Source organism: Malaclemys terrapin, chromosome 14, assembly GCF_027887155.1.
Source record: "Malaclemys terrapin pileata isolate rMalTer1 chromosome 14, rMalTer1.hap1, whole genome shotgun sequence".
Classification (NCBI taxonomy): Eukaryota; Metazoa; Chordata; order Testudines; family Emydidae; genus Malaclemys; species Malaclemys terrapin.
Genome location: NC_071518.1, coordinates 36,980,057 through 37,114,748, shown reverse-complemented (window position 1 = coordinate 37,114,748; position 134,692 = coordinate 36,980,057). Strand labels below are relative to the sequence as shown.

The window sequence follows — 134,692 nt, the reverse complement described above, 5'->3', positions numbered from 1 at the left end:
TGCTACATCGACTTGTTAACTGACTTTATAAAGAGTTACAACCAGAGCTTTCACAGAACTATACGTATCAGACCCACTGATGTTAACCCTTCAAATTCTCTGAGTAGACAGCCAGGTACTTCTGGATCTTGTAGTTTTTGGGACCGTTCCGGTGAAACTTTATTCAGAACCTCAACAAGCTCTTCCCGGAGCTCAAACACTGTCATTAAAACTAAACCAGTGGACTGGGTTGTAATTCAGCAGAACCTTGTGTGTCTCACAGCCCATTTCACACAGAGTCGTGAATCTCCCTTTATTGACACCAGGGGCAGCTCTATGTATTTTGACACCCCAAGCACGGCAGTGAGGCAGCCTTCAGCAGCGCGCCTGCAGGAGGTCTGCTGGTAACACAGATTCGGCGGCATGCCTGTGGGAGGTCCGCCAGTCCCGTGCCTACAGCGTACCCGCTGCCAAATTGCCGCCGAAGACCAACATGCCGCCGAAGGCAGCCTGACTGCTGTCCTCACGGTGGCCGCCCCCTGCGGCTTGCTACCCCAAGCATGCGCTTGCTGCGCTGGTGCTTGGAGCTGCCCCTGATTGACACTGCTGGTGTTGACAGCACTGATGCATTTTTTTTTCAACCTCATCCATACTTTTCATTGAAGCTGTGCTAGCAAGTACTTCTTGGTGGGCAAAACAGTGAACCAAAAAATGTTTCTGAGGGCCCCTTTCTCGGAAGCCGTTCACCACCCCTACTCGTGCATTTTGCATAGCTGCTGCCCCATCTGCTGTCAAACCTCAGAGATTGTCAAAGCTAATGTGGAACTCCTGCATTCTTGCCTGAACACATTCAAAAATGCGTTTGCCAGTTGACCTATCTCTGAGCTCACCTGACATAAAACACCTGCTGAAAAACGATGGCGATCTCGGTCCAAAAAGCGAACACATACGATTACCTTGGGATTCTTTGTGACATCAAGGCTCTCATCCGAGCACAGACTGTAGAAAGGGCTTGCTGCGACTTTTCCAGCTATTTCATTTTGTAGAAAATTTGCCAGATCTCTTGTGCTCCTCTGTAATGTGTCATTGCTCAGTGGTATCTCTCTGAAAAGCTTACTTTCTGGTTCCACAGCCAGAACAATTTTTTCAGGAGTTCTCCATCACTGAATGATTTAGACGTTTCCCTGGTGTTATCCGGACCAGTGATCTGCTAGGTCACCCCAATCCTCGACACTGGGAGCCAGCCTTACCCTACTCTGCTGTGAGAACCCCCACTCCCGGGTGGTTCACACACAGTCTCTGGCATGTACGCTGCTCCTTGGATTGTGCAACCGAATGACACTAGCCGATATCTCCAGTCCCAGACGCAACCATAGGAACCTCTGTCTTGCAGTGTCCAGTTATGCCCGCTGGACGCTGCAAGCCCTTAGGAGTTCATCAGTTTAACAAAGAAATTGATCTGTACCAGGCTTGTTATCCCAAGGGGAGTCTCTGACATGCTTCAAACCAAATGCACTGCTTCAGGTAGAATAAACAAACAAATTTATTAACTACAAAGATAGATTTTAAGTGATCATAAGTCAAAGCACAGCAAGTCAGATTTGGTCAAATGAAATAAAAGCAAAACACATTCTAAGCTGATCTTAGCACTTTCAATGCCCTCACAAACCTAGATGTTTCTCACCACAGGCTGGCTGCTCTTCAGCCAGGCTCTCCCCTTTGATCAGCGCTTCAGTCGCTTGGTGTGATGTCTATAGCTGGAGGTGGAAGAGAGAAAGAGCATGGCAAACGTCTCGCCCTTTTATCATGTTCTTTCTTTCCTCTTGGCTTTGCCCCCCACCCCTTCAGGGTCAGGTGAGCATTACCTCATCGCAGTCCCAAACTGACCAAAGGAAGGGGGTGACTCACTCGAGAGTCAAACAGATCCTTTGTTGCTGCCTAGGCCAGTGTCCTTTCTTGCTGTGAGGCTGAGATGGGCTTGTCCCATACATGCCCTGATGAGGTGTGAACTGCCCGTCTGCTCTTGGAGAGTTTTGCCTGGAGTTGTTTTAAGCCATGAAGACACATTGTCAGCCTCACAACTATATACATGAAATTACAACCTATAACATCACTATAACAACAATGCTAAGTGCATCATGAGCCTTCTGAAGACCCCGACATGACAAACTTTGCATTGGATACCACACAATCATATTATAGGATGAACATGGGGGTCCAGGGTGTTCCCTCCAGGTACAGAATGTCACAATGGTTTCCTTGCTTGGCCCCAAAGTAGTGCAACTTTAAAAGTAGCCACTCGAATCTGATCCGCTTTATTCAAAAAATCTTTGCTGCTGCTGTTGTCTTTCAAACTCGGTTTTTGATCGTGTAACAGCTTGCGCCTCTGAAACACTATCTGGCACTGATTGTTTGAAATACTTTCTGATATCCATTTGTGTCTTTACCTCTTTTCCTTCTGCCACAAACAATCTCAGCTTACTCAAACACCACACAGTGATCTTGCCGACGAGGAGGTTGACCAATAGTTGCTTACGGAGCTACAGTAGTGGGAGATGTAAAAAGAGAGTGTGAATATGTGTTGTGAACATGTGTGAATATGTGTTTGAAAGGAAACCACATCTATGCAATACAGCTCTGCCTGCACTGTAGTAATATTTAGAAGGGAATGAGTCTGCATTATAATTTTTGGTGTTTACAAGGCAACTTTAAAACTTTACATCTCCGCGATTGTTGGGGTGCTCTGGTCTGGTGCATGGGAGTGTTTTGACTTCTATATTTGGGGGAGCAGGGTGGTGTGGATTTAACCAGGACTGAACAGGGCCTTATGGGTGGGTGATGTGGACAGCCGCCCATGGTGCTGTGGTGTGGGGAGCACCAGGGACTATAGGCAAGGAGTGGGGCAGGCCTGAGGAGCGAGGCTGCGGAAGGGAACTTGGGACAATGTAGGGGAGGCAGCAGGGCCCATGGCTGATGGAGTGGTGGGTGGGAGCCCGGGAGGCAGCGGGAAGTAGGGGTGATGGAGGCAGTGCTGAATTTATAATGAAAGAGGTGTCACGGCTCAAGCTGGATGGCTGCTGGCGGGCACCCAGCTCTGAAGGCAGATGGCATTGGGGTGCTAACTGTGCTCTGGAAAGTGATATTTGTATCTTTTTAAATATCACTTTTCACAGCAAGTCCTGGCAAATTGAGACCTGGATGGAGGGGTGGGTTAAAGAATAATTAAATAAGTTAGATGTATTCAAGTTGGCCTGATGAAATTCATCCTAGGGTACATAAGGAACTAGGTGAAGCAATCTCAGAACAGTTAGCAATTATCTTTGAGAAATCTTGAAGGATGGGTGAGGTCCCAAAAGACTGGAGAAGGGCAAACGTAGGGGAACAAAGAGGACCTAGGAAATTATAGGCTGACTGGTCTAATGTCAATATCTGGAAAGATACTGGAACAAATCATTAAACAATCAAATTGTAAGCACCTGAAGGACAGTAGGGTTATAAGGAATAGGCAGCATGGATTTGTCAAGAACAAATCATGCCAAACCAACCTAATTTCCTTCTTTGACGGGGTCACTGGCCTAGCGGATGGGGGGAAAGCAGATGATGTGATATATCTTGATTTTAGTAAGGCTTCTGGCACAATCCCATATGATGTTCTCATAAACAAACTAGGGAAATGTGGCCTAGTTGAAATTAGTATAAGGTGGGTGCACAACTGGTTGAAAGACCGTACCCAAAGAGTAGTGATCAATGGGCTGCTGTCAAACTGGGAGGGTGTATCTAGTGGGGTCCTGCAGGGGTCAGTCCTGGGTGTGGTACTAGTCAATATTTTCATTAATGACTTGGATAATGGAGTGGACGTTGTGCTTATAAAATTTGCAGATGACACCAAGCTGGGAGAGGTCCAAGCCCTTTGGAGGACAGGATTAGAATTCAAAATGACCTGGATAAATTGGAGAAATAGTCTGAAATCAACAAGATGAAATTCAGTAAAGACAAATGCAAAGTACTTCACATAGGCAGGAAAAATCAAGTGTACAACTACACAATGCGGAGTCACTGGCTAGGTGGTCATTCTGCTGACAAAGATCTGGGGGTTATAGCAGATCACAAATCGAATGAGTCAACAACGTGATGCAGCTGCGAAAAAGGCTAATCTTCTGGGGTGCACTAACAGGAGCTTCACATGTAAGACACAGGAGGTAATTGTCCCCGTTCTACTCGGCATTGGTTAGGCCCCAGCTGGAGTACTGTGTCCAGTCCCGGGGAACACACTTTGGGAAGGATGTGGACAGACTGGAGAGAGTCCAGAGAAGAGCGACAAAAATGATAAAAGGTTTAGAAAACCTGACTGTGGTGGGGTGTCTGCCCCATCCCCATGCTAGAGGGGACTGCAGCAGGCCAGTGCGCCTGTGCAGCCCGGCAGCCAATAAGAGAGAAGGGGTTATTGGGAGCCAATCAGGGCCCAGATTGGAGGCAGCCAATCAGGGCCCGGCTCAGCCCTATAAGGAGGCTGCCCAGGAAGGGAGCAGTCAGTCTGTCCCAGGCCTTTGATAGGGGAAGGTCTGTCTCCAAGTGGGAGACTAGCACCTGGGACAGCACAGCACAGTGCTGGGCAGGTCTGGGGGAGCGGAAAGGAACTCCAGCCCGGTGTCTGCCAGGCTGCAGGCCCTGAGGGGAAGGGCCTAGCCGGTGCGAGGGGCCGAAGGGGAAACGGCCCAGGGACGTGGACAGACGGAGGGAGAGAAGGAGGGCAGGATGGCTGCCACTAGAGGGTCCCTGGGTTGGGACCCAGAGTAGTGGGCGGGCCTGGGTCCCCCCTTTCCCCTTTGCAGTACACCCAGCCATTGGCCGTAGGGAGCGCCCATTATATATCACGCCAGATCCCTGACAGAAGGGATTAGAATTTGGGGGGTGTGGTTCACCATGGTGGCTGGAGCATAGAGACTGCTGATCAACCACCCTCCGCCCCGGAAGGGGGTATGGATGGACTGAGGGGCACTGCCGGAGGGCAGTGGCTCGAAGAGGACGCCGCAAGTTTGGGAGCAACGCAGGTCCAGACACGCCAACCAAAGGCGAGACAATGGGCAGGACACCACCAGAAGAGGGCGCTCCACTGGACTGAGCTAATTCCCAGAGGCAACCAGTAGGAGGCGCCAGGTGGTGAATCCCAACCCCGTTACACTGACCTATGAGGAACAGTGAAAAACATCTGGCCATGTTTAGTCTTGAGAAAAGAAGGCTGAGGGGGGAACTTGATAACATCCTTCCAATATGTTAAGGACTGGTATAAAATCAATGGTGATCAATGTTCTCCATGTTCTCTGAAGGTTGGACAAGAAATAATGGGCTTACTGTGCAGCAAGGGAGATTTAGGCTAGATATTAGGAAATCCTCTCTAACTCTCAGGGTGGTGAAGCTCTGGAACAGGCTTCCAAGGGAGGCTGTGGAATCTCCATCATTGGAGGTGTTTAAGAACAGGTTGGACAAACACCTGTCAGAGATGATCTAGATTTACTTGGTCCAGACTCAGTGCAGGGTGCTGGACTTGATGACTTCTTGAGGTCACATCCAGCCCTACAGTACATTTCTATGATTATTCAGAAACATGGACACCAACTCTGCTTATGGAAGGTGAATTTGCAAAATTTAGGGTCCCCTTCAAAATGTAAGACCCAGAGTGGCCAGTCAGTTGGCTCCTGGGGCCACCTGTGTTATTTGCACAGGGGAGTTTCCTTGTGCGTTATCTTCCTTGGTGTAGGTTAAAAAAGGGCCACAACACTGCTGCATTTTACTTTACTCCAGATAGTGCTCTTTGCTTCCTCATCACATCCTCCAACAGCTGTTTTTGTAACAGCTCTGACATAAGGAGAAAGAGACTGCATTTGCTGCCCAGCTCTTTGCAAACACTGTGGTTTGCCTGTGCATCCCAGAGCTGAACTCTGGACAATGTGATGGGGCAAGGCCAGATGGCTATAGGAAAGTGGTGAGAAACAGGTATATTAGCCCCAGGCTAAACAAATCCCTGTTACCATGGTAACCAAATGGCAGTTGCTCGAGGTCAATTAAGACACCTGGGACCAATTAAGATCCTTCTAGAAAGCAGTGGAGACAGCTAGGTTGATGGGGACACCTGAAGCCAATCAAGGCTGGCTGAAACTAGTTAAAATTCTCCCAGTTAGTCAGTTAGGGGTGTGTCAGGAGCTGTTAGAGGAAGCCGCACTGCTGGAGAAATGGGGTAGTACAAACCCTGTCAGGCACAAGGAAGGAGGCCCTGAGGTAAGGGTGAAGTAGATGTTGAGGAAGTGGGGGGGCGCTGCTATGGGGAAGTGGCCCAGGGAATTGTACTTGTCCTGTTTTAAAAAGTCTGCTACCAATAGCTTCTACTATTGGGGTCCCTGGGCTGGAGCTCGGAGTAGAGGGCAGCCCTGGGCTCCCTCCTCCACTCTCCCGGATTAATCACAGAGACAACAGGGACTGTGTGAGAGAGGGTTGCTTCTTCCCACCTCCGTTACTGGCTTATGATGAAAATGGCTCAGTAGGCTGTGACCCTCTAGAGAGAGAAGGGCTACGTGGAAGGTCACAGTGAGCCTCTGAGGCTAGTATAATCTGCCAGAAAGCGTGGGACCCACTGAGACAAGGTCGGAGCTTTGTCACACCGGGAACAAGCCACCCAGATGTCACCCTGCCACCCAGGCACATTGGAGCTCACTGCTTCATCCGTAAAAACAACAAGGAGTCTGGTGGCACCTTAAAGACTAACAGATTTATTTGGGCATAAGCTTTCATGAGTAAAAACCTCACTTCTTCGGATGCATAGAGTGAAAGTTACAGATGCAGGCATTATATACTGACACATGGAGAGCAGGGAGTTACTTCGCAAGTGGAGAACCAGTGTTGACAGGGCCAATTCAATCAGGGTGGATGTAGTCCACTCCCAATAATAGATGAGGAGGTATCAATTCCAGGAGAGGAAAAGCTGCTTCTGTAATGAGCCAGCCACTCCCAGTCCCTATTCAAGCCCAGATTAATGGTGTTGAATTTGCAAATGAATTTTAGTTCTGCTGTTTCTCTTTGAAGTCTGTTTCTGAAGTTTTTTTGTTCAATGATAGTGACTTTTAAATCTGTAATAGAATGACCAGGGAGATTGAAGTGTTCACTTACTGGCTTATGTATGTTACCATTCCTAATGTCCGATTTGTGTCCATTTATTCTCTTGCGGAGGGACTGTCCAGTTTGGCCAATGTACATGGCAGAGGGGCATTGCTGGCACATGATGGCATATATAACATTAGTGGATGTGCAGGTGAATGAGCCCTTGAGGGTGTGGCTGATGTGGTTGGGTCCTCTGATGCTGTTGCCAGAGTAGATATGGGGACAGAGTAGGCAACGAGGTTTGCTACAGGGATAGGTTCCTGGGTTGGTGTTTCTGTGGTGTGGTGTGTAGTTGCTGGTGAGTATTTGCTTCAGGTTGGGGGGTTGTCTGTAAGCGAGGACTGGCCTGCCTCCCAAGGTCTGTGAGAGTGAGGGATCATTTTCCAGGATAGGTTGTAGATCGTGGATAATGCGCTGGAGAGGTTTTAGCTGGGGGCTGTATGTGATGGCCAGTGGTGTTCTGTTGTTGTCCTTGTTGGGCCTGTCGTGTAGTAGGTGATTTCTGGGTACCCGTCTTGCTCTGTCAATCTGTTTCCTCACTTCCCCAGGTGGGTATTGTAGTTTTACGAATGCTTCATCTGTGAGAACAACTTAGCTAGTTCCTTACTGTAATGGACCAGACCCTCCGTGGGTGCAACTCATCTATAGCTATATTGACTTCCTGATTTACTCCAGCTGAGGAACTGGCCTATGTAGTTTTCAAAAGATCCTGGTCTTGGTTATAGATTTGCTGATGATGAAACTCAGCTATTCTCCTGTAGCCAGGAGCAAAATGGGCTGCAATACCAAAATGTAGGCCAGCTCATATGGAGCTAGGAAATGGCTCAGTACATTTCACTGGGAAATCTAGGACAGATTTTGGCATTTGGGTTAATAGATTTATAAGAAGGTCAAAAAACCACCATTCCCCTTCAGCAGTTACGGGACACACTAGTCTATCACAAGACCAAGAATTATCATATGAACAGCCCAGTAGCTAACTGTCTCACCCAGTCCCCGCTGACCGCTGTTCTGCCTTTTATCATTGCTTTGCAATTGCAAGATAGGTCAGAGATGACTTGCGTTCTTTAAAAATCATACTAATTTCTGCTGGCGTGTATGCACCCTGAGACAAGCAGTCCCACTTCCTGTCTCCCCAGCACTAAAGTAAATCAAGGGTAGCTCCACGGACACCTATGCTGTAATAATGGTGTTGAGATCAATAATTAGGGCCCTACCAAATTCACAGCCATGAAAAATGCGGCATGGACCGTGAAATCTGGTCTTTGGTGTGCTGTTATCCTGTACAATACAGATTTCACGGGGGAGCCCGGTGTTTCTCAAATTGGGGGTCCTGCCAAAAAGGGAGTTGCAGGGTGGGCCACAATGTTATTTTAGGGAGGGTCATGGTATTGCCACCCTTACTTCTGCGCTGCCTTCAGAGCTCAGCAGCCGGAGAGCAGTGGCTGTTGGCTTGGCACACAGCTCTGAAGGCAGCGTCCCACCAGCAACAGTGCAGAATTAAGGGTGGCAAGACCGTCCCATGCCACCGTTACCTCTGCGCTGCTGCTGGCAGTGGCTCTGCCTTCAGAACTGGGCTCCCAGCCAGCAGCTGCCGCTGCCCAGTTCGGAAGGCAGCACCGCCTCCAGCAGCAGCACAGAAGTAAGGGTAGCAGTAGCACAACCACTACAGTACAACCTCCTACAATAACCTTGCAGTCCCCCTGCCATTCCTTTTTGGGTCAGGACCCCTATAATTACAACACTGACATTTCAGATTTAAATAGCTGAAATCATGACATTTACCATTTTTAAAACCAATGACCATGAAATTGACAAAATGGACCGTGAATTTGGTAGGGCCCTATCAGTAATCCAACAGAGTATGCAATAATGCATCTCGCACCCACTGGAAGGCTCGTCTGTTACATAGGTGTAGTTTAAGGGAAGACAAGGAATGGTGGGACTTGCCTAGACATGACTGTGATTCCGGAATAAGATAGGGTGTGAATTTAAAGTGGAATAGCTACTCTGGACTAACTCCATGCACGGACACTCTTATTACAGAATAAGAATGGTCTTTTTCTGGTTTAGCTTAATCCACTTCTGGAATAACTCCATGTCTAGACAAGCCCTTAGAGATGTGACAATAAATTTCCAACCTGCTTGGAGAGAGAGCATCCTATCACTGCTGACCTAACCTCAATGTACCTGCCTTCATCTCCTTGGTGATGCACTTTTCTTACCCTTGAAAGCATCTGCCCTGAGAAAGCTACACCAGGTGTAGAACGCAGCAGTTCTTCTCCTCAGGGAGATGGGCTATTGAGAGCATGTCACAACTGTGCCTCACTCGTTCCACTGGCTCTTCACAGAACATCACGCTGAGTTTAAAATCTGGGGCTAGGGGCTTCAAGGGATACCAAGGGAATTAGGCACCTACATCCCTCTTAATTTCAATAGGTGTTGGGTACCTAACTCCTTTAGGGACCTTTGAAGATCCTAGCCCGGTTCCTTATCTGCAAGGCTCCAAATCAGGGATGGGAAAACTACGGCCTGCAGGCTGCATCTGGCCCATCGGGTGTTTTAATCCGGCCCTTGAGCTCCCGCTGGGGAGTGGGGTCTGGAGCTTGCCCCACTCTGCGCATGCCGTGGCTCTGCACAGCTCCCAGAAGCAGCGGCATGTCCCCCCTCCAGCTCCTATGTGTAGGGGCATCCAGGAACTGCGGCCAGTAGGAGCTGCAGGGGCGATGCCTGCCGATGGTCAGCGCACAGGCCTCCCACGTAGGAGCAGCCTGGCCACGCCTCCACATAGGAGCAGGAGGGGGACATGCCGCTGCTTCTGGGAGCTGCTTGAGGTAAGCACCGCCCAGAGCCTGCACCCCTGACCCCCTCTGATACCCCAACCCCCTTCCCCAGCCCTGATCCCCCTCCCACCCTCCACATCCCTTGGTCCCAGCCTGGAGCACCCTCCTGCACACCAAACCCCTCATCCCCAGCCCCACCCCAGAGCCCACCCCACAGCCAGAGACCTCACCCCCCCAGCACCCCTGCCCCAGCCCAGAGCCCCCTCCCACACCCTGAACTCCTCATTTCTGGCCCCACCCCAGAGCCTGCATCCCCAGCCAGAGCCCTTACCCCCTCCTGCACCCCAACCCCAATTTTGTACGCTTTCATGGCTCCCCGTACAATTTCCATACCCAGATGTGGCCCTCGGGCCAAAAAGTTTGCCCACCCCTGCTCTAAATGCTCACGGTCATTGACTGCTTGTCACAGGGTGCCTGGCCCCTTTGCGAGGGAGTCGGATCCTGTACACCTGTGACTGATTACCTGGCCCAGTTGGGCTTAAGGGAAGGTGTGACATTGCACTCCATGTGCTTTGTGAAAATATGCTTATGAATGTGAATATAATGTAACTGGAATATACTTTATGTAAAAGTTCTCTTGTATCATTACAATGCTTATAATCTACTGAGTGTGGTCATCCTATTTGTATGCATGTGTCATCCTTGTAACTGAAGCTATAAATATAAAGTATAACTCTGAGGTCCTATTGTAACTATGCAAAGTGTGAGTCATTAATGGTGGCTTAAAATCTTGATGGCTTCATTAACTAGGAAAATTGGTTGTGAATGGGTTTATTTACCTGCAAGCCCTCCTTTGTATGTGCGAGCCAGCCTGTGGGTAATGAAGAATGAGGTCTCACAGGATATGTGACCATGTCTCACGATACTGGAATCCATCTTAAATCCGGTATTTTTCCATTTAGAAGGAGGGGTGGGGACCCAGAGAGACAAAGCTATAAAAGGGGATGGAACAGAACAAAGGGGGCTGCCAGTCATGAGAAAACCCCTAGTTACCACCTAAGATGTCAGCTGGAACTAACAAGAACTGTACCAGGGGAAAGGATTGGGCCCAGACTAGGAAGGAGTCTAGTCTGTAAAAGAAGCTTATTGGAACATCTCTGAGGGTGAGATTTACCTGTAATCAGTTTCTTAATGTATTAGGCTTAGACTTGCGTGTTTTGCTTTATTTTGCTTGGTGACTTACTTTGTTCTGTCTGTTATTACTTGGAACCACTTAAATCCTACTTTTTATACTTAATAAAATCACTTTTGTTTATTAATTAACCCAGAGTAAGTAATTAATACCTGGGGAGGCAAACAGCTGTGCATATCTCTCTATCAGTGTTATAGCGGGTGGACAATTTATGAGTTTACCCTGTATAAGCTTTATACAGAGTAAAATGGATTTATTTAGGGTTTGGATTCCATTGGGAACTGGGTGCTGGAGACAGGTAACTTGCTGAGTGGTTTTCAGTTTAGTCTGCAGCTTTGGGGGCGTGTTTCAGACTCTGGGGCTGTGTTTGCAGGTGGCTGGCGTGGCTGGCTCAACGAGGCAGGGTTCTGGAGTCCCAAGCGGGCAGGTAAAACGGGCTCGGAGATAATTTCAGCACATCAGGTGACAGTCAGACAGGGGGTCTCTGTGACCGAACCCATCACAGAAGGCACTTGGGCCTGATAACAGGAGCCAGCATCAGGGGAAGGAGCGCTACTTGTGGACCTCCCTCAGCCCAGAGAGGTAAGGGAAAGAATGACAGAGAGCTGCTGCAAGGGTTCCTGAAGGAATCAGCTAGGAGAGCTGCTGAGAGCCCAGAAACACGGACCCTAAGGAGGAGGGCTGGGCAGCCCCTGAACCTGACGGGAGAGACAAAAGGCCAGAGATTTTTTTATTTTGGGTCTCAAGGGAGAGACTGTGGGTATGTCTAAACTGCACAATAAGCCCAGAATCTGACTCAGGTTTGAGCCCAAGCCCCCATTCTGTCCACACGCAAATCAGTCTGACTCAGGTCAGCAAGCACTCAGGACCCGGTCCGTAGGACCCTGCTGGGGAATGGGTCAGAGCCTGAATCCTACTGAAAGTCGGGTCTGGTCCCTAGCCAGTGTAAATGGCTGTGACTCATTTGTTGGTTTCAGTGGAGCTGGACGCATTTATATCTGCTGGGCATTTGGCCCTTTATATTTGTAGACTAAAGACCCAACCAGTTTTTTCTGAATATAGCACTGTTATGTAGTTGCCATGTCCTATGCTGGCCGTGGGTAAATGATCTGTCTGTGTACACACAGCCAGATACCGATGGCCTTACCCAGCTTTTACTCAGCTCTTGCAAAGCTCTCCCTGAAGAACCGATTTCGGGATCAGGCCATTGTCTGTAATTAGAACTTGTCAAATTTTTCAGGAGTAAAAGTCAAAAGAAATGTAAAGGTTTTTGTTTTGTTGGAAAAGTTTTTTTGTGTTTTTTTTCAATGAAAAATTCTGAAGAACAATTCATTGGCCTGAAGCGAAAAGCCACTTTTTTTCCACTGGGGAACAAATGAGAGAAAATGGGCTTTTTCTCACTTTTTTTTTTCCAGTGGAAGAAGTGGGGAGAAAGGGAATGTTAAAAACAAAGAGAAAGTGATTTGTCCCCAATCAAACCAAACCAAAAATGTTTAAAAAATGGAAATTTTGCTTTTCCAATTTTTGTGTTAAGAAATTTCAAACCAAGGGGAAAAAATGCTACTGGAAATTTTTTGTCATGATTGAAGAAGCAGTGTCGATGGGAATGTTCTTACTAGGGCTGTCGATTCATCACCGTTAACTCGCGATAAACTCCAAAACATTAATCACCATTCATCGCAGGTTTAATTGCACTGTTAGACAATCGAATACTAATTGAAATTTATTAAATATTTTGGATTTTTTCTACATTTTCATATATATTGTATTCTGTGTTGTAACTGAAATCAAAGTGGAAATTTTTTATTACAAATATTTGCACTGTAAAAATGATAAACAAAATAAATAGTATTTTTCAATTCTCCACATAGGAGTACTGTAGTGCAACCTTTGTTGTGAAAGTGCAACTTACAAATGTCGGGTTTTTTTTTTTTTTTTTGGTGACATAATTGCACTCAAAAACAAAACAATGTACAACTTCAGAGCCTACAAGTCCACTCAGTCCTACTTCTTGTTCAACCAATCACTAAGACAAACAAGTTTGTTTACATTTACGGGAGATTATGCTGCCTTCTTCTTATTTACAATGTTATCAGAAAGTGAGAACAGGCATTTGGGTGCCATTTTTGTAACTGGCATTGCAAGGTATTTATGTGCCAGATATGCTAAACATTTGTATGCCCCTACATGCTTCGGCCACTATTCCAGAGGACATGCTTCCATGCTGATGATGCTTGTTAAAAAAACAGTGCTGTCAAGGCTTATTCCCCACTCTGGCAGTGCAGAAGGTGGGGGCCCGCAAGGATTCTAAAAGTAATACAAGCCTGGAGTGGCCAGTATTAAAACTCCCAAGGTTACAGCTTTTCTCTGACCTTGGATGGGTAGATGTTGCCACCACTCAAGTGCAAAAACTCCTTCGAGAACTCAGGAAGGCGCACTTGGGAGTTCCTTCCTGTGGCGTACCCTCAAGCCCTTTCACGCCCCCTCCAGGGAAGAGCTGAGAAAGAAAACAAAGGAAATCAGCTGTTGCCACCAGCTAATTAAACAACCTCTTAGGACACAAAAAACCCAATCCTTTCTTAAAAAAGGCAAATTTTATTAAAAACAAAAAGAAAGAAAATACATCCGGAACTTAGGCTTTTTGCTAGGTTTAAAAAAAAAAAAAAAACAATGACAAGGATTAAGCATCAAGAATAGCTCTCTTGAGGTCCAGCTTAAAGTTTACAAGCAAAACAAAAGCACCTGGGGTTAGCACAGAGGAGTCCACAAGCCATAAAGAAAGAAATAAGATAAACCTAATCGCGTCTTCCTAGACTCTTTCCTGATCTACTTACATGTTACAGCAGTCTCGGATGATGACCCAGCACATGTTGTTCATTTTAAGGACATTTTTATTGCAATTTTACAAAACGCAAAGAAGGTACCAATGTGAGATTTCTAAAAATAACTACAGCACTCGACCCAAGGTTTAAGAATCCGAAGTGTCTTCCAAAATCTGAGAGGGACGAGGTGCAGTGCATGCTTTCAGAAGTCTTAAGAGCAACACTCCAATGTGGAAACTACAGAACCCAAACCACCAAAAAACAAAATCAACCTTCTGCTGGTGACATCTGACTCAGATAATGAAAATGAACATGTGTTGGTCCACGCTGCTTTGGATGGTTATCGAGCAGAACCTGTCATCAGCATGGACGCATGTCCTCTGGAATGGTGGTTGAAGCATGAAGGGGCATATGAATCTTTAGCACATCTGGGATGTAAATATCTTGCGATGCTGGCTACAAGAGTGCCATGCGAACGCCTGTTCTCACTTTCAGGTGACATTGTAAACAAGGAGCAGGCAGCATTATCTCCTGCAAATGTAACCAAACTTGTTTGTCTGAGCAATTGCTGAACAAGAAGTAGAACTGAGTGGACTTGCAGGCTCTGAAATTTTACATTGTTTTGTTTTTGAATGCAGTTTTATTTGTACATAATTCTACATATGTAAGTTCAACTTTCATGATAAAGAGATTGCACTACAGTATATGTAATGGGGGAATTGAAAAATACTATTTCTTTTTTTTTTTTTTTTTTTTTTTTTTTTTTTACAGTGCAAATGCTTATAATCAAAAATAAATAAAAAGTGAGCACTGTACACTTTGTATTCTGTGTTGTAATTTAAATCAATATATTTGAAAATGTAGAAAACATCCAAAAATAGTTAAATGAATGGTATTCTATTATTAACAGTGCGATAATCGCGATAATTTTTTTGAATCGCTTGACAGCCCTAGTTATGACCAGCTCTCTAGTTGCTGCAAAGCACTTGGAAACTTGCAATATTAACTAAATAAACTTGAAAACAAATTGTATTCTTGAAGGAGAGCAATGGGAATTCTGATCGGATGAGCTCTTATTGCTCAAATAGATTTAGGGGCTGATTCTGATCTCACAATGGGGTGTAAATCAGGCTGAAAAGCTGTCGGTATCGGTACAGCGGTAAGCTCGCTAGTGTAGACATGGCCTAAGTCTCCCTCAATGCTCAGGATCTGAATGTATCTACTCCGACAAACAGGCTAGCATTTGCCACGAGGAACAGCAGAGGCTGACTGTTTGGGCAGGTGGGAATGTGCAGGCGAGGAGACCCCCAAAATCATTTTCACATATAGCCAGAGGGTCAGGATTGGAACCCAGGCCTCGACCAATGACCCAACCTACTACATTCCCTGAGTATCACCCCAATGTGTGGTTGCCCCTTGTTGAGATCATCAGGGACTAGGGGGAAACCATCCTCTTCGGATTTCTGAATGGAGTATTTTTGTCAGTGTTAGTTCACAGGCAAGTTTAGAGCCAGGCAAACTATTTGCAGCTAATGATTTTAAAGTTAACAGGAAAACCTTTCTCACTCTACGTATGGTTCGGCACTGGGAGAGGTTACATATGGATATCATGGAATCCCCGTCATTGGAGGTTTGTTTGTAAGAACAGATTAGACAAACTTCCATCGGGGAAGATGTAGGTTTACTTAATTCTGCCTCAGCATGGTAGGTAGGGGGCTGGATGGACTCTAGGTGACCTCTTGAAGTCCCTTCGATTACTATGTTTCTAGGAGTCCTGCCATGAGGGCAGGGGACTGGACTCAATGACCTCTCGAGGTCCCTTCCAGTCCTAGAATCTATGAGGCTGTGATTCTAATCCTGCAGTGCCCACAATATGCCATTTTCTCTTTAGGGCCATTGCAAGGGTCAACCTGAGCTTCTGAATCACTCCAAAGGGAGACAGCATCCATGAACGGTCAGACGGGGTCTTCATTATTCCTTCGTTACTCTTTAGCTTGGCTTTGCAAAATTCCCATTCGCAGCAGCTTTTCCTGATGGGTAAGTAAAATCACGTCTGTTTTTTCTTTGTCGCCAGCAAAGGAAAAGGAAAGTGATTCAATTTGTGTGCTTGAGCAGATGACCATTTACAAGACTGCCCGTACCCATCCTACTGTTGCATTGCTAAATATTAACTCTGCGGCCAAATCTGTAGAATACTCCAGCACCCTCTGCTGTACAGATCTGCAATAGCAGGGTAGTCCCCCTGTCTCTGCATAACTCCCATTTCAACACCCGATTGTTGTTGGGCACCTGACACTCGGCCATCCCTGGGACAAGTGTTGTAAAGAGCACTTTCCCCAGTCAAAGTGCCATGAAACCCCTTGGGATCAGCTGTGGGAATTAGTGTGGGAGTGTTTTTGGGAGGGAGAGATCAGGGAGAGATCTCTCCCGCAAGTCCATTCCAACCCCTTGCCCTCCGAGAAGCCCACTGCCTTGCTGAGAAGGATAAGAGGGTGCTCCTGGCTAGAGGTGCTGGTGTCTTGCCTCTCCAAGCGCTGTGCTATTGACACAGAGCTGTCAGGGCTATGCTTGGCTGAGCAGGTGTTCTGTAGGGATGAGTGTGTGTGCGAGCGGAGGAGAGAGCCCTGCATTCCTAGTGGCAAAGGAAATCCCTGCCCACTGCTGGTTTGCTCCCAGTAGGTGCTCTGCTTAACATGCCCAGGGCCAGTTGCTCAGCACTGCTCCAACTGCAGGGTCCATAGCTGTGACGTAATCCGAATGGAATCCAAGAGCTTGCTCCCTGTCTTCTCAACTGCCTCTCTCACCATTGTCCCCCCCCCCCCATTTGTGCTGTTTGCAGCATTGTTCTTCTCCCCACTCCCCTGTGCAATGATTCACATATCCCCCGTCTCATTGCCACCTTCCATCGCTCCCCCTCGGCACTGTTCCCATTCACCCCCAAACTCCAGGGTGGAGGCCGTCTTCTAAGCACCTGCCGGCCTATTGCAGATCTGCTACCGGTACTGCAGCCCTCAGGGCCGGCTCCAGCATTTCTGCCACCCCAAGCAAAAAAAAAAAAAGCCGCGATCGCCCAGCTGCAATTGGAAAAAAAAAAAAAGCCGCGATCGGCGGCGGCAGTTCAGCGGCAGGTCCTTCGCTCCTAGAGGGAGTGAGGGACCTGCCGCCCCCGAATTGCCGCAGGTGCCACCCCTCTCCCTTGGCCGCCCCAAGCACCTGCTTGTTAAGCTGGTGCCTGGAGCCAGCCGTGGCAGCCCTGAGGAGTAAAGGGATATGTCCCCTGAGCACCGAACAGGGCAGACGACCATTTCTGCTGTCCTTTCCCTTCCTCCCCCTGGTTCTGGAGGGCTGGTAATTAGAATCCATCAGGGATTTTTCAGTGAAACATTTCTGGATGAAAAATGCCAATTTGTCAAAACCGAAACTGTTCACGGGAAAGGATCAGTGTCGATGAATTTCCCGACACCCCTCCCCCCCCACATGACGTTTTGAAATTATCAAAAAGTCCCATTCTGACATAGTTGAAATGGGACGTTTCATTTTTCAAATTCAAAATAACTTTTTCTTTGTAAATGTAACATAATTTACACTAAAAGCAAAGGGCCCCCAAAAAGGGTCAGAAATGAAATGTGTCCGAATGATCACAGTGAAACGTCTCGAGTGACTGAATCTGAAATGTTCTTGGTTTGTCTGTTTGCAAAAGTTTTTGCGATTGTAACTGTTCTTCCCGACTAGAGATGGGAAATGTTTGGAAATCTTGACAGTTCTCCCACCAAGGGAAAACCATCCCCACCCAGCCTTGCTTGTGTCTGGCTGGATTCACCAGCAGTTCCTTGGGACACTCACCCAGAAGAGTGCTATGTCACACAGAATAGAACATGCCCAGGTCCCCCACGCAGGTGTGTGGAGGAGAGCTCAGTACCTCCCCGCTGGCTCCTTCTTGCCACAGGGACAGGGCACAACCACCGTCCCTGAATTCAAGGGGCTGCACCCTTCTCTCCTCCCGGGTATGATACCATCCCGCCAGAGCCAGGGCATGGCCTTTTCCCTCTCCCCAACACCAGCCTGCGGAGGCAGAAAGCATGCTGTACAATCCATAGGGATGGTGCCGCTCATGTAATGCTCTCTTTGCATGGGTCACCACCGATGCTTGAACCTGGGACCTCTTCAGCACAAGTCTCCATCACTTGAGATAAGGGAATAATTCCATTACCTAGTAGCAGTAGTAAGCTATTATCCTTTGGCGGATCAGCCACTAGACTGGGACACAACGCATGCTCTGCAACATACCTCCTCTGCGACGGGAAGCTCACCCTGAGCATCTGTGATCCACTGCTCTATTTATCGCAGTGGCATTACACCAACATAGAAGTGGCCCAAGTTCTTTAGCATGTTTGAGATGGGGGTAGGAGCCAGGGTCACCCACAGCAGACACCTGTCTGTAAGCTTTGCCGCTGTTGCTTTTCTTACTGCTTGTCTTTGTCCAACGACAACAAGAACTCTGTGTGTAGTGTGCATAAAAGTTAGGCTTAAGAAGAATATGCTGCGTCTGCATCCATGGTGCAGGAATGGGGTGGTATCCCTTTAAATAGCTGGCAAGCCCTCGAATGGTGCTTTGTGCCCTGTATGTTAAAAGTCAGGCAGGGCAGCTGTGTGTATATGTAGCTAAGCCTTGCATGTTGTGTAAACACAGTTATTGGAACCCACCTGCCTGTTGGTTTCATAGATCCAGAGATTCCAAGGCCAGATGGGACCATTGTGATCATCTAGCCTGACCTCCGGTATAGCATAGGCCAGAGACCTGCCCCAAAATAATGCTGTGATAAATGAAGGGGGCCTCCCTTTGATGGACACCCAGCCAGCCAGTTAGCTATAAAATCCCTCTTGGTAGCTGTTCTCTACTTGCTTTACCTGTAAAGGGTTAAAAAGTCCCCCAGGTAAAGAAAAAAAAAAAAAGTGGGCACCTGACCAAAAGAGCCAATTGGAAGGCTAGAACTTTTAAAAATTGAAAATAAACTTTCCCTTTGTCTGTTCTCTCTGGGCTGCAGGGGTGGAGCAGCAATGTTGTGTAAGGTTTGAACCAGGTAGGAAATTATCTTCCATGCCTAGAAGGAGTCATTGGGACAGGGAATGTTTAGTTAGACACGATCAGGTTTATTTCTTATTTTGGCTTGTGGATCTCCTCTGTGCTAACCCCTGATGCTTTTGTTTGCTTGTAACCTTTAAGCTGAACCCCCAAGAAAGCTAGTTTGGGTGCTTAATTTTTGGAATTGCTCTTTTAAAATCTAACAAAAGCCTAAGTTCCAGATGTAGTTTCTTTCTTTTTGTTTTTAATAAAAGTTACCTTTTTTAAGAACAGGATTGGATTTTTGGTGTCCTAAGAGGTTTGTGCATGTTTGATTAGCTGGTAGCAACCCCTAATTTCCTTTGTTTTCTTTCTCAGCTCTTCTCCGGGGGCGTGGAGGGGTGAAAGGGCTTGAGGGTACCCCACAGGGAGGAATTCCCAAGTGCTCCTTCCTGGGTCCAAGGGAGTTTTCTGGGGCAAGATAAAGAGGACTGATCACTTTTCCTTGTGCGCCTCATAATCTTGGATCCCTTAGTCACATCTTCTCTGCACCATCCTCTCTTGCAATCCCTTGTTAGAGGTAAATTCCACCCAAGCCTCTAACCAGCTTGGGCGTTCTCTGAACCTTTTCAGTGTAACGTATCCTTTTATTGTGTGGCAACCAAAACTGAACACCGTGCTCCAGAGGGGGGCGATCTGCCATCAGTGTGAGAGAGTCTGTATTATTTTGTATCCCTTTGGATACAAGCATCTTACTTGCTTCCAGTACTCACCTGGTGTTGCAAATTAACCTGGCTCTGAATTCTTGCTCTTTGGAAGCTCATACACTCGATAAGCTCTGAAATGGTAACTCCTGCTTACTCGGCGTGGCAGCTGCCTCCTCTTAGCGGCTTAACCACATAAGGAGGTTTGAGGCTGTACAGCCTGTGGCCTAAGAGAACTAAGTCTTTTAGCTCGGGCAGTAGAGGTCCATGTGTTTAGACCCAGGGGTCTCAGGTTCAGTCCTCACTGCTGGTGACCCACCCAGGCATCACGGTACAACGGTGTATGAGAAGTTTAGGTTTGTTTTGCCATTGCGCATTTCCTTTATTTATGTGTGTTATCTGATTTCATCGGCCCTATCCCCCCTTCATTTAAATCCAGCTGGAGGTTCTCTCAGCTCGTGGAGTTTGGACCACACCTCAGTGTAGATTTACCTGTGGGACGCTCTACTGGCAGGCCAGCAGGAGGCTTCCTAGAGAAGGCACAGAGTTCCAGTCTGACCCACTTCCGGTTCCGCCGGCAGGAAATCCACACGCGTGGGCTGATTATATCGAATCTGCTTCTTCTCCCAAATGCGAGTGCAAACCCCCCCAAGCCCTGAATGTGCAGGAAGGGCTCCCGGACGAGCTGCCTGATGTACCCAGGCAGGGGATTGTGAGCTCATGGGACACCCACCCCCTGATTCCTCTGTATAGGCTCCCCACAGCGAGGGGCACAGCATGGGGGAGAGCAGAGGGATCCCTAGTCTATTTATCTTACTACGCATGAGGGTGCCCTGCCCCCAGACATGCCAGCCAGTGCAGCCTACTGCCCCACAGAGAGGGTGTGCCGTGCAGGGGGCAGGCACAGAGTTGGCTCACAGTTCAGTCCCTAGGTGCTGGCCCTTATCTGGAGCACAGAGCCATTCCAGCAGTGTGCTAGGGGAGCCAGGGTGTTTGTCTCAAAGAAATGCTTTAAAGACACCCTCAAGATAAACATGAAGAGATGTGGCATCGACACCACACACTGGGAGAACTGGCGAAGACTTGTCAGAGAAGGAACGTCGACTGTTGAGGAAAATCACCTTGCCCTGGTCACAGAAAAACCCCAGAAACTAAAGGGAAGACAACAGTCACACAGCAATCACAGCCCAACCCTGTCTTCTAAAACCGCCTGCAAGGTCTGCCAACGAGCCTGTGGCTCAGGGATCGGACTCCTCAGTCACTAAAGGACCCATGAGAAACAAAACCTGTGAAAGATCATCCTTGACCTCGAGGGATCTCCGACAACGAGGAAGTAACCACATGTGCCTCTCCTCTCCTTTCTCCCTTATGGAGGAGGGGCAAACATGGAGCCGTCTACCAATCGGGGCAACCACCCTGGCCCCCGCACTTTGGGGGGCTTCATGAAGAGGTGCACGGGGGAGTGAGGAGGAGCCCCCCTACCAACCTCCCCCTCCCACCAGCGCCTCCTGCCTGTCAGCGGCTGCCGATCAGCTGTTTCATCTGGAGGCGCTGGGGGGAGGAGGAGGAGCAAGGGCACAGCGTGCTTGGGGGAGAGAGTGGAACTGGGTGGGGTGGAGGGGGGGCCTGGGCAGAGCCAGGGAGGAGCACGCCGCTGCAGATGGAAACTCGGCGCCTATGTCTCTCGTCCCCCGGGATGGCCCTGGGCACACAGGAGAGGCAGAAACCCGCTGAGCTGGGATGATGGGGCACGCCTCGGGGCAGGGAGTTTGCTGAAGCTGGACACCAATCTGACACAGCAAAGCGGCAGCGGAAGGGCTGGCTGGCCTGGGTCCGACAGCCTCCTGGAGGTGTCCTGTGCTGGGGGGAGGGGAGGGGAAATGGTGTCATGATCTCCCCAATGCTCTGAGCTGTCACTGGAGAAATCCTGCTGGCACCCAGGTGAAAACAGGACTGAGCCCCATGCTCCCAGGTCTGGGGCCCTGCATTAGTACATCTGGGCCACACAAAGCTTCACTCCATGTCCGAGAGGGAGGGGGTAGCCCAGCCCAGAGCAGGGAAGTCCAGTATCAGACACTCCCCTTCTCCCTCCCTGCTGTGCATCCTTCTGGATGGACTCCAGCGCTGCATGAATCACTCGCTATATCTCTTACATATACATCCTGACTGAATGCAGCGAGGTGGTGGGTGGGGTGGGGCTGCATTATCACCCTGGCGCCCTGCCCGAAGGCATCATTGGTGGTCCTGGGTGGATGAGAGAGACAGCACGTGTGGAGCTGGCCCCCAGAGAGGGAAGGCTGGGTTTAGGAGGAGACACTGTTCTAAATTCACACTCCAAGAGTGATCTCATCCTGCATGTTTCAGGGAGACCTGCTAAATGAGGCACAAATGTTTGACTTAAACTTCTCCCGCAATAAACCAGTTTTCCTTCTGAAAGGGTCAGGAACTGGCGGGGTTTAGATACGGCCCCTCTCTTCTGTCTTTGGAAAAGGCAAGTGGTGAGAGAGAGAGAGCTGAGGGGTGACCTAATGCTGCTTTGGAACTGTGTGTCCTGATACTGCCCCGGAGCAGGGTACCCGGAGCAGCGTGTCACGATTCCGCCCCGGAGCAGGGTACCCGGAGCAGGGTGTCCCGATTCCACCCCGGAGCAGGGTACCCAGAGCAGCGTGTCCCAATTCCACCCCGGAGCAGGGTACCCAGAGCAGCATGTCACAATTTCACCCTGGAGCAGGGAACCCCAGAGCAGCGTGCCCTGATTCTGCCGCGGAGCAGGGTACCCGGAGCAGCGTGTCCCGATTCCACCCCGGAGCAGGGTACCCAGAGCAGCATGTCACAATTGCACCCTGGAGCAGGGAACCCCAGAGCAGCGTGCCCTGATTCTGCCGCGGAGCAGGGTACCCGGAGCAGCGTGCCCCGATTCCGCCCTGGAGCAGGGAACCCCAGAGCAACGTGTCCCGATTCTGCCCTGGAGCAGGGTACCCAGAGCTGAGTGTCCCGATTCCGCCCCGCAGCAGGGTACCCAGAGCAGTGTGTCCTGATTACGGCCCGGAGCAGAGAACCTGGAGCAGCGTGCCCCGATTCTGCCATGGAACAGGGTACCCGGAGCAGTGTGCCCCGATTCTGCCCTGGAGCAGGGTACCCGGAGTTGTGTGTCCCAATTCCACCCCAGAGCAGTGTGGCCTGATTACGCCCCGGAGCAGGGAACCCGGAGCAGCGTGCCCCGATTCTGCCATGGAACAGGGTACCCGGAGCAGTGTGCCCCGATTCTGCCCTGGAGCAGGGAACCCAGAACAGCGTATCCCAATTCCGCCCCGGAGCAGGGTACCCGGATCAGCGTATCCCGATTCCGCCCCGGAGCAGGGTACCCGGATCAGCGTATCCCGATTCCGCCCCGGAGCAGGGTACCCGGAGCAGGGTGTCCCGATTCCGCCCCGGAGCAGGGTACCCGGAGCAGGGTGTCCCGATTGCGCCCCGGAGCAGGGTACCCGGAGCAGGGTGTCCCGATTGCGCCCTGGAGCAGGGTACCCGGAGCAGGGTGTCCCGATTGCGCCCTGGAGCAGGGTACCCGGAGCAGCGTGTCCCGATTGCGCCCTGGAGCAGGGTACCCGGAGCAGCGTGTCCCAATTGCGCCCTGGAGCAGGGAACCCGGAACAGCGTGTCCCGATTCTGCCCTGGAGCAGGGAACCCGGAACAGCGTGTCCCGATTCTGCCCTGGAGCAGGGTACCCAGAGCTGAGTGTCCCGATTTCGCCCCGCAGCAGGGTACCCAGAGCAGTGTGTCCTGATTACGCCCCGGAGCAGAGAACCCGGAGCAGCGTGCCCCGATTCTGCCATGGAACAGGGTACCCGGAGCAGTGTGCCCCGATTCTGCCCTGGAGCAGGGTACCCGGAGTTGCGTGTCCCAATTCCACCCCAGAGCAGTGTGTCCTGATTACGCCCCGGAGCAGGGAACCCGGAGCAGCGTGCCCCGATTCTGCCATGGAACAGGGAACCCGGAGCAGCGTGCCCCGATTCTGCCATGGAACAGGGTACCCGGAGCAGCGTGTCCCGATTGCGCCCTGGAGCAGGGAACCTAGAACAGCGTGTCCTGATTCTGCCCCGGAGCAGGGTACCCCAGAGCAACGTGTCCCGATTGCGCCCTGGAGCAGCGTACCCAGATCAGCGTGTCCCGATTCCGCCCCGGAGCAGGGTACCCGGAGCAGCGTGTCCCGATTGCGCCCTGGAGCAGGGTACCCCAGAGCAACGTGTCCCGATTTCGCCCCGGAGCAGGGTACCCGGAGCAGTGTGCCCCGATTCCACCCCGGAGCAGGGAACCCAGAGCAGCGTATCCCGATTCCGCCCTGGAGCAGGGAACCCGGATCAGCATGCCCCGATTCCGCCCCGGAGCAGGGTACCCGGAGTAGCGTACCCTGATTCTGCCCTGGAACAGGGTACCCGAAGCAGTGTGCCCCGATTCTGCCCTGGAACATGGTACCCAGAGCAGCGTGCCCTTATTCTAGTCTGGAAGAACTCTCTCCTCTTTTTCTGAGAGAGTAAGTGAGACAGTCCATATCCAGTCAATCTTAGGCTTGGACACACACTGCTCCTTTAATGGACCTGGAAGAGCCCAACTCCCCAGTTCTTCACCTGGGAACCTTCCTAGGTGCAGTTTTTCTCTGACAATGCTACTGCTGGGGATCTCTTGTTGACCCAGACATGCTGGGTGAATTGAAGCTTCACGGAGCTTTGAGGAGCCAGAAGTCACATTTTCAGAGCCACGTTGTCTGTAGCCTCTATACCTGCACCTGCAGAGATTTCCCAGTGCAACTGCCTTGCACGCACAGAATGGGGCATTCTGTGCACAAACTGGTGTTTTGCATGTGTACTTCCAGCCTTTGCACATGTGAATATAAGTTGTGTGTGCGTACATAACAGAGTCCCTCCCAAATCGTGCACACTGGGGTAAGGAGGCCTGCCGAAAAACCAGCCCTTAATTCTCTTTCCTGAACAAGCCCTCCATCCCAAACTAGCAGGAGTGCTGTGGGGTTGAATGAGATGGGCCTCTCCCTACCCAGGGGAATCGCAGCTCTGGGATCCCTGTGTGCCCCACACTGAAGAGGTCCCAAAAAATCAAAAATGTAAAAAAGAAACCCATAAAACCAGGGCAGCAAACGCGCTTTCAGTCGGGCCTTGCGTTCCCACGTCTGGAGCGGGAGGGTGAACGTTCTGAAACACAAGATGTTAAATTAGAGATTTCCAGCTGCTTCTGGTTTCTGCATTCCCTCCATCTCTGGCTCGCGCGTTCCATAAATAGAGGGCTGGCTAGGGCCGAGCACGTGGGTCTCCTTTAGTCTGATGCCGAGACAATAGCCCCGGGTTGCCAATGGGGTGGGGCCCACGCTGCACTACATTTAAAAGCTGTTTTGCTATAGTCTCTGCCCACACTGTCGGAAGTTGCTGACAGTTCCCCAAAACCTCAGCTCCCTCCTCCTGAACTTCATAAAAGCAGCCTCTGTGGGAAGATCCACTTGCACATGGAGACAGGGGGTTGGAATCCTGGCACAAAAGCACAGGACCCCCGCACTCGAAGACGGAGGTTTCGCATCATGGCGCTAGTGCATTGCTGTGTATCCGTCTACGCTTGGAGTGTGACTCTTGGAGGGTGTAAATCCTGCTGTGCTTGGAGGCTGAGAGTGAATCTTGGTGCACGCACCTCGGGACTGGCAGTGGGAATTCTGACACGAGCACACTGGTGCGTTTACCCACTCAGGCCAGCTCAGGAGCGTGACCGCAGCTGGAAAGGAGATGAAGAATACATTATCCCTTTAGAACCAACAGGACATTTAGGGAGGTAATATAATTGGGGGATGCGGGGGTGGGAATTTGGCTAGGTTGATACTCTGGCTCTTCCAGCCAGGGCCAGGAGATTTTTACTGCCCTCAGGGTCTCCCCCAGCGGCCGCTCCCACAGTGCTGGGGACCCGGCATTACACTGACACCAGTTCCAGCACTGACCAGTCCAGGCTCGGAGCATCCTGACCCTCAGCAGAGCAGATCGCTTTAGTGGTCTCTGCTTCCACTGTAGGAATCCGTCTCCTTTGCTTTCCTACATGATTCACTTGGGGCCATGTGGTAAGCTGCTCTTGTGGGGTTGATATAGTCAAAGCTTCTGGTTTTCTGCTTTTATTTGCCAGGGTGGAATTTGTTTTCAGTGGGAGAAAGTCACTTTATGACCTTACTGTCATGCCACAGAGCCTCTCTTTGCCCCTGCACCCCCCCAGCTGCCAGTCCTGGCTCTCCCTACCTGGGGAGCTCAGTAAAGTTGGAGGCTGCTCTTCACTCGGGCTTCCACAAATGCTGCTCTCGGAGGCTTCGATTCTGAATGTCTCCCTGGCCTTTCCTGGCCCTCTACAGCAGTGGTTCTCAACCTGTGGGCCGCTTGCGGCCCAGTCAGCCATAGGTGCCGACTCCGTGGGTGCTTGGGGGCTGGAGCACCCATGGAAAAAAATTAGTGGGTGCTTAGCACCCACCAGCAGCCAGTTCCCCCCTCCCCCCCAGTGGGGAAGAGGCGAGTTGGGGCGGGAAGAGGCAGGGTGGGGTGTGGCCTTGGGGAAAGGGGTGGAGTGGGAGCGGGGTCTGGGGGGGGGTGTCTAGCACCCCCTGGGTAGAGAGGAAGTTGGTGTCTGTGCAATCAGCACACAGCTGCGGTCCGTGTGACATCCTCAGAGCTATACCGATAGTATATATATTGTGTGGGTGCGGCCCACATAACACATAGAGAGTTGCATATGCGGGGCACAGTGGGAAATAGGTTGAGAACCACTGCTCTTCAGTGTCTGATTTCCAGCCCCTCCAACTTCCTGTCACTCTTGGGTTGGACCAAGGGTCCAACCAGCAACGCAGAGATTAAAGGCCCCTTATCCCATCACTAGTCACTTTCTTAATCCAACCATTACTACATCTTGATGGTAGACGATGCCCAAGAACCGGCATCAAGGTTCCCTCTAACCTTCCCGCTGTCCATCCTGCATAAGCAGTAGATGCTGGCAATGACAGAGCAGTGGTGAGGTGAAGACAATCCAGCAAATCCCCTGGGCGCAGAGTCAGAGCCAGAGGGGTATACGTGAGTGAGATGGTGTCAGTGATGTGATAGCAGCAGCAAATGCTGCACTTCGGTCACCTTGGTAGCACTGCGCCTCCTAGCCCTCCAGGCACTGGTGGGTGAGGCTGGTGAGTCAAACAAGGTAATATTAAACACACGTGGTGCAGGAGCTGGGATCATGTTTCCTCGGCAGCCTTTGGGGATGTGTTTGGAGCTCCCCAGGGTCTAGTACTGATACCGGCCCTACTACCTGGGGCTGTGATTTCATCTAAGGTTACCATATTTAAAAAATAAAAAAAGAGGACACTCCACGGGGCACTGGCCCCGCCCATTTCCCACCCCTGCCCCAACTCCGCCCATTCCCCGCCCCTTCCCCAAAGTCCCCGCCCTAACTTCCCCTCCTCCCTCCCAGCCATGCGAAAAGGGCTGCCCCAGCGCTACCGGCTTCACGGTTTGCCGGGCAGCCCCCAGACCCTGCGCCCCAGGCTGGCGCTTCCCCAGCGCAGCTGGAGCCCAGGAGGGGAAGCGCCCAGCCGGGGGCACAGGGTCTGGAGGCTGCCCGGCAAACCGTGAAGCTGGTAGTGCTCGGGCTTCGGGCAGCCCCTATGCCTCTGGACCCTGCGCCCTCGGCCGGGCACTTCCCCTCCCGGGCTCCAGCTGCTCTGCTCCTCCCCTGACTCTTCGGCTCTGTTTAAGAGCCGAGCTGCCCGAGTGCTACCAGCTTCAGGCAGCCCCCTTGCCTCCGGACCCTGTGCCCCCGGAGCCCGGGAGGGGAAGTGCCCGGCGGGCGGCGCAGGGTCCGGAGGCAAGGGGGCTGCCCGAAGCCAGTAGCACTCGGGCAGCTCGGCTCTTAAACAGAGCCGAAGAGTCAGGGGAGGAGCACAGCAGCCGCGGGAGGGGAAGTGCCTGGCCAGCAGTATTTTTCCCGGACATGTTCGGCTTTTTGGCAATTCCCCCTGGCCGGGGGTTTGATTACCAAAAAGCCAGACATGTCCGGGAAAAACCAGACGTATGGTAACCCTATTTCATCAAATCCCTCAGTGGCTGTGATCGAGTGGACTAGGCCCAAAGGTCCCCTGCTGGAGGCCTCAGAGAGGAGTAGAAGAGAAGTCCTCCAAGCGGCCTAGAGTGGTTGCAGGGAAGCAGCCAATGAGAGAGGCTGCAGGGAGCAGCCAATCAGGGCCCAGCAGGGCCATATAAAGGGAGCTGCAGAGTAAAGCAGCAGTTAGGTGCTGCCTGGAGCTGGTGGAGAGAGGGTTGTGTTCCTGGCTGAAAGAGCAGAACCATGGATAACACAGCTGCTACTCTGAAATGGATAACCCAGTGTGGGTAAGGGCTGGGGGAGCTAAGAAGGAGCTTCTGGCTGGCTGCTGGGACCATGGGAGCAAAGCAGAAGCTCATGGCTGGCTGCTAGGATTGAGTAAGGACTGAGTTCAGGGAGGGCTGCAAGAAGACAGTGTCTCCAGGGAGGAAGCCCTGGAGGTATGGCCCCATACCAGGACTGGGACAAGTTAAAGACTGTTTACCCCAGAAGGGGTTTGCTCTGTTTCATATTCAGACAGTGTGTGTGACTTGGCCAGAGGGCTGAGTCACTGAAAAACTGCCTGAGAAACCACTGATGAGTCACCATAAACTGAGACTGCAGACACACCTGACCAGCAGGGGCTGCTTGTGAGAGGTGTGTGCCATGCCCCCATCACAGAGGCTATGCTTCGCCAGTGTTGAATGGGGTGGCCTTCAGTAGAACCCACAGTGAAGTAGGAAGTTGTCTTGGTTTCTTGAAGGAATAGATAGCATGTTCCCCTAGTAGCCCTGAACCAATAGCCCCATGTGGTATAAGAGGGCTCTGGGGGTTACACCTTTCTGAGGAGATGGAAAACTAGGGTCCTAACCCAGGGGTGGGCAAACTATGGCCTGGGGGCTGCATCCAGCCTGTCAGATCTTTCAATCTGGCCCTTGAACTGCTGCCGGGGAGTGGGATGGGGGACTTGCCCCGCTCTGCACCTGCCCTGGCTCCTGGAAGCAGCGACATCTCTGCCCCTATGTGTGGGAGCCAGAGGGGAGACAGGGGGCTCCACATGCTGCCCCTGCCCCAAGTACCAGCTCTGCAGCTCCCGCAACCAAGGGGGGACCTGCTGTTGCTACTTCCAGGACATGCTGCTTGAGTTAAGCACTGCCTGGAGTCTGCACCCCCACCTCCTCCTGTGCCCCATCCCCCTGCTGCAGCCCTGATCCCCCTCCTGCCCTCTGAACCCCTTGGTCCCAGCCTGGAGCCCCCTCCTGCACCTCAAACCCCTCATCCCCAGCTGCACCCACAACTGGAGCCCGCACTGCCCAGAGCCCCCTCCTGCACCCTGAGCTCTTCATTTCTGGCCCCACCCCAGAGCCCACACCCCCAGTCGGAGTCCTCATCCCCTCCCGCACCCCAATCCCCAATTTCGTGATCATTCATGGCCAGCCATACAATTTCCATACCCAAATGTGGCCCTCAGGCCAAAAAGCTTGCCCAGCCCTGTCCTAACCACTTGTCACCACTGATGATCCTATGCTGTTTTTCTAGAGCATAGGGTGTTTGCTCTGATGTTGTGGCCAAATTTCCACTCATGCAAACACCCAGGAGTTTTAGGGGTGCCCAAAATCTGAGTAAAGGTCTAGCTCTGAATTTAGCAAATGGCCCTCATCTTTATAATGGGGATAACAGCAACTTCCTTTATCAAGTGCTTTGAGATCTACTGATAAAAGTAAGAGCTAGGTACTATTATTATTTATAAGGGCCCAAACCTGGGATTTGAGATGTGCACACACATACGCCTGCACCGAAAAACTTGGGAGTGGCCAGATTCTGAACATTTGCACCAAAACCTCTCTGGGGTTTGCAGTTTAACTTGTGGGGGGTTTTGTGATTGATTGGCCTGGTTCTTAGTGCAGAGCCCTTGGCTGATGTTCAGGGCTAGTCTGCACACCAGGAGGCATGAGGAGAAGAGAGGTGACTGACCAGAGTGTCACAGAGCAAATCTGGGGGCCTTGGATGGGTCTTTGTGGCTCCGGTTCCTGTGTTTTGATGCTCACTAGTGTCTCGCACTCTGCTGCCAGTGTGAACAGGCTGCCGTGCCAAGTCTAGCGCACAGCCCCCTTCCCCCCCAGTGCAGCAAGCAGAGGCTGAGAAGCTGATCCAAGCTTTGTGTGCATATTTCCATTCTCCTCCAGGACTGTTTTCCAAGTTCAGATCCCTCCCTTTCCAACGCTCCCTGCTCAAGGCCCCCACGCACCCTGCGGGACTTCTCATGGCTCCAACACCACCCGGGGAACGTGTGTATCTTGTGCCCTTCCACCTCCCCTCTCTGTCGGGGCTGTGCCAGTCTTTTCCCACTTCCCTTCCCCCTCCGCCCCCCCAGCTCTCTAACCAGCTGGGAGGAGGAGACTAAGTTCGCTTATGCCTCTCTACTAGGTCACCACCACCACCGCAATCGGATCGGGTTGGGCTGGCTGTGCAGACCCTGGGTCCTCCACATTCGGCTTCCCGGCCAGCTGGGTCCCAGTGCAAAGGAGGTGAGTGACGCTTGGGCTCAGTGGGAGCGTTTTGGGGCTCACTGGGTCCCCCCCCACGCCTCTCTGGGACAGGGACTGTTGCTTCCTATCTGTGGGGACCATACTAAGGACATAGCCTCGGATCCCGACTGGGGCCTCTGGGTGACACACAAACAACACTAAAGCGGGGGCGCTGGAACAGTGGGGGGGGAGGGCTGAGAGCCACTGAACCAAACTGTAAACTCTGGTATGATGGAAACCCCTTGGAGCCAGGGGGGCGGCGGGGCTACCCCAGCGGATCAGCCGTTCAGCCCCCGGAAAAGTTTCCCGGTTGCCGGAGCTCCATGCGGCGCGGGGCTGAGCAGGGAGGGTGAAGGGCGGACCGGGAACCGCGGAGTTAACGCCGAACTTTCCCCGGTGCATGCAGGGGGGGGGGGGGGTTGCAGGAAGGGACGTGGTTGCAGCGGGGGGGGGGGTCGTTCGGTGCCTGCGGCCCGAGGGGTGCGGACGGGGGCTGCTGCCAGCCCGGGCTGACCCAGTTCTGCGGGGGTGGGGGCGGTGGCTCCACTAGCGAGCGGGGGCTGGGAAGGGCGGGGGGGGGAGTACAGAGGAATTCGAAGCTCTCCCGGGGGGGGGGGTCACCATGGTGATTTGAGGATTGGCGAGCCCGGCTGGCCAATGGGGAAGGGGATGTGAGCGAGCCGAGAGGAACGGGAGGCTGGGCCAATGGGCGCACCGCGGAGGCGGGCTCCGGAGGGCGGAGCTGAGGGGGCGGGGGGTGGCTGGTCCCGCGCCCATTGGCGGCACTGGCAGAAATCTCATTCACCGCGTGGGTGCGAGCGCTGGGCATGTGCAGCGCCGAGCTCGGGAGGGGCGCACGGGCTTGATCTCACACGCAGCCAGCAGCGCTGTGAGCTGGGGAGCATGTGTCCCCCCCAACTGCTGCTTAGGGCCTTTGCTAAGTGTTCACCAGCTCCGTGGGGGGGGGGGGGCGGCGTTACTGTGGGCTCATTTTGATTGTTGGGTTTAGCATGTGGGTTCTGGGTGGCGCTGGTGGCTTGTAGGGTGACCAGTCGGGACAGTCCCATTATTTGAGGCTTTTTCTTATATAGCCACCGATTACTCCTCCACCCCCTGTCCTGATTTTTCACATTTGCCATCTGGTCACCCCAGTGGCTTGTGCTATACCGGAGACCAGACTAGAAGATCTGATGGACCTAGGGTTGCCAGGCGGCTGGTTGTCCACTGGAACACCCGGTCGAAAAGGGACTCTGGCGGCTCTCGTCGGCACCGCTGACTGGGCTGTTAAAAGTCTGGTCGGCGGCTCAGCAGGGGCCCGGGACTAAGGCAGGCTCCCTGCTTGCCCTAGCTCCGCATGGCTCCCAGAAGCGGCTATCAGATCCCAGTGGCCCCTAAGTGCATGGGAGGCTCTCCATTGCCCCTGCCCCGAGGCTTGGACCCTGCACCCCAGCCCGAAATCCCTTCCTACTCCCCAAACCCCTCATCCCCGGCCCCACCCCAGAGCCCTCACCCCCAGCTGGAGCCCTCACCCAGCCCGCTGTTCCAGCCTGGTGAAAGTGAGTGAGGTGGGGGAGTGTGAGCGACAGAGGGAGGGGGATGGAGTGAGCGGGGGTGGGACCTTGGAGAAGGGGTGGGGCTCCAGGGTAGGGGCAGGGGTGTTCCATCTTGTGCAATTAGAAAGTTGGCATCCCTAGGTGGACTCTTCTGGCCTTAACCCGAAAGATTTTGAAGAACACAAACCAGCAGTCCCCCCACCCCCCCACCCCCCGCATCAAAACAAACAAAATGTTGGTCACTGTTGGAAAAAAAAGTTAAAATTCAACTAAAATGATATATATTCAGGGGTTTCTTTCCCGAAGAAAGAGAAGAGAGAATGCGTGATTGTGTTTATACTTGTAATTTATACTTAATATTGGGGAATACTCACCTCTCTGTCCATCCACATAGTGTCACGCTGTTTAGATGGGGGTGGGGGGAGAGTGCCTCCATTTCCCCTACTGGTAAAATGAGGATAACAATACTGACCTCCTTGGTAAAGCACTTTGAGATCTAGGGATGAAAAACGCTGGTATAAGAGCTAGGCATTATGATGATAGATGAAAAAGGTAAATTGTAGGAGGAACAGATAGCACTGCCTTAAGGTTGCCTGACACATTCCTAGGGTGACCAGATGTCCCGTTTTTAAAGGGACAGTCCCGTTTTTGGGGACTTTTTCTTATATAGGCGCCTATTACCCCCCCACCCCCGTCCCCTTTTTTCACAGTTGCTCTCTGGTAACCCTACACATTCCATTAGAAGACCCTGTTTTCAGTTGCACAAAATTTTCCTCAACTTTAACCATTCAGGCTGAAATTTTCCATACCAGGTGCCTGCTTGGGACTGAATTTTTTTGGAAAGCTTCAGCAAAAATTTTCAGCTGTTTCTGAGAGTGACGTTAGAGAAAAATACACTCTTTCATTGAAAAGCCCTCCCTCCCTCCACCCCCCGTGTTTTGTGGCAAGAACTTGAAATTTAGCAGGGCAAGGTCACCCTCATGCCAGGGATGTGCCTTTTGCTTTCCCTGTGAAAACTGGCCCAAATTTGGCCAAGTTATAAGCCTCTGAAAAAAATCTCAGTTCATGTATACCCAATGGAGACTTGGTAGTTTGGCAGCTAAATTCTCAAGAATTCCATCTGCACTGAGCAGGCTCTAGGCCAGGGTCACTGGGGGTAAGCAGTGAGTGGCAACTGTGGTACCATACTTGTGTGTTCTCTCAAAGCTCCCGTTGCTAACTCCCAGGCAGTGGGGACGAGAAAGAAGCTGCCTGGCTGGGATGCAGAGGCACAAAGAGATGAAATGGGGTGAGGGTAGGGAGAAGTGGGGGGGAAGAGGCATGCTGTGGGAGGGAGCAAGCAGAGAGGTTGTGGGGGTGGCTAGAGTAAGGAGGCAGAGATGGGTGGGCAGGGTATATCCTATGGCAGGGGTAGGCAACCTATGGCACGTGTGCCAAAGGCAGCACGTGAGGTGATTTTCAGTGGCACTCACATTGCCCGGGTCCTGGCCACCCATCCGGGGGGCTCTGCATTTTAATTTAATTTTAAATGAAGCTTCTTAAACATTTTAAAAACCTTATTTACTTTACATACAACAATAGTTTATATATTATAGACTTATAGAAAAAGACTGTCTAAAAAGGTTAAAATGTATTACTGGCACGCGAAACCTTAAATCAGAGTGAATAAATGAAGACTCTGCACACCACTTCTGAAAGGTCGCCGACCTCTGAGCTATGGGATGGCGCAGGAATGTGGGACTAGGAAAGAAGGGTCTATAACCACTAGAGAACATTTCCCTCCAGAACCTGGAATTGAACCTGGATTCTGAGGCTTACCATTCCTCTTCTGTCAGCAAATAGCTGTGACACCGGGTGGCAAAAGCTGTGTGATTTTTCTCTCCCCCTGTGGCTGGTCCACTTAGAGAATAACAGCCTACTACTGCTACTGGTTCTACTAGTACTACTGCATAGGTTCAAGTGGAGCAGGCTGTGCTGTGGCTCTCAAGGTGTGACTCCTGCTGATAGTTCCACGTGAAGGAATTTGTTTTTTCAGTTTGCTTTTTTCAAAACCTAGGAAATTACCTGCATAAAACTACATTAACAGAATGTTAAGTTTGCAATGTCAAGCTAATTAATAATTAAGAAATTAATAATTCTGTCTTTAGTGCAGGGTATGGATGGTATGCACTAAACAGGTCCTGTGGCCACTCTTTGAATCATAGCATGTCAGGAATCTCAGGAGGTCATCTAGTCAAACCCCCTGCTCAAAGCAGGACCAATCCCCAGGCAGTTTTTTTGCCCCAGATCCCTAAATGGACCCCTCAAGGATTGAACTCAAAACCCTGGGTTTAGCAGGCCAATGATCAAACCACACTGAGCCATCCCTCCCTGATAAAAAAAAAAATATATTGACTAGCTACCCCCGCAGTGAGCATTATCCACCCTGTGCACTAAATGAGGCAGGGGTCCTGTGGGAAAAGTAGCATGGGATCCCGTAATTCAAAGCTGTATCATAATGCATGCACACAAGGCTTTGGGCAGCCTTAATTCTGGCATTTCCTAGCTTTTGAGAACTTGACTTTGCAACATTAATATTCTTTTCCTATTGGGATTAAATAGGAAGTTGAGCGAGGGAACATGTGTAAAGAATTTCTCGTTATATGAGTGAGATTCTCTGCTGCCCCTCCAAAAGGCACAGCAAAGAACTGAGCCCAGTGGGAGAGGGGGGCTAAGGTAGCATTAATCCACCTTTTCACCATCCTGATTCTGGGATACTTCAGGGGTTGAAGAGGGCCCCAGGTGAACATCCCCTGGAATATCTTCCGCATGCCCTAGGACGTCCTTCACAAAGTGCTCCTGGGGGAATTCTGCGTCAATGCACTTGCACAGAATTCAAGGCCCCTGCAGATTTCTTTGCTTCCCCGCAGAAAAATGACTTCTGATGGGGAAGCAAAGGGAAGCCGCAAGAGCAATCATGCACCCCCTCCCCGGCAATGCAGGCAGGTTGGTTTGGGCGCCCAGAGCAGCTGGTAGAGACATAAATCACTGCAGAGGGGCTGGGCAGTCATGCATGTGAGAGGAGAGACACTCTGTCCCTCTCGCTTGCTATTGCAGCATGCTTGGTGTGGAGGGGCAGGGCTTTGGGGTGTTTCTGAGGAGGCAGGTGTAGGGCAGGCTCTGTTCACTAAGCAGGCAGGCTGCTACATTCTGCCTGTTCCCATTGTCCTTAGTGACTTCCCCTAGGAGTATAAAACAGGTGTAAACATTTTAAGGCTCTTTTACATCGCCAGCTTGGTGTAAGGGAGCCTTATTGTAAAGGACAGTATGGCCTTATAAAGCTTATGGTGCTTTACTGATTACATGTGGTCTACATTTTTGGACTGAAAAAATTTCCCATCAAAAATTTCGCCATGAACTGTTTGCTACTGACCTTTTTGGAGGAGGTCAGTAGCCAGTATAAATCGTAAGTTTGAGGCAGCCTTCACTTGCCCCTCAGTTGCCTATGATGCAACACTGAGCATATGGCTGCATATATTTGACTAATAGCTAGAAGTAAAGGGTCAATACTAGCTTCATTACTATTAGACAAAGGGGGTTTGTTGATTTCCTCCAATGCCCCCCACTCCCATTCTCCATCCATTGTATTGTAGTTTAACTAAATTACCAAAATAATCGAAACCAACTTGATTATATTGCATTATTTTGACAAAAAATGCAGAATTTTCAAATTGTGTGCAGAATTTTTAATTTTTTGGTGCAGAATTCCCCCAGGGATAACAAGGAGCTTGCAGGGAAGCTTGGAAGACAGCTTGACAGGTATCTTCCACAGTGGGAGAATCCTCCCCAGTGCATTCAGTGCCCTTTTACCCCACATCGGCCCTTACGTGTGGTAGACAGAGTTCGGAGCGGGGCTGAGGATTTTGCCCTATGTCTGTCCCATCTCTGCCACAACTTTCTGTCTGCATATTTCTATCACCATGTTAAATTCATCTCATCTATTTTTAGAGATGAGCTCAAACCAATCCAGCACCCCCGGAATACTTGGAAAATTTGGATCTTAACACTGAAAATCAGCCCCTAGATAATTCCCTCTTTGGGTCTCGTGCCGCATCTTCCTCTTGTCTTGGAAAGCATCCAGCAAATTGGGCATTTATCATTCAGGTTGCAGTAAAATGCCCCTGCTAGCAACGTCTAGTACAGTGTGGAAAAACCCCTCATAAGCTCCTTATTTAATTGGAAGAGAAGAAAGAAGGAAAGGGAAACATCTGGAACCATGCCGCGTTTATAGCATCCTGAGTGGCACAGAAGCAGGAAGTCGGAGCCAAGAACGGGCTCCATTTGGCAGCGAGTTGTACAGTATGCAGCGGTGTTTTGGAGCCAGGGACGTTGCTCAGAACAGCTCCAAGCTGGTCTTGGGGCTGCCAGGCGTGTGTCATGCTCTGCACTCCATGCAAATCCCCATGTGCAGATATGTGCTGAGCAGGCCTGTGAAATGCACTGTCTGGGGACCTGGGAGCTGGCCCGAGACATGGCCGCTCTTAAGCGGAGGGAATGGCATTAAACGTGAGAGCCAGGTGGCTCTGCCAGCTGCAGTGGTTGGTATTTATTGATTTGCTGCAGGTAGTGGAAAAGGCTCCTTATTGAGTTTGTATTTCCAGCCCCAGGCTGTCTAGCGGGAGGTTGCCAGTAGAATTTGGTGCTTGGGCATAACGCTGGCCAGAACGAGACATAGTGCAGGAAGGCTGACTGCGAACTTCCTCTCTGCACCGCTGCCAGCGCGCCTCAGGTCTGACTGCAGCACTCTCTACTACTCGGCTTTGAATCCTATCCAGTTTTGCCAATGAACCTGAATCCAGACCCAGAGCAGCCCTGGCTATTCGAGGCCTTGATCCCCATACTGCTCTGCCAATGCACCTCAGCTCTGACCTGCAGCCTGCTCTGCATTACTAGGCTTGGAATATACATCTACATCAGCGGTTACCACTCGAGAAAGAGATCTGGAGTCACTGTGGAGAGTTCTCTGAAAACATCCACTCAATGTGCAGCGGCCGGCAAAAAAGTGAACAGAATGTTGGGAATCATTAAGAAAGGGATAGATAGTAAGACAGAAAATATCATGTTGCCCCTAGATACACCTCTACCCTGATATAACGCGACCCGCTATAACACAAATTCAGATATAACGCGGTAAAGCAGTGCTCCGGGGGGTGGGGTGGGGGGGCTGTGCACTCCGGTGGATCAAAGCAAGTTTGATATAACGCGGTTTCACCTATAACGCGGTAAGATTTTTTTTTTTGGGGGCTCCTGAGGACAGCGTTATAGCGGGGTAGAGGTGTATAAATCCATGGTACGCCCACATCTTGAATACTGCGTGCAGCTGTGGTAGCCCTATCTCAAAAAAGATATATTGTAAAAGGTTCAGAAAAGGGCAACAAAAATGATTAGGGGTATGGAACGGCTGCTATATGAGGAGGGATTAATAAGATTGGGACTTTTCATCTTAGAAAAGATAACTACGGGAGGGATATGATAGAGGTCTATAAAATCATGACTGGTGTGGAGAAAGTAAATAAGGAAGTGTTATTTACTCCTTCTCATAACACAAGAACTAGGGGGTCACCAAATGAAATTAATAGGCAGCAGGTTTAAAACAAAAGGAAGTATTTCTTCACACAATGCACAGTCAACCCTGGCTATTCGAGGTCTTGATCCTCACACAGCTCTGCCAATGCACCTCAGCTCTAATCTGCATTGCCAGTCTTTGATTCCCATACCACTCTGCCAATGCACCTGAATTGTGACTTGCATCTCTTCTATCCTCCCACTATTCCGGTCCAAGAGCCCCACACAGCTCTTCTGAAGTACCTCAGCTCTGGCCTGCATCACCTCTGCTATGGCAGCTCTCTCATACCTCTGTCAATGCACTCGGTCCTGACCTAAAGCGCCGTTTGCCAGGCCAATCACAGTTCTGCCAATTAACCTCAGCTCTGACCCACACCACCTTCTCCTGTTCCAATCTGGGATTGGCCTCACATGGGTTTTTATTTTGCCCTTATAGAGAACTTACCCCTTCAAAGCACTATGCAGACAGTAACCAGTTAACTGCCACGGTAGATCTGGGAAGTATTATCATCCCATTTTACAGATGGGCAAACTGAGGTGCCTGGAGGTAAAGTGACTTAGAGAGTGATGCCAGAGCTGGATTTAGAGTTCTCTGGTACATGGCGTTATCTCATGGTTCCACACTGCAACCACTAAACGCTATCAGCCTCCCATGGCCAACCCTGCTCTGAGGGAAGGCGAGTTCGTGATGTGAACAGATGGGGGCTGGGCTGAGCCCTAACAAACTCATTCCACTTGCATCTCTTATGGGTGGCCCTAAGGTTCCATGGCATTTCGGGGTGTTCGGATTAGAACCAAGATCCAATGTAGGATCTCCAGGCGGCTGTCCAGAGGTGGCAGGTTAGTGCACCAATCCACTATACCAAGTCCTCTAATTTCATGCTGCAGGGAGTAAACGAATGCCCTGGGCCGGAGAATCCTGAAGGAAAATTTCCTCCTGGGTTCAGTGTTGCACAATTGTTTGGGTGTGTGATGTAGGAGAGGGGTCGGCAACCTTTCAGAAGTGGTGTGCCGAGTCTTCATTTATTCACTCTGATTTAAGGTTTCGCTTGACAGTAATACATTTTAATGTTTTTAGAAGGTCTCTTTCTATAAGTCTAATATATAACTCAACTATTGTTGTATGTCAAGTAAACAAGAAACCAACAGAATCTGAGGCTGTAAATGGGGCTGGATGCGGATTATTCTTGCTCACGTGCACAGGGCTAAACTGCTCCCCGGGGCTAGACATGCTGAATAGCCCCTTACTCCACAGGTTGCCCCATTGAAACCAATGGGACCCCTTGCACGAGTAAGTGCTTGCCAATGTGAGCAAGGGTCTCCACAGACTGGCCCGGCTATGCAGCCAGGTGGGAATTCTCCCCTCCAAGGGCTGTCTGGCAGAGCCCGTATTGGAGAGGGGCCACTGGGCAGGGTGGACCAGTGTCCTGAGGGGTGCAGAGAAGCCTTTCTCACACGCCTGGCTAGTGTGTCTTGCTCAGGGTAAACCAGCCACCGGGGGGGGTCGGGAAGGTATTTTTCCCCAGCTCAGATTGGCAGGGACCGTGGGGGATGGGGTCACCTTCCTCTGCAGCATGAGACACGATTCTCCTGCTGGGATCATCTGGGCATAGCCGACTTAATCAATCCTCTGCTGAGGCCGAGGCCTCGGGCTTTGCTGGCACCTTGGTCCCACCTGCTCTCTGCTTGTGGCCCTCGGCAGTTTTTTTTCCTGAGGACTGAAATGCTTTAGTCTAACTGAAGTCCTTGGGCTCCGTGTGGGGTATCTGGGTGAAACTTAGTGGCCTGTGATGTGCAGGAGGTCAGACTAGGTGATCTAATAATCCCTTCTGGCCTTAAACTCTGTGTGTCCTTCAGGCCTGCCGACAGCAATTCTAGGCCCCAGGGCCAGAGCTGTCCCTAGGGGGGTGCGGGGCCTGGGGCGCAAGTGACGTATCCATCACTTCTGGGACCGACTGCGCTATCCAATCACACTGGCCCATGGGGACCCCCCCAAGCATGGGGCCCAAAGCAGGTGTGCACACCTAGGAGCCCTGCAGCCCACCCAAGTGATTTAAAAGGGCCTGGGGCTCCCGGCCACCGTGGGCCCTTTTAAATCGCCCAGGCCCCTGGGCAGTTGCCCACCCCGTCGGCAGGCCTGGCCTCCTTCTGCAGGGTGGAGCAGGGCCCTCTAGCAGGTGCAGGCTGGTGTATATTGGGGGATGAGCATAGGTAGATCTCAGTGCCCCATCCCCACGTCTGGCATTCGTATGGAGGACTGAGACCTGTAGCTGGCTGCTGTGTCCATCTGTTTCTGGGCTGCCCAGGGCAGTTAAGCAGCTTTAAGTGATTAGGGACGGTGACAGCTGTGGGCTGACTGTCCTCTGGACCCTGTACTTATCCAATTATGACTCTCCAGCACCCTCCCATTGGGGTTTCCTGGAGCGGTTTACCAGCTTGGCAGAGCCACAGGGCTGTGGTCACAGGTTCTTGGACTGAGAAAACCGTTCGGCTCCTGGGGCAGCAGCCCTGAAGTGTTACTGTCTGGCTCCGAAGCGAGGTCTTGGCGTAACAGGGCAGATTGGGCAGAACAGGCAAAGACCGCGGTGGTGGAGGCATCGAAGGGGTCGGTGCTATCGGAGGGATCACTGCGCATGGCAAGTGACCTGTCTTCTGGCTCAGCTCTGGGATGGCAGAGGCAGATGCGCATTGCGTTTTTATTTTGGTATTCTTCCACCTATGCTGCAAAAGTAGTCCCTCAAAATAGGGACAAAAATATGGTGGTAAAGGGCTTTCTTTCCTTGGCCCTTGTGCTTTTGGGTCAGGCACTCTACCCACAGCTGCAAGCTCCGCCCATGATGCCAGAGTAGCTGGATATTTCTGCTGCATTGGCAGGGATCGTTTAGAGTACTGATGGTTAGGTTCTGCTGGGTAGGTTTCAGGGATACACCTCAATGGGCCAAATACACCTCTCAGAGCTGTTGTTTCACGCTGCCTGTCTGCAGACTCAGGCAAACGCTGCTTGGTCAGGCCAGAGTTGGAAGGTTTCCTTTGTGTCCATAAAAGCTAGGAATGTGATCATGCTTTTTAAAGAACGAACTCGCCAGTTCTGCAGAAAGCGGTGGGGCCAGCAGGGCCGTGCACTTCTGCTCCATTCAGAGTAGGGCTCTCGCCCGCCTACCGGGGGAGAGGAAAAGGGATGAGATCTCTCTCTTCCTGCAGTTTGCATTCACAGGGGAAAGAGGCGGCATCCCCCGGCCTGATCCTCCTCACTTTTGTACGTCTCTTTCGTGGGAGGAGAGGGACCAGGCTATGAGAAGCCATCACTTCTCTTCTGCGTGGGGGATGCTGGCGGGCTACAGGAGGCCACGCTTCAGGAAGACAAACGGGACCAAAGAATACATTCTTCATGTCCACTGGGCCTTGAGCTTCCTCCATCTCCTGCCCCCGCCCCGAATCCACCAGGGAGCCAGATTCTCAGCTAGTGTAAAGCTTTGAGTCGGAGCTACGCTGCTCCATGCCAGCAGAGCACTTTGCTCTGAGTTCTAAGTGCACAGGATGGGACAAGCGTCCCGCTCTGTAGCCCGGGAGCTGTCTCTGGCTATCTGCCTTCGGGAGTGACGGGGAGCACCTGTGTGTGCCGGGGAGCGGCGCTGTGCTGCGGAAAGGGTGTCGAGAGAGCTGTATAGCAGGCGGGAAGGCAAGAGCAGCACCAGGCCTCTGTTCTCTCCTCTTCCCTTCCCTCTGGGAGGGAGTGGTGGGGGGCTTGTGTTTTGGCAGTTGGCTGAAGCAATGTGGAAAATTGGCACAACCCCCTTTCCGTCCCAGGCCAGGCGCCCCCCTCCCCCATGTCTGCGTGCTGTCTGGCTGCTCGTGGCACTGTCCTTTCATGTGGGCAAAGCTACTTGGAAATGGGCAGATCTGCAACTAATTAGTGTGAGTTGCGGGTAGCTCGCTTCCCCCTCCGCGCAGGGATGGAGCCCAGAGCCAGGAGGAAAAGCCAGAGCCAGCCAGACTGCCCGCCCTCCTCCCCCAGCCCCTCTCCGGCTTTAGTGATGGGATTAACGGCTCTAGTGGAAACATTGGGAGAGCGCCCTCTGCCCCAAGTCGAGGATACAGGAGGAAACTATGTTGTGGTTTTGGGCTTTGATCCACTGCAGAACCGTTCCAAGAGAAGCTTCCAATGGGCTTCCTTCCCCCTCCCCTACACTCATCCCCTTAGACACATGTGTGTCCCTGTCCCCCCCGCACACACATCTTCTGCCTTTCTCCCCTCCCTTCTCTCCCCAGGCTTGTATGTTGGCACTGCCGCACAACCGAGAAGGTGCCCCATTCCAGGCTTTCCATCTCATCCCTTTGTGTTGTTTTTTTTTTTTTTTTCCACAACCATCAGAGCTAGAACCTTTCTCTCTTTTATAAATAGAAAGCTGAGATTCCCATGGACTCCAGGAGCTGGGCCTTTAAAAATTAGCTCCCTGAGAGTTGGCAACAGCAATGTGTCCTGCCAGGGGACATTGTGAATTATTGCTATTTATTATGGTCGTGCCTGTAGGCTTCAAGCAGGGATCCAGGCCACATTGTACTAGGCCCTTTCCCGACATATAATGAAGAGGCAGTCCCTGCCCCAAACAGCTTCCAATCTAAACAGGTCCTGACTATACAATAAGGGTTAATTTCCAGCTGTGAAGTGAAGCTTGCAGGTGTTAGAACATCTGGCTTGCTCTCTGGTGTGGGAATCCCAGCTCCTCTGTTGGTCCCGCTAACCTTTGCCGTAGCCTCTCTGTAGTAGCTACAGCTTGTTCCAACATGCCCATCTCTTTTCCTTGTCCACCGAGCCAAAAAGTAGTTCACTGCCTACCGTATGGCACTAGCAGATTTCCCAGAGAGTCGCTTTCTTCCGGCACTGAACAAGGAGCTCTATTAGAATCAATAAAATTGTGTTGGTGCCTAATTCCCATTGACTTTCAATAGGAGCAAGGTGCCTAACTACCTTTGGAAATCTTCCCCATTGTTCCTAAAGCCCTGCTGTCTCCCAGTCTCAGCTTCACCACAGAGCTTCTACCTTGAACCTTCACCAGCTCCCTCTCCTGCTTGGCTTCCTCCTGGAGGACTCGTCTTCTCCCCTCAGCCATGCAAAGCATGCTCACTTGCATGCCCTCATGAGACAGGCTGCGTTGTCTTGGGGGGCATACAGCTGTGGCTGAGATTCACGAGACCTGCGTTCTTTTCCTGACCCTGCCACCAACTCCCTGCCTCACCCTGGGCCCATTTTTTTGGCCTTTCTGTGGCTGTTTCCCCCACTGTACAATCAAGATAATATGCCATAGACACATGCAGCTACCTCCTGCACCCTCCATTCTCTGAGTACAGTCCTAAGCATTAATCTACAGCACACGCTCGTCCCTTCGTAGGGTGTTACCCCGCAGCGCAAACTCCCGCGTGCTGCTGGCCTGTTGGATTTAGTTAGCGAGCTGAATGTTTGTGCTGACGCAGGGCAGGAAATGGGATGTTTTGATTTAAACCCCGTGTCCTCTTCCTGCACAAGCTGTGTGGTATCGTCACGTCACCCTTGGCTGTCATTTTCCCCTTTCTGTGCCTCTCTTTCCTCCCCGTTACGATGGGGATAATAATGCCCAGGGGCAGTAGGGGGTGGGAAAACTTGGTTCATTATCGTCTGTAACGGGCTTTGAGCTCCTCGGGGCGGATGGGGCTGTACATCTTTCCAAGATCATTATTTCCCGCTCCATCATCCATCACAGAGCAGGCCCCCCGGAGACTGAACTCCTGGGTTCTCTTCCTGGTTTGAGGGATGCGCGAGGCTCTTGGCCTACATTCTGTGAGATGCACTCCGATGCTGCAGTGACAGGTGCCGTATGAAAGGATGTGATCATAACTCCTGGCTCTGCCACTCACCTGCTGCATCGTCCTGGGCAAACCCTCCTCCCCCTCTGCTTCTCCAGCTGTAGAACAGGAAGAATGATGCAGCATCCGCTTATGTGAGATGCCTGGGCAGCACCAAGGATAGTGGGGCAAGCTGGAGGGCCGATAATCAAGAAGCACTAGGCAGATAATCTCCCTAGACCTTGTGGGGCTTGGTGACCTTAGCTGGGGATGTGCAAAGCACGTTGAGATCCTTGGATGAAAAGGCTAGAGCCAGGCAATGTACCTGTTATAAATAAGGAAAAGCCTTATCCTTGTGCCCCTGCCCTTAGGGCTTTGATCCCGTTCTCCCAGGGGGAGCAGGACAGGACCTTTGGGGAGAAGCTGAGCAGAGAACCCGCACACTCATTGCACGAGTCAGACGTGAGGGCATAGAGTCAGTATGGGGAGGGTTGCTGTGGGAGTGGCCAGATGCCCGGGTTTAATGGAGTGGGGAGAGCAGGGGTCAGAGGTTGGGAGAGTTTATCTGGGTTTGTTCTTTGGACAAAGGCAGACAGTGCTGTGACCGCTGTTCCCGAGAGCTGGGGAGAGGGAGGAGTTAATGAATGAATTAGTAACTTACTGGAGCTGCAGCGTTTGAAGTGGGTGAGAAGGGGAGAGGAGGCAGGCCGGGGCAGAGCTCCTGCAGGTAAGTTGGGGGTTCCTCTCCCTGGGGGAGGCACTGCGGCCAGCATTTGGGGTGTCCTGCGGGTGGCGTCTCACCCCTCAAACAGCTCGCCAGGCCCTGGCCCGGGAGCAGCTCTGCGGCATGGGCAGCGTGGGCACAGCCAGACGCTCTGTGGGTGCTCGGTGTGCATGGCTGCTGAACTGGCAGGGGAGTGCTGCCCGCTCTGCCTAGGGATGGCAGAGATCATAGGGCCTGCTGGGGGCAGCGAGGGAGGGAGGTGCAGACAGATGAACCTCTGCTCTGAGCATCGCTGTATAACCACCAGCTAAAGCAGCTCGGGGCAGGTCAGCGACAGCCTGGTCCCAGCATCAAACGCGGAAGATCCACTCCCAGTCTCTGAACCCACGGGCTAGTCGGCCCAGATTGGCTCCCCTTGGCATTCCCCGCATGAGCGCCCTGGGGAGCGGCGTTCCCTGCTCTGGGGAGGTCCCCGGCTTTGATGTTTCTCGGGCACGTTCCTGTTAGGGAGAATATTGCTTCGTTTTTTACTGCGATTCCCTCCGCAGCCATCTGTTGCCATCGCCACACTCTGAATGAGGCCTATTCACCCTCCGGCTGTATTACCTCCAGTGATTTATGCCCCCAGACTTAACAAGCACACCCTTCCCTAGCAGCCCCTCCCATGGCATCCTGGGGGCAGTGGAAGACAGGGAGGGGGAGAGAGTAAGTGGGGGGCAGGGTGAAAGCCACATAGAGCCTGGATCAGCTGAACTCTGTAAAAACTTTATGGCCAAGGCGTGAGCAAAGAGATGGTGAAAGTGGAAGAGGGCTCAGATGCCATGGTGATGGGGTAGTGTGCAGAACAGATGAAGGGGAAGAGAGAGGAATAGAGGGGGGGAGCAAACTAGGGAGAAAGAGAGGGAGGTAAAGGAAAGAAGATGCTGGGGAAAGCTGATGGTCGTTAGTCATCTGGCGCCGTAACTGGGTGCTACAGGCAAGGGAGCATAGATATCCAGCGCAGACCATCGGCACAGACCCTCACCTGGTGTGAACCTATTGACTTCACTTCCCTCTGTAGACCTTACTGGGGCCAATCCAATGTACACTGGCTGAGGATCTGGCCTCGTGGTGGAGGCGCGAAGTCGAGCATGGGAGAAGGAGATGCCGGGAGCAGCGAGGAGAGGGGCGCGGCTGGGGCCTAGGGAGGGGGAGGTTACAAAGGGGGACCTGAGAGCAGAGCCCTGAAGCTTTTCCAAGGCGCAGAACTTGCCCCGCGTGAGGAAGAGGAAGGGAAGCCAGTGCAGATTCCCCGGGCTGACCTGGGGAAAGTGGCTCTGGCCAGCCGTGGCTTGGACAGATCGCAGGGAGCAAGGCGGGCGGAGAGGAAGGGGCGGTTGTGTTGGAGGTGAGGTGTTGCCAGGGGCATGGAGACAAGTTGTGGAGGTGGGGCTAGAAAAGGAGCGAGGTAGTGTTGAGGGAAATGCCATGGACACCCACTGCAGTCAATGGCAAGATTCCCACCGACTCCGTTGGGACCAGGATTTGGCCCAGAAAATGTGTAGGACAAGCTGAGCATGTGCACAGCCAGCCGCCGGTGAGCAGAGGGACCCTGGCTGACGGAGCCGGGCTGCGATGCTCTGACACCGCCTGTCCTCATGTTGCCGCGGCAGAAGCCTGTGCAGCGAGCTATGGGGAGGGATGAGGAACCAGGGCCTCTGCAGCGAACTCCGGCGTGCTGGTCTCCAGGCCTGGCTGTAAATACAAAGCAGGATTCCTGAGGGCAGCGGGAAGCAGCTGTGGTTTTCTCAGCCACGAGGAGCCAGTGGAAGTGGCTTCAGGGATCAAAGAGAGGTCATGTGCCAGGAGCTGTGGCCAAGTGAAATGGCGATTCTCTGGCCGGCTAGGAGGTTGGAACCGTTCCTTGCTTCTGGGTCTGGCACCTGGAGACTGGGCGCCGGTCACGTGCTCTGCCTGGGGCTGCGCCTTGAAGCCAGTGAGTGGCTAAAGCTAGCGCAGAGCGCCGCTGCCCACGTGGGAAGCCCTGTCCTGCCGCAGCACGTAGACCAGTGCTCTGTGACCTGCTCTGGCTGTTGGCTTCTGGGTGGCACCAAGGTGTTGGCTCCGACCTGTAGAGCACTCAGAGGCTTATATCTCTCTCCTTGAGAGGCTGCCCGTTACCCCCGCACGCTGAGTTCAGCTGGGGTGCTGACGCTAGGACGGGGTTCTCCATGAAGCCCCCCTCCCCTGCTTCCGGGCTGGAAGAGCTCGGTCCTGGTGGGTCTTTGGGTCAGAAAGTGCTGTCCAGGGAGGGCAAGGAGCTTCCTCTGTTCCCTTCAGCTGCCCTTAGGGGGTGTGGGGTTGCTGCTGGATTTCCTCCATCGCATTTGTAACTGGCGGCCGGGGGGGTGGAGAATAGGGGAGGCTGCCCTGGGGGTTTGAGAGAGCTACCTAAATACTACGTCTCTCTCCGTGCCCAGGGCGGGGGAGCGGGATCCCTCCCCACCCCCTGGCTGGCACAGAAGCTCGCTCCCGGCTCTCCTCAGCCAGGGGGATGGTTGTGCTGAACTGGGGCCTAGAGGGGCAGTGGTGGTAGTTAAGGGAAGAGCAGAGAGCGTGTGGCCCTGGGGGCTCTGAGGACTCTGCTCCTATAAAGGGTGGGCCAGGGCTGGGGTGCTGTGGAGATGGAGCGCTCTGGCTTACGGGCACTCTGATGGGGGCAGCACTTGGCATTGCTGACTAGTGACTTCCTTGGGGTCCCATCCTGTGCTGTTTGGCTGGCACATTGGGGGTGGGGACATAGTAAAGGGAGCAAATATGGCTAATGGGTGGCATCCTCAGGGCTTGGCCAAGGGCTGTGGGACAGGTGGCCGTCCCACATGGACCACATGGCTCGTGGTTTGCTGGTGAGTTGCACAGAGTGGAGAACTGGGTGTGAGGAGCAGTGCGAGGAAGGGCAGGTTTGCGCAGTGGCTGTGCCTCCTATGAGGAATCTGGGTGATGGAGCCATGAGGAGAGACCCCAGTTCTCTGGAGTAGGCTGCTGGGTTTTCCCAGGGCGTCACCAGCTCTTCAGTGAGTGACGTGGGTGGAGCAGTCCTGGTGAAGGTCACTTATTGGCTGGGGATGACTAGGCCGAGCAGGGGTGGGGCCTATTGACTATTGTAGTGGGAATTAGTATCCTTGTTTCCCTTCATAGCATGCTCACAATGCCACCGCTATCCCCATCGCTTACCCCTAGGTTTGCAGGGCAGAAATGGCCCCTCAGGCATGTGAGGTTGCACTGAATGGGAGCCGTCACTCAGCACACTGGGGTCTGCCTGTGGAGAAGCCACCTGACTCCCCGTCGCAGCAGGACACCCCCTCAGGAGACACCACTGCACAACTCGGTGGTGGGACAAACTTGTGATCCCGATAGGTGTGATCACGATTCCTGCTGCACCGGCGTGTTGCAATGGGATGGTGCCACCTTGCACCGGCACTGAATAGTGCTGGGATGGGACCTTTTATGGCCTCTGGGCCCTTTGAAGCCATAATCTTTTCAACTTGCACCTGGGCAGCCACCGGAGATGGGGAGCAGGAACCTCGATATAACATCTCATTGAACGGGTGCAGGCCCACCCCACAGCTAGTGCATTGCAGCGTCCGTGCTGGGAGCGAACCCCAATCCTGCTGTGGCACGGTTGGTGCTAAGGGCTCCTGTCCCTGAGGTGACAGCACTACCTCTCTGGGGCATGTTACAATGCCACCCCCATGGAAGAACGTTACAGTGAAACAGAGCAATGCCGGCCTATGGCTGTGGTTGGCTTGGAGGGGTGAAGAGGGAGGGAAGGCAAGAGAGTTCATGATCAAAGCATGCGCTGAACCCCACCTTCCCCTGCCCCGCCTCACTCGTGCAGGTTGAACCACGTCCTTCCACGCCAGGGCAAGGCAGATTCTGGCATTTGGCTGGAGTGACGCTTCCAAACTGGCCGTGAATCCAGCCTCCCTCCCCCACTCCCGTTTCCAAAGGCCCCTCAATTCTCTGTGTTTAGCCTGTCCCCTTTCCCCGTCACACGTGCATACACGCACCGGCCCTGGTGCCCAGCCACATTTAGGACCCCTTTGGTTTTGGCTGCGTCAGGTCAAATTTCGCCTCAGTCTATCCATGTGTGTGTGTGGAGAAGCACAGCTCTCCGCTTGGCAAGGGCCCCCTGAAGGGCCGTCCCTAGCCATTTGGGTGGCCTACGCACAGGGCCGGCTCCAGGCACCAGCTTGCCAAACAGGTGCTTGAGGCGGCCACTCTGGAGAGGGGCGGCACGTCCAGCTACTCAGCGGCAATTCAGCGGACGGTCCCTCAGTCCCGCTCGGAGCGAAGGACCTCCCGCCGATTGCGGCTTTTTTTTTTTTTCTTTGCACTGCTTGGGGCGGCAAAAACCCTGGAGCCAGCCCTGCCTACGCAGCCACAGGCCCCCCCCCACCCCGGGTCTGGGAGGCAGGAACTGCAGGGGGGCACTTTTGGGGGCTGCACAGGCCCAGAGTGGCCCGGGGGGTTAGTGGGGCTGGGAGCAGCCCGCTCCGCTTCCCTCGCCCCGGCCCCAGCCGTGTCGCTCAGGGAAGGGGGCTTGGGGGAAGGGATCTCTTCTCCCCCCCCCCCCCCCCCTGCACTCACCGGCAGCGGCGGGAAGCAGAACAGCCCAACCCCAGCCTGCTCTACTCTGCCAGCTGCGTCCCACCACCGGTGAGTCGGGGGGACCTTTCCCTTTCCCTAACCCCCCACCCCAGTGACATGGCTGGGGCCGGGGCAAAGGAAGCGGAGCGGGCTGGGGTCGCTCCACTTCCCGCCGCCGGCAAGTGCAGAGGGCATCCTTTCCCCAACCTCCCCGCACTCACCGGCGGCGGGCAGCAGAGTGCCGCGGCTGGGAGCTGGCAGAGTACAGCTGGCTTGGGGGGGGCTGCTCCACTTCCCGCTGCTGCCGGTGAGCGCGGGGTCGCTGGGGGAAGAGGTGGAAGGGGGGCAGAGTGGGGGGGAGGGTAAGAGGTGGGGCAGAGGGAGTTGTCCGGGGCCCCGCGCCCCCCCTAGGGACGGCCCTGGCCCTTGCAGTGGGCGCAGCCCGTGGGGGATAGGGCTGGTCGTGGGGCTGGTGCTGCCGCGTATGCAGCACGCATGCCTAAGCATGGGCCTGGCTCCCTGTAGCAATCCCCTTTCCAGAATGTTAGCTGCGGCTTTCGCCCCCAGATGGGCTGGGCTACCCGACCCTCCAGAGACACGTCCCAGCCAACCAGCTGCAGCCCACCTTGCCTTACAGAGCAAGCTCTCTGTCCCTGCCTCACCCCTGCCAGCAGAGACGCTGCGCAGCTGCCTCTGATGACAGGCTCTTGGCAGGCTCGCTAGCCGCAAATGGCACCTTGGCGTTGCCAATTCCTCGTGTACGTGTGTGCGTCTCTCACTCGCTCCATTTATATCCCTCTGCATTTGCTCGTCCCGCTGGCTGGGCACGCTTCCTGTGTGTGTGCTGAGAATCCTTCCCCCAGGCGCTGCTTTCTCCGCGCCCCCCGGAGCTAGCTCCAGCTCCTGGCCTGGGCCCCCTCGTCCTGGCTGCACCGTGGAATGCAGTACGACTCCACTTGCACACATGTGCCGCTGGAAGCTCTGCGAAGGCGTTTCCAAGAAACCCCAAGATGGGTGCAAACTGTGAGCTTCCAGCTCGGGTCAGAAAAGGGGACTGTGCAGAAAAGACACCTCTTTAGGCAGCAGCTTAACAAAAAGAAGGCCAAGAGGTGACTTGATGGTGGTCTATACAAATCTGTGATATTAGGGAGCAGATCAAGGCAAAACAAGATCCAGCAGCTGGAACAGGGACAAATTCAAATTGGAAATAAGATGCAACATCATTAACTGCTGGGAGAGCTCGCCAAGGGATGGGGTAGATGCTCCGTCTCTTGAGTCGTTAAATCAAGATGGGATGCTTTTCGGCAAGACACGTTCTAGCTTAACCACAAGTTGCTGGAGAGAAGAAGAATTCCCTCCATTACAGGAATCGCTGGGGGAAACTCTCTGGCCTGTGTAATGCAGGAGGTCAGACTAGAATAGATCATCAAAATGGTCCCTTCCCACCTTGAAATCTATGACTGATCAGCTCCCTTTGTGTCTACTCTATTGGCAGAACACGTTTTTACTCTTCTTAGCCTGGGAAGGTGAGTCAGGTTCTATTCTGGTTGGCACATCAATAGAATTTCAGGCTCAGTTCTGACCGGAGACTCTTTTCCGTTGGTAGTGGAAGGGGTAGAAAGGATGTAGTTGGATTTCTAGATTCCAGGCAGACTGGGCAGGGCTGGCACGTTTTAGCTTGTGCACTGGAAATTGCTGAGGGAGCGAATGTTAATACGGTCATGTTGTCCTGTATAGAAGCATAGGGCGAAGAGCCTTCAGGAGGTCATCTAGTCCAGCCCCCAGTGCTGAGGCAACAGAAAGTTTACCTAGACCATGGTATCATCCCTATGGAAATTGCTGCAGGAGACCTTTGGAGTGAAGAGAGTGAGACAAAACCAAATTCCTTTCCATAATATTAGATCAACGCGTTCACAAGGGGGCTCCCAATTTTGGGGGCTGCTCTTCGGAGGCCAGCTGGAGACACCTGGGGGCTGGTTTTCAGAGATGCTGAATCCCCACAACTCCCACTGGCTTCCACCAGAGTTGGGGTCGCTCAGCACCTCCTAGCAATGATGCCCTAGCTCTCTCATTTTGGGTATCCAAAGTTAGTGGCCGCTTGAAAATGTGACCAAGATTTTCAAACATGACCAGCAATCAGGGATGCCCGGTTTGAGACGCCTGAAAGGGGCATGATTTCAGAAAGCGCCAAGCGCCCACCCTCTGAAAATCCGCCTCCTTCAAGATGTCCCAAGTTGGGCCTCCAAAAACCTGAGGCCACCAGAATCACCGGTTACTTTTGGCCTGGGGCCTTAGTGAACAGCTAGCTGGGATCAGAACCGGAGCAGTGACTAGTTGCTGTCAATAGCCACAGCATTTCCAAGTGTCCACTACAGAAGCAGCAAAGCACCAGTATGTCCCTTCCCAGTTGTCCTCTCTCCCATGATGCCCAGTTTGGTGCTAGGTGGCCTCTTGCCCTTCCCCTCGATAGGTCCCCCTTCGATCAATCCAAAGCTATGCATCGGGGTGTTGCTACCGGAGCTTGAGGGGTGAGATGAGAAGTGCAAAGTCCTGGGTTGGGTTGAGGAACAAGCAGCTGTTTGTACGTCTCATCTTTCTCCTCCTCCTTTCAGGGCTCCAGGATCATCTCGTCACCTGAGAAACTAGCCCAGCAAGAAAAGTGTCTCCCACGCATGAAAACAAGAGCATGACGACCCTCCGCTGCCAGCTGTCTCCCAGCGAGGAGGTAGCAGGCCGTTCCCCTTCCGCTGGGGTGCCGTCTGCTGTGCCTCTCAGGGGCTAGGCAGCGGAGTCTGGATCATGTCTGCCCTTCTTCGTCTGAGGCACCTTTTGGAGGGGGTCTGGCTGCTCAGCCCATCATGCCTGGCCTGTTTCTGACCTGGGATAGATAGGGCTCCCCTTGATCTAATGCTGTAACTGCTCCCTGTTGTATGTTTGTGCACAGCAAGTCTGGGTCCAGCATTCCCCACCGCTTGCCCAGTGGCAGTAGATGAGAGAGGACTTGCTGTAACCCAAAATCTGAGAGGTGGACTTGCCCCTCGGCCGCCATGAGTCAAAGCACCAGCTCTCGCCTGGCAGACTCACCTCAGCTCTCCAGGACCAGCCTCCTCAACATCCTCGGCAGCCCCCAGCCCGAGACGATGAGCCTGCCGGACTCCATGCCCCCCACCCCGAAGAGCGGCACGCCCTCGCCGGGGCCGCCCCAGCTCCCCCTGCTGGGCGCCGTGTGTCTGGACGGGGACTGGGAGAGCCGGGAGGAGCTCCGGCTGCGGGAGCTGGAGGAGGCCCGGGCCCGGGCGGCCCAGATGGAGAAGACCATGCGCTGGTGGTCGGACTGCACCGCCAACTGGCGGGAGAAGTGGAGCAAGGTGCGGGCGGAGCGCAACAAAGCCCGGGAGGAGGTGCGCCAGCTGCGGCAGAAGCTGGAGACCCTGACCAAGGAGCTGACCAGCCTGAAGCGGGAGCGGCAGGAGGTGCTGAACGAGAACGAGCAGCTGGGCAAGGAGGTGGCGCGGCTGAAAGGGGAGAGCGAGGAGGAGCAGGAGAAGGAGCTGGACAACAGGATGGCCTCGGAGAAGGAGAACGAGGGCTCCCAGGAGCAGGAACCCGTGCGGGATGTGGGCTCCGATAAGCTGAGTAAAAATAAGGTGAGGTGGGAGAAGGGGACAGTTTCCATCACCCCCAGCGCATGCACGGCACCTTTGTGTGCAAATGGATGCGCCCGCAGGTAGACACGGCATGATCCAGTGGACAAGGCACTGGACTGGGAACCAGGGCTCTGTTCCAGGCTCAGCCCCTGGCCAGCTGGGTGATCTTGGACAAGTCAGTTCCCCGCTCCGTACCTCGGTTTCCCCATCTGTGACTAGGAGGGTCCATATGATCAGCCCCTTCTCCTTGGCTACTAACCCCCCTCCCGAACAGCTTCCACGGGCCTTGGGAGTGATGTTCGCTCTCAGAACGGGGTGTGTTTTTTTCAAAGCAGGCTAGACTCCTACGAGCCCTGGTGGTCCTGTCCCCTGCTTCCCCTCCCAGTCTCCCCCTTGCTCGGCCCGGTGCTAGCTGGGGGGCTCTGGGGTGGGACCAGCAGGGATTTTACAAGCTGTAACATTTCCAGTCGAGGAGCAAATGTATTTGCATTGTGGTTATCAGGGAACAGCCCTGTCCCTGCTAGAGGAGCCGGGTGGTTTGGTGCCTGTGTCCCAAGGCTATACTAAGAAGACCCAGCTGAGACTCTCCTCTCGACCCAGAGACACCAAATTCAGGATCCTCACCGGCTGGGGATTATCCCGAGTCCACTCACAGGCGGCGAGGAAATCTGTTTTGGGCTAGTCTCCTAGTGACTATACCCGGAGCCTGCTCCAGGTTCGTCTGCATCAAGGCAGGTGTACCTAGCATTTTCCATAACACCTGGCACTGTGGTGTCTCAGCCCTGAAACAGAAAGCCCATTCCAGGTGGGGGTAGAAATGAAGTTCTCCCAGAGGCAACTCTGTGCCCCGAGTCCCTTCGAAATGAGCAAGAACTCCACTCCGGGTTCTCCTTCTGCCAGGGGCTGTATCCTGAGCGCATTCCAAGGGGGGGCAGACACCAGATCCAGACTATTCCCCTTCATCCACATAACCCGCTAGCTATAAGGGAGGCCTCTCCCAGCCGGAGGCTGACACGAACGGCCAGCGTGTCTGAGAGCTGGAAGGGCAGCCAGAGGACTGGAGTTTTGTGCCTCTGCAAAACAGATCCTGGTTGTTCCTCTCTACTACCCTTGGGCAGACAGAGCGCACACAGCCGGTTAGGGGCAGGACAGCTCGGCATGCTCCCTTGCTTTGAGTTTAGCTTCATCTCACCATCCTGCTTAGTCTACCAGACCCCTCTGTCCCTTCCTCCTCCAGAGACAAGGGAGGGATCTATATAAAGGCATCAGGTCAGCTGTCCAGCTACGTGTCCTGCTTGTCGGATTGCTGCCTCCTCTTTTGTGCTGGACTAGGGGTGTGATCCTGATGTCTGAGGGCAAATCTCCATTCCTGGCCCCTGTCATGAATGCTTGGGTTGCCGGGTTTCATCTGCCAACATTTGGAAGCTATTCATAGTGGTATATGGGGGGGGAAAATAAAGTCATTACCACTCCACTGAAATGCACTCAATGGGGATTGTTTCCTGCAGGAGCAGAGTGAAAAATAATATTAATTTTGCTCAAGAAAATTAATAGGGATTGTCCCTCTTCAAAGGACCAGATGGCCTGTATCAAAAGAAATGCACTTGCAGGGTGCTGTGAATTAGAAGTAAAGGCCTGTTTGAATGGATCATTGAGCTGATGATTGTACATGCGCAAAAATCAGAACATTCAATGATACAGTTCCCACAGCAACTGTAATTTGCCACGGTGTTTCCCCCTCCAGTTCTATATGGGGTGGGGTGTTCATTTGAATGCCTTTCTAGATCTGAGTGATGGGACAGAGATGCAGAGGTTGTGGCGACCGTAACTTACCCGACACCTGGGTATGGAAAATCTCAAGCATGACATGCGGTTAACGAAGGTTTTTGCATTTAATTTCCTTATGTTCAAACAGTGTGAAGCCAATATGTTGATTGGACTCTGTACAGTCAAACAGTGCAGAATGCCTAAAATGCATTTTTGGGGAATGTGGCCTAGTGCAATGGTTTTCAAACTGTGGGTCGCGACCCAGTACTGGGTCGTGGAATGGAAGGGACTGGGTTGCGGCAGCTCTGGTCAGCACCATGAGCGGGCCATTAAAAGTCCTGTCGGCGGTGCTGCCCGGCTAAGGCAGTGTAGTCCCTACCTGTTCTGACACCGCGCTGCGCCCCGGAAGTGGCCAGCAGCAGGTCCATCTCCTAGGCAGGGGAGCCACAGGGCTCCGCGAGCTGCCCCCGCTCTGAGCACCAGCTCCACACTCCCATTGGCTGGTTCCTGGCCAATGGTAGCTGGGGGAGGCAGTGCCTGTGAATGAGAGCTGCACAGAGCCACTTGTGTGCCTTCGCCTAGGAGCTGGACGTGCTGCCAGGACAGGCAGGAAGCCTGCCTCTGCACCCCGGCTGTGCCGCTGACCGGTAGCTGCCAGAGGTAAGCCTGTGCCCCAATCCCCAGCCCTGAGCCCCCCCATACCCAGAGCCCCCTCCTGCACCCCAAACCCCTCATCCCCGGCCCCACCCCTGAGCGGCATTGACCCAGTTGAGCAAGGACCTTGGTGGGCCAATTCTTTCAGAAAAGGGGCTTGCCAGGGCCAGCCGCTAGGAGCTGGGCGAAGGTGGTGCCCGAGGAGACAGACTAGTGGGGAGGTGGGAAGGAAGTGACTGGATGGCTGTGTCTATCGCAGGATCTATCCTGGATGTTTGAAAAGCCCAATGGCTCGGGAGCGTGGTCATGCTGTTGACGATCCTCCGTGTCGTTCCAGGAGTTTGAGCTGATGGAAAACATCCTGAAGAGCAAACAAGAAGGGCCTGAGTGCTGGGACCAGCGGAGCTCAGTCAGCGTCCGGACGTCCTTCACTCGCCCGGAGAGGAACCGGCTGCTCTGGGAGGACATGAGCGTCATCGAGGAAGATGCCACCAAAGTGACTGCACTGAAGCTGAGGCTGGATGAGTCCCAGAAAGTGTTGCTCAAGGAGCGGGAGTGAGTGCTTCCTGTTGCATCACTTCCTGCCCTCTCACATGACACCCAGGGCAGGCCAGGGGGCTCATATTTAGTCTTGGCAGCTAAGTGCTGGACTTGAAACCTGCCTCAGGTTCCCTACGGTTTGCAAACCTCTCTAGAGGATCTGAGTCCAGCTTCAAACCATCCCCACGTGGCCTGGCTGCCCAGGTCATGGTCTCAGCCTGAGAGCAGGGGATGCTTGGTGCTTTCCAGAGTCTTGCTTTGAACTGGGGCAGCCATATGCACTCAAAACTCAAAGGGTGTGAATCCACATGGATCAACCCAAAGGGCAGGTTTGTGGAAACCAAACCCAGCATCGAAGCAGACGTCTGGGAAAAATGCAGTGCACTCAGTGTCAGGAGCAGTGGATGTTCCCTAAAAGGGGGGGGGGTCACCAGCGCCAGAACCATGGCCCTGGCTGTCACCCCTTCTCCCCAAGACGTTGCCCCCACGCCGCCCCTTCCCTTCCCCACGAGGCTCCACCCCCATGCCGTCTCTTCCTCTCCCCCCCCACTCCTGCGCCGCCTCTTCCCTCCAAGACCCCGCCCCCCTGCTCACTCCTCTCTGCCCCGCCCCGTCGCTCGTCCTTATGGCCCTCCCACTTTTAAAAGTGATGAGGCCCTGCCCCCCCGTTCCGATGCCCCAGCTCGGTTTCAGAACTCAGGTCCTCAGCTGCTGTCAAGCAGCCCAGCTCCACTGAAGTCAATGGCGTTTGGCTGATTTAGGCCAGCTGAGGCTCTTACCTGAATGCTTTAAGGGCCAAAGGATTTCTCCAGCACTCAACCCATGTAGCTGGGAGCTCTCTGGGGCCCGTGGGAGAAAATAGTCTCCCCCCCCCGACCCCCAGTCACAGAGCAGCCGTGGAATCACCCCATGGTGGCGACTGCAGCCTTTCGTGGCCACGGGAGGCCAGAGCTGTGGTTTTAAGGTGTTCTCCAAAAGAGGCCTCCCCTCTAGGAATGGACTGGACACCCCCATGTCTGGAGCCCTTCCTTGCCTCAGCCCTGCTAGAGCCGGCTCCCTGTTGTCTCTTCCAGGGACAAGCTGTCGCTCAGCAAGAGCATCGAGAAGCTGGAGGGCGAGCTCAGCCAGTGGAAGATCAAGTACGAGGAGCTGAACAAAAACAAGCAGGAAGTGCTGAAGCAGGTGGGCGAGCTCGTCTCTGTGGCCCTGGAGAGGAGCGGGGGCCCCTCATGCCCTGAAGGGCGCTCGTGTGTAGCGATCTCACTTGTGTGCACGTAGGCCTGCCCAGTCGAGGTGGCGGAAAACTCAGCCCGCGCTGCGGGATGGGGAGGTGGGGGCTGTTTCCATCACACCCTTCATTCCGTCATGTGTGCCCTGAGACCATTAGTACTTAATATCCACTAGGGGGAGCCTCTGCTCCAGGAAAACCTCCTGGTGCTGCACAGATGCTCTACTCTTGTGAATTCTCACCGTCAATCTGGCCAGGTATGCAGCCGGCCATGCCCGTGGTATCTGAGCTGCAAGGCACGGGAGGGACAGGTGGGGTTAGTGCAGAGGATGTTCCTTGCTGCCATGGGCAGTGACTCTGAGCCCACTCTGGCGTGCCAATGGCCCAGCGGATGCTATTTGCACAAGGCCAGAGCAGGTCTGTGGGAGAAGGAGGGTTGCCAGCACGGCTTGTGGCCTCACAGGTGGGTCCAGTTGAGAAGTGGATTTGAATGTCCTTGGGTACAACTAATCCCCGGCCCCCTTCTAGGTCTAAATCAGTCCCAAGCTGCTTCCCATTTTCCCCTCTGTTTGAGCCCAGGACTTGGTGCCAGTTTGGTTCTGTGGTGACCGCTCGGCGTCTGTCTCCCCACAGCTGAACATCCTGAAGGAGCTCCACCAGGATGAACTAGGGCGGATTTCGGAGGATCTGGAGGACGAGCTGGGGGCTCGCTCAAGCATGGACAAGAAGCTGGCAGAGCTGCGCACGGAGGTGAGAGCGAGCGAGGTGTGCGGGAGGATTGCAGCATCTCCCGGGTATGGCTGAGATTTTCAAAGCCTCCGGAAGATGTCTGGAAGCCCACTTTGCAGGAAGATGAATGAGAACTGGGCATTGTGACAGGGTACCCGTGGCTCCCGTCGTCTCGGCTCTGCACAGAGCGCTCGGAGATCTTCCTCATGCAGATACCACCATGCAGTTTATTTACAGGGTCTCTGTCAAGACTGAATCCCCACTCTGTCACTTCGAGTGCAGAAGGTGGGGGCCTGCAAGGATTCTAAAAATGAATACTGGCCACTTGTATTACACTCCCAAGGTTACAGCTTCTCTCTGACCTTGGCTTGGTAAATGCTGCCACCACCCAAATGCAAAAAAAACCCAACCCTTGGTCCCAGGAAGGAGCTCTTCAGAATTCCTCCCTGTGGGGTACCCTCAAGCCCTTTCACGCCCCCCTCTGGGGAAGAGCTGAGAAAGAAAACAAAGGAAATTAGCTGGTGGCAACAGCTGAACAACATGCACAACCCTCTTAGGACACCAAAAATCCTTAAAAAAGGTAAACTTTATTTTAAAAAAAGGAAAAAAATACATCTGGAACTTAGGCTTTTTGCTAGATCTTAAAAGAAACAATTACAAAAATTAAGCACCCAAAATAGCTTTCTTGGGGGTTCAGCTTAAAGGTTACAAGCAAACAAGCATCTGGGGTTAGCACAGAGGAGATCCACAAGCCAAAATAAAAAAAAAAACCTAATGCATCTATTTAAATGTGCCCTGTCCAATAATTTCTTCTAGGTATGGAAGATGAATTTTTATACCTGGTTCAAGCCTTACACAGCATTCCTGCTGCCCTCTGTTCCCCTCTTTCCCAGAAAGAGACAACACACAAAGAAAGAGAAGTTTTAAAAAGTTCTAGCCCTCCCATTGGCTCTTTTGGTCAGGTGCCCACTCCTTTTCCTTTACCTGGGGATCTTTGTTAACCCTTTACAGGTAAAGCAAGCAGAGAACAGCCACCAGGAGGGACTTTATAGCTAACTGGCTGGTTGGGTGTCCATAAAAGGAAGCTACACCCCCCCTCCCCCCTTCATTTATCACAGTCTCACTCCACCACCTTTTACATACTAGTGCTGTCACAGTATTTCCAGTGTTGTGCGGCTTTACTACCCCTTCCCCAAAGGTGGGAATGAAAAGGTCTCTCTTCCCAGGGAACTCCCTTTTGTCAGGCCCTCCTAGCCACTCCTTCTCTTGTGCTTCCCCCTGCTTGCACTTTTTTCCTGTGCTCTTTTTATCCAGCCTCCTTGTTAAGGGGCTAATTAACTCACTAGCGACCTAGCTGCAATTTGATCTGGTAATCAGGAACCCCTCTCCTTCATTTTTCCCTCCTGAGGTCCTCATTGGTTAAACAGTGGCCAGAGTGCTGGTTCAGTGGCTGATTCCCAGCACTCTGTCACAGGCAGCCACATCCCTTAGGTGGCTGTGACGGGTTTCCCCCCGGGGTGCCACCTGGAACTGGGTTACCACTGAGCCCACCTGACCTACCAGCCTGGGCTCCCTATAAACTGCACTGCTGTGGCAAACCTGCCAAGCCCTTTCCCAGGCTTCAGACTGCACTTTACCAGCACACATACAGGTCGGGCACACCAGCTGCAGCCACACACACAGATGCTGAGATCAGCTCTGCATGGGAAGGCTCAGCTAAAGAACTGCCCAGTTGCTCAAGTGCACTCCCCCCGCCCTTTGAAGGATAAACCCAAAATTATACCGTCTTGCACTGCACAGAGAACTGGACAGCGCGAGCTCATGAAATTTGCCCCCTCCCTCAGTGTGGAGAGGGATACACACAGCTTTCTGCCCCAAGTTATGATTTCAACACCCTGGTTTTAGACAAAATAAAAACAAGTGGATTAACTACAAAAGAGTGATGTTAAGTGATTCTAAGGGATAGCAAACAGATCAAAGCAGATTACCTAGCAAATAAAACAAAAACACAATCTAAGCTTAATATACTGAAGAAATTGACTGACTAGCAAATTCTCACCCTAATTGTTGGTTTAGGCAGTTTGCAGAGATTCTTGCTTGCAGCTTCAAACCCCAGGTATGCCTTTCACGGGCTAGAAATCCGTACAGCCTGAGTTCAGCCCTTCTCCTGCCGCTCAGTCCTTGTTTCTCAGGTTTTTCCAGCAGTCATCTTGGAGAGGGGGGGGGGGGGGGGGTCAGTGAAGGAGAACCACGATGATGTCGATGATGTCACTCCCCTGCCTAAAATAGCGTTTGCAAATGGCGGGAATCCTTTGTCTCCCCTTTAGTTCCCACGCCTCTCAATGGAAATTCTATGATGGCGTCCAGTACCAGGTGACTTGGTCACATGTCTCTGCAGGGCCCTAGCAGCCATGTGTCAGAGGCTGTTTGTAGTGTCCTCAGGAAGGCTTTCCGGTGGGAGACTAGCAGCTTCTAAGACCTATTGTTCTCCCTAATGGCCCTTCTCAGCCAGCCACCTAGACTGATTACACCTGGGGAATACCCACTAGGCAGCACATTTGTAATAGATGCATAGACAATATTCCTAACTTCAAACACCAAAATGATCCATGCCTACAAACTGGATAACCATATTCAGCAAATCCTACCCCTTCCAACGACCTCTCACATGCCTGATCTTGCATAAAACACATCATTGTTATGCCACAATCATATCATCATCATATTACCATGAAGAATATGAGCCGTAATGCCAGAGCGGCATCTCAGCCTGCATTTTTGGGCAGGATTGACTGGTGCAATTGGCTAAAGCATGAGCTTCTGGGGAGCCCGGTACAAATCCTGACTTGGGGGGTGATTCTCTATGGTACAGGGTAGGCCTGGCAAGCCGGTCAAGTAGTGTCAATTGAGTGGTCAACTGATTGCCTGTGGTTTGACCACAGTCGAATATTGTCAGGCACTGCAGCAAGGAAGTAGATGCCCCAGCAGGGTGGTGCTGCGCTTTCATTCTTTAACACTTCGTCTCCTTGTTTTGCATTTTTCCGAGTTAAAATAACTCGGTTCAGTCACTTATTTTGTGTCATTAGGCATCAGTATTGATCTAAGTTGAAGCCTCCTGGAGGCCGTAAAGCCTCACTCTTTTTTGTTACTGTTTCTGTTCTAATAAATCAGTGCTATAAAATACTTGACCATTTTTTACCTTGTTTGGCTGCTCAATTGACCAATTAGTTTGGGGCCGGTCAAATACCCGAATACTTAGACAGCCCTCCATTGTCTGAGCACCCCACAGCATTTAATATAGGGCGGGGCTGTTACCCCATTGTACAGACATACACTTCTTGTGTCTCTTAGTCTGGCAGAGCAGGGTCTTGAACTTGGATCACCTGAGTGCCCATTTGGTGCCCAACCGGCAAGCTGCTCGAAGCAGGATCTCTCCACTGGGGCTTGAATGCTTTGATGGTTTCTTGGAAGAGACAGAGGGTGCTTGGCATATAGCAGAAAGGATTCTAGGCATTTGAGGAATGGGGAGAAAGGCACAGAGCTGAGGGAGGGAGACACAGGGCAGTGAGGAGTGAAGCTTGGCTGAATTTAGGGAACAAAAGGGGCTAGTGGGAGGAGGGGAGGGCTGATCCCCTCCCCCCTCCTCCCCCCAGTCTGCACATCTCAAAGCCACCACTGAATAGATTAGTTGGCCGTATCTTCCTGAAAGAGGCAGAGCACTGGGCCAGCAGGGGGTGCTGCAGGTCAAGACTGAGACTCATTGGCAGAGCCATGAGGGTTGGTGTAGCCAGGACTCTGAGGCGCTGGCAGAGTAATGTGCAGGCCCAAGGCTGGAACAGCAGGGGGCGCTGCAGGTCAGGACTGGATCCATCAGCAGAGCTGTGTAGGACTAGCAGAGAGGGCTGTGGGTCAGCATGGAGGTAGAGCTGGGTGTGGAGGCTTGGACCTGCAGTGATTGAGGGTACAGCAAGTCAGGAGTGAGGACCCGGCAGAGCTGAATGGAGGAGCCCAGCACTGGGAGAAAGGGGACTTTGCCTTGGTGTTGGTTCTGATTGGGACTGCCCTGTATGCTGCGGCACAGCAGGGTGGAGATGAGGGGCCTCATCTGTGTTAGTGTCCAAACTGAGATGTCTTGAGTCACATCCACCCTTTGGGTACTGACACCAGTACCCAGTGGACCAACAGCCGCCCATACACCCAGTATGGGTCTACTCACTCTCGCCCATACACCCAGTTCAATGGTGAACCCCTGGGGAGCTTCCCCAAGGCCAGCTGTGGCTGGAGTTGTGCTACTCCATGCGGCATGTTACTTTAGCCACTGGCTAAGAGGTGTGGGCATATCTCCCTGTACTGGCTGGCCCGCAGAGAAAAGAGTCTACTATTGCCACCAGCCAAGGGAGTTAGGCCTCTTCCGCTTCAGCTAAGGAGTGTGTTGCAGGCCCTGGATCTAGCCTTGCTGATGACCCGTGAGGGGCATCACTCTCAGATGGGATAGCTAAGGGCTCCCCAGGATGCCCTTTGGTCACTAACCCATGACAACTGCGTGGTTTGACATGGTGTGTGTCCCCTCCCCATCACCCAGATGGAGCGGCTGCAAGCGGAGAACGCGGCGGAGTGGGGGAAGCGCGAGCGCCTGGAGACAGAGAAGCTGAACCTGGAGCGGGAGAACAAGAAGCTGCGGGCTCAGATTGAGGACCTGGAGGAGGTGCTGGCTCGGAAGCGCCGGCAGACGGCCAGCGCGCTGGACACGGACCTCAAAACCATCCAGGCCGAGCTCTTTGAGAAGAACAAGGTGAGGCTGTTGGGCAGAACGTCAGTAACAGCAGGGGCATAGCAAGCGCCCGTGGTCAGCCTTTGCTGTCACAGCCTTGGGGGGGGGAATTCCTGCCTCGGGTAACCCCATTGATCAGGGATGAATTGGGCCCTTTGATATTAGAGAGCATCTGGGGCTAGGAATGCTCCCAGTAACACCCCAGTTGGCTCTAGGCTCCTAGCCATTAAAACTCATCTCCATGCTCCATCCCACCCTCAGTGTCCTCTGGAGAGACCTCAGGGCGGGGTTCAAGCTCAGGAGGCTAAACCGTGTTTTGTGGGCTTCTCCTCTGCTCCTTTGGGATCTCACCGAGAGGACAATGGGGGGAGGTGGAAAGGGGATCAGAGGAACCCAGCCACCTTCATCCAGGGAGAGAAGCCGCGACACCTCCAGTCATCACATGGACAATGCCCAGAGTCCGGCTAGGTGATTGTGGGGGGTTTCTGGGGGTTGCTTTGCGTCTTGGGCTCGGGCACCCAGTGTCATTGCAGGGGGAGGGAGGAAAGGAGGCTGTTACCATGGACGTAAAACCCACGTGGTTTTAGGGATGGAAGAACTAGATCCAATTAAATAAAAACCCACTCCGGCTTTTGCTGCTGCTGTGAGGTGTGACAACTCAGTTAACCTGTCCCCCATTAGTGGTCAAGGTCCATGTGTTTCTGCATGACCTGGTCCTGGCTGCCTCTGGAGAGGAGCTGCTGAAATACGAAACGATCCAGTCCTGAGGTTTCCAGCCAGAGGTGTTTATAAGCAGAACTCAGATAAGTTCTGGATGCACCTTTCGGGCTGCATGTCTGAAGCAAAATCACCTGTTTGAGGTTCAACCATCATCGGGTGCTTCCTTCCCTGGAGAGTCCGTCATATTTCCAGCCCTGTGGGTGGGCAGATGGGAAACGAACAAAGGTGGCTTTGTCCAGGTGTAGCTGTGACCCCCACTAGCAATTCCCCTGGAACGGCCATTCTCCCAAACCTTTCTGGTGGCGATAAGGGACTGGACATCAGCTGGGGTGGAACTCCTGGAGGTTGTGCTATGCTGGTATTTGGAGAGCAATCGGGAAATGCAGAGACACGAGAGCTTGGGGGAGGGGAAGTCTCCTGAACTTAGGAATCTCAAAAGTCAATGTTTGAGTTTGGTTTGAGGTGTGGGTGACAGTTCAGTCTAACCCCGCAGGGTAAAGCAGCAGTAGCTCGATCGCCCGCAGTAGCACCGCTGGGAGCTCTGCTCGCTCACTCCAGTCTGTACCCATTACTAGAGAACATTGGGCCCGGGCCTCTTCCAGGCAGAGTTTTGGGGTGCCCCTCTCCTCTAGCCATAAAGAAAGCCCTTCTATTAATGATGCTGTGCGCCTCTCTAATAACCCCTCTCCCTAGAAAGAAGAACAGGAGTACTTGTGGCACCTTAGAGACTAACAAATTTATTAGAGCATAAGCTTTCGTGGACTACAGCCCACTTCTTCGGATGCATATGCATCCGAAGAAGTGGGCTGTAGTCCACGAAAGCTTATGCTCTAATAAATTTGTTAGTCTCTAAGGTGCCACAAGTACTCCTGTTCTTCTTTCTGCGGATACAGACTAACACGGCTGTTACTCTGAAACCCTCTCCCTAGTGCTTGCAACCCCCTGAAACCTGTTCACACCCCCGTCCTGGAGAGACCTGGGGTAATAAGTTTTTCAGAGCAAGTATGGAGGAGAGGCAGTGGTGCAGGTAGGGGACTGAGAGGTTCTAGTCCCTGCTGTGTGACCCTGAGTAAGTCACTTCCCCTCTCTCTGCCTCACTTCCCGCATCTGTAAAAGAGGGGAGACGATTCTTAGCCCTCTACTAGGGCTCAGAGGAGCCTTCATGCACTAGTGTGTGTTCAGTGCTTTCAGATCCGTGGATAAAGCGGCCAGAGGAGGGCAGATGATTAATACAATGGCTGGCTTAGCCCATCCTGAGTCCTGTGCCCCAGCCCGCAGACCCTGGCACGGCCTGTACCCTAACCCCTCCCACTGCCCTTCCAGGAGCTGGCCGACCTGAAGCACGTCCACGGCAAGCTGAAGAAGCAGTACCAGGAGAAGACGGCCGAGCTGGCGCACGCCAACCGCCGGGTGGAGCAGCACGAGGCGGAGGTGAAGAAGCTGCGTCTGCGGGTGGAGGAGCTGAAGAAGGAGTTGGCCCAGGCGGAGGATGAGGCAAGTCTGGGGCACACACCCTGGCCCGCCCCTCCACGGCCTTGGGGACCGGGGGAGGGTTTTCAGCACCCAGGAGTGCAGCCATTGAAATGTCACCATTGACCAGCAGATGCTGCCGGCAGCTCCTTGCTCTGAGCAGAGGGCAATGGAGTGGCAGCCCAGGTAATGTGGCGAGGCCATTGCTGGCACATGGGGACTCAGTCGTGGCAACACCTGTGGTTAAATGTCCAAAGGAGCCATCCTCTCGCGGCACAAAGGCACTGAGCGGAGACTCAGGAGAGTCGTCGTTTCAGAGAGGTGAAGGAAGGACTAGACAACCGTCTAGTCTGACCTGTCTATCACAGGCCATTCAATTTCACTCGGCTCCCCCTGTGTGGAGGCCAGCAACCGGCGCGTGGCTAAAGCGTCTCTTCCAGAAAGGCAGCCGGTCTGGAGAGGCAGAATCACCGCTTCCCTCGGGGAGATCTGGGTTCCTGGGGCACCTTGAGCATGGCACTTAATTTCTTGCATCCCCCGACCTGTGATGGGGATATTGATAATCGGTCACAGCACAGAGGGGCTGGGAGGATAAACTTCATAATGTCTGGGAGATGCACAGATGCCGCAGCGAGAGGGTTCTATGAAACCACAGGTAGATAGAAGAACACCTAGCTGTTATCGAGTCGTTCTCAAAGTGCTTTACAAGGGAGGGCAGGAGCATTATCCCTATTTTACAGATGGGGAAACCGAGGCATGGAGACTTGCCCAACATCACCCAGCAGATCAGGGACAGACCTGTGAATAGAGTCCCAGGTTTCCTGGATCCCAGTCTGGTGCTTTATCCACTAGGCTACACTGCTTCCCACATAGAGACATATAGAAGCCCAATGATAAGAACAACATTTCCTTTTCCCAATGAGAGGAACCCATTCCCATTACTGTCACAGCAAGTAAGATCAGGGCATCTAAGCACACTGCAGTGAGGTCCTGGCCTTCCTGAAAGGACAGGCCAAGCACTTAGTCATGGCCCTGGCAACCTTTCAAAGGTGCTAAGAGAGAACCAGAAAAGGTGATTAAGTATTAATGTGATGGACTGAGTGGCTCAGGAGATAGGCTAACGAGGTAAAGAGCCTTTCCCACCTCTGGTGCCAGCTCATCTCCTGCGTAGGTCAGTAGTGACTGCAAGTTACTGTCTGACAGATGATGGCCTTGTGTGTAACGAGTTTGATGGGGCTCAGCCCAGTTCCTAGGGAGTAAATCCGTGTCCATGTCGCTACCTGCCTCTCTTGCTCGCAAGGGCTGGATAGGCATAAAGAATGAATTCCCTGCTCACCCCCAAAGCAGTCCCCTCCAGGCCAGGCGTGGTGCATTGTGGGGCAAGTCACTGGCCATACTGCGCCTGTTCTGTGGATGAACTGCCAATGCACCTCAGTGAGAGGGGAGCTTGGCTTTCCTGCTGACATGGTGTAGGCCAGTGGTTCCCAAACTTTAACAACCTGTCAACCCCTATCACTAAAATGTCAAGTCTCCCGAATCCCCTCCTAAAAATGAATATTTCCAGGGATTTTCTCCTTTACCTGCATATAAATGATAAAAGCAGTATAACATTTGTTTTTACGACATGCTTATTGCACACTATTTATTTAGTATTTATCATTACAATCTTTTTATCACATTATGAGAACAGCAACACTCTTCCAAGATCTCACTTTCGTAGCTTGTATCACTTTGAATAAGCCTGTTATAAGACAAGGCTCCTATGTTTCATCAGGGAGTATCAGATGTGAAACAGCAGGAAGGGATTTAAGAAGCCAACTCAGAGTTCCTCCTACACAAGCATTCAGGTCTTGAGCGGTCCAGGCAAACAGCACACGTTACAACAAAGCTTAAACTTGTCCTTCATAATTCTAAAAACAATACTAGCTGCCTATTTAATTTTAAAAACAGCAAAAAAATATCCACCTCCCTTTCTCTTTCTTATAAGGAGTCTTGAAGTTTAAGTCTCCTCAGTGTGATAGATATGCTTGCTTTGATTTGCTTAGCTCTTGGAAGTCCAGGGGCTCCGGACTGCTGGCCCCATGCTGCCCGGGGTCCCTAGGGACGGCTCTGTCCATCATTAGGGAATTTTTCCCCAAGAATCCCCTGTAACATTCAGGGCCGGCTCCAGGGTTTTGGCCGCCCCAAGCAGCCAAAACAAAAAACAAAACAAAGCAAAAAAAGCCGCGATTGCGATCTGCGGCGGCAATTCAGCGGGAGGTCCTTCGCTCCCAGGCGGAGTGAGGGACCGTCCGCCGAATTGCCGCCGAATACCTGGACGTGCCGCCCCTCTCCGGAGTGGCCGCCCCAAGCACCTGCTTGAGAAGCTGGTGCCTGGAGCCGGCCCTGGTAACATTTCACGAACCCCAGTTTGGGAACCACTGGTGTAGGCAATATTTGTTACATGGGCCTGTCACTGGCCACCATCAAAGAGTAAAGGCTTTGAGTCTGGGTCAGATTTGAACCAGCCACCTTGAGATGGTCTGTGCTAACGGCCAGTCTCATATCAGTGCTGCCATAACAGTAACGAGAGAATGGCAGAACAGAAATATATGTTCAGACTGTGTTGAGACACCAACCCACAGAATCCAGGAAATTCAGAGCTGCCTCCATCATGTTCAGTTATGCCCTACACCTGATCCTCTCATCTCAGCTCACTGGGCTGTCCTACAAGCCATGTGGGTGGCAGTGACTGGGGATGATGGATACTGCACATGGCTATCGCTAGCTGCTGCCCTCGGCGAAGACAGCTGTGTTTCTGTTTGCCTTGCAGCTTGATGAAGCCCATAACCAGGCACGGAAACTACAGAGGTCCCTGGATGAGCAGACAGAACAAAGCGAGAACCTCCAAGTGCAACTGGAGCACCTGAAGTCCAGGTGAGGAGAAGCAGGGCTGGGGAGGACGGAGTTCCTGTTGACAAGACCTGAGGAGGGACAGAGATTGGAATGTGGGAGGACAGGAAGGACAGAAATAAAGATGGGCAAGATGAAATTGGAAGCTGGGGCGGAAAGACTGACAGGTGAGGCTGCCAGGCTGACCTGCAGCGTCTCAAGAGCGCAGTTACTAACCTCAGGGCAGACTGTTAGGAAGCAGGGCACAAACCCCGAATTGGCTGAGTTTTATACTGAGTTTTATACACCAACCAATTCTCAAGTGAAAACTCCTCAAGCACTGTAACATGGAGTCACAGACAGTCCCTGTGGGCACTGCGATCTGTCTTGCTGCCCAGCGGAGCTTGCCTTTGCGATGGGTGGTCCCTTACACCCAAAATCACAGTAATATTCAAGTTGATCCCCGTCCCAAAGGGCCAGTCACTTACCCCAGGTTGACTGCACCTTAGATCTCACACCGAAGACAACACTTGTAGCCAATCCTATAATAAACCATCTAAAGATTTATTAAGTAGGAAAAGGAAATGAGAGTTATTTCCAAGGGTAATGCAAGTACACACACACACACACACACACACACACACACACACACACACAAGTTCCAGTCTTAAGTTTCCAAAAGGAATAGATGCTTCTATAATAAGCAAGCTCTCTATGTCCTTTAGGGCTAACCCAGGCCAAGCACAGGGAATAGTAATCCTTGCCCTCAGAGTCCAAGCAGCATGAAAGATACAGTTCCTCCTTGTTAAGGCTTTTTATTTCTCCCCCGCCCCTGCTGTGGGGAGCAATTCACTTGCACATCTCCTCTTCATGGGGGCGGGGGAGGGGGTGTGTGGAAGGGAAATCAACAAAGTCTTTTGTCCTCTGATGTTCCACAATAGTTGGTCTGATGTTGATGGGCCTCCTTTGTTGGGCAGAAGACCTCTCCTGTTGGAAACTAGTATTTCGCACCTGGTAATGCTTCTCTCCTCTGGCCATGTACAATTACAGAGCAAACACTTCAGTATTCAGTATAGTAAACGATACTAACCCCCGGGGGAGCCAGATTGGCTCCCGCTATTTGTCAGTGTTCAGTTGAGACCTAGTGGCCTTGGCATGAGCTGGCACCTGGTTTGCCAGCGTCTCAAAGGTATGAAGTGGGTGGATGAATGGAAGTAGCAGAAAGGAAGGAACGAGAAGAGAGGATGAGCGGGAAGGGCGGATAGGCCAAAGCTCCGGGCCATGGTGAGGGAGCAGGAGCTGGGATTCCCAGTGATTAGTCTGAATGGCAGATTCCAGGACATCTACACACAGACTTGCACCAGTTTAGTTAGGGCTCTGTTTACATACAAATGTGCCCTGGGTTAGTTAAACTTCTCTGTGGACACTCTTATTTCAGTTTGAGGGGCTTATTTTGGTTCAGCGGGTAACAAAATGTTTAAGTACATCAGAAGCAGGAAGCCTGCTAAACAACCAACGGGGCCCCTGGATGATCGAATTACAAAAGGAGCACTTAAAGACGATAAAATCATTGCAGAGAAACTAAATGAATTATTTGCTTCAGTCTTCATGGCTGAGGATGTTAGGGAGATTCCCAAACCTGAGCCGTCCTTTGTAGGTGACAAATCTGAGGAATTGTCACAGATTGAGGTATCACTAGAGGAGGTTTTGGAATTAATTGATAAACATAACAGTAACAAGTCACCGGGACCAGATGGCATTCACCCAAGAGTTCTGAAAGAATTCAAATGTGACATTGCGGAACTATTCACTACGGTTTGTAACCTGTCCTTTAAATCAGCTTCTGTACCCAATGACTGGAAAGTAGCTAATGTAACGCCAATATTTTAAAAGGGCTCTAGAGGTGATCCCAGCAATTACAGACCAGTAAGTCTAACGGCAGTACCGGGCAAATTAGTTGAAACAATGATAAAGAATAAAATTATCAGACATGTAGAAGCAGGGCCGGCTTTAGGCCGATTCCCCCGAATCGGGCCTTGCGCCTAAGAGGGCCCCGCCCTCACGCCTAAGAGGGTCCCGGCCCCTAAAGAAGAGCGCCTAACTTTTTTAAATTTTTTACTCACCCAGCGGTGGTCCGGGTCTTCGGCGACGGGTCCTTCACTTGCTCCGGGTCTTCAGCGGCATTTCGGCAGCGGGTCCTTCAGTGCCATGGAAGACCCAGAGTGAGTGAAGGACCTGCCGCCAAAGTGCCGCCGAAGACCCAGACCACCGCTGGGTATTCAAATCAGGCCCCGCACTTCCTAAAGGCGGACCTACATAGAAGAACATAAATTGTTGGGCAAAAGTCAACATGGTTTCTGGAAAGGGAAATCATGTCTTACTAATCTATTAGAGTTCTTTGAAGGGGTCAACAAACATGTGAACAAGGGGGATCCAGTGGACAGAGTGTACTTAGATTTCCAGAAAGTCCTCACCAAAGGCTCTTATGTAAATTAAGTTGTCATGGGAGAAGAGGGAAGATCCTTTCATGGATTGAGAAATGGTTAAAAGATGGAGAACAAAGGGTAGGAATCAATAGTAAATTTTCAGAATGGAGAGGGGTGACTAGTGGTGTTCCCCAAGGATCAGTCCTAGGACCAATCCTGTTCAACTTATTCATAAATGATCTGGAGAAAGGGGTAAACAGTGAGGTGGCAAAGTTTGCAGATGATACTAAACTGCTCAAGATAGTTAAGACCAAAGCAGACTGTGATGAACTTCAAAAAGATCTCACAAAACTAAGTGATTGGGCAACAAAATGGCAAATGAAATTTAATGTGGATAAATGTAAAGTAATACACATTGGAAAAAATAACCCCAACTATACATACAATATGATGGGGGCTAATTTAGCTACGACTAATCAGGAAGGAGATCTTGGAGTCATCGTGAATAGTTCTCTGAAGATGTCCGCGCAGTGTGCAGCGGCAATCAAAAAAGAGAACAGGATGTTAGGAATCAATAAAAAAGGGATAGAGAAGAATATCTTATTGCCCTTACATAAATCCATGGTACGCCCACATCTTGAATACTGCCTACAGATGTGGTCTCCTCATCTCAAAAAAGATATACTGGCATTAGAAAACCTTCAGAGAAGGGCAACTAAAATGATTAGGGGTTGGGAATGGGTCCCATCTGAGGAGAGATTAAAGAGGCTAGGACTTTTCAGCTTGGAAAAGAGGAGACTAAGGGGGGATATGATAGAGGTCTATAAAATCATGAGTGATATGGAGAAAGTGAATAAGGAAAAGTTATTTACTTGTTCCCATAATATAAGAACTAGGGGCCACCAATTGAAATTAATGGGCACAGGTTTAAAACAAATAAAAGGAAGTTCTTCTTCACACAGCGCACAGTCAACCTGTGGAACTCCTTGCCTGAGGAGGTTGTGAAGGCTAGGACTATAACAGGGTTTAAAAGAGAACTGGATAAATTCATGGAGGTTAAGTCTATTAACAGCTATTAGCCAGGATGGTTAAGGAATGGTGTCCCTAGCCACTGTTTGTCAGAGGGTAGAGATGGACGGCAGGAGAGAGATCACTTGATCGTTGCCTGTTAGGTTCACTCCCTCTGGGGCACCCGGCATTGGCCACTGTTGGCAGACAGGATACTGGGCTGGATGGACCTTTGGTCTGACCCAGTCTGGCCGTTCTTATGTTCGGCTAGACAGTAGCATAACTGCAGCTGCCCTTTAGTAATGGATGCCATTGCGAGACAGGTTTGGTTTGGGTTTCCTTTCACCCCACAGTCGCTGGGGGTGATCCTGTACCTTGCACCTAGGATAGCAAGGTACAGGATAGCAAGCGTGAACAGTCGGGATGTTCTCTTTTTTTTCGGGGGTGGGGGCAGGGAGGGAGGTTATAGTTGTGTATACAATACAAAACCCCTAATAGCAGGATGGCTGGTCCCCATACTTGCATTGTCCAAAATCCCAAACTGGGAAGCGCTCCGGCTCGCCCAGCTAAATTGTTATGCAGGAGGGATGGAGGCTTAGGAGAACGGCTGCCAAGCCAGGGCTTCTGCCTCTTTGTTTTCCATGGTGCTTGGCCGGAGCGTTCATTCCACCTCCCTGCCTCTCGTTCCCCATAGTCACCTAGGGTGGCGTCTAGACCACAGATGGGCCCAGCACAGACGCTATAACTAAGTGCTGCTAAGGGAGGGTTAATTGGGACTCTGGACAAACTCCTGAGGGAGCTGTTCACATCTCCCTGGACTCCTGCTAGTCTGAGCCCGTCTGCTGGAAATGGGGGGGGGCAGACAAGGAGGAGGATTGTACCAAAGAAGGGCAGGGAGCGGCGGTGGGGGCGGAATCTGCTGTGAATTATTTATCAAGTGGAGCAGGAGAGAATTCTCCTGCCAGTGATAAATTGCTGCTGAGCAGCAAGAGGACTTTCCAAAGTGGGCTAATCCATTTAGCGGGCGGCCCCTCGGGGGATGCCTGTCAGCTCCTGACGGGAGGACTGGGGAGGGGAGGGTCATGATGGGAATGCGGGGCCAGTGCTGCTGTGTGTAGGGACGGATCTGCAAGGGCCGTGCTCGCCCCGTCTCTCTGTCACTTTCATTCAAGAAAGGCCTGGAAGCTAAACCCAGGGGAAGCCTCCCTCAATCTTGGCAGCTTGGAAAGCCAAGGGCAGCAGCACCCACTGCTGCCCTGGCAGCGACAGACCATGCGGCTTGGTCTGCAGCGGCACTGTCCGCTGCAGAGAGTGTCCCAGCGTTTTGCAAACCATTTTACTTCCTATTTTTATACTAGGAACAGGACCCTCCCTACTCCCCCTCTGCTGGGGGACCTTGGCCCGAATCTCTGGAGGACCCCAATAATGTCGTCACCTGTGGCTGAGCTTCAACTCTCCCTCTCCACATCGGAGTGTCCTGTCAAGGTCTAGGAGGCAGGGAGAGGGCTGCAGCTCAGGTCAAACCCCGGTGTGTCGTCATTATCCAGCTCCTCCCAAGATTTGCCGCAAGCCCTCAACGAGGGCCGGGTTTGTCTCTTGTAGAGCCGAGCAAGGAGAAGCTTGGTGGGGAAGAAAGTTGAGGCTGATTGTGCTGCACAAAGATGCCGAACCAGCTCTCGGGTTTGTTTTTACTCCACAGTTCCCCTTTAAGCACCGGGTGAAACACAGCAGGGGCTCAGACGGGTTCTAATCCCTGGTACAGGCTGGGGGGGAAGATTCCCCAGCTGCTGTCACTTGTCATAGCTCCATTGGAGGACAGTTTCCGTCAGCAGAGGATCTGCCTCCAGGTTAGGTCCAGGTTCCATTAGATGGTTCAGCCACAGTTCACACAGGCCAGCCGACACCTTCTCACCATGCAGAGAGGTTATATGGTAGATGCTAGGTTATAGCTGTGAGCAGGGGATGGGGAGGAGCACAGGGAGGGTCCTTGCTCACTTGCTTCAGGATAGTCCCGTAGCTGCAGAGGTGAAGCTCCGTGAGACAAGTTGGCGGGATGAAAAGGCATGAGCCCTGCAGCTGTACTGAGCAGGGCCAGGCCAGTGAAAGGTTGCGGGGAGGCATATCCCTCTGTGGCTCCCCACTGCCCCAGGGGCTGAATGTGTCTGGCACTATCGAGAGTTAGGGCCAGCAAGATGGGTGTGACCCTTCCACTAGTCTCTGGTTGCTGCTCCTCTGCCAAGCCTCTCGTGATGCTGTAGCAGGTTGAGTCTAACCCCATAGGCTGGGTCATGGAATCCAGACCCCGGCACCCTCTCTCTGCTGCCACCACCTGTGGCTGAATGCAGGTAGCATTAGTCTAGGCAAGGTGGGACCAGGCCTTGTCTACACCTATGTGGTATAGCTGCCCTAGGCCTGACCCCTGAGTGTAGGTGAGGCTCCCCTTGTATTCATTCTGGGTTTGGGTCCCAGGCCCCGGATTCCCTTCTCTCTGAAACGCACTAATCACCCCATAGCTACTAGTGCCTGGAGTTTGGTACCTTCCCGAGGGGAAAGGGTGCCTCTGTTCGTCGCTGGAGGAGGGGCTGGGGATGGCCACCCTGTCACAAGGCTTTTCTGAAGCAGGAGCCGCTTCTCCCCTCCATCAGGTGGGTTTTCTGGGCAAGATCCAGCTGTCCTCTTGGCTTCACAAGAGCAGCTGCCTGGGCCCCCCTGAGCAGACTCTCCATTGTGCTCTTTGGGAGCAAGCTCCATTGAATAGCACAAGCCAAGGAGCAAAAAGTGTCTCTTGCCTAAACCCCTAGAACTCCCAGTGCGGTCTGCGACTGTGTCCACCTGGGTTGGGATCTCATCAGCACCCCCGCATTCAGCAGGGTCAGAATGGGCTGGGAGACTTCCAAGGAGCACCCTGGGGTGACGGGAAGTAGCACTGGGGCTTCAGTGGGGGGGGGGGGGGGGGCTCTTCCCTCTGAACCCGGCTGCACCCCAGCCTGGGGTTACTCTGCTGCTGGAGATGCGGCCTTACGGACAACATGTCAAAATGAGGCCTTGCTCATGAGTAGTCGAGAGAGATTCCCGAGCTGCTAGCCCCAGTTAGGGTTACCATCCGTCCGTATTTCCCCGGACATGTCCGGCTTTTGCGTCTCTAAATAGCCGTCTGGGAGGAATTGGTAACAAGGTTAAAATGTCCGGGGTTTTTTTCTCCCTCGCCTCCCTCCCTTCCATGCAGAGTGTGGCTGCTGATTGGGCGGCTAGGCCGATTGACCCACTCCCATTGGCCTCCAGCAGCCAGAGCCCTCCCCTGCTCCCCCCTCCCTCTCTCTGTAGTCCTGTGTAACACACAAACCGACCCACGTGGAGCCAGAATGGTAAGAGAAGTGGCGGGGGGGGGGGCAGTCAGGGAGTGGGGGAGTGTTGGATGGGTCCCCAGCCTCCACCTGCCACCCCCCCTCCACGCATCCCCCCCTCCGTGGGTCCCCTCTCCCTGTCTGCCTCTCCCTTGTCTGCGTGTACTGCCAGAGCCAGCAGCAACTGCTGTCTGCTGCCCCCGGGTCCTAGTGCCCCCATCCACTAATGGGAAGACAGGCTGCCCTTACCCTGCCCTTCCACCCTAGCCCTGAGCCTCTCCAACACCCCAAACCCCCCAGCCCTCATCCCCACACACCCTAATCCTCTGCTCCATCCCTGAGCCCCCTCCTGCATCATGAACCCCTCATCCCCAGACCCACAGCCCTCACCCCTGCATCCCCTCCTATCCCCAAACTCCCTCCCAATCCCCCTCCCTCTTCCCACACACCCCCTCCTGCCCTCAAACTTCCTCCTAAAGCCTGCACCCCCTCCCTTTGCACCGCCTCTCACCCCCAAACTCCATCCCAGAGCCTGCACCCCTCACCCCCTCCTGCACACCCACCCCCTGCCCCAGCCCGGAGCCTGCACCCAGCACTCAAACTCTATCCCAGAACCTGCACCCCTCCTGCACCCTAATCCCCAGCCCAGGACCTGCACCCCAGACCTCCTCCCCCCACCCAACCCCCCTCCCAGAGCCTTAGGCAGGTGGGGTGGGGGGTTCTGGGCACCACCAAAATTTCTACAACCCTGCCACCCATGCGAGTGGATAAGGGTCAGGGCAGTCAGGGGACAGGTAGGGTCCTGGGGGGGGCAGTTAGGGTAGGGGGTTCTCAGCAGGGGGCAGTCAGGGGACAAGAAGCAGGGGGGGTTGGGGTTCTGAGGGGAGCAGTCAGGGGGTGGGAAGTGGGAGGGAGTGGGCGGGGCTAGGGCGGTGCTTCCCCCCCTCCCCCCATGTCCTCTTTTTTGTTTGTGGAAATATGGTAACCCTAGCACCAGTGTCCTGGCCAAAGTCAACCCAGGGGAGTTAGATTTAGCCTAAATTTCCCCTACCACTTCCATGGGTCTGTTTGCTCCTCGGTTCCTGCCCCGAGCCATTGGGTAGGTTGCTGTGCCCTTTTCAACAGCTGCATCTTTGCACCCAGAAGAGGCAGCGTTGCCATGGCAGGTCTTGGATTTTAGGCTGTGAAGCGTTTTGGGAGGATGTCGTATCTAATCCATCACTGGCATTTGAGAGGTGCCAGCCACCAGAGGGTTTGGCCTGATGGAAATGCAAGGGATTATGATATAAAGCACATGGGTGCTTCCTCCATTGAGCCGGCATTCCTGGGATAGACCGGCCGGGCCGAGGAGGAAGTGTAATGGGCGAGGCTGCTCCATGCTCCCTTCCCCATTGCCATAACCTGCCTGGGGTCACTTCCAGGGGTCCAGTGAGTCATTCATTATTTACTTGCTTGTCTCTGTGTTCCTTGGGTACTTCCTCAGTTTGACACCTGGGTGGAACATGGCAGGGACGAGCACTGATACTCATACACGCCTGGCTCTTGGCCCAGGCTTAGGGCCGAGGGCAGGGCCATGCTGGGGTCAGGCTAGCTCTTAGGGGCAGCAGGGGAATAGGAGACCACAGCAGGTGTGTTGACCAGCTTGTGGTATGAGCTCCGCCAGGTGCGTGCACTTATTTTCTGCATGGAAAGGACTGGGATTAGGTAACAGGAGCAAGACACAGGCCCATGGGAATTGCTCAGGAGGGTGGTAATTCAGTGGAAGTGATGGGCCTGATTCTCACCCATGCTTGCACCTTAAAGGGGCCTTCAAAGGGGAATAAACTGTTATTTATACCCACTCTGAGGCCCCTTTACGCAACGAGAGCCGTGTAACTGAGAAGCCGGCCCGGAGGAGTGTTTTACCAATGGTTCCTGTCCTTCCACTGGCCCAAATCAGAACCATGGATCCAGCGTGTCCCCGGCTTTGGCTTGTTCAGCTCTGGGGTTCGGGCTTGGCCCACAGGGAAGACTTTGCGTTGTTCAGAGCTGGGTTCAGATTTCAAACCCCTCCTAGGCCAGAGGGCTGCGGAGGTAGGAGAAAGCCCTGCTCGGTGCCTGGGCAGGGTGGAGCTTTCTGGCAGCCAGCAGAGACAGACCTGGGGAGGGGGCACATGTGATGTGAGGGACTGGGCACGAGGCCGGGAGTCAAGGCATTTAGCCAACATTGATAGAAGCGGCTAGTGCTTTGGGGTACCTCACTTATTGGGACCCAACATGAGCCACATTAAAGGAGCTGAGCACCTGCCCTCTAGAATCCAGGCTCCTTTCTAGCGGGTCAGGCCCCCAAAATCGTGGCATTGCCTCCGTTCCGCTTCTTTGAGGCGTGACTCTGTTCATCTTTCCCCATCTGAAGAATGAGGCTAATTAGCCTGACCCTGCTGTGCAAATCCGTGTGAGATCTACGGCTGCACTATGCAATGGAAGTGCTCCGAATTCTTCTTTTCACCTGATTAGAAGCGGCCAAGGCTGGAACAGCTGGAAGAACCTTCACTAGACCATGACTTTAGCTCTCCGCCCAGGAGGGTGTGCCAGTCTAGAGAGCAAATCTTACGAGGCTGGCTTAAAAGGGTCCATCTAGCCGTACCCATCCCATCCTGTGCCCAACCAGGCAACCAGCTCCCGATTTTTTGGACCCTTCACCCTCCTTCCATGCAAAGATCCGTGGAGTCGCCCCAGCCTCTGCTGCCGGAAGAGGATTCCACGCTAAAGCACGGGGGCACGTGGCAGAAAACAAACCAAACTCCGTCTGAGCAGGGGCGCCAGAGAGAGAGCGCTGGGCGTGATATGACTCCGGGGGAGGGGGGGGAGGACAGGACCAGAGAAATGCATTGTCCTCTTAAAGAGGCTGTGGTTTTATTGCTCTTAAAAAGTTTTTTTTTTTTTTTTTTTTGGTACGTTCCTCCAGCAATAAAACGCTGAAATGGACGCACGACAAATCGATGCTGCGCCATCCAAAGTGCCTCGGAGAGGCAGCTGGCCTTTTTTTTAATCTGATTTTATTTTACTGGGACATGTCCATTAAATCATACAGGAATAATGGAGACTTCATCTCCTCCCGCCTCCCCAGCCCCCTCTTTAAATAATTCATGCTTTCCAGGAAAATGCAGCAAAGTCGTGCTTTTCGCCCGGAGGATGATGGGGGAGCTGCTTCCATCACGTTCTCGGGGCTCGGGTTTGGAATTTGACTCATAAATTTAGCTGATGAAGTTGAATGCTCCGGAGAGTGAGGTGCTACAAAAACTAAGAGCTTCCCATTGACAAGGAGAGCAGGGGCCCCATCCAAAGCCCACTGATGCCAATGGGCAGTCTCCCCTTGACCTCAATAGGCATTGAAACCATGTATGAGGAGCAGTCCTGGGTACAGGCCCCCTTGCTCCTGTCTCCTGGAGAGTCACCAGTGAGAGCAGTCATGGGCTTCCCACACACTGTTCTACTATCCAACTTTCCCCGGTGCCAGTAGGGTGACCAGATGTCCCAGTTTTATAGGGACAGTCCCGATTTTTGGGTCTTTGTCTTATATAGGCTCCTGTTACCCCCCGTCCTGATTTTTCACACATGCTGTCTGGTCACCCTAGGTGCCAGTGGGTGCTCATGCCCCCCTGACCCCGCCCTGACTCCACCCTTTCCACTCTCCCCTACGGGGGCACTGAGGTGGTTCAGAAGGCATCATCGCCCTCCACACGCTTCTCCAAGTAGAGCTGATTTATTTCTCTGCCAAAAAATAGCCAGGTTTGGTTCAAACCTATTTTTATCAGGGGAAAAAAAGATTCTTGTCAAAAAAGTTCCAAGCAGTTCGAACCTCTAGCTCCCTTGGGCCGCCTTGTGGGGAACCTTTGACCCCTCCCCTCCCGGCCTTTGACCCCCTGTGCCATCATGCCGGTGCCGAGGGGTTGTCGTCACTGCAGCGTTAACCCAGAGTCTTCCCCGACATTGCCCCTGCCCCCCTCCCATCCGCACACAAAACCCTCTCACCCGAGTTTGATGGTGCTTTCAGCCCAGGCGCGCTGGCCCAGCTGGGGATAGAGGCCAGAGCCCGGGTACAACTGTCCCTTGGGCTGGTAACTCACCTGCTTTGCAGTGAGGCCACAGGGCAAAGCTCTCAAGTGCTGATAGTCCTCTAGTGCATTCCCCCCGAGTGCCCTGAAGGGCAGACAAGTTCTCCCCCACTTCACTGGGAAAGACTCCCAGAGCGGCTCAGTGCACTGCAGCACAAAGACCCCTGGGATGTGCCCCCAGAAATGGGAGGTGCAGCACCCATCAGGACCCAGTAACTCGGGCAGGGCTCTGCAGTGTGGCTGCTCGCACCCGCGCTAGCCTAGCCCAGGCACTAACTCCGCAGGAAGACACGTCCTAAGTGGCGCTGCCCAGCCAGGGATATTTTATTGCCACCCAGGAGGGGATTAGAAACCTCTTGGGGGCCCACGTACTGCTGCCCAGGGGGCATTGGAAACTTCCTGTGGGTGGGTCTAGATGGCTAGAGACCTGGGAGATCCAGTTTGGGATGGGGCTCCGTCGCTGGCTCCCCGGGCTAAGAGGGCATCTGTGGAGGCACAGCAAGGACTGCCTGGCCTGGAGCAGCGTTCCCGGGCTCGCCCTGATGCCTGGCCTGGGGGGGAAATCCAAGGGATTCCCTTCCTCCAAAAAGTCTCTGCTTTTAATGTTAATGGGCCTGAATCCCTGCTGTGATCAGCTCTGCTCAGGCAACTTAAAGGGGTGTAAAGCACCCAGATCTCCCTTCCCCAGGCCTAGGAGAGCACAGGGGGTGGGGAGCCAGTGTCTATCACTTCCCTGTCTAGCATAGGACCAGGGAGAGGAGACGGCTACAATCCCCAGCCAGTTGGGGGCAATAACCAGCTAGTCTAGCTTCCATCAGCCCCAAGTTGCTCTCTGTGCTGGGGCTGGAGCCTGCAGGGACCTGGCCCCAGAATCGCTGCTGAGAAGTTGACACACTGGGGGGGGGGGGTGTGGGGGGGTTGTTTGTTATAAACTAAAGAGAAACAAAAATCTCAGAAAATAGCCAAACTGTGACTGCTCTGGGTGCAGCGCTGCCCAGCCACTGTCAGAACCAAATGCAAGCCCACCCCCCAAGGAGCCGGAGATCCTCCCCTCAGGAATTGTGCCCTAGAGCTGGGCCCTGGGCTTGTGGAATTGGGGGCTGGATCTGAGCTTCCCCGGGCCTGGCAGGGGCTGGGGGCGAGGGGCCAGTTCAGGAGCTGTAAGGAGACATCCCAGTCGATCAGGGAAGCGCTGGGAGACTCCTTCCCCGCAGTGTCAACGCGGGCTCCATTTCGGTCTTAGCGACCCCCAGGCTAATCTGGGGGAGGCAGGCGGAGGTCATGACAGTTTTGAGCCGAGTCTGCTGCTCACTCCCCTCCCCTCCGCCCTCTGATAAATGGCTCCAGACAATAATGTGCTGCTGTTAAGTACCCGGGATCTGAAAAAGGCTTTAAGTGAACTTGGTTGCTTTAATCAAAAGTCCATTAAGTGTTGCTTGGAGCCATCGAGGGAAAGGCTGTTCCGATTTGGCTTTATCAGCAGGTAACACCCACTTAGCCGAGCGAGAAGACAGCTCTATGTTCTTCTCCCAAGCCCAGCCCTCCCTGGGCCTGGCCAGGTTCCAGCTGCGTGTAACATGGCTATCTGCAGGGGCTGGAGTGGCAGGATCAAACTGCAGGCACTTCCCCCAGGGGCTGTGCCATGGCATCCGTTCCGGATGGGCACTGACCTCCAGGGCCAGTGATTCTTCCCAGGTTTCACTCAGTTGCCGGATTCCTGGGCTGCCTGGGGAATCTACTCAGGAGAGGTGGGGCCGAGAGCGGGTCTGTAGAAGGGTGACTCTGGCAGGTCTTTGTGGGATTGGGGGAGTTTGGGTCTATAATGAGGGCGAGGCCAAAGGGACCTGCCTGTCCATTGCTGCTCCTGTCTGCCCTGCCCCATACCTCCCGCGTGGTGCCTGGCTTTCATCCCCGTGTGGGAGAAACAGCAAAGCGAAGACCAGGTTGCAGACAGCAGTATCCACCCTAGAGCGGCAGGGCAGAGCCCGCGGCGTTTAGATCTCAATGTGCTGTTGGTTCTGTACCCGGCCCCGGAGTTCTGCCTCGCACTGGCGCCCTGGCAGGAGTGAGGGGTATGGAGAGGGGAAGATAGAAAGGTCGCAGGGGGGTGGCCCCTAATGCCATGTTGATGGATGTCGTACAAGAGCCTAACCAGCCAGAGCGGGGGGTATGACAGAGGGAAAGGGGAACCCTTTAGAGCGGTATGTACATCTGGGGCTGGCAGGGAGCTCGCAGCGTCTCTGTTCCCCTCTCCAATATGTTTGCCTTTGCTCTGTTTTTTCTCGGCCCAGGTTACGAAGGCAGCAGAACGCCCCGCTCTTTGGGAAGATCCGGAGCTCCCGGTTTGGCCCCGACGACCCTGACGACGGGACTAGTGACCTGGATGAAGATGAAGATCTACAGATCCAGGTTCCTTAGTGCCTGGTGCGCAGGGCCAATGAGACGGTGGCTGGAGGAGAGAGAAGGAGGCGGCAGGCTGGACGCTTGGGGAGGAGAATACCTGCAGGAGCCTGGTCCCGTTCACCAGCCTCGCCATCGGCAGCCAGACCTGCCAAGAGCCAGCAGAGGACGTGTGCGGATACAGCCTCTGGCCCTGCTGGCCTGTGTCACCACCAGTCATGGGGGGAGGGGGGGGTCCTGGAGAGAAACCCCGTGGCCAAGTGCCCGTCCCAGGGGGCAGGATCGGTTCTACCCCAGTGGGTTTTGTAGCCACAGGGAGAGAAAGCGCCAAAGGGTGGGTTGAAGGGAAATCCCCAGGTGGCTGTAACCATGAGAGGAGTCGGGAGGGGCCAGGCGGCAGAGCATGAATGAGCCGCCCTGGGCAGAACAATGGCATTGGTGCCGATACTGTGTAAATGATGCCAGCAGCTGAGGTGTAGGGGAGGCCCCTGCAGTGGCTGAGTCTGGGCATTGCATGGTACGCAGTGCAGTCTCTGCCCCTTCAGCCCTGCCCGGAGTGCCCTCTGCAGTTCCAGCCTCCTGCACATGCCCTGCCCAGTCTGGGCATTGCATGGTACGCGGTGCAGTCTCTACCCCTTCAGCCCCTGCCCGGCGTGCTCTCTGCAGTTCCAGCCTCCTGCACGTGCCCTGCCCGGAGTGCCCTCTGCAGTTCCAGCCTCCTGCACGTGCCCTGCCCAGTCCCCCCTCCCCAGCTCGCTCCCGGCACGTGGCTTTCACCTGACAGGCCCCATCTCTGACGCCACCAGCCCCAGCCTCGGTTCCAGCCTAACCTGGGAACCATTTGCATCTCAGCATCACACGCGAATGAACTGAGCCTCGAAACCAATGACCTCCCTTTTACTGATGGGGAAACTGAGGCACGGAGCAGAGCAGTGACTTACCCAGGATCGTGGCCCTCCAAGGCCTGCACCTCGGGCACTAGGCCCTGCCTCCTCCCCATGTGCCCTGTCCACCCACAGCCGCTCTCCCTCACTCCCGTTTGAACACATGCACCTCACAGCATAAACGGACATTGCAACGATACACCGGAGAGCGTCCAAGGCAGAAAGCAGGCGGCGCTAACCCGGATGAGCCCGGCCCCTGGAGCACTGACAGCAGGAGCCAAATACACCGGAACAAACCCTTCTATTTTATATACGGATTTTATATATATGTATGGATTTGTATATGGTTTATATTATAAATAGAGCTATGGGCCCAGGCGATTGCTGTGGTCGGTATGGTGCAGTCCTTTTCCCCCCACACCTAACCCCTGCGCTATTCTGTACTGCGCCCGCCTGCTGGGGTGGGCTGGCGGTCCCTGGCCAGGCAAGCGGTTGCTGTGCCGGCTGCGGGGTGGAAACGGTGGCTGGTGGAGACAGGAGATCAGGAAGCAGGTGGCTTCTTCGCCAGGGAACGTTTACAGACAGCGTCTGACAGCTGGCGGGGGGAGGGTTGTAATAAATTGAATTTATGATAAACCCAAGTGTGGGACAAGAGGTGTCATCTGCTGGGATGCCCAGGGCAGGGGCTTGAACCCCCCACAGGCTCGTAAGGGGTTAATGGGTGCCTGAGAGCCTATTGCACCTGGAGGGCATGACAGGCTCAGTTCAGGAGCAGGCCGAGCTGGGATGGTTTCCATAAGGCGGGCGGGGACGTAGGGTCGTCAGGCCGAAGACCAACCCAGCCTCAAGGGGAAGAGAGAGGACGCTTCAGGAGCCAGGTTGCACTCCGATGGTGGCGCCTAGGGAGGGGTAAGGAATTGAGGGACGTGGCCCTGGGGGTCGGTGTCCTGACGGGGATGGGAAGAGAGACGGGCATCTCAGACTCCTGAGAGGGGGAGCAAGGTGGTGGCGTTGTTTGATGCTACTTGCTGAAGAGCCTGGCCCTGAAGTGAGAGGCTGGGTGGGGCAGAAGACTTCTTGGCTTGCTACCTGTGTCTCTTAATACGGGTGACGGTGGGATGCTAGAGGGATATGACTGGAGGGCTGAGTTATCCCCCACACACACACACACGTGTCATGTGGTTGGGGACATCACTATTAACAGGCGCTGGCAGAACCATGTTGTTTTCCCTTTGGATCAGCCCCTGAATGAACCACTGCTCTTACCATTCCCGTGACACCCAGGCAGAGCCTGCAGGGCAGCTGAAAAGGGCCTTGGCTAGGGGCCTAAAACGCTAGTAAAAAAACCCCTAAACAATAATGGCCGGTGATAACAATTTTATAGGGAGCCGGGGGTTTATTGCCCCCATAACAGAGTGTGATGTAACGGCAAGGAGCTCACTTCCTCCAGAGTCCAGGAATCCCTGGAGGGAACGCTGCAGGAGCGCCCAGTGCGGGGCAACTCCCAGCAGGGGGTGCTCTGGGAGGGGGGCAGCAGCTCCGGTTTGGGGGGCGCTCCCAGAAACTCTACCCCCCTCTGGTTTTCAACGAGGAAGTTGAAGCTGGCGAAAAGACAAACTTCGCTGCCTTTTGCGGGTTGCCCCCGGTTTTCTCCCTCCCCTCCAGGGCATGGTAAGCCCCTGGATCTAATCGCAGTCCCTCCAGGATTAATCTAGCCCATAATCTTCAAAGCCCCTGCACCAGCATCCTGCATTCAGGCGACTCCCCTCCCCAGCTGGGCCCTTCTCAGACACACAGCAGACACAGTCAGAAGGCGAGGGGAGTTCGCTCCAGACTCATTGGCACCTAAAACAAGATAGCGTCTGTGCAAGCGGGTAATTACAGCGCCTGGGTCTTCCTGCGGCCCCTGTTTGCAGAGGGCCAGCTCAGCGCTCAGGAATCCCGCTCGTCACCTGGAGATGGGAGAGCAGAGCAGGGGAACGGGGTGAGTGGGGCTGAGAAACCCAAATTGCTCCTAACTGAAGGGGTGGCAGAGTTCAGGCCGAGACTCCATCGCCCTTTGAAACAGTGGTCAGAGGGGAAATCCCTCCACGTAACAAGCTCAGAGAATCGGAGCAGGCAAGAGCTGGAAGGGACTGGAGAGGTCAGCTAGTACCCAGGCAAACCAGCGACGCCCCCCTAGGCCATCCCTGACAGGGGTTTGTCCAGCCTGTTCTTAGAAACCTCCGGTGATGGGCCGTCCTTCCACCACCTCTCTGGGACCCCTATTAACTAGCCGATACTTACAAAGCTTGTTCTAATCCCTAGCCTAAAGCTCCCTTGCTGATGGTTAGGCCACTGACCTGCTGGCCTACCTTCAGTGGCCATGGAGAGCAATGGGTTCCTGGCTTCTTCGTAACCTACTAACATCTCTGAAGCCTCTTAGCAGGAATGTACAACTCAGATTCCAACATCAACCTTAACTCTGCCCCCTCCTGGTCCTCCTTCCCTCCAGGGTGGGAACCTTCAGCGGGTGCATCTGCCCCCCAGAGGATTCCAGCAGCATGGTCCTTGGCTGAGTGAGGATAGATCCGGCCTCCACCCTCCCAGCTTCAGAGGGGGCTGGTGTTTGTGCTACGCTGGGGAGGGCTCCCCGGATTAGTCAGGAGTCTGTGCATGCTGGAGGCTGGGTCTTGCTGCAGGTCAATGAGCAGGATGCAGACTGAACCAGCAGATTGAACTTCACCCCACAGGACCTGCTGGGACTGGCATAGCCGTGAGCTCCCCACAGCCCGTCAGCACTCAGCCCCTGCTCCCTACAGCGCCTCCTGCTGGGAGAGGCTGAGGGTAGGGGAGGGAGGAGCTGCCCTTCCTGCCAGGGCAGGTGAGGAGAGCCGTCCCACTCATTGCAGCACCAGCCGGGGCCTAGAGCGTGAAATCCCACAGGAAGAAAGCCAGGGATCCAGGCAAATTCATCTCTTTGCTCCCCATCCAGTGGAGCGGGAAAGTCTGGCCAGGGTCGGCTCCAGGCACCAACCCAGCACGCAGGTGTTTGGGGCGGCCAACGGAGAGGGGCGGCACGTCCGGCTCGTCAGCGGCAATTCGGCGGCGGGTCCCTCGGTCCCTCTCGGAGCGAAGGACCAGCCGCCGAATTGCTGAATTGCTGCCGAAGACTGAAGCAGCAGAGCTGATCGCAATCGCGTCTTTTTTTTTTTTTTTTTTTTTTGCGCTGCTTGGGGCGGGAAAAACCCTGGAGCCGGCCCTGGGTCTGGCTCAGCCGAGCAGGTGGGCACCGTGCCTGCCTGGGGCGCTGTGTATTTCTCAGACCACCTGGGTTAACAACAGTAGCAATTAGCTAGGGCTGAACCAGCTTGTTTTAAATATGCATCCGCCCCCTCAACCACTGTGAACCTTTCCCTACCCCTCTGCCAGAGCCAGAGTTCCGCCCTCCCCTTTCCTCGAATGCACAAAGGCCTCTTCCCTGGGTCACCAGGCCACCAGGTCACCCCCGACTAGAAGGGAGCCGAGTGGCTGGGGGGGAACTGCAGGAGTAGGGCCCAGCCATGGGGCCTGGGGACCGAGCAGGCCTCAAAGGTGGTTTTGGACTCGGGTGTGAACTCTCGGATGCTTCCAAAGCAAAGGGCAACCGGCAGAATTTCTGGGGTTCTTCTAGCATCACTGGGGTCAGTCATCCCATCATGGGGGAGGGGAGTGCTGCCTCACTGCCTCCATCCTAATCCAGCTCCTCCTCACGGCGCCTGCCCCATCCCCGCGGCTTTCCCTTCTTCCCCATGTGGGCCTGAGCCCCTCCGGCTGCAGCGCTTCAGAGGAGGTAGGGAGGGAGTCAGGATTTTAAGTCAATCTCATGATGTGGAGGGCCTGACGCGTGATTTTTGAATGTGTGGGTTGGCCAGACGGGAGTACAAGGGGAACGAGGATCCGAGCTACTTCTGTTTTAGGATTGGCCCAACTACTAGCACTTAAAGCACACACGCCTCTCGTACCCATCCTTAGTTATCATCTGTGTTGTATACAGCTATGTATTGTTGTGGCCTGGTTTTCTGTGCCCTCCACCTGGACATTTCACGGCCTCTGACGGAGGCTGCGTTTGCTAATGCAGCATTGTCACAGGAGGGGCACACTGCACTCTCTCTCGTAGGCATTTACTTATGTTCTTTGTTGTTTCCTTGCATGTAAAATCCAAGTCGCTCCGATTGTTTTCCATCCAGATACTGTCCATCTGGTTAAACACCAGGTTCCAGGCGACTAGGAATAACCCGGCTCAATCTTTCAAAAACAACACGAGCGTTGGATTTCTTTTTAAAGCCACAGAGGGTGAGAATTGGAGTGGAGAGGATGCTGAGAAGTTATTGATCCAGAGGGCGTCAGAGTTTAAAGGTGAGATCTGGGGAAGTTTTGAACTATAGAAGCAACATTTATCACAAAATTCTGAAAAAAAAAGTTCATTTTTTGGTGAAAATGTTGCAACCGTGGAAAAGAAGGAGTTGTGCTGAGCCATGGACTTTTAAGGCCAGCCGAGCCCATCTGTCTGACCGTCTGTATATCATACGCCAGAGAATCGCACCGTTACCGCTGCACTGAGCCCAATATTTTGTGTCTGGCTGACACATATCTTCCAGAAAGGCAGCCAGTCTGGATCTGAGGACATCGAGAGAGCGGGAGCGTACCTGTTCCAATGTTGAATCACCCTCACTGCGGGATGCCAGTGAAAATGCCAGTCCCGGCTGAAACCCGACTTCACCTGGCATCGGAGTTGCCGTCCGGTCTGAGTCGCAGGGCACATAGTTAGAGAGAACGCCAGAGCAGAGAAGTGTAAGTTTAGAGGGACTCAGCGATGCAATGTTATTAAAAATTGATATTTCAATGAGCTAATCCCTTTCTCTCTGGCTTTTAATTGATTGGCTAAAAAGCATTACCTCCCCCCTTTTTTTTATTTGCGGGGAACATTAATTTTTTTATGGCCAAACCAATCTGATCGTAGTGGCAGAGGTATCCACACAGCACTTTCAGCAGCCATAAACAACTCGGCTAGCTGCAGACATCTGGGGCAAGGTCATTGGCTGGCAGAGCCAGGAGGTCTGAAATGATTCTCTCTGGAAGGCTGGCATGGCAGGGCACTGATCCATCCTGAAGGGACATGCCTGATTTTGACAGTGCAAGAAGGGATGGGGTAACTTTAAGGGCCCAATCCTGCCAGGTGCTGAGCACTTGCCTTGATCCAAAAAAGCACGAAAGCCTGAACTTTAGAGGCAAAACGCAACCTGAAAAAAACCTTTCCAGGCCAAAACAAGGTCATCATCCAGCAATGCTGCAGTAACAGCAGTGTCGTCTAGTGCATAGAGCACTGGACGGGGACATGGGAGACCGGCGTTCTATTCCCAACTCATCCACTGGGGGACTTTGGGCAAGTCAAGTCTCCGCCGCGTGCCTCAGTTTCCCCATCTGTGAAATGGGGATAATGCTGCTGACCTCCTTTGTAAAGTGCTTTGAGCTCTACAGATGAGAAGTGCTGTATAAGAGCTGGTGACACAAAGACACTGAGCTGTGTTGGGTGTAGGTTAACGCACAGGGGTCCCCTGCTGTCCCGGGCCCTGCACAGAGAGGGCAGAGTCCCTCTCTTCCCGGGGGCTGGATTGATGGAGGAGGCCTGGATCTGAGGGAACACAGGGGCTGGCTCCCTTCTCCCAGCAGGAGGAGATGGGTTTTCCCAGTGGCACAGGATGGGGAACTCCAGGATCTGATCTGATCGCTGGCCTCTGGTAGGCAGAGCCCCTGGGTCTGCCCCCTGCCTGGCTGCAGGGCTCCGGCCCACACAGGGTTAAGGAGAGGAATGCTAGGCCGGGCTCTTTGCATTGCTGCTGCAGGAAAGAGCCAATGTCTGTTTCTTTTCTCTCTGCCGCCTCATCCGTCTCTATTAAAGTGACAGGCGGGCGAAACACAGGCTCCTGTGGAGGCTGACACAGCACCTCCCAGATGGGCCCTGTGGGGGAGCCCAGGCAGGCCTGCTGCACTCTGTGTAACCTCTGACTCAGCCCCCATCCATCTCGGCAGCCGGTCCCCTTGGCTTGCCCCGTCTCTGTCGCCCTTTCTCTGGGAGATGAGGGGCTGGCAGCAGTGGGAGGAGGGAACAGAGCGTTCTCATCCTCCCTGCGGTACGGCTCAGCCCCACACACCTGGCAGGAAGCAGAGCCCGGCTGGGCTTCAGGTGTTGGACAATCAAACGCTCTAGAGCGACGGGCTTCCCATCTCTTCACCCCATGGATCGGTCCCCAGCCTGGTGCGCACCCAGGCAGTAACCATCTCTTCCTCCCATGCGCCCCATGAAACCTGCCCCGGCGCGCGCCCGGCTGGGGACCGATCCCGGGGCCCCGGCTACTGCCCCGGCGCGCGCCCGGCTGGGGACCGATCCCGGGGCCCCGGCTACTGCCCCGGCGCGCGCCCGGCTGGGGACCGATCCCGGGCTCCGGCTACTGCCCCGGCGCGCGCCCGGCTGGGGACCGATCCCGGGCTCCGGCTACTGCCCCGGCGCGCGCCCGGCTGGGGACCGATCCCGGGCTCCGGCTACTGCCCCGGCGCGCGCCCGGCTGGGGACCGATCCCGGGGCCCCGGCTACTGCCCCGGCGCGCGCCCGGCTGGGGACCGATCCCGGGGCCCCGGCTACTGCCCCGGCGCGCGCCCGGCTGGGGACCGATCCCGGGCTCCGGCTACTGCCCCGGCGCGCGCCCGGCTGGGGCCCAATCCGGGCCCAATCCCCAGCCCCGGTTACTGCCCTGGCGCAAACCCACCTGGGGCCGATCCTGGGCCCGGTTACTGCCCCGGCGCACGCCCGGCTGCGGCCCAATCCGGGCCCAATCCCCAGCCCCGGTTACTGCCCTGGCACGTGCCCGGCTGGGGACCAATCCCGGGCCCGATCCCCAGCCCCGGTTACTGCCCTGGCGCGTGCCCGGCTGGGGACCAATCCCGGGCCCGATCCCCAGCCCCGGTTACTGCCTGGCGCGCGCCCGGCTGGGCCCAATCCTGGCCCCTGATTTCTGACTGGGTGCGCTCCCAACTACATGGGTTCCAACCAGTCTGGACAGAGCCGAGGCCTCTGGCACCTCTCTAGGCGCTCTGCCCAGTGGGGGTTGGCCCCAACTCCCTGGCACCTCCCCAGGCTCTCTGCTGCCCTGCATTCCCTGGTCATTTGTCACCCTTCCATATTGGAGCAGCCGCTCCATTCATGGCCTTTGCTGTAGGGTTTCTAAGGACACCTCCCTGAATGGTCCCCAGTTACCCAGTGCTGTCCAAGCAGACGCAGCTCCATCCCATCACAGCTCCATCCCCGGTACCCAGCAGCGCCAGCGCCCTCTCTGGGGCCTACTAGCAATGCGGGGCTGGCACGGCTGAGAGCTGTGTGCAGGTGGGCACTGGAAAGCTGTCACCTCACTCCTCAGTGACCTTACCTGTGACACTGTAACTGGGTGACTGGGCCCCTTATGAGGGTATGTGCAGCTGTGACTGATTACCTGCTGCCCAGCTGGTCTTGAGGGAAGACACGTGGGCCTTACGCCGGGGAGACAGCAGCAGGGGAAGGCTGGTTGCTCACCCGGTGACCTTTTCTAACCCAGGGAGGGAATGAGGAAGCTGCAGTGAGCAGGAGAACTTGAGTAACTAGGGTGGCCAGCAGAGGGGTGGTTGCCTGCTGGTCTCTCTGAGCCAAAGACAGGGTGCTGAGGAAGGCTGAAGTCTAGCTCGGGAGGGCTGGGTGTGGTTAAGAGCCGACTGGGACAGACGAGCACCAGGCCAGTGGGAGATGCTAGGGCAGAGCTGGCAGTGCCCAGCTAATGGAGCATGGCCGGTTAATGGGGCACTGTGGGCGATGGTATTGCTGCTGTCACACACCGGGGTCAGTGGGGCAACAGAAGTGCTCAGTAGCTGGGACTGGAGGGTCCTGGAAGTGGCTGAGAGTTGGCACTGCCCAGCTTGCTGGCAGGGAGTTGGCACTGCCTCGTTTTGGGCACTGAAGGAGAAGAGCGAGAGGATGGCAGCTTGGAGACTGGATGGGGGAGGGAGTGGGGCTTCTCGTTCGGCAGCCGTTGGCAGTGTGTGGCCCATTGGTGCCAATTCTGTGTAGGCGAGACTGGCGGAGTTAGGCCGAGCTGTGCCAGCAGCACGCATGCTACAGTCCATGGTCGGCGGGCACCATGCCCGGCACACTCTGAGTGAGGGGGGTGGGGCGGGACCCAGGCGACTCCCCTGCTCCAGGGCTCCCTCCCTTTTCCCAGCCCAAACCTGGGATGCATGGGGAATCAATCTCCTGGGGGGAGTTACAGTGCTGGGACTTTTCCCAGTCCTCCAGCGCAGGGTTAAAATGTAGCTGCTGGTTCTCCCACTCCCAGCGCCCCAGGGGAGTGAGGAGTCAGAGAGACGCCATTGCTTGGGTCATTTCAGCCTTTAGGGCCAAATTCAATCCTGGTGTAAGAAGGCAGAGGATCCTTCACTGCCAGAAACGTTCCTGGGTCAGTGGGTCTCAACCTATGTACCATTGTGGGCTGTATCCAACACTACCTGTGTGGCCCTGAGAATGTCACCTGGGCTGCAGTTGGGTGCTGACTGGGAACCACTGCTGTAGACGGAGGTTGGCTCTCCTGGAATCTGGACCGGCTGCTGCAGGGTGTTATTTGTATCATGGCTGAGACTTGAAATCCGGACCAAGCCACACTGGGCCAGGCCCTGTACAAACCTAAAGTGAGTGAGAGCCCCCAAGTCAGATAAAGGGGAAATGGGCCAAGGCAGGTGAAGTGATTTGCCTGAGGTCAATCAGCATGTCAGTGGCACAGCCAGAAATAAAACCCAGCTGTCCCGAGTCCCAGTCCGGTGCACGCTGCAGGCTCACGCTGAATCGGCTATTTAAGGCAAAGCTAAAGGACATTTGACTTCATGGGTTAGAGTTAGATCAACGGGCATTTTATTTTCCCAGGTAAAGTGGTTATTTGGCACATGCAGCGGCTGTTCCACCAGCAACAATCAGTCAATCGCACACGAAAATAAAGAAACCTCCTTGGCCGATTATAAATTTGTTTGAAGGAAACACCCCACAATGCTGCGTTATGCGTCACTGGCCAGAGCTTCAGCTGATGCAAACGGGTGTAACTCTACTGAAGCGAATGGAGTGAGGGCGATTGATTTGCACTGGCTGAGGATTCGGCCCATTGTTTAGATAAAACAGATGGAAAGGGTGAAACACAAACGCATCACTCCTCCCCCTTCTTGTCTCCCCACCCCCAACAAAATAATTTCAAATGTCTCATCTCTGAAGTATTTCTACATCCCGGTGTGATAAAGTAAAAATGTTCTTAATGTTGTCTTTAAATACTGTGTGGGTGCCTCAGTTTCCCCTATGCATTTCTTAAATATCTAGGTGGCGGGATAAGGGTGTGTGATTGTTGCAGAGCCCCAGAAGGCAGGGGTGTGCAAGGGTCTGCACAGAGAATGTCCGACACCCTGTCTCCTGGCAACCAATGGCCTGGGCCCCTCCCCTACAAAGGTGCCAACAAAAGGTGTTAAAAAACAAAAAAAATCAGGTAAGCTCCTGCCCCCCCCCCCAAAAAAAAAGGTAAAGGAGGGGCTAAAAAGTTTCAGTTTGAAGCTGGCTAAAAAAATGGAGGGGAGGCCAAACCTCCTGGCTTCCCCTAGCCCCCCAAGATGAACCGGACTAAGGGGGTCCTGTTGTCTGTACCTGCAAGGCCTGGCTTGAACTGTGTTCTTGTCGTCTAAATAAACCTTCTGTTTTACTGGCTGGCTGAGAGTCATGGTGAATCGCAGGAAGCCGGGGGTGCAGGGCCTTGTCTCCCCCAACTCCGTAACACCCAGTAATTCCCGTGATGTTGTCGGTGTTAAACATGTACGCAGAAGAAACCGTGTGTTATTAAACAGACCCCCCCCGACAAGCTGTGTTTCAGCCTGGACTTGATTGTTGTATGTGCATTATAACATCATAATAAACCAGGGGGCCACCTGCTCGGCGTGTTTACATCAGCAGAGTGCCGCATGTCAACAGAGCTACGCTGCTCTGCACCAACTGAGGACCTGGCCCACAGCTGGTAAAGTCAATTTGGAGGAAGGATGTTCCGGTGGTTGCATCACTAGCCTAGGACTATGGAAACCCGCATTCAATATCCTGCTCTGCCACAGATTTCCTGTGTGACCTTGGGCAAGTCGCTTAGTCTGTGCCTCAGTTTCCCCTCAGCTGTAAAATGGAGATAATAGCACTGTCCTATATCAGAGGGGGGTGAGGGTAAATGTATTACATATTAGGAGGGGGCACGGGTAATGGGTGACCTAGAAGTACCTGAAATGGAGAGACACAACAGTTGCCCTACTGGACCAGGCCAACGCTTCATCTCATGTGTGACAGGGGCCAATACCTGATGCGGAAGGTAGTAACCTACCTGGCCATGCAGCTAGGAAGCACTTTCCACCCTAAAGCGTGCATGGCAATCGTTTGAACTGCTGAATCTCCTTCTGGTTAGCGTATCTGCAGCTGCTCTTCTAATTCATGTAAATCTCCCCTCTGGTTTTGAAATGCACTAAATGGAGGTTAGTCACCTCGCTGCCACCCTGTTCTTCCACAGCTCAGTTTAGCCAGTGGCTGGTGGAATGATTTGAAATCTGCCTTTTTGTTGAGTATTATGGGATGGGAGAAACCGAAGTAATTGACACTGCGTCTCACTTACTATGCGGTATAATCGTTATAAATTAGTGATGTTCCCTTTCCCCCTTGACCTGAGGCTCTCAAAATGCTTAACACTAGCTGCCTAAACCTCACAGCACTGCTTGGACAGATGGGGAAACTGAGGCGCAGAGCGGGGAAGGGGGCTTGTGTAAGGCCACCCAGTGAAACAGTTCTTAGGTGCCCACAAGTCCTGGTGGTCCAGTGGGAGCTACTCCTGCTCCATGAGGAAGTCACCTCACAAGGTAAGGAGTGAGGTGAAGAGAACAGACACTCTCCAGGCTTAGGCACTAGACTGGGACCCAGGAGATTGACTGTAAACTCCTCCGGTGGGGACTGTACCAGCACCTAACCCAGTGGCCCTGATCTCACTTGGGCTCTCTAGGTGCTGCCTGGGACAGAAATAATAATTAATGATCTGGGTTCGGTTCCTGGCTCCGATGCAGACTCATTTAATTGGTCCGTGCCTCGGTTTCCCCTCTGTAAAATGGGGTGGGATAACACCCCTTCCTTTCCCTCTAGACTGAGAGCTGGTGGGGGGCAGGGGTTGGCTCAGTCTGTATTGTACAGTGCCTGGCACCACAGGGCCCCCACCCTAAAATACCCCCGAGGAGAGGGGCCGAAAGGGGAGGGGTCAGGCTTGAGCCCACCCTTTGCATGGAGCTGGGGGCCGCGCCCCCGAGCCCGCGGGAGCCGGGGAAGTGTGGGCTGCCCCTCTCCTCGGAGGAATACGGCGGCGGAGGGGCTGGGCTGGGACGTGCCCGGGACCGAGCAGGGAAGCCGGGGCAGGGCGCTGCGCTCTGCCCGTAGCGCCGCCGCCGAGCTCCCCGCCCCAGCCCCGGCGGCGCGGCCAGGACACGGGTGTCCATGGAGCCGGGGCGCAGCGGGCTCGGGAGACGGGCAGCCGGGAGCGCCGGGGCCGGGCAGGTAGGAGCCGCCGCTCACCGCCGCGCTGGGGGGCACCAAGCCCGCAGGAGCCGGGCGCTCGGGAGTCCCCGGGGAGCGCTAAGGACGGGATCCGGATTGGGGCACCCCCTGGGGTACCCACCGCCCCCACCTCTGCTAGGATCGGGGCACCCCCTGGGGTACCCACCGCCCCATTCCCTGTTATAGGGGAACCAGATCGGGGCACCCCTTGGGGTAACCACCGCCCCTGCCCCTGCTATAGGGGGACCCTGATCGGGGCACCCCCTGGGGTAACCACCGCCCCTGCTATAGGGGACCCTGATCGGGGCACCCCTTGGGGTAACCACTGCCACATCCCCTGCTATAGGTGACCTGGATCAGGGCACCCCCTGGGGTACCCACTGCCCCATCCCTACTATAGGGGACCCGGATCAAGCTGCTCTTTTCCACCCCAACAGCATGGTGTAGAGGGGCTGTTTCTTTACAGCAGGATGTAGAGGCCTTGGGGCTGTTTCTTTTTAAAGGAGCCCAGAGCTGGAGAAAGAGTCCAGAACTCCCCTTCTAATGGCCCCCCAGACCTTTCCCCTCCGTCTAACACCATGGGCCTGATGAAGTTCTCTCCTCCTTAGGGGTCTGTCAGCTCACACCAGGGGGTTGGCCTGTCTCCTCTTTCTAAGGTAGCCCCAGGAAAGAAACCTCTCTCCGGGGAGCTCTGTATTTCACCCCTTGCTAAAGGTTTCCCAGGTTGGAGCAGTCCTTCCACCCCAACACCAGAGCGGTGGGTAAAGTTCCCCCAGAAAGGTGCTCCAGATGGGGGGTTTCCTCTGTGACCCCTGGGTGATCACATCACTGATTATTTCTTAATTCACTTAGCCCACAGTCCCAGTCCCTCCGGTTTTGCTGTGTCAGAGAGGAGCTTTTCTGGTGCTGAGTTGATTGGGTGCCCGCTCCTGTGCTATCCTCAGTGACAGCAGGCCAGGAGCCTGCCTCTCTGGGCTGGTGGTTGTGGTGAGCTGTGCTTAGAGAGGGACCAGATGAGGAGAGTGGCAGTAATGCTCTGTCTCTCCATAGTACCGTCGTCCATCCTAGGATCTCAAAGCACTTCGGACTCGGGAACGAATTAAGACCTCTGGGTGTTGTTATCCCCATTGCGCCAACGGAGAAACTGAGGCACAGAGCAGTCCGTGATTTGCCCAAGGTCACAAAGTGCGGCAGAGGCAGAGCCTGTGAGTGGGCAGGATGGAATCAGGGCAGAATTTGATTGGTGCTTTTCCTTGAGGCAGTGACACAGCCAGGGGATGAAGGTGCATTTCCCAGGACCTCAGGGACCCTGCATTGCAACTTTTCCCATGGCTGCGGACGTGTGAGCTGGGTCCCACCTGGGGTTGTTCCATCTGGCTTGCTTGAGAGACGGGGTCCCACATCACAGAGTCACAGCCGGAGTCCCTCCTCTCTCCCAGGGCATGACTTAAGGAACCTGTAACTCCTCTTGTACCCGCTCTCCCCACCACCTTGTGGGTCACACCCTGATAAGATCACATTGCTGTAGGATGTGACTGCAGTGGAGACAATAAGGGTGTGGGCAGCACAGTTTTCACAAACCCTGCTGCCGTCCCTGGCCGGTGATAGGACGGACCCGGGGGGGGGGGGGGGGGGGAGGGGCAGACAGCTGGATGTGTGGTTTTTACTTTCCTAGGGCAGGAGAAACCCTGATAAGATCAATGTGCTGGGGGTAGGGGGCCCACAGCAGAGACAGCGGGAGCCCTGCCTAGGCATTTCCAAAGGCCTCTGATAAGATAAGATCACCCTGCTGCGGGCTCTTTTCTCTCCCAAGGTTATTGGTTAACCTGCAGGATTCCTTGGCAATAGTGTTTGTTTAGAAAACAATCCACCCAGGACGAGCCCAGGTACAGGATTCTCTGGGGTCAAAGGGAGCCAGGCTGGAGAGGAACCCAGCCCTATTGCATGGGACCAGTGTTCGGTCTAGGCTGGGAGCCTGGCTCTGACCGGGGCTAGCGCCCGGCTTCCAGAGGAAGGTGTCCGAACCCTGCAGTGGACATGACCCGTGGCTAAGCTCCATCAGTTAGTGGCTGGAAGGCAGGTGACAGGGAAAGGTCCCAGTCTCTGCCGTAGGATACCTCACTAGGGTTGGGCGGGTGAAGGAGTGCCTGCTGCTTCCAACAACAGCCCCTTGTGTCTCTTCCAAGGACACCCCTGTCCGTAGAGGGGGTGTCTCCACGGGTGACCCACCAGACGGCTGCAGCTGCTCTTGGAGGCTTTAGAGAGAGCGCTTGAGATTGTGCCGCAGCGTAGGCTGACCCAGACTGGAGGCCTGTCAGAGACTAACCCTGTGAAACGTAGCTGTCAGAGACAGGAGAGACACGTTATTGTCCGGTCCAGTTCTCCAGTACAGTATTGTTCTCTATGGGAGAGCCCTTAGTGCTTTGTGGTGTGTAGCTTTAAAAATCCTCTGCACTGGGGCTGCCATCCCTCCCATGGCAGACTGCCGCCCCAGTTCATTGCAGCCCGCGATCCAGGATTCGTCCCGATGGCCCGGCTGCATTTGCCCTTCCCGCATGGAAGAGGAGCAGTTTTTGATCCCCTGGATTGACCCCGCCCTTTCTCCAGACCACCTCTGGAATTCCAGAGCAGGTAGAATGTTCTGGAAATTTGAGAGCTCCTCACTCATTTCCATAGCACCCAATTAGCTTCATCCCCACTGAATCCAGCAACGTTCAGTGAGTGTCATAACTCCATCCTCTGAGCCCTAGTCACGCCCCGGCCGTCTCCCTCCTCGTCTCAAAACCTAGGCTTGAGTGGAAGCGGAGGAGAGACTGAGACCCAGAGACCTGCCGAATGGAGAGACTGTAGGCAAGCAGGACCCGCGTCGTCCTCCTTACAGTCCTGCAAAGGGGTCTGGCTCTTGGAGATGTTCTACGCGGTGCCCACCTTTGTTATAGAGAGGCCCATGGGACTGTTAGCTCACTGTATTGAACTGACCATGTAAGGAGTCCAACCAAGCTGAGGTGTATGGGCACCGTCGAAAATCTGCGCTCGTTGCCTGTAACAAAACCTGCTGCACGTTGGTGAAGTGTGAGCTACACAGCCTGAGAAGTTGACTCTGGAATCATAGAGTTTAAGGCCAAACTGGACAACCTGATCATCCAGGCTGACCTCCTGTACATCACAGGCCACCAACACCACCCAGCAGCTGCACGCCAAACCCAGCAACCAGCAAACTAGCCAGCCTCGGGTGGGAGGCTCCTGTTTCTCATGTCCCAGCTGGACGGGCTCGTCTCCTGGTTTGGAGACACCCCTGCTTAATAGTTACATCAAATTCCCCCCCGTCCTCTCTTACTCCATGAACAAGCTGTAGGGGGGAAAATACCCCCTTCCCTATACCCCCTGCAGCAGCAGCGTGATGATGGTGTCCTGTGCCACAAGGGGAAATCCCTCGTGTGTCGGGCAGGGGGCAGCGCCTGGGGACAGCCAGACCGTCCCGTTCTGGGTGTTCTAGACATCGTGATCTGGAACCGGTTACAAGTCACCTAGGTGTAGAAGACAGGCCCAGGGCCCTGCCGGAAGGTGTTTACAATCTAAAGCCTGCACCGGCCGGTGTTGCTCTCACAAGCTTGGACTGGCTACACGTGTGCCATGGGCGTTGAGGTCTTGCTTTTTGGAAGCCGCTGGTCTCCATTTGCAGAGATGCCCCTGCAGGGTTTCCCCTTTGACTTGTCACTCATGGGCGCCTTCTGCTGGTGTGACTCCAGTTCTGCGCGTGTGTAAGTCAGGGGCCGAACCCTCCCGGCTGCACACGAGCGGAGCAGGCTCTAAACGGGTGCTGTGAAATCAAGGGGCTGATGGATTTGCCTGCACACCGGCATAGGGGGCCAGACAGGCGCTGTGCAAAATTCCCTCCCCCAGCTCTGCCAGTGCCCCTCAGTCCTGCCCTGCAGCCCCCCTGCTATCCCAGCCCTGGGCCCTCCCCCAGCTCTGCCAGTGCCCCTCGGTCCTGCCCTGCAGCCCCCCTGCTATCCCAGCCCTGGGCCCTCCCCCAGCTCTGCCAGTGCCTGCTCGCCCTGCAGCCCCCCTGCTATCCCAGCCCCGGGCCCTCCCCCAGCTCTGCCAGTGCCCCTCGGTCCTGCCCTGCAGCCCCCCTGCTATCCCAGCCCCAGGCCCTCCGCTGGCTCAGCCAGTGCCCCTCCGTCCTGCCCTGCAGCCCCCCTGCTATCCCAGCTCTGGGCCCTCCCACAGCTCAGCCAGTGCCCCACCGTCCTGCCCTGCAGCCCCCCTGCTACCCCAGCCCCAGGCCCTCCCCCAGCTCTGCCAGTGTCCCTCCGCCCTGCCCTGCCGCCCCCCTGCTATCCCTGCCCCAGGCCCTCCCCTGGCTCAGCCAGTGCCCCTCCGCCCTGCCCTGCAGCCCCCCTGATATCCCAGCCCTGGGCCCTCCCCCAGTTCTGCCAGTGTCCCTCCATCCTGCCCTGCAGCCCCCCTGATATCCCAGCCCCAGGCTTCCCTCCCGTACCCCTGCAGAGGCCCCTCAGTTCATTCCCGTGCCCCACACACTGCCCTCCGTTCTAGCACAGGTGGTTCTCACCTGAGCAGAGGCGGCCCACGCTGAGCGCCTGTGAGGTGGTTTAATGGTTTGCACAAACAGGGAGTGGATGAGATTCAGAAGCTTGGTTTCTCTGAGGGGCATTCGCCAGCCCGACCTCTAGAGCTTAGGGGAGCTGTACTGCTCCCTCTGTCCATTTCCCATCCGATTGTCCCCCCTTTCCCTCAGATACAGCATCCTTGTGTTCTCTGCCTCCTCCCACCCCTTGCCGCTGTCTCTCTGCACAGCCCCTCCACACCTGCGTGCCGGCCTCTCTTCTCACTGCCCTGAGCTCACCCCGGTCCCCGGCTGCTCCAACTGCCAAGGCAGTGGTTCGATAGCTCCGTAGCGCAGCGGTGGAGTCGGCCCCTGCTCCAGCTTCTTGCATCCTGAGCTGAGATTGCGGGTTGGCTTTTCCGGCTCCCCTCCCTTCCGAGCAGCGGCTGTCGCGGATGCTGGGGCTTGGGGGAGAGTGAATCCAGACAGGCGGTTTCGCTCTGCCTTCCCAGCTCCCCTGCTGTTCTCATGATGACCTGGTTTTGTGTGTGGGGGGGAGCTATTCCATGTCTGGGAGGGGGCAGCTTTTCAGTGTCTCAGATGTGCTCATTGCTGTGGGGGCTTCCAGAGGAGAGGCTCCTGGCCACCTTGGCTTGCTGCTGGATAATGACGTGCCCCTAGGGAAAGAGAGGGCAGGTCATGTGCAGTGTCAGGGCCAAAATTCAGGGGCCTCGCTGAGCAGAGATGTCAAGGCCAACTCCTGGCAGGGGAATAGACACGACGGAGGCTGTTTGAATCCGGATCCAGAGTCCGGGAAGGAAATCCAGCCAGCGGGCTCCTCTCTGGGCTTTGTCTCCTGCTCCTCTCTGGGTGGAGTGAGAGAGGTTTGTACTAATAGAGCTGGGCACCTGCCTGGGGTGGGTGGCAGGATTCTGAGGACTCGAGAGCCTGGACCAGCCTCTTCCGTGCCCTGCCGTGGGTCAGTGAGAGTGAACATGGACGCACGGTGCTTGGTACGTAGCACTGCGTCCGGGGACCTTTTGTGCCTCCCCGTCCGTGTGCAGCTGAGCCCAGGGCACATTCAGGAAGCAACAGACCTGGCCGAGCAATATATGTTCTGGGGCTCCTGACCAGGCCCTTTTTGTCCCATTGACTCCTTCCTCTGCTGTAGCGCATTCTCTATTGCACGGCTACCAGCACTCTGGCCAGATCCAATTCAAAGGCATTGAGCAGTGAGGTTCCCACCCCTTCCCTTTCGGAGTCTGGGGTCCTCTTAGAAAGCCAGGCCCGCTTGGAGAGCCGGTTGCAACCCGGAACTGCCCGATGCAGCTAAAGCAGATGGTTGTAGAAGTACCGCCCTGGGCTGTCGCATGCTTTGGTAATGTGGGGCTACACAGTCAAGAGATGATGCTGTTGGTTCACAAGTGGTCCAGGCACTGCTGTGTTATAAAGGAGTCCCGGTGGGATGTTCCTGGGCTCCCTGACCTGGTAATTGTTCTAGGGTAAACGCCGAGTAGATTGCTTTCCCTGACATTAAGCCTTTTCTCCCTGTTAATTTCACCCTATTAACACTGCTGCTCAAATCCCCTAATGCTCCTCCCAGGCCCCTCGCTGCACGAGCAAACCACAGTGTTAAAGTCCTGTCTCCACTGCACCCAAAACCGGTTTAGGATTCTCGCCTCTGACTTGGTTCCAACCAACTTGGGTGAGTTGGGTCCACATTGCCAGGGGCGGATTAGGGTTTTGTGGGCCCTTGGCCAGAGCAAGTGTGGGCCCCTCCCCACCCCTTCTGCCTGCATTATCCCCCACCCCAGCTTCCCCCCGTCCCGTGCTCCAGCGGGCTTCCCCTGCTCCACCCGGGGCAAGCCTCCGCTCCCCGGGTAGGCGGAGTGGGTTGGGGCACAGGGGTGCCCATTTTTCTGGAGCCCCCCAATTGGCTGGGGCCCCTGGGCACAGGGGCTAATCCGCCCAGCGGCTAATCCGCCACTGCACACAACAGCTGTGTTTTACAACACAACTGTGTGTCTGTCTAGAGCGTGTATCCTCAACTACCCCACTTCCTCTTTGTAGCCGTGCATCTGGGAAAATCGGGGCAGCTTCCCCACGGCGTCCTAGCAATGGCGAGAACGCCTAGAAGATGTACGCACGTGGCACCCGCAACATGGGGCAATGCATTGTGGGATGTTCTGCCACAGGAAGGTCTGAGAAGGAGGAGGAGTGGCCTGTTCAGCTAGTCAGGCACAATTAGAGTCATGTCATTAGTGTTGGGCTTCCACAGTTCTCTATGTGAGAGGCAGGCTGCCCTAGTGGATAGAGCACTCGATCTGGGCTTGGGGGACCTGGGTTCTATTCTTGTCTCTGCCACTGGCCTGCTGGGTGACCTTGGGCAAGTCACACCATAGTTTCGTGCCTCAGTTTCCCCATCTGTAAAATGGGGATAATGCTACTGCCCTATAGAAAAGCTTGATATTATTCTCCATAGTGTCATTTTGCAGCATTGATATTGTGCTGAACCAATTAACAGGAATCCTGTGCCAGCCAGCAGTGAAGACAGGTTCTTACCTGCTGAGGCACTGAATTGAGTATGAGCCACGTGGTTTGCAGATGCAATCAGCGTTTAGACCCCACTGCACCGCCGGCGGGTCACGCGCTCCGTTCCCAGCGAGGGCCTAGGTTTCCCCACCTTTGGTCGAGCCCAGCTTTGGAATTCTCTTGCCGTGGCCCCTGGAACGGAGACCCAAGCCGCCGCCACGCAACGCGGAGCCGGCGGTGTTCGGCTTCTGAGTAATTCTGTTGGTTTTTATGATCGCTTTGAATTGCATGAATTATTTAACGTGCAGCCTCCGTGACTTGCTGAGAGCGGCTCCAGCTGGGCCGGCGCAGGCAGGCTGTTGTGTGCGGTAGATGGCGGTTGCCTTTAGGAAGAAAGCAAGACGCTTGCTGCTTCCTTAGGAGTGGCCCAAGGCTGCGGCCTTAGGTAGCCTGGCCGCAGGACGTGAAAGCTCAGATACCGCGGTGATGGGCACAGTCTACAATCCTTCAGAGAGACAAGGTGGGCGACGACCAGCTTCTGTGGGTGAGAAAGACAAGCTTTCGAGCTTCCACCGGGCTCTTCTTCAGGGCTGGGCTGTCACTGCTGTCTCCTGGCTGCTTGGGGGCCCATAGGAAATGAGTTTGGTGCCTGACTGTCATTGTTCCCTTTTGGCTTTGTGGAGCGTGCGGGGAGCCCAGCACCTGACAGGATTGGGCTCTTGGGAATGAACATCACCCCACCCCCCCACACTCCGTGTTCACGACCGGTGTCTGCTCTCAGCAGCAGCATTGGGCAGAGTGACTGCCCACGGGGAAGCTGGCACTGCCCCGTGCCTTTCTTGGGCATGGAGGCCTCTCGTCTCTAGGGCTGTTGGATCTGGCGCCCGTTCACCAGCGCTGGGTGTGCTCGGGAAACCCACCCATCGCTGCGAGTGCTTTATTCAGAGCACGCGGGGAAAACCACATGTGGCCGAACACTGTGTGGGGCCGTGGCCGCAGACTCGCAGATGCTGACTTGGAAGATAATTGCGTACAGCTCTCTAAAACGTGTAGGGGACGGCATGTTTCATAACAGCGGAACGCCCCTCAGAGGCAGGAAAACGAGCCCTGTTTCCTTGTCTCCGTTGTTTTTTCCCCTTCATCCCATGTGAGCCCCACCGGTTTATTATGGTAGGGTTAGTCGTGAACCGGCAGGTCCATGCATTAGTTTGCTATTGTAGAGGTGCTCATAAACCCTGAGCTGCATCAGAGGTTTGTCACTGCCAGGTTGGTCATAGGCTCCGTGTACTGATTTGTTATTGTAGGGTTGCACCTAAGGACAGAGTGCCACGCACTGGCTTGTAGCGATGCTCAGAGGTATGGGCTGCGGCACGCCCTAGTTTGTTGCTGTAGGGTTGGGCATAAATGCTGAGCTGCCGTCAGTGGTTTGCTGCTGTTTGCCTGTTCCAGGAAACAGACGTGGAAGCCTTTGTCTTCGGGATATAAGGCAGCTAGGGAATCACAACGGGTGTCAGGAAAAAAGGGGAAATTGTTGGTAGGTTTCCCCCCCTCCCCTCCTTTGACAGTGTCCCTTAAAAAAACAAACAAGAACCACCCACATCTTTTATGTTTTAAATGCAAGAGAAATGTGTGTTGCAGACAGGACTGCGCTGGGGTAAAACAGAGCCCGTTTCACAAGATAACGGGGCCTCTTACAACAACAATCCAGGATTGGGCTAAAGAAGGATTCACCCCTTCCCCATCCCAGTCCTCTCCTCTTGCCAAAAGCAGTATAGGTTCTGGTCAGATAAGTGTCCAGGTGGTCAGGGGCTTCCCGGAGTTCTCAGAGGCTCTTCGCTCTGCAGATTTCCTGTTGAGACACTTGTGGATCACAGAGTTTAGATCTGGATCTAAACATCCCTGAAGCCTGAGAGCTTGAATGGGCAGCTGCACACTTCCTGTATTAAATGGTTTCCTTTGTTTGATTAAGGAACAACAATGCAAAGAAAGAACAAAAGTAAAGTCTCAGTCAGAGCATGGTGTGTGCCTCCCCTCTGGAACAGGCTGCAGCAGCCGCTCTGAGAGCCATATGGCTGCTGCCTCTGCAAGTAGATGAATTTCTTAGAAATGTAAAAGTGCAGGAGGCAGGAAACAGGCACCTCCATTTCCAGTGTACACCACCCGCAGAGCACGCTGCTGAGTCTCGGATGCTGCCTGCTTGCGGCTGGGTTGGAAAACAGAGAGAAAAACCATTCTTATGGGATAACAGCAGTTCCGCTTCTGGCCCTCGCCAAAACCAGGTAGCACAATAGAGGAAAAATGAGTGAAAATGCGAGTTAAGAAGGTTTGGGATGAGTAATTTTGGGCTGGTTCTTATTCTACCCAGGCCAGTTTGCCCATCCCTACACAGAATAATGATGTAACAGTGAAGGTTTATCTGTGAAACATTTCTGTTGTGTTTTCTTAGAGGGTGTCTCAAATGCCAGGTGTTACTGACCAAGCGAGCTGGGTGGCAGTGGCTTGGTGAGCTGGGACTGGTGCACCTGGATCTAAGTTTCCTTTTTTAAAAAGTCTCAAATCCCTTGTGATTGCAAAGAACTTTCAAAGTGGGACCAGAGTGTGAGTGGTGTCGCGATATCTGCCTTGGGCAGCCTGAACTTTCCCATTCATCTGAATGAGATGATGATGATGATGAGATGTTGACTCTGAAACCTAACAATGGCTGGTTAACTGTCAGCTGTTTCACGGCTGATCAAGGCATGCAGTAAAGGAAACAGTCTCACAAATTATGGCGCCTGCTGTGAGTGGAGTCTAGTTTGAGTGTCCAGGGGGTGGGGCTTGGTTTGTAGCTTGGGAGAGTACCATGACATTTGTTTCCAATTCAGTCCCTGACTTCGCTCTCCCCCAGAGGTAGCATATTAGTGTCAGGCTTCATAAGAGAGAGACAAAGCCAAAAAGGAGGAGGCGATGAAAGAAAAGGGAGAGAGGGAAATGTCAGAGCAGGGAGGGTTGCAATTCAGTGGTGTTAAGGGTCCAGGGAGACAGGCTAGAGGTCTTGAGGGACAACAGAGAGGTGGATGGTTGGACAGGAAGAAGATGTGCCGAGATGGATGGGTGAACAGATGCTCCAGGTGGAAATCTGCAGAACCACACTTGAGCTCTTTGCATTTCCACTCTCGTTGCTTGAATGTGCCAAACAGGCCATCCCATCTGTTCCTCATTAGGAACTCGAGGTCTCGGAGAGATTCATTAATGCTGCACTGCTGTCAGCTCTGGCAGAGAGAACCTCATGGCACAGACGTTGGTGTCCCCGTCCCACCCTCGCCTCGCTAGTCTACCTGGCGCCGGGAACCCCGCTGTGGTGTTAAAAGCTCTGATGATTCATGCCTCATGCCAAGAACGCCTCCCTGGTGCTGTTCTCTCACTCCTGGCACCAGGATCTGCCCTGGGAACCCGATTCTGATTCGCTAAAGCAGCTCTGGCGCCAGGAAATCCACCCAGCTGCTGGTAACTCAGCCTTGGCACTACTAACCCATCCACCCCAGCGCTAGCAATACAACGTTGGCACCGGCTATGCACCCCAAGGCCAGTAACGTGATCCTGCTCTGTGCCGTTACTCCACCCTGGCACTAGATATGCAGAGCGCTGCTCGGTGCAGGGCTGCCTGCCGGCTCCGCTCCCCAGCGGAAAGAAGCAGGGTGTGTCTGTGACGCCTGGAGAGCTCTGAGCAGCAAACCTTCAGTGACCGGCTTCCCTCCCTGAAAACAGAGAAAAAAATAAAACCCACGTTATGATCATTTCACAAACGCAAGCCGCCCCTTTGGCCCCGACGGGACTGCTGGCGTGTCAGCTGTTTGCACGCCCTGTGTATGCACGAGGGCTGGTAACGTAGCCGTGGCCTGTAGCCACCCTGGCAGTGCCTGGCAGCGCTGGATAGAAGCGAGCGCCTCTCAGGGGGGAGATGCAGGAATTGTTCTGTGCCATCTGTCCATGTGCTGGCATCTTCCTCCCGTCTCTGGCCGTGGGATTCTGGCACTGTCTGCTTTCTCCTGGGGTTGGTAATCTGGTCATGGTGCCAGCCTCTCCGTGCTTGTGCCCATAACTCCGTCTCAGGGCAGCAAACTGTATGTTGGTCACTCCATTGTAGTGTCAGCAATTCTTTTGAATGGGAGTTCCTAGCGCTGACCCCTTCTGGCCATGAAAGACCCCACAACGCTTTTCCTAAAAGCCGGGGCATTCGCTCTAGCATCCCGGTCCTATTCCAAACAGCGTAATTCTGTTGTGCTTGCGTAAATCATCCGTGTCCCCCCCTCCCCACCTTCAATGTAGTGTCATTCTGCACTTCCTGTCCTAAAGTGTCGTGGGCAGCCTATGGGCCTGCTTACAATACAAAATCGCTGGGTCACTCGACCTGGCTACATCCCACTTGTCTCCTGACAGTTCCAATATTGTTGTGCCTTGTCATGTAGATGGGACCTAAACCCATGTCTGCTGCGGTCCTCCTGCCGCACAGTTCAGGGACGTGGGATCTGATATGCTTGGGCTGGTATCTAACAAATGTCACTCATTTTAATCCCAAAATGTCCTACATTCCCCACTCTCAGAGAATTATTTGACAGAAATAAAAATTCGTGCTCCAGAGGTTCTGGTGAGTGATTGATGCTAAAGGAGGGAAGCCCACACAGTTTGTTTCCTACATACATAATGTTTAGGTGCCTGTCGTTTTGGGGGTTCTTCAGGCATTTCTTTCCATATTGGGGCCGTGGCAGACTGAAAGGTATGCTTAGGTCCTGTCCGTGCTATGAGGTGGAACAATGTTTCAGACACGACACCGTGTTGTGACTTGGTTGCTCTCGCAACTTAGACGGGCCTTTTCTGTACGCTGTCAGACAGCTCTTGTGTTCCACCCCAGAGGTGGCCGCATTTCGATGCAAGGAGATTTGACTGGCATGAAAAGGCATACAAGTGGTGCGAAGGTATATTTTAAAAAAAGATCTGTCCGAGAGGAACAAGCGACACACCGTTTGGGCGCTTGATCCCCTGTTTGTCAGAAGCGTCCAGGCCTGATCAGCTGGTAGGTCACTGTGGCGTGTGTGCCATCTCTGCCATCATTTTCCTGGCTCCCAGGGTCAGTGGTAGATGGATCGACTTGGGGTACAGTTGGTCGTAGTGCTTTGTGATCTTTGGAGATGGAAAGGGCTGTAGATCTGTGAGATGATGTCATTATTTATTAGCTCAAATCTCCTGCTGCCCTGCCGCGACCCTTGCGCTTTGATTTGCCTCTGTAGTGCATTAAAGCTCTGGAGAGCCTTCCTCCGAGATGATTTCTCCAGGGCCCGCAGCAGCCTGGAGCTGTTACATCCCTGCTGCCAAGTCTCATCCCCACACACCTGTCCCGGTTCCCCTCTTGGATCCGCAGCAGATTCACAGGCATGGAGAAAGTTGGTCCTTGTGCATCTCGAGGAAGAATCGAGGGGTTAACAACTGGACTGTTCCATTTCTCCTCTTCTGTATGATGCACCTTGGTTTTTCCCGAATGGTTCAGCCAGAAAGAGAAAAGCGGGAGGGGGAACAAAGGGGAAGATGTCACTATCTCTAATCTATCTGTCATTTTTATTTTACAGCCAGTGTCGGGGAGGAGGGGAGCATGAAGCTGCTAGGACAATGCTGAGGAGGCCCCCGACCCGGACCCTGGGGAGGATCTGAAAACAGGTGAACACAGAAGGAGGAGCGAGGTGGGGGGGGAGGAAGACAGACGGAAGGAAAGCAGGCTAGGAAAAAGCCTGGAGCTCCTTGGGAGTGGATCCCGGCTGCAGAGGGCTACGCCATGGCTACGAATTTTAACGACATCGTCAAACAGGGCTACGTGAAAATGAAGAGCAGGAAATTGGGGGTAAGTGAGGAGGGGATTGTGATGCATGATTCATTATCGCTAGCTTTGAAGGTCTCTCCTCCCCCCCCCCCCCCCCACCGCTTCTCCCTGCTTTTGAAACACCGGGGCAGCTGCAAAATTCAGAAAGACCCCCTGCCCCCCCTCCCCCCAGTCCCTCTTTTGTGTTGAGAGCATCCTCGCTCGAGATTCTGTCTCTGGGTTATGCCCGAGCATCTTCCTCAACCCCAGCTGGCTCTGAGCGCCCGTCCCCTGGACTCCTGTGCCGTGGGGAGGGGGCTGGCCGCTCTCGCTGGTCATTCTGGGGACGGGGAAAGTTGCAGCTGTGGGGTTTCCGCAGGGGGAAGGCGAGGGGGGGTTGTCCTTTAAATTCAGCTGTAGGAATTTCCCTCCGAGAGCAAAAACTCGGCTGAATTTGGATCAGCCCAGCAGACAAGCTGTGCCTGGATCATTTTTTTGGAAAAAAGCATCTGACCCCCTGGGTTATTTATAGGCGAAGGGGAGAGAGGCGAGAAGATGGTTTTGCACTTGTTGCGTTCTGTGTAATTCAGTAGGAATTTGGCACTGTGGTTTGTGCTCGTGCTGTCCAGACAGGGGAGGCTGCGGATTTAAAGCCACGATTCCAGGCCTAGCGGCCAAACCCAGCTTAGATCCCTACACCCTGGTCGCCCCTGGGCCCCTTCCATGCCACTGACTGCGTTTGCACATGACGTCAGCACCGGCTAGGGAATAGTTAAGTCGCCCGTTGGGTCCCGAGCCTGTGCATCGCCTGGGATCCCCGGGAGGTTGGTTGTGCAGGCGGAGGAGTGTGTGGGTGGAAGTCGGGGGTGGGGGAGGCGTACATGGTGCTGTACTTCCCTGTAGCCCTGAGGGGGATGGGAGGCAAGATGGGATGTGTTAGCAGGTCACTGACTTGGGGCCCAGAGCTGGGCATGCTCCGCTCCCATGGATTGCAATGGGGCCTTGAGGTGATTTCCAAGGATTGGGTCCTTAGCGAGAGACCCGGGGTCATTGATCTGCTTACGGGAATCACGCTCACTGCATGGACTGGGTCCCAGGAGCTCTGTGCCGCTCCGGAGCCAGCGGCAGGCAGAGGCTGCTCGAGGCGCAGGGATGGCAGGGGGAGCTGCTGGTAGAGGAGGTGCAAGTTCTTGCTCCACCCTGCCCCTCCCCCAAAGAGCCGTTCATTTTTTGTCAGGCAAGATGCAGGTGATCCCACGTGACTGGGGCTCCCAAGCTGGTTGGCTTGACCCATATTTTAGGCAGAGTTGGAGGAGAGCCGGTGTGCTTCGCATTTCAATGGAGAGGGCTCCGTACCGGGATCCGTTCTTAAAGGGGCCAAACTGCAGTTGCTGAGACAAAGAAACCCCCAGCCTGGCGCTGGGTGGAGCCGTGGGGCGGCGCACGGGCCTTTCCCCCCCCTGCAAAAGGAGGTCAAACCCTGGTTCATGGCAAGGGCAAGATCTCGGTCTGGATGTGAAATAAACCATCGCACAGGTTATTTGGCTGTGAGTGGCATCTCTGCTCGGGATGGAGTCAGGTCTGCGGCAGGGCAGGGTGGACGCTGGTGTGGGGGACCAGGGTTGGAATAGCATGGGGGGGCTGTGGGTCAGGACTGAGGGGCATCAGCGGAGCTGGGTGTTTGGGCCCAAGCACTGGGATAGAAGGGGAGCGGTGGGTTGGGCTTTCGGGGCACTGGCAGGTCAGGAATAGCCGGGTCCCCACATCTCCGCTCTGGTGGATTGCAGCTGGGCCTGGCTCAGCTGTTTGAGGGCAGGGTGTGCACAGTGTCTGGGCTCTGGCCAGCACTAAATCACCCCCAGATAATGTCACCTAGCCATCCCGCCTGCAGCCGCCGACCAGGCACATTCTTCATCCCGGCCCTGGCTGCCCCGGGTCCTGCCCATGGGGAACGGCAGCTGTGGGGAGCCCGTCGAGCATCCCGATGTTCCCCAAGCGTCCACGCTGCAGCAGCCCCTGGGCCCAGCCACAGGGTACAGTTTGCTCGTGGCCCCGTGGTGGGCTGCGGGATCCAGGGCTCCAGCCCTCCAGAGGGACTGCCTGTGGGTCTCGGCTTTAAAGTGGAGTTATTGCTGCTGGGCACCAGCCTGCCCACTGGAAAGGAGCGGCCCCTGCGCCCTGCCGTACGGGGTGAGAGAGGAGCCTCGCCTCCCCACACTCCCTGGCATTTCCTGCCGACAAGGCGGCCGGTTGCAACGTGGCCCATGGGAAACCCGCTAAGTCTCCCAGGCCAGTCGCTCACTAAAGACTTGGGGATTTGAACCGGCGACCTCATGGTGAAAGGCCTCGTTGGTCGGTCAGCCCCAGGGCCCTGCGCCAGCCGGATCTCTGCCGTGCCCTGCTGACCTTTGCCAGCTGCGATCCTTTCCTCGTGCCACTGAGTGGGTGCGGCCTTCTGCCGAGCCAGCAGATCGGAGCCGCCCGGGTGCATGTGGTGGATCTGCGTCTATCTTGGGCATGGTAAAGTGAGACAAAAGAGCTTTCGTGGCTTAGTGCTTCTGTCACGCATTCACCTGCCCTTCGCCGGCATGAGGGATCCAGCCTCCCAAGCTCTCCTCTCAGATGGGTCTCTAGCCCCCTTGGGCAGCTGGGGAGACAGAGCCCCAGAGCTGGGGGAGGGGGACAGGCCAACGTTTTCCCAAAGTGGCTGCTTGAGGCATCCGGGTGGGTCCCTGGAGGCATCTGAAACCAGTGGCCGCGCCCGGAGCTTTCCCAGCATGCTCGGGCTCTGACGGGTCCTTGTCGACGCCAGGAGCTGTCAGCAATTCTCTCCCCGCTGCTCCAGCGCTGGTGCAGCTTCAGGGGAGGGAGCCGGGGGGTAGCCGAGGTGGCGAGACCCAGCTGTGGGGACGCCGGGCGTCTTGAGCGGGGAGGCCAAGCGCGGCTAACGTTGCTCCCGCCTCTGGATGAGGGAGAACGTCTGACTATCTTCCATGCCGGTGCCGCCTCAGCCTCCTTCCCCTGGTTCTTGCTCCTGGCGCCCCGTCCCTGTGTGCCAAGCTCCCCTCTCCTCATTCAAAGCCCTCCTATAAGGGGCACGGCTGCTGTGAAGCCAGCGAGCATCGGCCAAGTGCTGCCGCTGGCATCGGGTGCTGAAGAGAGCGAGGTTCTGAGGGGTGGGCCCGGGGCCAGCCTGGGAGTGAGGAGAGGGTCCCCCAGCCTTGTGTGGCTGGGATACATCCCCTGCCCTTGCACTTCCTCTCGTGCGAGGGCTGTTCGGTGAGTGCTGCCCTCTGCAGGACTGGGTAGGACTCGGCCCAGCCCAGGTGGCCGTGCTGATGCGCAGGGCCGAGCGTCCGCCGCGCTCTCTTAACGCATGGGGCAATGGCCTGGTGCCGCCTCCTCCTAAGGACATAATGCGGCCTGGGCCTGCAGCAGCCTCTGGCTCTTCTGGTTGGCATTATCTGCCCCTTTACATTGTGAGCTCCTCAGGGCGGTCTGTGTCTCCCATTGGGTCATGCACCGTGCGTAGCCCGCTACTGCCACTTAACGACACTGTGAGGTTTTGGGGTTCAACCCAGACCAGTAGGGGGTTCTGTCCTCACCTGCCCTGCCATTCTGGGGGCCTCTAATGCTGTGCTGCTGCAGGTCACAGCCCGGATCCCGGCCACCAGCATGCGGGTCACAGCCTGGCTTCCACTGCCTGGTTACTCTTTGCAGAGTGACTCCAACGCCTTGCCCCCGGTCCCAGATTGCCCCCAGTCCGCCTGCCTGGGTCGTGTCCAGCCCTCTCCTGGGACACTCACAGACGTTGGTAAGTTCGTTGCGTCTTTACAGAGTCAGTGCGCTGCGGCTCGTTAATGTAACTGGCCTTTGACATACACCCTCATTTCAATCCCAGTGCTGGTCTGGTTTGGATCAAAAGTACAACAAGTTTATTTAATCCAACAGAGAGAGGATTAAGTGATGCCAAGTATAAGGAATAAAGATAGATGGGGTTACAAGCAAACAGAATTTAAAATACACTTCTAAGGCACAACGTGGTTTCAGAAAGGGACAGTCTTTGGTAAGTAGGGTGACCAGATGTCCCGATTTTATAGGGACTGTCCTGATTTTTGGCTCTTTTTCTTATATAGGCTCTGATTACCCGCCACCCCGTCCTGATCTTTCACACTTGCTCTCTGGTCTCCCTGCTGGTAAGCAGGTTTCTCACCTACACTCAGCTCCCGGAAACGTCAGCCTCTTTGGGTGACGGAGCCAATGCTCTGTGATTTTTAAGAGCTCTGGCCTCTGGAATCCCCCAAGTGATGGATGCCCCCCCCAGTGTCTTTTTGCCCCCCCTTGTATCACCCCAAAGTTCATTCTTCAAGCTTTCTGCTGCTCTTCCTTTCTTGTGGATGTCCCATCCTCCTGCTGATGCGTGTGCAAAGGGACTTCCGACGTTTTGATTCCAGGCTGCTTGATTTACATTGGAGACAGGTAGACAGCAGCCACCCCTCCCGTCTGGGAGAAAACCTGTTTCTCCCTTTGTTTGGTCGCAGACTTTAAAGCACAATATATCAATGAGGCTCCATAAATCTTCCTGCAGTGTTAGTGTCTGCATTTTACAATGATAATCAGCAGTGCGTCACAGGCTTTTATAAAAGCCCTCACTCCTTCACTGCTGTAATACAGTAACATCGTATACAGTCAGTTGCTTCACGTGCTTCCGCCCCCCTGTCTTTGTAGCTGAGGCTATCTCCCCTACTGATGCCTTTCTTCACCTTTTATGTAAATGGACCTTCCTTGTCTCTGGTCACATGTTGCCTAATTTACATCAGAGACGCTTTCGAGCAGGTGGAACACGTTCCTTTGTCTGCGACAGGCGTGGCTTAGGCCAAATACATTTTAAGGACATCTTTGCAGCATGTATCTCTGAAGTCCTTTGGGGGTTTACCGGACGTACATCGTGCGAGAATATTGATGATCAGTGAGTTATTAGTTTTCCAATGACGTATGACATGCCAACTTTGGGGTATATAGCATGACCACAGCGTGTTCGGTGTAGTGAGTATGCCCGGACTGACGAGTTGCTGATGCAAAGTAGTGAACCCCCACTGGGCCTCTGTCACATGCACCCCAGGCCAGCACAGACAGACAGCTCCTGCTCTCGTTGAAGCCATCGGTGGTGTATGGAGCTGCAAAACGGCAGTGCCTTTGTTTTCTGAGTACTGGCCCTTTAAATTCCTACGCGCGCTGACTGTGGAGGCAGCAGCGGCATGATGCACACACTGTGCTCTCTCTTGTGTAGCCTTCATTTTAGTTTGTTCCTGATTATTTATTTTTCTCCTTTAAAATAAAAGGCTGAGAGGAGCTGAATGCCTGTTGGATGTGGCAGGACAATGTGGTTGACTCCAGCCAGGGCCAGGGAAAATGACGGCACAGGACACATGGGATCAGTTCCTTGCTCTGTCACTTAATCTGGGCCTTGGTTCCCCATCTGTAAAATGGGCACATTGATTGGTGTCTGTGAGGCGCTTAGCTATTGCAGGGCTGGGGCCAGCGGTGTCCAGAACTAGACTAGCATCCCACTCACAGAAGCCTCTGGTATCGTCGTCTTCTCTGTAGCCTCAAAGTGAGTGGGCTGTAGCCCATTTCTGACACTGAGCCAGGCCCATCTGCTGCTTATCAGGGACCATCTGAAAGGAGCTTCTGTTCCTGTCGGGGGCTGGCACTTCTCCAGTTCCCCAGGTGCTGCAGACACTCCCCAGACAGAGGTGTGTGAGGGACACACCCGCCTTGGAGGCAAGAAACAGTCAGGCCTGGATCCTGTAAGCCAGAGGTCTGTGTGCAGAGGGCTACAGGACTGGGCCCCTGGGAGCGCTGGGGTGGTGGGAAGTCTGCGTTCCCTGGACCAGCCCCCTCTGCAAATTGGCTCTCGGAGCCTCGCTGGCTGTGGGTGTCAAGGGCTCTGAAATCTGCATCGGGGGCTAATTCTCCCAGACAGCTCAGTAAAGATGTTTTCTTAGAAGCAGCCGGAGATTCGCCGGAGGCGGGCCTGGGCGACCGGGCTGGGAGGAAGTGCTACGTGCCAAACAGCCGCTGCGCTCCCAGGGGGCTTGTTATGTGTCTGCAAAGCTACAGCGCTCTGGTTCCCTGCGTCTGGGCTGTCCAGAAACCTGGGTGTTTCGCACAGGCTTTCATCCTTCATGCTCACCGCGCTCCCTCCCGCACGGGGCGCAGAGCAAGTCTGGTTATACGAAACCAAACTCGTGAGGAGATGTGATCAGCACAGTCTGGCCTGGCTCCGGCGGGGCACTGCTGGGGGGAAGCTCGCTGCAGTCTGGCGTGGCTCTGACAGGGCACTGCTGGGGGGAAGCTCGCTGCAGTCTGGCGTGGCTCTGACAGGGCACTGCTGGGGGGAAGCTCGCTGCAGTCTGGCCTGGCTCTGGCAGGGCACTGCTGGGGGGAAGCTCGCTGCAGTCTGGCGTGGCTCTGGCAGGGCACTGCTGGGGGGAAGCTCGCTGCAGTCTGGCGTGGCTCTGACAGGGCACTGCTGGGGGGAAGCTCGCTGCAGTCTGGCGTGGCTCTGACAGGGCACTGCTGGGGGGAAGCTCGCTGCAGTCTGGCCTGGCTCTGGCAGGGCACTGCTGGGGGGAAGCTCGCTGCAGTCTGGCCTGGCTCTGGCAGGGCACTGCTGGGGGGAAGCTCGCTGCAGTCTGGCGTGGCTCTGGCAGGGCACTGCTGGGGGAAGCTCGCTGCAGTCTGGCCTGGCTCTGACAGGGCACTGCTGGGGGGAAGCTCGCTGCAGTCTGGCCTGGCTCTGGCAGGGCACTGCTGGGGGGAAGCTCGCTGCAGTCTGGCGTGGCTCTGGCAGGGCACTGCTGGGGGGAAGCTCGCTGCAGTCTGGCCTGGCTCTGGCAGGGCACTGCTGGGGGGAAGCTCGCTGCAGTCTGGCCTGGCTCTGGCAGGGCACTGCTGGGGGGAAGCTCGCTGCAGTCTGGCGTGGCTCTGGCAGGGCACTGCTGGGGGGAAGCCCGCTGCAGTCTGGCGTGGCTCTGACAGGGCACTGCTGGGGGGAAGCTCGCTGCAGTCTGGCGTGGCTCTGACAGGGCACTGCTGGGGGGAAGCTTGCTGCAGTCTGGCCTGGCTCTGGCAGGGCACTGCTGGGGGGAAGCTCGCTGCAGTCTGGCGTGGCTCTGGCAGGGCACTGCTGGGGGGAAGCTCGCTGCAGTCTGGCCTGGCTCTGACAGGGCACTGCTGGGGGGAAGCTCGCTGCAGTCTGGCCTGGCTCTGGCAGGGCACTGCTGGGGGGAAGCTCGCTGCAGTCTGGCGTGGCTCTGGCAGGGCACTGCTGGGGGGAAGCTCGCTGCAGTCTGGCGTGGCTCTGGCAGGGCACTGCTGGGGGGAAGCTCGCTGCAGTCTGGCCTGGCTCTGACAGGGCACTGCTGGGGGGAAGCTCGCTGCAGTCTGGCGTGGCTCTGGCCCAGCCGCTGGCGCTGAGAGCAGGCAGTGGGTGCCAGGGTGCAATCCCCGGGATTAGAGGCAATAGCTCCGTGCGCGGCAGACAGACAGACCTGCCTTAGCAGCCATGGCAGCAGAGCCGGGAAGGGCCAGCTGATCTCCTTCCCTCCAGCAGGCAGGGAGCAGCGAGCGAGCTGGTTAATTTCATGCGAATTACAGAGAACAAAGAAGGGGGGGCAGGAAAGGGAAGGTGAATAGCTGGGAGAGTGATGCCGAGGGCTGGCAGGGAGAGGAGAAGAGCGGGGGAAGGCGGCAGCTCCCCCAGAACAAAACCGCTGGGAAGGAGGGAGCGGGGCTCGAACTGCTGCAGGGAGAGGACCAGGAGGGGGCTGCTGGGGCCTGAGGGGCAAAGCCGCGAAGGGCCCTGTGCTAGGCAGAGGGGGCAGGTGTGTGTGTGCCCGGGGGAGCACGCGCAGTCAAGCAGACATGGCCGCTGCTCCGGCTGCCGCTCATTAAGTGAGACTGCGCTGCAATTAACGCTGGCAGAATGACGGGGCGGGGGGAGGGCTTGAGCACCCCAGGGGAGCAGGGGGTGGGGCAGGAGAAGCTGTTAATCCAGCCTGCCTCCGCTTCCCCCAAATCCAGGTTAGCCTGCAGGGCGAGTCCTGGGACTCTGCAGACGCTGGTGCAGGCAGGGAAGTACCTGCTGCCCGTTTACCCTCCAGAGAGGAGCCAGACCACAACAGCCCATCAGTCTGCCCACCCACGGTCACTGGCCCACCCACGGTCACTGGCATCTGGACTAACTGGATTCCTATTGTAGCACCTTCTGCCCAGAGTGCTCGACAGACACTAATGAGTTAAATCCCACCATCCCCTGAGTGGTATTATCCCCCAGGGAAACTGAGGCACGGGAGGGTCAGCGCAGGGGCCACGGCTCGGGTGTTGTTGATTCCTTGGTCCCGGGCTGAGATCGCTCATCACCCCACAACAGTTCAGGACAGGAAGTGAAGAAGGAGCAGCCAGTTGGGTCTGGAAGTCTCAAGATGCGTCGTGTCCGGCTGCAGCAGAAAGGCAGAGCCGGCGGCTCTGAGCTGCCGTGACCGGTTGGAGCCCGGCTCGGCTGCTGCGCGTGGTTCTGCCTGGCAGGAAGCGGGCGAGGGCGCAGCGCGATGGGAGAAAGACGATAGCGGCGTGGAGCAACGTCCGTTCCAAGCTGAGACAACAGGCGTTCGTGGGCATGGCGAGGATCTCCCTCCTTCCTGTGCGTCGTAGAGAATGTGTCCTAAACCCCACCAACCTTTGTGGCCCAGGACTCCTGGGTTCTGTTCTTGGCTCCTTGCGTGCGTCTCTGCCCCTTGCTGTGGCTCGGTTTCCCCTCTGTGAACTGAGGCGAACGATGAGGCTGGCGTCCCTCATGTTCGTACCGCGCGTTGAGCTCCTCGGAGGCAGACTGCTGGGGCGGTGTGCGGTGCTGGCTGACGGCGGGGCGCCTTTCTTGCTGAAAGAGAAACCGTCATAGGTGGCAGCTGGTAACAAGGGAGTCTTGCCCGTTCCTCCCAGTGGGCTGCGAATGCCCCTTCGAAATGCCCCTGGCGTTAACCCTTTCGCTGCTCAGCTGGTGCCAAGACTGGCGCTCCCTGCCCCATCCTCCCGTGCCAGCGGGCTGTCAGCCTTCCGTTTGCCGGCTGCTCCGGACATTGGCTGCGGTGCTTTGGGAGCCGGCGGGGACGTTACAGTGGTGGCGCTGTCGGGCGAGCGGCCGGTGCAGCCGGGGGAGGGACCCCTGGGGCACAGCAAAGGACGAGCCATCGCCCTGTTTGGAGACGCCCAGGCACTGGCTGGGCACGCTGCTGCGGACTGGCTCAGTGCGGTGTTGCCGGGATTTTAACCACCTCTCCCGGCAGGTTTATGGTCCGGGCTAAAACACGAGCCGCTTGAGCCCAGCTGCTCAGTGGAAGCTGTAACAGTCACCCACAGGCTCTCTCACCCCCAGAAACCCCGAGGGTGCAGCCCCGTGGGATAGACAGCGACTAGAAACGGTTGCACATGGTTCCTGACCATTCTCTCCGGGACGTGGCTAATAGAGCACAGAGCCTGGCACAGGTGGGGCCTAGCGCATGGGCTGGGGCTTGGGAGAGCTGGGTTCTATTTGGGGACCTCAGGCCAGTTGCTTTGCCTCCCCGTGCCTCAATTTCCCCATCTGTAAAATGGGGACCCTGATCCTGCCCTCCTTTGGGAAGTGCCGAGGGATTCATTGGTATTGTCTTTTGGAACAGGGTGAAAAAGGGACGCGGGGAAGAACCTTCCTGGGAATTTTAAATACCTCCCCTCCCATCTCAGCAAAAGTGCAGTTTAATCCACTGCAAGGGTGAAAAACAGAAGAAGCTTCTGGGTGGGTCCCAGGGCTGAGCCCTTCCTGGCGGATGACTTGGTACTGCCCAGGGGAACCACTCCACCGAAGGCAGGGAAAGCTGCCCCACCCACAGCTCGGGTTGGTGGCTGAATTTGAACAGGGGCGCTCCCGGCCAGCAGATGGTTGAGTTGGCACCTGTGCCAGCCGCCACCAGCCTCCGCTGCCAGCTACAGGATTCCTGGGGCCCGCGGAAACTCTGGGCTGGCCGCGGCGAAGGCTCTCTGCTTTAACAAGCAGACGGATATTTGTGAATGCCCCCTGCGTTTGTACGAGCGCCATGAGCAGCGCTGGCTGCTTTGGTTTCTGTGCCAGCCCTCTGGGGCTGCAGGCGTCAGGGGTGTCCGGTCCCCCCGGCCCTGCATCCCGGCGGGGGAGCGGTTTGCACCCGTGCTATCTGCGATGACGGGGGAGAAGCGGGCTCCTGGTCCTGGTTCCCCTCCCGTCCTGAACTGCAGAGGAGCATTGCTCTAAGCCACTGAACGGCTGCCGGGCCAGATCCCCAGCTGGTGTAAATTGGCATAGCTCCAGTTCAGGTAGTTTAAAGTGGCTCTTGAAGTGACCCTTGTGGATTTAGGATCTGGTTCTGATTTTAAAAAGAGAGTCACTCCATAGGGGCCAGGGCGGTCACACACCGGGGTGTAAGTCAGGAATAACTCCATAGGGGCCAGGGCGGTTACACACCGGGGTGTAAGTCGGGAGTCACTCCGTAGGGGCCTGGCCAGTTCCACATGAGGGTGCAAATCAGGAGTAACTCCATAGGGGCCAGGACATTTACGTGTGGGGTGGAAGTCTGGGAGCCACTCCATGGGGGCCAGGGTGGTTACGCGCCGGGGGGTAAGTCTGGAGTCACTCCGCGGGGGCCAGGGTGGTTACGCACTGGGTGTAAATCTGGAGTCACTCGCGGGGGCCAGGGCGGTTACGCGCCGGGGTGGAAGTCTGGAGTCACTCCGCGGGGGCCAGGGTGGTTACGCGCTGGGGGGTAAGTCTGGAGTCACTCCGCGGGGGCCAGGGCGGTTACGCACTGGGTGTAAGTCTGGAGTCACTCGCGGGGGCCAGGCCGGTTACGCGCCGGGGTGGAAGTCTGGAGTCACTCCGCGGGGGCCAGGGCGGTTACGCGCCGGGGGGGAAGTCGGGAGTCACTCCGCGGGGGCCAGGGCGGTTACGCGCCGGGGGGGTAAGTCTGGAGTCACTCCGCGGGGGCCAGGGCGGTTACGCGCCGGGGGGGAAGTCGGGAGTCACTCCGCGGGGGCCAGGGCGGTTACGCGCCGGGGGGTAAGTCTGGAGTCACTCTGCGGGGGCCAGGGCGGTTACGCGCCGGGGGGGTAAGTCTGGAGTCACTCTGCGGGGGCCAGGGCGGTTACGCGCCGGGGGGGAAGTCGGGAGTCACTCCGCGGGGGCCAGGGCGGTTACGCGCCGGGGGGGAAGTCGGGAGACACTCCGCGGGGGCCAGGGCGGTTACGCGCCGGGGGGGAAGTCGGGAGTCACTCCGCGGGGGCCAGGGTGGTTACGCACTGGGGTATAAGTCTGGAGTCACTCTGCGGGGGCCAGGGCGGTTACGCGCCGGGGGGGTAAGTCTGGAGTCACTCTGCGGGGGCCAGGGCGGTTACGCGCCGGGGGGGTAAGTCTGGAGTCACTCCGCGGGGGCCAGGGCGGTTACGCGCCGGGGGGGAAGTCGGGAGTCACTCCGCGGGGGCCAGGGCGGTTACGCGCCGGGGGGGAAGTCGGGAGACACTCCGCGGGGGCCAGGGTGGTTACGCGCCGGGGGGGAAGTCGGGAGTCACTCCGCGGGGGCCAGGGTGGTTACGCACTGGGGTATAAGTCTGGAGTCACTCTGCGGGGGCCAGGGCGGTTACGCGCCGGGGGGGTAAGTCTGGAGTCACTCCGCGGGGGCCAGGGCGGTTACACGCCGGGGGGGTAAGTCTGAAGTCACTCTGCGGGGGTCAGGGCGGTTACATGCCGGGGTGGAAGTCGGGAGTCACTCCGCGGGGGCCAGGGCGGTTACGCGCCAGGGGGTAAGTCGGGAGTCACTCCGTGGGGGCCAGGGCGGTTACGTGCTGGGGGTAAGTCTGGAGTCACTCCGCGGGGGCCAGGGCGGTTACGCGCCGGGGGGGAAGTCGGGAGACACTCCGCGGGGGTTAGGGCGGTTACATGCCGGGGTGGAAGTCGGGAGTCACTCCGCGGGGGCCAGGCCGGTTACGTGCTGGGTGGAAGTCGGGAGTCACTCCGCGGGGGCCAGGGCGGTTACGCGCCAGGGGGTAAGTTGGGAGTCACTCCGCGGGGGTTAGGGCGGTTACATGCCGGGGTGGAAGTCGGGAGTCACTCCGCGGGGGCCAGGCTGGTTACGCGCCGGGGTGGAAGTCGGGAGTCACTCCGCGGGGGCCAGGGCGGTTACGCGCCGGGGTGGAAGTCGGGAGTCACTGCGCGGGGGCCAGGGCGGTTACGTGCTGGGTGGAAGTCGGGAGTCACTCCGCGGGGGCCAGGCCGGTTACGTGCTGGGTGTAAGTCTGGAGTCACTCCGCGGGGGCCAGGGCGGTTACGCGCCGGGGGGGAAGTCTGGAGTCACTCCGCGGGGGCCAGGGCGGTTACGTGCTGGGTGGAAGTCTGGAGTCACTCCGCGGGGGCCAGGGCGGTTACGCGCCGGGGTGGAAGTCGGGAGTCACTCCGCGGGGGCCAGGCCGGTTACGCGCCGGGGTGGAAGTCTGGAGTCACTCCGCGGGGGCCAGGGCTGTTACGCGCCGGGGGGTAAGTCGGGTCCGTGGCAGCAGACTCCGGCTCCTAGCCGGTAAGGGGCGCTGGACATGGCCGGACAGAAGGTGCTGTGGAGCTGTAAGATGTTGTTTCCCTGCGCGTTGACGCCAGGTCCTTCCCCTTGGCGCTGTGTGGGGCGATTCCTCGCTCGCGCAGTGGTTACTTTGCAAACACTGAGCGGCATGTACCAGCTGCTGGCTCTGCCCTTTGCCATCCAGGGCTGGTGATTGTCCCTCGTTCTTGGCTTGCCCTCCGGTGTGTGCGCGCTCTGGGATCCGCGTCAGGCAGCCTGTCCCCCTTCTCGCTGCGTCCATCCAGAGTGCCTCGAACAGGAGCGAGCCGCTGTGCGCTGACTTCCCCCAGGACTGGGCAGGCCTGGGGACAGGAGAGTTTCCAAGCAGCAGCCCCAGGATCGGAGCTGTTGCTGGGAGCAGCTTCCGCTACACGAGGCATTGGGGTGTTTTCCGGTTTGTGGGTGACAGGCAGGGCCGGGAACAAGTGTCTGTGAGGCTTGGGGTGTTCCCGTGCAGTGGGGCCGAGCTGTCCCCACCTCTCTCTGCCTTTCAGCTCTGGTGGGTTTGGGGTGAGATGGACCCTGGGGCGCGGCTCCTGGGCTGGGCCGCAGTGCTTGGGGCACACGATCCTTTCTCAGGTCAGGGCCGTGCGCTGTGACTGGCACAGGTGCGAATGAATCCATCGCCCTGAGGAATGGCAGCCCAGCACGCTCACAAGGGGCGGCGAGGAGACGAAGGGGGTGAGCCAGTGGGGCTGCAGAGATGAGAGGATGTTGGGGAAGGGGGGACGCCGCGGGAGAGCGTCGGCATGAGACTGTGCATGCGGTGTGAGCAGATGGGAAAGAAAGGGGCGTGGGCTCACTTGGCATCCGGGATACCGAGGGTGTGGGGTGTGGCCGAGCGCTGCCCATCCTGTCCTTACCTTGCCATTGTTTGCTGCCTCGGCATGCTGGCCTGGGGACCCCTGGCTGGAGCAGCCCATGCTCTGTGCTGGGGACCGTGTGCTCCTCTGTCTCATAGGCCACGTACTGCTAACAGCTAGTGGAGATGCTCCTGGAGTTAGTTCTGCCCTCTCTTCACCCACGGCTGCTCAGCAGAATCTTGTGGGGGGCAGGAGAGTGACACGGGGCGGGTTCGAGGTTGCCGTGGCTTTGTTACACCTTGCACGCCGCCGCAATGCCATCCTCCATCCAGGCATCAGCTGGTGGGCGCTGCCTCTGCTTCCTGTTCTGTTCCCAGCCACAACCTCCTGCCAGACCAGAGAGGAGCGAGCAGGGGGCGGAGAAGAGGTGGCGTGAGGGCGGGGCCTAAATGAGAAGGGATAGGGCCATGGTTCGGGCGCTGTTGGCTCCCCCACTTTGAGGGACCTTCTGCCGCTCCTGCCCTGGTCCTTCCCCAAATCTCTGCAGGGCTGTTCCCTACGGTGTAGGGTCCAGTCTGCACCACACAGCTCCATAAAACAGGCGGCTGTAAAGTGGTGTCTGGTCCTTTCTCATTGGATCGATTGATCGATCTGACTGTCTTGTCTAGGGCCCCAGGCCCTGCAGTTTCTGAGCCCAGTTACTTGTTCAGATTCACACAGATGTGGCCATAACGCTCACAGCTCCTCGGCTCTCCTTGGCCTAGAAGGAACTGGACTGACCCGTGATAGGAAGCAAACGGGGTTTCACTGCAAGAGGTTTCACCTGGATTTTGCTATAAATGAGGTTTGGTCATTGCTCAAGTTTAGGGCTTAACGGTAACCCGATGCTGCCCCTTCTTCAGGGATGTAGCAGTTCCCCGGGCAGGGTCAGCAAAGGGAGGTGCTGAGTGTTGCTTACTTTGCTCCATGTTGGATGCTGTTCGTGGGCTAGTGGTGGCAGGAAAACCCCAGTCAGGGAGCGTTTGATCGCTGGGTAAAAAGCCCCCAGCCAGATGTCCCTGTGCAATTGCAGGGGTGCTGCAGCCTCTGTGTTGGTGTCTCTCTGGCAGATCTATCGGAGATGCTGGCTGGTGTTCAGGAAATCCTCCAGTAAAGGGCCCCAGCGGCTAGAGAAGTATCCGGACGAGAAGTCAGTGTGCCTGCGTGGAAGCCCAAAGGTTGGAGAGTCTCTGCGTATCTGCTGCCCCTTTGCTCTGACGCGGCTGAATAAATCACCGAGGCAGAGCTCCCGCCCCCAGCCAGCGCTCTTACCCCATTCCCCACAGCACTGCCTGCTGGGTGGGACCGGAGCAGCTGGGCGCTCCCCCATAGCCAGCGCTCCCTCCCCACTTGTCGCAGTGATTCTTACGGGGCCTGGCCAAAAGTACGTTGCGGTGAAGACTACCTTGGGCAGGGTGATTGTTATGGGGTATGCACGGTATGAGGGTATGCAGGATCCAAGTGTCATGGCCCTTTACCTGCCTATGCCCCGATGAGCTTACGCTTCTCCTTCCCCACCCTGGGTTCCTCAGGAGAACCGTTTTCTGACCAGATGTTTTCTTGCTGCAGTTGATCTCCGATAGCTATGGGACTCTTCCCTTGAAATACAGGTTGTCACGTGGCTTTCTATGCCCCCCATGCTGAGGGCCCCTGCGGCTCTCCCTGGGGAAGGTAGAGGCTCCCCCTGAATATCTAGTGCCGAGCGGTGGAGAAACCAAGAGGAGCCAGGCGGAGGAGGGAGACTTTGAGGGAGCCCCGTTGCTCGGTGCAGAAAAGGAGGGGAGTGGGTGGGGTGCGGAATGCAGATGGCAGCAGCTGAGGAACGCGTCTCCCTCTGCAGGTCACGGAGATCAGCAACGTGAAGTGCATCACGCGATTGCCGAAAGAGACCAAGAGGCAGGCCGTGGCCATCATCTTCACCGATGACTCGGCCAGGACCTTCACCTGCGACTCGGGTAGGAGGATGTCCGCGGGTTTTGGCTTGGAGCTGGCACGGTCGCGAGCTGCCGGGCTGGGGAAAGGCATGGGGAAGCAAACAGAGAGATTGGGACTGGCAGCCAGGACGCCTGGGTTCTCCTCCCAGCTCTGCCTCTGATTCCTTCTGTAACGGTGGACAGGTCACTCCATCTTGCCGGGCCAGGCTTTCAGAAGGGTGTGGAGCCCTTTGGAGAACGTGGCCCACTGTGCCTGTCGCCCTGTCTGTGCAGCGAGGCCCCTGTGACTGCCAGGGCAGTGTGGTCTAGAATCGCCACTTTCACATTCCCAGGCCTTGTGGTTGCAAAGTCAGCTTTAAAACGTGCCTGACTGGCTGGCGTCTGCCTGAGTCTGCAGAGAGCCTGAACTCGCCGCTGGCTGGGTGCAATCCCCTCACTTCCTCTTTAGGGCTCAAAGTCACTTCCACAGGCTAAAGATGACCATTTAAATAGCTACATTGTTAACTGGTCATTTTTAGCAGCAACACCCATCTAATACGTTTACCGCACAGACCCAATCCCCTTCCTCGCCTTTCTGGGGGACCCCACCGCCCCTAGCCAGCTGCCGAAACCGCCTGCTTCCCCTGGACAATTTCTCTAACGCTGTTGATCCAAAACCATGGGGGCAACATAAGGACAGAATCGGAGCTCAGCAGAAATAACCCCCGGGCGACTGTGCTGATTGCAGGATTAATTCTCCTTCGTTAATTAAATCCCTTCATTCTGAACGCCAGGGAAGCTGGCTGAGGAGTTCCAGCCTGCCACCCAATCCGGGAAGCTGCCTGCAGGCCTGGGAGCCAGGCTGCTGTGGCACGCCGGGGGGCTTGAGGGAGATCAGCCCGCCCCTCGTGTGGGGACTGCGGGGGTTAATCCGTCCATGTGGGTAAAGCGCTTTGAGATCCTGGTTCCTGACAGCCTGGCCTGGCCTGGCGGGGGGAAGGAGGGAGAGCTCCTTCAGAGGCGTTGTGCCTTCTCTGGCTGCCAGCTCCACCACCGCTGCTGGGAGCCTCTTTGCTCCCCTGGGCGAGGCAGGGCTGGGCCTGGGCCGGAGCCGGTTGGGAGACTCCCAGGTGCTGGCGGCGGGGTAAGTGATGCTCTTCCCTCTGAGTCAGTGCTGAGCCAACGCCCCGGCACGGTGTCATGTGCCAGGCTCCCATCCTAGCCTGGAGGTCACGGTGTTCCCCGTAACCGTGACTTTGATTGAAGTCCGTGAGCCCCGCGAGGGCAGCTCCTCTCCCCTCTGGGTGTTGTGACCTGGCCCGCGTGGTGGTGGCCCCTCGTAGGGGGAGATGTGCCAAACCCGACCCCAGGCGCTAGGTGGCAATGCCAATCAAACCTGGCCCTCTGCACCTCCATCTCCGGAGGGGCGGATGCACCAAACCCCGAGAGATGCTGTGTGCACAGGTCACAATGTTCGGAGCAGGGAGCTGGCGCCCCCCGCAGGACAGGAGCTGCTGCTGCGGAGTTAGCGTGGGGTGGGATCGCTTCCCCGCCCAGCCCCTCGCTCCCCACCTTTCTGTGACATGGCCTCGTTTCCGGCACCTCTGCCAAACATTGATTGAAATTGTAGTCTTCGCCATGGGGCACTGTGTTGGGAATAAGGTGTCAACCCCCCAGTGCTGAGCACTTGTCGTTATTGGAAATCGCATGAGGAGGGGTGTTAACTCTGGGGTCACCGTCAAATTCAAACCAGAGTAATTTCTGCCAACCCAAAATCTCCCCTGGATTTTCCACTGGAGAAGGCATTTTCCACTACCCTGGCTAAAAACTACTCTGTAGTACTGCTGGTGCAGAATGTCTGCTGTGTTCCGCCCCAGAGGTGGCTGCATTTCACTGTTGGGCGAGTGATCTCTTTACTATATAGACTGGGCCACAATCCGGACTCCCTCCTTTGTCCTTCCTGTGGCAAAGTGCCCACTGGGCACTAAGTGCCCGTGAGGACAAAGGAAGAATCTCCTAAGCCTGGACTCCGGGAACTGGCCCATCATACAGCACTTGGGATCCTTTGTGATGAACGAGGCTCGAGAAGGGCAAGAGGGCTGGCGTCAGCAGCCTGGCCTGCTCAGTCTGTAGAGCATGGGGCTCTGGCGGTGCAGGTTTGAGCCCCGGGTTGGCTCGGGGGTGCTCCAGGGTGAACAGATTGGATAATAGGTGGCCCGTTGATCTAGCAGACAAAGGTATAACAAGACCTGGAAGTTAACACTAGACAAATTCAGGCTTAAAGTGCCACGTTTTGACAGGGAGGGTAATTAACAACTCACCCGGGGTCGTGGTGGATTCTCCAGCACTGGCCATTTTTAAATCGAGATTGGCTGGTTTTCTAACCGATGCCCTAGATCAACCAGGATTTAATTCAGGGAAGTCCAATGGTCCTGGTTATGATCACATTGGCCTTACAAGCTGGGAAGTCCCAGTGGTGCATTTCTGCTGCAGCCACGTGGCTCCAGCCAGCAGGACACACACTGCAAGGTGTGACCATAGTGCAGGGCACGTCTTCTGTTGGGGGAGGGGGATTCTGTGTAACGGGGTGTTCACCAGCTGGCTTGTGCTGGGGGAGCCTGTGGGACGCTGTGGGGGCAGGGGCTGACGGGCGGCTCTTGGCTCCCTGCAGAGCTGGAGGCCGAGGAGTGGTACAAGACCCTGTCCATCGAGTGCCTAGGAGCACGTCTCAACGACATCAGCCTGGGGGAGCCCGACCTCCTGGCTCCCGGGGTGCAGTGTGAGCAGACAGGTGAGCGCTGGCAGCGCCTGGCAGGCTGCCCTGGGGGAACAGAAGGCAGCTGGGATGGGGAACGCCCTGAGAGAGGGGGCTGGGCTCCCCCCCTTTAGGAGTACGAGGGGGCATTGGGAGGGGGCCTGGGTCTGTCCCACCGTGGCAGTGGGGGTTGCGTGTGGAGGGTCCACACTGGGACAGGGGGCCTGGGCTCGTCCCCCCTTGGAGATGGGATGGGGAGGCCTGGACTTGCCCCCCTGGAGAGGGTGGGGGTGTAGGGATGGTGCCTGTCTTGGTTTCAGCTGCCTGTCTCCCTCCGCAGATCGGTTCAACGTGTTCCTGCTGCCCTGCCCGAACCTGGACGTGTACGGGGAGTGTAAACTGCAGATCACCCACGAAAACATCTACCTCTGGGACATGCACAACCCCCGGGTGAAGCTCATCTCCTGGCCCCTGTGCTCGCTGCGCCGCTATGGGCGCGATGCCACCAGGTTCACCTTCGAGGCTGGCCGGTAGGACGCTCCTCTCTCCTTCTGCCCGGCCTGCTGGGAGCACCAGGCAGGGAGCTCTGGTGCTGGGGCAGTGCGGTCTGATTGCAGATGGGGGGCGAGCTCTGGCAGGCCGGGATCCTGAGCCGCCGGAGACATCCCTATAGACACGCTGGGGGAATAGGAGTAATAATTGTGCTTGTGGAAGCGAGGGAGGGTGAGATTCCCTCACTGCTCTGCCGATGCACCTCGGTTCCAGCCCGGGACCTCTCCGGAATGGAAAGGAGAAGGGGTCCTGCGGGGGTGGTTTTTGCAGTAGAGACTAGTGACAAGAACGCTTGTCAATTACAACTTGTGGCAGGATTTGAACCAGGGTCTCCAGCTGTCTAAGTGCAGTTGCCTGACCACCCACGTGTCCTTCCCCCCCCCGCCCTTGAAGGTTTGTGCCAACTTCGTTTGCAAAGTAACTTGGATCAGCCAGGCCTGACTGTATTAGGGCCTCCAGATAATTACCTGCTAGAGAGGAAAGAAACATGAGCTTTCCTTTCATACTAGACCTTCCCATCCGCTGACTCACCACACTAGGCTTTTATAGAGAGAGAAAAACCCTCATCCTCTCCAGTCTGCCCTGCCCTGGAGACTTTGAACTGGCGCCGGCAAGAAAAAAGCTGCGTATTTCTTTGGCAGCAGAATCTGGCAGTGGGAACATCCCATCCGCTTTGTGAATGAGACCGCGCTATTCCAGGGCACCTCGCTTAGTCCCCTAGCATGGGTGGATCCCAGTTCCTTAGAATCGAGAGGGAACGGATTATTTATTTGGAGACTTAAACCGGTGCCTGTCAGCTGTGGGATCGTGTCAGCCCAGAGCACACAAGGGGCCTACGGCTGAATGGAGTTTTGTGGGCCAGTTGGCAAAATTGGCTTCAGTGTTATCCCAGGACTAGTTTAAAAAGATGATCACCAGATCAGGATTTCTCTGGGTTTTAGAGATCAGAGGTACTTCTCGCTAAGGGGCTGTGACTATGGGGACAGCCAACTTGAGAAGCCATAGAGCAGAGGTCCCCAAACTGTGGGGTGCGCCCTCCTAGCGGGGTGCAGAGGAATGTTCAGAGGGGTGGGGAGGGAGTGCCACCCAGATCTGCTCCTGGCCCCAGCCCTGTGACTGGGGTCCCGCTCCCTGCTGTGGCTGCGGGCCCCAGTCTCCTTGCCCGTCTGCGTCACACCCTCCCGAGCCACATCTCTTCTCCAGGGGAAGAAGGGGAGGACGGACATGGACAGGGTAAGAGGGGGCGTGAGGTAAAAAGTTCAGGGACCACTGCCATAGAGGGACCTGAGTTTCAGGAAGTGCTGATCCTCCCGTCTCTGAAAAACAGGCCTCTTTAAGGTGTCTCAAACTGGGAAACCCAAATCACTACCCACCATTGGAAATGTAGGCCTGGCTTCCACTAGTGCTAGGCATCTACATCTCCAACGGAACAAGAGCTGGAAGGCTGAGCCCCTCTGGAAATCAGACCCACCGTGTTTCCAGATGCTGTAGAAAACTGGTTCTTTTTTGGTCCCTAGAGCGAAACCTGTGCTGCTCCCATAGGCCAAAGGCTAATGCATACAAAATGATCCCTTGCCAAGATGTAGCCACGTCGTTTTGTTAAACAAACCCCAGTCGGGTTGCTTCTGGTGTAGTGTCATTCAGCGATAACACTCCAACAGCCTAAGTAACATTTGCGGGGCGTGTGTGAGGGGATGGAGGCATGTGAGTGTGGATCCAATGGATCTATGTGAATGCCCATGATGTGCAAGGGGGGGGCATGTGTGCATAGCATGCACGTGTGTGAGAGGTAGGAATAGTGTGTGTGTAGGGGGACCATGTGAATGGCTGTAAGTGTGGATGTGGTGTGTCTCTTAGTGTGTGCAGGGGGACCATGTGAATGGCTGTAAGTGTGGATGTGCTGTGTCTCTTAGTGTGTGTAGGGGGAGCATGTGAATGGCTGTAAGTGTGGATGTGGTGTGTCTCTTAGTGTGTGCCTGGGTGTAGCACGCACAGCGTATCTGTGCGCCGTGGGAGAACACCATACTCCGGGTGACACTGTACATTGATGTCCTCTTGCTCAGCAGGATGTGTGACGCAGGGGAAGGGCTCTACACCTTCCAGACCCAGGAGGGAGAGCAGATTTACCAGCGGGTGCACAGCGCCACCCTGGCTATCGCAGAACAGCACAAGAGGGTCCTGCTGGAGATGGAGAAGAACGTCAGGGTGAGTACCTGGGGCCGAGAGCCCTTAGTGAACCAGCTCCCTGAGCACAGTAGCTTATGGGGGAGGAAATCAGGGCACAGGATGGGGAGTCCTGTTAGCAGAGCCATTGTTCAGGGGAAATATACAGATTTGTAGCCTTTATAACACAGATGGTTTGGTATCACCAATGGTATCTGAGCCCACAGTGACCTTTGCCAAGGGTTTGAGCTCCCAAACGACGACCGGGTCAGAATTAGCCGGGTGAGACTCACCCTTGGGAAGATCACGAGGATTGGAGACGTTCGGCACACACGAGGAAGGGTGACCCCCAAGTAATACGCTGACAAGTCATCAAGAGTTTTATTAAGCAGATGTAAAAAGTCACAAACACTGAAACACATCCAGAGAGGAGAGAGAACCCATAAGCTAGCCAGCATTAATGATTTCATACTCTCCTCCCAACAGAAAGACCGAGATGGGGGAGATGAACAGGCAGGTGGCCATCTCATTCAGTGTTTCTGGATGCGCTTCTCTGCCCACTTCGATTAGGCAACACCTTTTATCCTGAGTTTCTCGTATGCCCACTACACTCATACATGTGCATGAGTTTCACCCCCTTTTCCTTATTTTCCATGCCGCCTGAATTTTAGGGTGTTCCATTTCTCATAGGCTACCCACTTCATTCCCCTTCTTCTCATTAACATCTATGTCAGTGAGTTACCATAGCAACTTGAGGTTATTACTGTACAGCATTCCCTGAAATGTTACTCTCCGGCTGTTTGCTGGAGTACCTGGTACACTGCGGCATGTTTTCCAGAACATCTCGTGCTGTCATTTTACACGTTACAGCTTAGCTAGTTATTGTCCGCCTGTTTCAGGCCGGAGGTGTCTATGGCCAAGCCACCTCTCTTACCGCCTAAAGCCTTAGGCCTTGCAGCCCATTATCTTACTTATATACCTAAGACGCACTCACCAGTCCTATAGCCCTGTGGTGTGGTCCTCCCCCTTAAACCTATAACTTCCAATCTAATCTAGCAGCCATACATTAGTTAGTCGATCATAGGATTATATATGTGATTAGCTACAAATTCAGTGCACAAAGCTTGGACAATAAAAAAGGTGAGGGGTCCCCTGTAACATTTCCGTACCTTGTATGTGCTATGTAGAGCAGTGGTTTTCAAACCTTTTTTTTTCTGGCGACCCAGTTGAAGGAAATGGTTGATGCCCGCGACCCAACGGAGCTGGGGATGAGGGGTTTGGGGTGTGGGAGGGGCTCAGGGCTGGGGCAGAGGGTTGCGGTGCGAGGGTGAGGGCTGTAGGGTGGGGCTGGGAATGAAGGGTTCAGGGTGTGGGAGGGGGCTCTGGGCTGGGGCAGGGAGTTGGGTGCAGGAGAGGGTCTGGGCTGGGGATGCAGGCTTTGGGGTGGGGCCTGGGATGTGGGCTTTGGGGTGCGGGAGGGGGCTCTGAGTTTGGGGGGGCTCAGGGTTGGGGCAGGTGGTTGGGGTGTGGGAGAGGCTCTGGGCTGGGGCAAGGGATGAGGGGCTTGGGTGCAGTAAGGGGCTCCAGGTTTGGGGGGGGCTCAGGGCTGGGATTGAGGTTGGGGCGTGGGCTTACCTGGGCAGCTCCTGGGCAGCGGTGCAGCTGGGGTGCAGAGGCCAGCTTCCTGCCTGTCCTGACACTGCAGACCGCGCTGCGCCCCAGAAGCGGCCAACAGCAGGTCCGGCTCCTAGGCGGAGGCGCGTGGCTCTTGCCGGTGCTCGGGGTGGGGGCAACGCATGGAGCCCCATGGTCTCCCCCCCCCAGGAGCCGGACCTGCTGCTGGTTGCTTCCAGGGCACAGCACAGTGTCAAAACTGGTAGGGACTAGCCTGCCTTAGCCGGGCAGCACCACTTACGGGACTTTGAAAACCACTACACGTGATCAGTGCACCTAGAGCTCACAAATCCATGGGGATGAGTTAATGGTATAGGCCCCGGTCCAGCAAAGCACTGAAGCATGAAGTCACTGGGACTAAACCAAATGCTTAACTTTTTTACTCGTGTGCTGCGATGGATGGGGACCACAGTGAGGAGTGGCGTTTTCTTTTCCTGATGTGCACGTTGAAATGCCTGACCTCTCATAGGGCTTAAACGTATTTCCAGGGCCCCTTCCCTGTCTCGTCTGCTTGGAACTATAGAGAACTCTCTGACTGGCTAATACCCAGCACAGTTCCACAAACCGCAGGTAAAACCCAGCCAGGGAGCAAAACCACTTCCGAGCAACAGACACCAGCAGCTATGGCAGACACCAAAGTGACAAGCACCCCCAGAAAAGCCTAGAAAGGAAAAGGAAGCCCTGTGAACAGGTTAAAAAGCACTCGCACGATGGTTTATATTTCATTTTTCAATAAGAAAAACAGTCCATCCCCCCCAACAGTGAGATTGGTACAGTCCATGGGCTTTTTCCCTCTGTGAGGGGACGTCTCCATTCATAAAAACAGGCGGCTGCTATGAAAGTCTAGCCAAAATGCGGGAGCTGATTGGCTGACCAGGTTTAGCTGCTTTCATGAAGCAAAGTATGGGATGGGCCCTACGGCATTAACCCTTGCCTACAGGGAGCCTTGCTCTGCATTTTGAATGCATTTTCCGTTCTCTCGCTGCTTATTCTTGGAATACAGTCACCCCAGTCCTTTGTGAGTATAGTCCATTCCTTGCGGTAACCTTCTTTGAACCTTGTTATCCATTACAGCGCAAACAACAGAATCTCTAATTAGTCCATCTGCAAACTCTTCACTTTCCCATGGCTTAGTTTCGTTGCACAGGTCTGTCACAGGAAGGTCAGTGGTCTCGCCGCACTCCTTGTGAGGACAAGGCACCTTTCCCAAGGGATGCTGCGTGACTGTCTAGTCACGTGCAGTCCCCTTTGTGCTCCCACTGGGCTGTATTATAGCTCTCCAGTGCTTCCGGGCTGCCCCATGGAGCAACATGGAGGATTTCGCCCTGTCTCTGCCAATGCCACTTGTTCCCAGGAGAATCTGGGAGTGCTGCAACTCCTGTCCCAATTCCCGGCCATGTCGCCTTCCACATTGAGGAATCCAGGGGGCTTCGGGTGCTCCATTGTTTTGCCCAAGGTTTCTGAGCCCAAGTAATAAAGGTGACACATGGAGAAATTGATCTCTCCTGATCCCAGTCACCCGACACACTTGGGATTACAAAAGACGACGCCCCAGACAGAGTTCCAGTGGCTGCTGTCAAAGTTCTCAGGCCCGACAGCTCACGCCAGCTTGGCCAGACAATAATTGTATTTAACTCGGTGGAGCTGAAAGCAACTGGATTTTCCAGGCTGATGTTCAAAATAGTCCCCACCACCTTCTGTCTCTCTGCTCCAGCTGCTGAACAAGGGCACAGAACACTACTCCTATCCCTGCACGCCCACCACCATGCTACCCCGGAGCGCCTATTGGCACCACATCACCGGCTCGCAGAACATCGCCGAGTCCTCCAGCTATGCCGGTGAGTGTCTCCGTCATTCCTCCTGTGCGCCGTGGGATCATTCCATCCCAGAGCTTTGCTAACCGCCTCTACTGAAGGGGCTGGTTTGCTGTATAGGGCTGGTGAAGCTTTCTGTGCTTCCCATCCCAGCTTCTCATCCCTGAAGCCACTGGAGGGGGAATGCGGTCAGAGCACTGGCAGTCACTCAAAGCCCAGATTCTCCCAGTGGGCTGCTGTGCAGGAGCTTCCGGCTACTCTAGTCCCAGCCCCTTCCAGCAGGAGGCGGTGTAGAGATTACTGCAGGAGCTCCATAATAGTCCAGTCCTAGCCTCCCCCAGCAGGAGGCACTGAAGGACACAACTGAGGTTCCTTTACTTCACCTTGAAATACTAGGAGGACCAGGAGCGGTGCCAGGGTTTTTGCCGCCCTAAGCGGCAGCGCTCCTCCTCTGAGCATTCAGGGGGCCTGGGGTCTTGGGCGGCGGGGGTCCTTCCGCTCCGCATCTTCGGGGCACTTCAGCGGCGGGTCCCGGAGCGAGTGAAGGACCCGCCGCCGAATTTCCACCGAAGACCCAGAGCAGAAGGACCCCCCCACCGCTGAATTTCCACCAAGGGCGGCAAAATGCTGCCCCCCAAATCCTGCCGCCCAACGCAACCGCCTAGGGTCGCCTAGTGGAAGCGCTGGCCCTGATGAGGACCACGAAACAGTACAAAATTCTGCTTTCTCCACAGGTGAAGTGTACTCTGGGGCCCAAGCCAGCTCGGACACAGACCTCCTGAACAGGTTCATCTTACTGAAGCCAAAGCCTGCAAAAAGCGGCAAGAGCGACAGCAAAGAGCCCAAGTCTGCTTCTCAGTGACCGTGCTCTGAGTGGAGAGACCCCCCCGGGCCAGGCCATGCTGGAGAAAGGGGGCGTTAAGTGCAGGAGACATTTGTTTTCCAGTGCTCCCCATCCCTCCTTTCTTGAGGGTGCTGAAGTTCTGGGAACACTCCCCTCTCTTTGGAGAAGTTATCAGAGCTCCTGCCTGCAGGGAGAAAGTGTGAGACTGGGTCCTCTGTGCTGGGAAGAAGGCTGGAGATGGCCCCAGGTGGTCTGGAACTCGAGCCCTGGCCATGCCCTTCTAGTAGACCGAGCATGAGGAGCTAACGATAGGGAAGAAGATGTCTAGCTCTACGTTGTTAAACGATTTTAAATATCTATTGCTTATACATATTCTATATTAAGAGACTTTCCTTCTCACACGAATGCAAGTTTCTTAGCCACTGAAGAGACACTGGGAAGATGAGACACCAGAGATTTTTAATTCTTGGGTGGGTGGATCTTTCTTTTTTCTTTAGGGTGGCATCATGCGGGAAATCCAGCCTCAGTTGGAGCAGACGCCCCACCGCCTCTGCTAGGAAGGGAAATCCCCCAGGATCCCCTCAGCAAGGCTCAGAGTGGAAGGACGGCGTTTTCTCAAGTGGCCGACGGGTTGCGGTTATTGTTGGCAGCCGGTGGGAGCAATGAAGTGTCACTCGAAGCGGGGCAACTGAAGTGAACGTTTTGGAGAGGCTGCTGCAAATCCGGCCTGTTCGTTTAGGGGCAGAGGTGCCCCGGAGAGTCCCATAGGTTGCCCAGGCTGCGAATGGATGCTCCCTCCTGAATCCAGTAGCGCTTTCCCTGGGAGAGGGAGCACTGGGGACTTGCAAGCCTACGCTCATTTTGCACTTCTCGAAGATACCAGAACACACACCGTGGAACTTTCTGACATCTCAGGAGAAACTGGTTTTCTTTCCGAACTGTGACTTCTGCACAAACGCCCCCCAGCTTCCGGAGGGCGGCGTTCTCAGTGGGCTGGGGACTGGCTGAGCGGGGTTTCGCTCCATTAGCGGCGTGTCCTCAGTTCAGATTCTAGCAGCTAAGTGGCTGCAGCATGGATTTCCCTTCCAAACCAAGCCCTTCTCTCGAGATAGCTAAAGCACGGCAGTTTAGTTACACGGGATGGGGCATCTACAGGGCTGCCTCGTTTTGCACAGGCTGGCAGGGCTACACCCCTCCCATCCTTAATACACAGCCACTAAATACTGCATTGCCTCTAAGCTACGGTAGCAACCTGCCCAATCTACCTGTTTGGCAGAGCCAGCCTTGTTGGGAGGCGTCCGTGTTGAGAAGTTCCCTTTCTTTTACCTCCCTGGGTCAGCCAATGGCCCCCGTTTCCTCTGGGGCGCTCTCACCCGCAGCAATGCTGAAATCCCATTGACAGGAGGCTAGCCAGAGACAATCAATTGGTCACATGACCTCCTCCTTGCTTCCTCCTTTTAAGGGACATTGTGCTTCTAGCTGCTGGTGGGGGACCCAGGTTTCATTTCCACTAGATGCCCCACAGCCTCAAGGAGCCAATGCTGGCAGAGGGCTGGAGTGCAGCCCAAGGCCCATTTCAATCTTCTTTGTAGCTCCTCCCTCCCCCCATGGTGCCAGTGGGTCACTTCCTGAGAATAATTAGTGAACCCCTGGGCATGTGGAAGTTGGTTTTAATATGCTGAAATCAAATCAAAGCAATTGATTTTCTAGTTCTGCTATTTATTGAATACCTTTCAGAAGGGCTATCTTTTTATTGCAGTACCAATGCTGGGGTTTCCTCGCTTGGGTTGGTTGGTTGGTTTTTAAAGCGTAAGGTACTGTCTCTTGGGGATGGGGAGACCCTGTGGACTATCACCTGTAAATACTCTTGTTTTCTGGTTGTGCGTGTAGATGATGAGTAAGACGACGAAGACCTTTCAGACAGATCTGCTGGAAAAGTCTTGGCACACAAGCCCAGCGACTGTCCAAACTGCCCTGTTGCAAGCCCCACTAAATTCAGTGCTCTTTCCCCACGACACTTGTCTAGAGTGACAGGAACCAGCCAGGTTCAAGTCTAGACCACATACTCTGTGGTACAGTGGATCAGATGAGCTTAATGGATGTACGTCCTCACAGATGAGGTGTAACCTGCTATCATTTCCTAGCCTAAATGCCTATCTGGGTTCCCTGGCTATTAGCTCTTGTTTTAGGCACTAGGGTCAAATGCTTTTGTTCAGGCTCCAGGAGCAGACCAAGTCCTCAGCTGTGGTTCTAATAGAAGTACACGAAGTCTCTGGCCCTGTGCCTTTAAAACATCGCTGCAGAGAGACACTCTCAACTTTGAAAAGTGTTGGTAAGACTAGAGCCGAAGTGCTGGGCTATTCCACGACGACAACAGGCCCTGCCCTGAGGTTTGGAGGCGTGGCGCTGCTAAGTGCTGGGACAGGTGAAAGCTTGAGCAGGAACCAGGCTGCCTCAGGAATTTGATGCACAGCTGCGTTAAGCCAGGCAGGAGGGGACATAGCAGTTATTGCCAAAAATGTTGTGTTTTTTAAAGGAACTGCTCAATCAATAAACAAACTTTACTCACCCTTCCTGTTTGCCTGCTAACTCCAGACACGGTACAGGGTGCAAGGAGGGATACATAAGAATAATGGTGCAGTGAAGACAAATGTACTGATTATCAGGGAAGGCTTCCTAACATCTGAAACGCTCCAAGACTGAATTAGATCTAAGGCCGCCGTGTGTAAAGGGTCACTACGCAGGCCATTTCACGTGAGCATCAATGAAGCTTTAAAGCAGAGAGTAGTGGGGGAGAGGGGGCTGTCTTTTCCAAATTGAGTGATCTTCACTTAACCGTTAAAGAAAGAGGAGCTATGTAATCCTCTATCCATCACTGTAGTGATTCAAACGATCCTAAACCCCTCCCCAGACTGACCCAAACAGGGTGAGTGCTGCTCCCAGCTGTCCTGCAGCTCATTAGGGGTAATTTTCAAATTTTCAGAAGTACACAAGCAAGACAAGCGCACAAGTCCCACTGAAAGGTGTTGGTACTTGCATTCCTAACCCCATTAGGAGCTCACTTCATCAGACAAGGGCTTAGAAGAGTCTGGCAGGCGCCCAGGCCGGGCTGTTTACAAGCAAGGGAAGGGGCGGAATCCCCAGGTGGGTAAGGCAATGGGTGGATTTTCAGGCACATTATAGGCTCTGAACCCTACAGGCTGGATCCAGAGCTCACCCCACCGGGAAAACATGCTGCCTTTTCTTTTCACAGGGCAAGGAGCTACTAAGTGGGGCACGGGGCTCTTACTGGAAGATTCTCTGCACTTTGAAGTCTTTAAACCATGATTTGAGGGCTTCAATGGCTTTGATACAGGAGTGGGTGGGTGAGATTCTGTGGCCTGCGTTGTGCAAGAGGTCAGACTAGATGATCATGGTCCCTTCTGACCTTAAAGTCTATGAGTCTATCCCCCGCCCTGGGTTGGTTATCCAGGGCATGCCGCAGGAAAGCATCAGGGGAAAGCTACACTTCAGGCCTGGACATGGAGGCAGTGTTGCCCAGCCAAGACCCCTGCACCACACATTTGTGGTGTGACCAGAGCAAGTGACTCTCTGCCTGTTTCCATCTCTATTGATCCTGGCCGCTGCACTGGGAATGCCCCTCCTCCCTGACTGGAGTAATTAAACACAGATCACTG

General features: G+C 54.8%; 2 protein-coding genes across 7 annotated transcripts; both read left to right on the top strand.

Annotated features, from left to right (window-relative positions):
• The first annotated feature begins 15,927 nt into the window (after positions 1-15,927).
• On the top strand, positions 15,928-81,586 carry CCDC102A (coiled-coil domain containing 102A). Of its 3 annotated transcripts, none has more exons than XM_054048771.1 (10): positions 15,928-15,965; positions 30,222-30,322; positions 51,265-52,299; positions 55,058-55,275; positions 56,334-56,442; positions 57,122-57,238; positions 61,800-62,009; positions 64,032-64,202; positions 66,991-67,094; positions 80,216-81,586. In XM_054048771.1, exons 3-10 carry the CDS (start codon positions 51,700-51,702, stop codon positions 80,340-80,342), a joined length of 1,656 nt encoding a protein of 551 aa, XP_053904746.1. In that variant the 5' UTR covers positions 15,928-15,965; positions 30,222-30,322; positions 51,265-51,699; the 3' UTR covers positions 80,343-81,586. The 3 variants fall into 3 exon arrangements, with proteins under 3 accessions (XP_053904746.1, XP_053904745.1, XP_053904747.1); XM_054048770.1 differs by lacking the exon at positions 15,928-15,965 and adding an exon at positions 30,025-30,082; XM_054048772.1 differs by lacking the exons at positions 15,928-15,965; positions 80,216-81,586 and adding exons at positions 30,025-30,082; positions 76,223-76,410.
• An 11,084-nt stretch (positions 81,587-92,670) lies between these two features.
• Positions 92,671-133,588, top strand: DOK4 (docking protein 4). Of its 4 annotated transcripts, none has more exons than XM_054048685.1 (9): positions 92,671-92,846; positions 105,552-105,820; positions 120,371-120,478; positions 121,141-121,255; positions 123,885-124,004; positions 124,309-124,498; positions 126,587-126,725; positions 130,072-130,195; positions 130,906-133,588. In XM_054048685.1, exons 2-9 carry the CDS (start codon positions 105,755-105,757, stop codon positions 131,031-131,033), a joined length of 990 nt encoding a protein of 329 aa, XP_053904660.1. In that variant the 5' UTR covers positions 92,671-92,846; positions 105,552-105,754; the 3' UTR covers positions 131,034-133,588. The 4 variants fall into 4 exon arrangements, with proteins under 4 accessions (XP_053904660.1, XP_053904657.1, XP_053904658.1 ...); XM_054048682.1 differs by having other exon boundaries at positions 126,584-126,725; XM_054048683.1 differs by lacking the exon at positions 92,671-92,846 and adding an exon at positions 100,407-100,468 and having other exon boundaries at positions 126,584-126,725.
• Positions 133,589-134,692: the final 1,104 nt, after the last annotated feature.

Coding starts and splice junctions, on each gene's coding strand:
- CCDC102A (XM_054048771.1), top strand. CDS start 51,700: ATGAGTCAAAGCACCAGCTCTCGCCTGGCAGACTCACCTCAGCTCTCC. Junction 57,239..61,799: donor TGGCAGAGCTGCGCACGGAG/GTGAGAGCGAGC, acceptor CCCATCACCCAG/ATGGAGCGGCTGCAAGCGGA. Junction 67,095..80,215: donor CTGGAGCACCTGAAGTCCAG/GTGAGGAGAAGC, acceptor TTCTCGGCCCAG/GTTACGAAGGCAGCAGAACG.
- DOK4 (XM_054048682.1), top strand. CDS start 105,755: ATGGCTACGAATTTTAACGACATCGTCAAACAGGGCTACGTGAAAATG. Junction 121,256..123,884: donor GACCTTCACCTGCGACTCGG/GTAGGAGGATGT, acceptor GGCTCCCTGCAG/AGCTGGAGGCCGAGGAGTGG. Junction 124,499..126,583: donor TTCACCTTCGAGGCTGGCCG/GTAGGACGCTCC, acceptor CCTCTTGCTCAG/CAGGATGTGTGACGCAGGGG.